General features: G+C 48.6%; 5 protein-coding genes and 1 long non-coding RNA gene across 17 annotated transcripts; 2 read left to right on the top strand and 4 right to left on the bottom strand.

The window, feature by feature from the left end:
- Nucleotides 1-17,110: 17,110 nt before the first annotated feature.
- SOAT2 (sterol O-acyltransferase 2) lies at nt 17,111-27,593 on the bottom strand. Of its 2 annotated transcripts, none has more exons than XM_006046613.4 (15): nt 27,254-27,593; nt 26,761-26,816; nt 25,833-25,969; nt 25,445-25,504; nt 24,990-25,097; nt 23,038-23,314; nt 22,549-22,618; nt 21,880-21,964; nt 21,326-21,371; nt 20,986-21,115; nt 20,274-20,371; nt 19,083-19,181; nt 18,431-18,566; nt 17,779-17,924; nt 17,111-17,562 (listed from the first exon to the last, which is right to left on the bottom strand). In XM_006046613.4, the coding sequence occupies exons 1-15, from the start codon at nt 27,360-27,362 to the stop codon at nt 17,512-17,514; spliced, it is 1,608 nt and encodes a 535-aa protein (XP_006046675.2). In that variant the 5' UTR covers nt 27,363-27,593; the 3' UTR covers nt 17,111-17,511. The 2 variants fall into 2 exon arrangements, with proteins under 2 accessions (XP_006046675.2, XP_006046674.2); XM_006046612.4 differs by having other exon boundaries at nt 27,242-27,591.
- On the top strand, nt 23,146-23,585 carry LOC112584608. Its single transcript, XR_003108914.2, has 2 exons — nt 23,146-23,287; nt 23,380-23,585. It is a non-coding gene; the product is annotated as an uncharacterized LOC112584608 (long non-coding RNA).
- A 1,039-nt stretch (nt 27,594-28,632) lies between the features above and the next one.
- On the bottom strand, nt 28,633-32,641 carry IGFBP6 (insulin like growth factor binding protein 6). Its single transcript, XM_006046610.3, has 4 exons — nt 32,103-32,641; nt 29,987-30,126; nt 29,709-29,828; nt 28,633-28,941 (listed from the first exon to the last, which is right to left on the bottom strand). Exons 1-4 carry the CDS (start codon nt 32,428-32,430, stop codon nt 28,816-28,818), a joined length of 714 nt encoding a protein of 237 aa, XP_006046672.1. The 5' UTR covers nt 32,431-32,641; the 3' UTR covers nt 28,633-28,815.
- A 6,135-nt stretch (nt 32,642-38,776) lies between these two features.
- Nucleotides 38,777-52,533, top strand: SPRYD3 (SPRY domain containing 3). The gene is made up of 11 exons (XM_025284244.3): nt 38,777-38,911; nt 40,333-40,479; nt 41,455-41,530; nt 41,982-42,106; nt 42,410-42,545; nt 43,414-43,599; nt 49,343-49,492; nt 49,934-49,991; nt 50,574-50,693; nt 50,788-50,960; nt 51,229-52,533. Exons 1-11 carry the CDS (start codon nt 38,889-38,891, stop codon nt 51,361-51,363), a joined length of 1,329 nt encoding a protein of 442 aa, XP_025140029.1. The 5' UTR covers nt 38,777-38,888; the 3' UTR covers nt 51,364-52,533.
- Nucleotides 52,534-52,769: 236 nt separating this feature from the next.
- On the bottom strand, nt 52,770-68,880 carry TNS2 (tensin 2). Of its 10 annotated transcripts, none has more exons than XM_025284238.3 (29): nt 68,730-68,880; nt 64,342-64,450; nt 63,781-63,818; nt 62,876-62,914; nt 62,527-62,565; nt 62,315-62,364; nt 61,906-62,077; nt 61,553-61,603; nt 61,139-61,261; nt 60,992-61,056; nt 59,878-59,961; nt 59,391-59,503; nt 59,238-59,298; nt 58,900-58,975; nt 58,516-58,645; nt 58,345-58,410; nt 58,153-58,266; nt 56,713-57,924; nt 56,432-56,597; nt 55,724-56,313; nt 55,519-55,608; nt 55,101-55,226; nt 54,840-54,932; nt 54,648-54,725; nt 54,409-54,486; nt 53,826-53,994; nt 53,664-53,732; nt 53,530-53,559; nt 52,770-53,322 (listed from the first exon to the last, which is right to left on the bottom strand). In XM_025284238.3, the coding sequence occupies exons 1-29, from the start codon at nt 68,802-68,804 to the stop codon at nt 53,316-53,318; spliced, it is 4,113 nt and encodes a 1,370-aa protein (XP_025140023.3). In that variant the 5' UTR covers nt 68,805-68,880; the 3' UTR covers nt 52,770-53,315. The 10 variants fall into 10 exon arrangements, with proteins under 10 accessions (XP_025140023.3, XP_025140020.3, XP_025140021.3 ...); XM_025284235.3 differs by having other exon boundaries at nt 52,770-53,387; nt 68,730-68,879; XM_025284236.3 differs by having other exon boundaries at nt 52,770-53,387; nt 56,432-56,582; nt 68,730-68,878.
- A 4,405-nt stretch (nt 68,881-73,285) lies between these two features.
- On the bottom strand, nt 73,286-99,174 carry EIF4B (eukaryotic translation initiation factor 4B). Of its 2 annotated transcripts, none has more exons than XM_006046607.4 (15): nt 99,019-99,174; nt 91,649-91,786; nt 90,458-90,666; nt 88,948-89,064; nt 87,648-87,702; nt 86,880-87,014; nt 84,206-84,343; nt 83,952-84,125; nt 79,382-79,610; nt 78,266-78,378; nt 77,309-77,522; nt 76,740-76,795; nt 76,064-76,169; nt 75,750-75,822; nt 73,286-75,379 (listed from the first exon to the last, which is right to left on the bottom strand). In XM_006046607.4, the coding sequence occupies exons 1-15, from the start codon at nt 99,029-99,031 to the stop codon at nt 75,302-75,304; spliced, it is 1,848 nt and encodes a 615-aa protein (XP_006046669.1). In that variant the 5' UTR covers nt 99,032-99,174; the 3' UTR covers nt 73,286-75,301. The 2 variants fall into 2 exon arrangements, with proteins under 2 accessions (XP_006046669.1, XP_006046670.1); XM_006046608.4 differs by having other exon boundaries at nt 78,281-78,378.
- Nucleotides 99,175-130,404: the final 31,230 nt, after the last annotated feature.

Raw genomic sequence — 130,404 nt, 5'->3', positions numbered from 1 at the left:
TACCTGAAGGTATAATTTTCACAAATTTTCTTTATCACTGTATATGTACTATAACCTATTTTTTTCAGAACCATTGGAGAGTCATAGACAATACAACTCTTTATCTCTTAATATTATAGTGTATATTTCCCAAGAACATTGTTTTAAGCATGATATAATGATCAAATTCAGGAAATTTAACATGACCCTATACTTTCGTCTGAAGTCTATATTCTGAAGTTGTGGATTGTCCCAACAATGCATTTTTTCCCCTTCCAGTATGAGAGTCTAGTCCAAGATCATGTATTACATTTTGTTGTCATGTCTTTTTGTCTCCTTTGTTCTAAGATAACTCCAAGACTTCCCTGCTGGTCCAGTAGTTAAGACTCTGAGCTTCTAACGCAGAAGTTTGATTCCTGGCTGGAGAACTAAGATCCCACATGCCGTGTGGCATGGCCAAAGACTAAATTAATTAATTAATTAAAATAGTTCCTCAGCCTTTCTTTGTCATTAGCTTTGACATTAAAAAAAAGTACAGGCCAGTTGTATTATAGAACGTTCATCAGCTTGTTTTTTCCTGCTGCTTCCTCAGCTGGATTCAGGTTATGCATTCTAAGCTGTAATATGATTTGCCATGTGTGTCCTTTCAGAGAAGCACATCCCAAGTCTATAATGTCCATCTGCTCCTTCCTGGTGATGTAACTTTCATCAAGGTCAAAAGTGGTCAAGGTGGTATCTGGTTTCTCCATGGCATAGTTACAATTATTCCCTTTGCATCTAATAATCTGAGGAGACATTCTGAGATTTTGCAAATATCCTGTTCCTCTTCATATTTTCCCCACCTAGACTTAGCATCCTCTCATATATCTTGCCAAGCCACCTTTTAGTATAATGGTTGCCAAATGGTAGTTTTGTAACTCCAACACTCCCTCCACTTTTACAGTTTGGGATTTGTATGGGACTATAACGAAGAGCCCTCCCTTCTCCTTACTCATTTAGTCGTCTATATTTTTTCAACATGGACCCTTGTTTTATTCAGTAATTTCTAATCCATTTATATCTTTACTTATTTTTTAATGCTCAAATTGTCCCAGTTTGACCACAGAGAGCTCCTTTTATCTGGCTCCCATGTCCTTTGCTGCTACTGCTGCTGCTAAGTCGCTTCAGTCGTGTCCGACTCTGTGCAACCCCATAGGCGGCAGCTCACCAGGCTCCCCCGTCCCTGGGATTCTCCAGGCAAGAACACTGGAGTGGGTTGCCATTTCCTTCTCCAATGCATGCACACATGCTCACTCGCTTCAGTCGTGTCCAACTCTATACTACCCTATGGACTGCAACTCACCAGGCTCCTCCGTCCATGGGATTTTCCAGGCAAGAGTACTGGAGTGGGGTGCCATTGCCTTCTCCGCCCATGTCCTTTAGACATGTCTTAAAACAAAAACACACAGCTTTTGTTTCTGGCACAGCAAAAACCTTGTCCCTTCTCTGCCCAGTCTTGCAATCTGCAAGGAGCCCTGATTCCTTTTAGTGAAGAGCGGCATTTAGAAACTACAACCTAGGCACAGGTGTGTTCATTGACACTGGATGTATTCATGTACTCTTAAAATGTATACTAACATCCTTGGGAGCTCCTAACCCATCTTAACCGTGCTGAGGGAAACAAAGGACCAGAGCTTTAAAGGGGGAAATGATGTACCCCTGGGAGCTGGCACGGGAATAGCAGATAGAATGGACTGATAACCGAGGATGGTAGTGGGGGAGGTGGTACAGAGTTGGGGTGCTTAGTTTATTCATCTCTTTTTTTCTTTTTGCATTTTTAAAAATACATTTATCTATTTATTTGGCTACACCAGGTCTTATTTGCAGCATTCAGGATCTTTAGTTGTGGCATATGGGATCTAGTTCCCCAACCAAGGATTGAACCTAGGCCCCCTGCATTGGGAGCATGGCGTCTTAGCCACCAGACCACCAGGGAAGACCCTTGCATTTTTTAAATCTTTAAAAACATTTTTCAAAAATTAGAGTATAATTGCTTTACAATGTTGTGTTAGTTTTGCTGTACAACAATGTGAATCAGCTATATGTATACATACATCCCCTCTCTCTTGAGCCTCCCTCCCATTCCCCGCATCTCACCATGATTCATCTCTTTTTTTAGAGAGGTTTTTTTTTTTTTTTTTTTAATGTTAAGTGAAGAACCTTGCCGATTGGGTTTTGTATAAAGTGGCATTTCTCTTACAGACCCTGGTTTAGCATTAGCATTCCAAGTGTCATATAATTTTCCATCTTAGAGTTGAGAGGCCAGCACAGGAACTTGTCTGGTACAACTTCGGTCTGTAGGTAGATTTTTAAAACCTTTATTTTACAAATAAGGCAGCTGTGGCTGGGCAAAGTTCAGATTCTTAACAAGGTCATGAAAGTGTCTCTTAAGCAGAGGATGTATTTAGTTCTAAAGAGGAATATAATTTGTTTGTATAAGCCACCATCTCTTTAATTTTATCCCCCCAATGCAATAGTTCTGTGATTTCTTTTCTACACTGGATACTCTTTTAGTTCTTGAGATCCAGTTTCCGCCTGTTAGAAAAATCTGGTAGTCTGATGGCCTAGTTTTGAAAATTTCCTGAAGTTCATTTTTAGCAAGTTCTCTGGTGCCAACATAATGAGCTTGCACATTTCCTTAGTTTGTAGCATGTTATTTTTAGCTCCTTCTTATTACCACATACATTTTAGAGTCGGCTCAGAGGTTTAAGTGTTTTACTGTCAACTGGAGGTGTGTGGTGCTGCTCCCTTCTGCTACATACTGTCACACATTAGTGCTGAGACAGGGCCATGTCCTGAACGGAACTTCAATTACAATGGAAGCTTTGATTACTACAAAGCTCCAGTAATCAAGACAGGTCGGGCTACAGGATAGACATGCAGGTCAAAGGAATAGACTGAGACTCTAGAAATAAACCCTCACATTTGCACTTAATTGATTTTCAACAACAATGCCTAGACAATTCATTAGGGGAAAGAATAGTCTTTTTCAATAAATGATGCTGGGACAACTGGATATCCACGTGCAGAGTTTAATCCCTTTGTCACATTATACACAAAAGTTAACTCAGATCATAGAACTAAATGTAAGAGCTGTGCTGTGCTTAGTTGTGTTTGACTTTTTGTGACCCCATAGACTGTAGCCCGCCAGGCTCCTCTGTCCCTGGGGATTCTCCAGGCAAGAATACTGGAGCCATGCCCTCCTCCAGGAGATCTTTCCAGTCCTGGGATCGAACCCACGTCTCCCACATTGCAGGCGGATTCTTTTACTGTCTGAGCCACCACAGAAGCCAAAGAATACTGGAGTGGGTAGCCTATCCCTTCTCTGGGGGATCTTCCCCACCTAGAAATCAAACCGAGATTTCCTGCATTTAGGGCAGATTCTTTACCACCTGAGCTACGAAATGTAAGAGCTAAAACTATGAAACTCTGGGAAGAAAATAGAGGAGTAAATCTTTGTGAGCTTGGGGTAGGAAAAGACTTCTTACGTATGACACCAAAGCACAAGCAACCAAAGAAAAAATAGATAATTTTTCTTTTTCTTAGCAAAATTTAAAAATTTTGTACTTCAGCGTTTGTGCATCAAGGAGGTGAAAAGACAGCCTAAAGAATGGAAGAAGACATTTGCAGTCATATATCTGAGAGGGACTTATGTCTAGAGTAGACGAAAAAATCTTACAACTCAGTAATAAAAGACAAATAACTCACTTTAAAAATGGGCAAGAATTGGGACTTCCCTAGTGGTCCAGTGGCTGAGACTTTGTGTTCCCAATGCAAAGAGCCTGGGTTAGATCCCTGGTCAGGGAACTAGATCCCACATGCTGCAACTGAAGATCCTGCATGCCACAACCAAGACTGAAGATTCTGCTTGCTGCACCTAAGACATGGTGCAGCCAAAAAAAAAAGGGTGGGGGGGGGATCTGAACAGACATTTCTCCAAAGAAGATACATAAATGGCTAATAAGCTCATGACGAAACACTCAACATCATCAGTTATTAGGGAGCAAGATAACACTTCATAGCCAGTAAGACGGCTGTAATTAAAAAGAGAAATAGCAAGTGTTGGTGAGGATGTGGAGAAATTGGAGCCTCCTACACTTCTGGTGGGATTATAACCTGGTGCAGCCACTTTAGAAAACAACTGCCCAGAAAGGGAATGGGTACAAGATTTTTTGAGACAGTGATGAAAATGTACTAAAATGAATGAATTCTGGTGATGGTGCACAAATCTGTGAATGTACTAAAATTATTAATTTTTACCCTTTTAAAGTAGATAAACTAAATGGTATGTGAATTATATTTGAATAAAGCTGATGAAAAACTCATCTACACATATCCTTCTCTCTAAATCAGGGGCAAGGCAAAGATGTCCACATTCACTCATTCTATTTAAAGTTGTGCTAGAGGTTCTACCCAGGCAATTAGGTGAGAAAAATAGAGGACATAGCAATTGGAAAGGAAAAAGAAAAATTGTCTTTATTTTCAGGTGATAGAATCATCTATGTAGAACATTCTGATGAAGCTGCAAAATGCTACTATTAGCAGACCTAGTTTAGCAAGATTACAAGGCACAAGATACAAAATTCAGAAATTAATTTTCTATATACTAGCAACAGACTATTGGAAGTTGAAATGAAAAGACTATCATTTAGAATATCACCAAAAATGAAATACTTAGGGACAACTCTGACAAAAGATGTGGAAATTCTGTACACCGAAAACTAGAAACATTGCTAAGAGAAATGAAGCAAGATTAAATGGAGAGGCATACCATGTTTATGGATTGAAAGACAGTATTGCTGAGGTATCAGTTCTCCTCAAACTGATCTAGGAAGTCAGTGTAATCTCAATCAAAATCCTAGCATAATTTTTGTAGAAATTAACAGTTGATTCAAAAATTCATGTGGAGGGACTTGCCTGGTGGCCCAGTGGTTAAGAATCTGCCTGCCAATGCAGAGGACATGGGTTTGATCCAGGAAGATCCCACATGCTTCGGAGCAGCTAAGCCTGTGCACCGCAACTAGTGAGCCCACGCGCTGCACCTACTGAAGCCTGCATGCCTAGAGCTTGTGTTCTGCAACAAGAGGAGTCGCTGCAACTAGAGAGTAACCCCTGCTGGCTGCAAGTAGAGAAAGCCAGAAAGACGGTATGGTATTAGCATAATAATAGATCGATGGGACACAAACCAGAGTCCAGAAATAGACCCATACATATAGGATAAGTTGGTTTTTGACAAAGTTACAAAGGCAATACAGTGGAGAAATTAGTCTTCTTCAACAAATGGAACAACTGGCTATTTATATACAAAGTTAAGTTAAATATCTCCTGCTCTTAATATGTGAGAAAATCTCATGTACTGATGGTGAACATGTAAATGACTCCAAGTCTAGCTATCCTGGAGAACTTCTGGCTGGTCTTAGTAAATTTAGTAAAATTAAATATGTCTTAAGAACCAGTTCCTAGGAAATCCGAAAGAGAACCCCAGTCTCCTCAGGCCCATACTAAATATCACTGCAGGGACTTCCCTGGTGGTCCAGTGGTTGACTTTGCCTTCCACTGCAAGGGTTGTAGGTTTGATCCCTGCTCGGGGAGCTAAGATCCCATGTGCCTTGCATCTGGAAAACCAAATCATAGAGCAGAAGCAATATTGTAACAAATTTAATAAAGACTTTAAAATGGTCCACATTCCAAAATAAATGTCCACTACTAAGTGTCCAAGGAGGGCTTCCCTGATGGCTCAGACGCTAAAGCATCTGTCTGCAGTGCGGGAGACCCGGTTTCGATCCCTGGATTGGGAAGATCCCCTGGAGAAGGAAATGGCAGCCCACTCCAGTACTCTTGCCTGGAAAATCCTATGGATGGAGGAGCCTGGTAGGCTACAGTCCATGGGGTCGCAAAGAGTAGGACACGACTGAGCGACTTCACTTCATTTCACTTCAAATGTCCAAGAGACATAAAATACGGTGCATAAGTATGATGGAAGGAACTGTTAGCAGAAATTAACTAAATGTACTTGTAACCTTGGTGGAGGAGGTGGCCTGGATAGAGCCCAGCTGTGTACAAGTGTCAGTATTAAGAACAAATGGGAGAACCCAACGTAAGATGAGGCGATGATACTTCCCTGGAACTGGATTACTTTCCGTGCCCCCCAAAACAGTATCATCTTGAAGAAGATGAAGGAGGAGGACTTGGATTGGTATATTCTAACACAGTGCTTGTCACATTGTGGTTCCTGGATCAGCAGCAATAGCGTTCTCTGGGAACCGGTTAGTAATGCAAATTCTTAAGCACCACCCCAGACCACATGAATCAGAAATTCCTGGGATAAGATTCAACCATCCATATTTACAAGCCCTGGAGATGATTCTAATGCATGCTCGAAATTGAGAACCACCGTTCTAAGGGAATTTTTTACTCCCATCTCTGAACACTTTTCTCTCTTTAGCCAAATTGCTGCTGGGGCCAGTGGGCAGAGTATGCAAATGTAGGCTTGGACTTGGCATTAGTCTGGGGAAGGCCTGGTGTGGAGACAGGTGAGGAGTTTCCTCATTTTCACCACGCAGGAGCCTGGAGAGCAGCTCTGGAGAGCCCTGGGGCAGAGGTCAGGACAGTGGGCGTATTGTAAGAGCATGACTCAGAAGGCCTTGGCCCTACAGGAATGAGATCATTACAGCCGGTCTTGCCCACCAGACAGCACAGGAACCACTGAAGAGGTATGTGACAACTCAAGGAAACTTTAGGAGCAGCTAAAAAGATTCAAGGAGTGTACTAAAAATTTACTTTCTGAAACTAAAACTATTATTTTCAACAACAAGAATCAGCATATTTATTGAAAGAAAGAAGTCTGTTCACTGCCGGGACTCCGATTAGTGGCTTGGCAGAACAAGTGGAAAAATATTTCAAAGCACAGAGCAATAATACAAAGAAATGGAAATAATGAGGAAAATATGAGACTTGGAGAATAGACTCAGTAATCCTAACATTCAAATATATTAGTTCCAAAAAAAAAAAAGGCATAAAAGAAGGAGAGGCAATAATTTAAAAATAGGATATTTTGCTGACCCGAAGAAAGTTCTGCCTTGCGACTGAAAGGGCACACAGGAAGATACAAAAAGAGAAGGGAGACATCTATGCTTGGAACTCCTGAATTCCAAGATTAAAGAAAGACATTTTCAAGTATCTAGACAGAAAGAACAAGTTATCTACAAAGCAAAAAGAATCAGATTGACACAGAACTCTTCATCTGCAGCGCTGAAATCTAACAGTGCGCATATACTGAGAGAAAAGGATGGCTACCCCGGAATCTCATACCCAGCTGAGGAAGCGTTCAGCTGTTAGTGCAAAAGAAAGATACATGAAGATATAAAGGATTCAGAGGGTATATCAATTCCATTTCTCACCTGAGGAAAATACTCAAGAAAATTTTGGTTAGAGAACAGAGAAGTAAAGACAGGGGAAGATGAAAAGGAGAAAGAACAAATCTGGTAAAATATTATACTGTTAAATGTTTATAGAGATTGATAGGCATCTAATTATATCTAGAACCATAAATATACTATTTCAGCAAAACCTAGGAATCAGAAGCAGAGTGAAAGAGGTAAGTAAAAGAATTCTAAAAGTCTCTTTTATTGAGGTGAAAGTGACAGGAAATAAAACACATTAATGAAAGAAATAATTGGTATATTTTCAAATAATGGTAAAGAAATACATATTTGATTATCAGTGCTGGAAAGGAAGATTACTATCAAAGGAATGGAGAAGTATAGTATTAATAGAACTTTCACAATAGCAAGGAAGGAGGGGAAATGGAATGAAGATTTGCTCAAAAGCGCAAAAACATAGAAAGATTGAAGAACAATAAAATAGAATAAAATCTGGGACTTCCCTGGTGGTCCGGTGGCCAGAACTTCACGCTTGCACTGCAGGGGGCGCAGGTTCGATTACTGGTAGGAGAATGAAGACCCTGAATGAGGCCAGGTGTAGCCAAAAAAAGAAAAAAGAGATGAAATCAAATGTGCCATTCATTCCACTTGTGGAATCATATTTAATTCAGAAGAACACAGAGAAGAGGCAAAAGGGAACAAAGAACAGATGGGACAGATAGAAAACAATAGAAAGATGGTAGATTTAAACCACATCAATAATCATATTAAGTGTAAATTGTTTAAGGACTTCCCTGAGGGTAGAGTAGGTAGGAATTAGCCTGCCAGTACAGGGACCATAGGTTCAGTGCCTGGTCTGGGAAGATCCCACACACTATGAAGCAAGTAAAGCCTGTATGCCACGACGCCTAAGCTCATGCTCACCAGAGCCTGTGCTCTGCAGCAAGAGAAACCACGGCAGTGAGAGGCCTGTGCGCCGCAACCGCAGAAAGCCCACAGGCAGCAGCAAAGACCCAGTGCAACCATAAATAAGCAGATAATAATAAAATGAGTGTAAATGGTTTAAGCATTGCAATTTAAAGGCAAATATTATTACATGTGATTAAAAAAGCAAGCCCAACTATATTCTACTTATAAGAAACCTGTTTTAAAGAAACAAATACATTAAATAGAATGATGAAAAAAATAGAATGATGGAAGAAGATATAGCATGCTAACACTAATTGGAAGAAAGGCAATGTGATTATAATATTAGATGAGATAGATTTCAAACCAAGTATTTTACAAGGGATAAAAACGGCTGTTTTATAATGATAAAGAGGTCAGTTTATTAAAAGGGCATAACCTAATGTTTATGCACTTTCAAAAAGAGCTCCTCAGACTCACAGATACAACAGTTGATAGCAGTTACCAGTGAAGGTGGAAGGTCAGGCTAGGGGTGGGGGAGCGGGAGGCACAGACTCTCGGGTGTAAGGTATGCTCGAGGATGGATTGTACAGCCAATGTTTTGTAATAACTGTAAATGGAAACTAACCTTTAAAAATTGTGTAACAATTTAAAAATTACTTTTAAAAGAGCTTCAAAAATATGTGAAACTAAAACCAAATATAAAAATCCACAATTATTATATCATCTCTCTTTCAGTAGTTGATAGAATATTTGAAAAGTTAGTAAGGACATAGAAAATTGAACCATACCAATAAATAATTTGATCTAATTGATATTTATAGATACTCCACCCAACAACATATTGTTTCCAAGTGCCCACTAGACATTTACAAGATAGACCACATTCTGGACAGTAAAACAAGTCTCAGTTCAGTTCAGTTCAGTCGCTCAGTCGTGTCCGACTCTTTGCGACCCCATGAATTGCAGCACGCCAGGCCTCCCTGTCCATCACCAACTCCCGGAGTTCACTCAGACTCACGTCTATCAAGTCAGTGATGCCATCCAGCCATCTCATCCTCTGTCGTCCCCTTCTCCTCCTGCCCCCAATCCCTGCCAGCATCAGAGTCTTTTCCAATGAGTCAACTCTTCGCAGGAGGTGGCCAAAGTACTGGAGTTTCAGCTTCAGCATCATTCCTTCCAAAGAAATCCCAGGGCTGATCTCCTTCAGAATGGACTGGTTGGATCTCCTTGCAGTCCAAGGGACTCTCAAGAATCTTCTCCAACACTACAGTTCAAAAGCATCAATTTTTTGGCGCTCAGCCTTCTTCACAGTCCAACTCTCACATCCATACATGACCACAGGAAAAACCATAGCCTTGACTAGATGGAACTTTGTTGGCAAAGTAATGTCTCTGCTTTTCAATATGCTATCTAGGTCGGTCATAACTTTCCTTCCAAGGAGTAAGCGTCTTTTAATTTCATGGCTGCAGTCACCATCTGCAGTGATTTTGGAGCCCAGAAAAATAAAGTCTGACACTGTTTCCACTGTTTCCCCATCTATTTCCCATGAAGTGATGGGACTGGATGCCATGATCTTCGTTTTCTGAATGTTGAGCTTTAAGCCAACTTTTTCACTCTCCACTTTCACTTTCATCAAGAGGCTTTTTAGTTCCTCTTCACTTTCTGCCATAAGGGTGGTATCATCTGCATATCTGAGGTTATTGACATTTCTCCCGGCAATCTTGATTCCAGCTTGTGTTTCTTCCAGTCCAGCGTTTCTCATGATGTACTCTGCATACAAGCAGAGTGACAATATACACCCTTGACGAACTCCTTTTCCTATTTGGAACCAGTCTGTTGTTCCATGTCCAGTTCTAACTGTTGCTTCCTGACCTGCATACAGATTTCTCAAGAGGCAGGTCAGGTGGTCTGGTATTCCCATCTCTTTCAGAATTTTCCACAGTTTATTGTGATCCACACAGTCAAAGGCTTTGGCATAGTCAATAAAGCAGAAATAGATGTTTTTCTGGAACTCTCTTGCTTTTTCCATGATCCAGTGGATGTTGGCAATTTGATCTCTGGTTCCTCTGCCTTTTCTAAAACCAGCTTGAACATCTGGAAGTTCACAGTTTATGTATTGCTGAAGCCTGGCTTGGAGAATTTTGAGCATTAGTTTACTAGCATCAGTAAGTTTAAAACAATGCCGATCAAACAAAGCATGTTCTCTGATCAAAATGATTTAAATTAGAAATATAAAACAGAGGGACTCCCCTGGTGGTACAGTGGTTAAGAATCTGCCTTGCAATGTGGGGGAAATGGGTTTGATCCCTGGTCCGGGAAGATCCCACATGCCACAGAATGACTAAGCCCGTACACCAGAGCTACTGAGCCCATGTGGCACGACTACTGAAGCCTGCACACCCTAGAGCCTGTGCCCCGCAACAAGAGAAGCCAGTGCAAAGAGAAGCCCTTGCGCCACAGCTAGACAGCCTGCATGCAGCAACAAAGACCAGCACAGCCAAAATAAATAAACATTAAGATATATTTTTAAAAAATAAAACAGATATCTGGAAAGTCCCCTAAATATTAGGAAATGAAGGCACATACTTCAAAACCACCCACAGACCAAAGATGAAAAGTGAAAATATGAAGTACTAATATTTTGAACTGAATGAAACATATCCAGATTTTTGGGAGGCACTTAAAGCACTGCTTGGAGAGAAATTTACACACCAAACACCTATATTATAAAGAAAAAAAGATTTCGAAGACCTCAGCTTTTGCCTTAAGATATTGGAAAGGGGAGAAAATTAAACCCAAAGTAAGAAACAAAGGAGTTAAAAAGATCATAGCAGAAATCAGTGAAGTTGGAAACAGAAAAACAATAGAGAAACTCAATGCACCCAAAAAGTGTTTTTTTTGTGTGAAGATGAATAAAATTGATAAACTGAAGTCATGCATTATCAAGGAAAAAAAAAAGAGAGAACACCCCATTACCAATATCAGAAATGAAAGAACTTCCCTGGTGGTCCAGTGGTTAAGGCTCCACACTCCCAATGCAGGGGGCATGGGTTGGATCCCTGGTGAAGAGATCCCGCATGCCTGCATGCCCCTTGGCATGGCCAAAAAAAAAAAAGACAATAAATGCGAGAATGGAGGTAACCACAAATGTTACAGACATGGAAAAGGATGAAGGAATATTATGAATAAAATTTTGCTCATAAATTAAAAAAAGATTCTTATGTATTTGGCTGCGTCAGGTCTTGGCTGCAGCACTGGGGGCCTCCCTTGTGGCCCATGGGCTCTCTAGCTGTGGCGTGCAGGCTTGCAGCACCCAGGCCCAGTAGTTTCTGCATACTGGCTTAGTTGCCCTGCAGCACCTGGGATCCTTGTTTCCTGACCGAGGATCGAACCGGTGTCCTCTAAATTGCATGGCAGATTCTTAACCACTGGACCACCAGGAAAGTCCTGAATCTTGCCCATAAATTTGACAATACAGATGAAATGGACAATTTCCTTGGAAGTCACAAACTTCTAGAGCTCAGGTAAGAGGAAATGGGTAGCCTGAAAAACCCTAAGTATATTTAAGAACTTAAATTTTGAAAACCTTTTTCCAAAGAAAACTCTGGTCTCAGGTGGCTTTACTGCTGAACTCTACCATACATTTAATTTTTTAAAATGTCACTTCTACACAAACTCAGAAAATCAATGAAGGCAGTATTTCCCAACTAATTCTGAGGCCAGAATTGCGCTCATAAAAATCCCATGGACGGCAGAGCCTGGTAGGCTGCAGTCCATGGGGTCGCTAAGAGTCAGACACGACTGAGCGACTTCACCTTCACGTTTCACTTTCATGCTTTGGAGAAGGAAATGGCAACCCACTCCAGTGTTCTTGCCTGGAGAATCCCAGGGACGGGGGAGCCTGGTGGGCTGCCGTCTATGGGGTCGCACAGAGTCGGACACGACTGAAGCGACTTAGCAGCAGCAGCAGCAGCAAAATGAAGGAGTTACAAGAAAATTACAAATCAATAGCTATGAAAAAAGCTAGTGGAAGGAGAAAAAAAAAAAAAAAAAAGCTAGTGGAGGTGATAGAATTACAGTTGAGCTATTTCAAATCCTGAAAGATGACGCTGTGAAAGTGCTGCACTCAATATGCCAGCAAATTTGGAAAACTCAGCAGTGGTCACAGGACTGGAAAAGGTCAGTTTTCATTCCAATCCCAAAGAAAGGCAATACCAAAGAATGCTCAAAATACCGCACAATTGCACTCATCTCACACGCTAGTAAAGTAATGCTCAAAATTCTCCAAGCCAGGCTTCAGCAATACATGAACCGTGAACTTCCAGATGTTCAAGCTGGTTTTAGAAAAGGCAGAGGAACCAGAGGTCAAATTGCCAACATCCACTGGATCATGGAAAAAGCAAGAGAATTCCAGAAAAACATCTATTTCTGCTTTATTGACTATGCCAAAACCTTTGACTGTGTGGATCACAATAAACTGTGGAAAATTCTGAAAGAGATGGGAATACCAGACCACCTGACCTGCCTCTTGAGAAACCTGTATGCAGGTCAGGAAGCAACAGTTGGAACTGGACATGGAACAACAGACTGGTTCCAAATAGGAAAAGGAGTTCGTCAAGGCTGTATATTGTCACCCTGCTTATTTAACCTCTATGCAGAGTACATCATGAGAAACGCTGGCCTGGAGGAAGCTACAAGCTGGAATCAAGATTGCCGGGAGAAATGTCAATAACCTCAGATATGCAGATGACACCACCCTTATGGCAGAAAGTGAAGAAGAACTAAAGAGCCACTTGTTGAAGGTGAAAGTGGAGAGTGAAAAAGTTGGCTTAAAGCTCAACATTCTGAAAACAAAGATCTTGGCATCTGGTCCCATCACTTCATGGCAAATAGATGGGGAAACAGTGGAAACAGTGTCAGACTTTATTTTTTTGGGCTCCAAAATCACTGCAGATGGCGATTCAGTTCAGTTCAGTTCAGTTGCTCAGTTGCGTCTGACTCTTTGAGACCCCATGAATCACAGCATGCCAGGCCTCCCTGTCCATCACCAACTCCCGGAGTTCACTCAAAATCATGTCCATCGAGTCGGTGATGCCATCCAGCCATCTCATCCTCTGTCTTTCCCTTCTCCTCTTGCCCCCAATCCCTCCCAGCATCAGGGTCATTTCCAATGAGTCAGCTGTTCCCATGAGTATTGGAGTATTGGCCAAAGTATTGGAGTTTCAGCTTTAGCATCAGTCCTTCCAATGAACACCCAGGACTGATCTCCTTTAGGACGGACTGGTTGTATCTCCTTGCAGTCCAAGGGACTCTTAAGAGTCTTCTCCAACACTACAGTTGAAAAGCATCAATTCTTGCAGCCATGAAGTTAAAAGACACTTGATCCTTGGAAGGAAAGTTATGACCAACCTAGACAGCATATTAAAAAGCAGAGACATTACTTTGCCAACATAGGTTCATCTAGTCAAGGCTATGGTTTTTTCAGTGGTCATATATGGATATGAAAGTTGGACTATAAAGAAAACTGAGCGCTGAAGAATTGATGCTTTTGGACTGTGGTGTTGGAGAAGACTCTTGAGAGTCCCTTGGACTGCAAGGAGATCCAACCAGTCCATCCTAAAGGAGATTAGTCCTGGGTGTTCATTGGAAGGACTGATATTGAAGCTGAAACTCCAATACTTTGGCCACCTAATGCGAAGAGCTGACTCATTGGAAAAGAGCCTGATGAGGGCAGGTGGAGAAGGGGATGACAGAGGATGAGATGGTTGGATGGCATCACCACCTACTCGATGGACATGGGTTTGGGTGGACCCCAGGAGTTGGTGATGGACAGGGAGGCCTGGTGTGCTGCAGTTTATGGGGTCGCAAAGAGTCGGACACAACTGAGCAACTGAACTGAACTGAGTCCCTGAGAACAGAGATGCAAAATTATTTTTAAAAATTTAGTAAATAGAAACAAATGACACAGTTAAAAATGTAACATCACTAAGTAGGATTTATTCCAGAATGTTAACTCAATGTAATTTACATACTGAAAGTTTAAAAAAAGAAAAAATATATAATCATCTCAGTAGATGCAGAAAAAAGCATTTGACAAAATTAAACATCCATTTATTTTTATTTTATATTTTGGCCATGACACATGGCTTGCAGAATCCTGGTTCCCTGACCAGGAGGGATTGAACCCGAGGCCACAGCAGTGAAAGCACTGAGTCCTGACTACTGGACTGCCAGGGAATTTCCTAAACATCATTTCTGGTAAGAAAAAAAAAGAAAAATTCTTAGCAAACTAGAAACAGAAAGAAACTTTCTAAACTTCATAAAGGGCATCCATGAAAAACCTACAGCTAACATTAATGTGAGAGTCTGAATGCTTCTCCCTGAGATCAAGGCAAAGATATCTACTATCACTACTTCTTTCCAACACTGGAGGGTCCAGGTAGTGCAGTAAGGCAAGAAAAAGAAATAACATTGGAAAGGAAGGAATAAAATTATCTTTATTTGCTGATGACATGACCATCTCTGTAGAAAATCCTTTGGAGTCTTCAAAAGTAAGCAACTCCTAAAAATAATTAGTACATTTAACAAGGTTTAAAGATACAAGGATAATACACAAAAATCAGTTGATTGGGACTTCCCTGGTGGTCCACCGGTTAAGAATCCACCTGCCAAGGCAGGGGACACAGATTTGATCTCTAGTCAGGGAGTTTAGATTCCCACAGCTGGGTGGGGGGCAACTAAGGCCCTGTGCCATGACTACTGAGCCTGCGTGCCCCAGAGCCTGTGCTCCACAGCAAGGGAAGCCCGTGCACCACGAGAGAGCACCCCTGCTCACTGCAGCTAGAGAAAGCCCATGCTCGGCAATGAAGACCCAGGGCAGCCAAAAAAAGAGCTGACTTCACTGTACTAGCAATTAACAATCAGAAATTGTAATTAAAAATATCATTAAAACATATGAAATACTTAGGGGAGATTCTTACAAAATGTGCAAATCCTGTGCACTATAAACTACAAAATGTTATTGCCATAAACTAGAGAAGACCTCAATAAATGGAGAGATATAGTATATCAATGGATGGGAAAACTTAATTTTGTTAAGATGTCAATTTTATCCAAATTGGTCTACAGCTATAATGTGTAATTCTAATCAAAATCCCAGCAGACTTTTCTTTCTTTTTTTAAAAGAAACTTACAAGCCGATTCTAAAGTTTATAATGAAAATTCAAAGGACTTCAAATAGGCAAAATGACTGAAAAAGAAGAAGGTTGAATGACTTACACCACCTGTTTTCAAGACATTATAAAGCTACAGTAATCATGAAAGTGTGGTGCTGGTGTAAAGAAAGACCAAATAAATAAATGGAACACAACAGAAAGTTCAGAAATTGAACTACAATTGCAAAGTCAAATGCAATGAAAATCACAGCAGTGAAAGCATCAAACCCTAACCATTAGACTACCAAGGAACTCCCTAAATGTCCATTTTATAGTTGTGGAAGCTGAAGCTCGTTAAGTTAAAAGATTTGGCTAAGGTCTGTATAGGAGGTTCTTCTCCTGGGTCCTCTGAAGGAAAGGAGGCCAGCTATGTGCTCTCTGAAAACGTGCTGGAGGTTGCCAGGATTAGAAGGATTAAAGGGTTGTGGAAATGTGATCTGAAGGAGTAGAGGTAGAAGAAGGAGTGACTTGAGTTTGGGGCGGATTGGGGTGGCAGAGAAAAGATAAGGGAGGATGTCACTCAGCCCCTCAGCCCCTCCCATCACAAAGTCCTGCCTTGCAGGCACACTCTTTAATCATGCCTGTCGAAAGTGGGTCGTCCACATGTTGCTCAGTTGCTAAGTCATGTGTGACTCTCTGACCCCACGGACTGCAGCGCTCCAGGCTTCCCTGTCCTTCATTATCTCCTGGAGTTTGCTCAAACTCATGTCCATTGAGTTGGTGATGCCATCCAACCATCTCATCCTCTGTTACCTCCGTCTTCTGCCCTCAATCTTTCCCAGCATCAGGGTCTTTTCCAGTGAGTTGACTCTTCACATCAGGTGACCAAAGTATTGGAGCTTCAGCTTTAGCATCAGTCCATCCAATGAATATTCAGGGTCGATTTCCTTTAGAACTGACTGGTTTGGGCACCATGTACACAATGCTATATTTAAGATGGATAATCAACAAGGACCTATTACAGAGAACTCTGCTCAATGCTATACAGCAACCTTAGATGGGAGGGAAGTTGGAGACATGTACATGTATAGCTGAGCTGCTTTGTTGTCCACCTGAAACTATCACAATAGGCTATACTCCAGTATAAAATAAAAGTTTTTTTAAAAATGGGTCTTCACATAGAGAACAGACTTGTGATTGCCCAGAAGGTGGATGGGTTGGGGAGGGATGGACTGGGAGTTGGAGATATGAACTATTATATATAGAATGATTAAACAACAGGTACTGCTATATTATATATAGAATGAATAAACAACAGGGAACTATACTCAATGTCCTGGGATAAACCCCAATGGAAAAGAATATAATTTGAGTTTTGGGCATACACACACACACATACACAGACACACACACACACATATAAGAAGAAATCACTTTGTTGTACAGCAAAAATTAACCTTGTAAATCAACTTATACTTCAATTGTAAAAAGTTTTTAAAAGTGGATCTTCAAGGGACTTCCTCGGTGGTCCAGTGGTTAAGACTCTGTGCTTCCAATGCAAGGAGTGTGGGTTGGATCCCTGGTCGGGGAACTAAGAACCCACATGCTGTGTGGCATGGCCAAAAAAATGGGTCTTCAACAAATGAATGAATGAATAAAAAGTGATACATACAGTTTATTATTGTATTGGAAAGAGTACAAAGAAACAAATCCTTCTCAGACCTTGATACCTCAGCTTGCTTTAAGTCAAGCCACATTCACCAAATCTGTAAGATCCTTCATGTCTCTGCCAGTCTGAACAGCCATGGAGTGAGAGGGGGCCCTCTGCCCAGTCCACAGGGATGGGGGCTCAAGAGTCATCACCATTCTGAGTCTATGCTCACAGGTCCACAGATCTCAGTCCCTGGAGTTCCCTGGTGGGGTCAGGCATGGCAGGCCCCCTTGACTCAGAGCTCGGTCTGAGAATGCAGAGAGGAGCCCTGGTCTCAGACTTTGCAGGCAGAGAAGAACTTGGTGGTGTCATCTGCGCAGTGACAGTACCCTGGCATTTAGGTATGGCAGGACCAAGATCGAGGTGTCACCAGCCCCCAGAAGGTTGTCTGTGCCAGAGAAAAGTGAGTTCTGAATAAGATCCCTCCCAGGGATTACCCTATGCATCTAAGACATGGGAACCCATCGTCCCCAAACCGGGCCCTGGCCCCTGACCATGGCTGTTGAATGGGGCAGCAATAGGGGGCTGGCTGTTGGGGAGAGGAGGCGTGTCCTCCTGGGTGAGGAGCTGAGCGGGCAGGGTGGGGGTGGTCATGGCCGCTTACCTGGGGCAGGGGGCAGTGGCGTCGTGCATACCACTCCTGGCAGTACAGGCTGACTTGGATGCCCTGGCCCAGGAAGAGCAAGGTCCACATGAGCACGTTCCACGCTGGGCCCGTGCGCCGGTCGTGCATTGTGAAGTTCAGTGGCCCTGATGCAGGAGGAAGGGTGGTCAGCTCAGCTCCAGACACCTGTAATTTATCTTCCTGGCTGCCTTCTTATCTCAGGGCACAGGGAAGAGTTGGAACAGAAAGACTGAGGAAGATCTTGAGCCCAACTCCAGGCACCCACGGAGGCCTCAGGATTCCTCAGTTACACGTCACTCTCCTGGCTCCCTTACTGAACCTCCCAGCCCACACCAGTTTTCTCCCCTTTGTCTCCCTCTATGTGTGCCCTGCGCAGATGCTCCTCTCCAGCCAGAAGTGTTTTCCCACTGTACCCTCCTCCAGGATACCCCTGTGCTGCCTCTGCATGCTACCTCCTTCCCAGCTTCCAAGTCCCCTGCCCCGCCACCTCTCACAGACAGCACTATGCCTTCCCCCAAGAGGCATGCACACCACCTTCTGTCTTGGGTACATGGCCTCTCCCATCAGTCTGGAATCTCCAAGACTCTTCCCTCGGGATGTCTCTACAAGGGCATACAGAGGCCAAGCTCACCTCCAAAGACAAGGAAGAGCAACAGCATGACGGGGTAGAAGAATCCCAGGACGAAGCAGAAGATATACTCGTGGACCACTGCTGAGACCAGAAACACGCCCAGCATGGCCGCGCCTCGGGCCCGGCCACCAAGGAGCTGGCAGGGGTCGGGGGAGGAGGGTAGAGTGAGTCTCCCTAAGCCCCCTCTGCAAAGAACCCCTCCTTAAGGAAGCCAGAGGGTATGTAGTATGGTGGAAAGAATATGGGCTTTGGGATCAGAAAGGCTGACATATCTTTCTTAAAAGCATTATATTTAGTCTATTGGGCCTTAGAGGCCACTTTCAAAAGGGGGATATAATAATACTTACTTCTCAGGCTTACAGTTCAGATTATACAGTATGGGAAAATTCTTAGTAACTGAAAATTGCTATATGCATGTTCCTTAGAAGGCTAACGAGGGGAGACATGCCCTGTGGAGGAGGTGTAGTTGAGGACAAGGAAGGAAGGAAGTCAGATTATAAGAAGGACTTTCTTTCTGCCCACTGGGTTGGGTAGAATGAGGGAGGTGAAAGTCAAAGGGGCCCTTAGGTCTAGAAAAAATGGAATGTGCAGAGAAAGGGAAAGAGCGGCTGTCCCAGAGAGGTTCTGTTAACTGTGGGAGCTGAGCCCGTACCCAAAGCCCATCTTGATACACGTAGCTGTACAGCCAGTCATGGACCACCACGTTCCATGTGCGGTAGTAGTTGGAGAAGGATGTTGAGTTCCACCAGTCCTGGGGGTGGGGTGGGATGGGGTCAGGGCGGGGGAGGAGGTGATCATCAGGGCCCCGTCTCTGCCCAGCTCCCAGCTGCCCCTCCCTGCTTCCCATTCCCTGGCTGTGTTCTCTGCAAGGGCTGGCTCCCGGCAGGAGAGAGACAGCAAGCATCCGCCTAACTCCTTCCTCAGGCCCTGGGGCCCTTGCCCTCCCTGTCTACTCTCAGGAGAAGAAGATTCCAAAGTACCATCCCCACAAAAGCTGTGAGCCCTGGCTGATCAGGAGGTGGACGGGTGACATTATAAGCATACCCAGAGGAGCACATTTCTCACTGTGGGAGACAGACAGCACAGCTGAGGTTGAAATCGTGCCCCTTGGGGTTAACAGAAACTGGTGACTAACAGAAATTCTTGAGCTTGTCTTACAGAATAGCAGGTAAGGGAACAGTTTGTTAAAAATTCTTCTGCTGTAACCTGCCTTCACTGATAAAGCCTTATTTTTTTCTTTTTTTTGACTCCTTACCCATCCCCATACAGAGAACACCTCTGATGCATGGGTCACTATAGCAAACAGGCGCATACATTTTCCAGGAACTTGAAGTTGGCTCCTGTCTAGTTCAAGTGGGCTAAGACTGGCTAGGACCACTGACCCTAAAACTGGGCCTGTAAAGCTGTTGGATGAATGACCTTTTGACATCAGAGAGCCAAAAACTCCACCCTCAGATCATGCCAAGTGCCTCCATTCTTAACATGCATCCCATGAAGAAGCATGTAACTCAGATACGCCTGTGCAGAACACTGATTACCTCACCCTTTCTCTACCTCCAATCACTTTTCCAAAGCCTAAGGTCTCCTTGCTTCTTTATCCTATAAATATCTCAAGCCCTTGGCCTTTGGGGAAGCAAATCTGAGATTGTTCTCACTTCTCCTTACTTGTTGAAGAAACCGTTTCTCTGCTGTAAATCTCGGTGTCTCAGTGTTTGACTTAGAATTGGGCCAGTGCACCTGGTTTGGTATCAAGGTGAGAACCAACATAGCCACCATCCTCCCCTACGTCCTTCCCTAGCTCTCCCTGCATCCAGCTCCCAGGTGGCCCAGGTCCAGGCCCCACCCGATAGAACATTCTGTCTCCAAATCGTAGCATCTCCGCGAAGGCGTTGAGCCAACAGTGAAGGAAGGCAAAGAAGATGAGCAGCAGCATAAAAATGCCTGGGGAGTGAAGACAAGGGGCTGCACGTCAGACTGGTCTCCCTGGTCCCCCATGAACCTCCCGGGTCCTCCCAGGAAGCCCTCACCCAGCAACCTACCAATCACTTATTAATCATTCACTAATTTATGCATTCATTCATTCAGTCCATTTGCTTATGAAGCCCATGCCTGATGTTGGAACATAGAGATGAATGTTAAAACCTCTGCCTGTTGGGAGAGGCTGGGGAGAGGACGGCAATCTGAAGTGCTGCCGCTGTTTAGTCGCTAAGTTGTGTTCAACTCTTTGCGACCACATGGACTGTAGCCCGCCAGGCTCCTCTATCCATGGAATTCTCCAGGCAAGAATACCGGAGTAGGTTGCTATGTCCTTCTCCAGGGGATCTTTTCGACCCAGGGATCGAACCTGTGTCTGCTGCACTGGCAGGCAGATTCTTTACCGCTGAGCCACCAGGGAAGCCCCAGTCTGAAGTGAGACTCTGACAATGAGCACCCATAGGAGCGGGCAGATGTCAGAGGGAGAAGGTGTTGAAACTAAGAGTGAGAGGAGAGGGGAGCCCCCTGCTAAGCCTTCTCCAGGGTGCAGCTTTCTGCAGCTCTGCCTCCAGTGGGGATACCTGGCAAGGTGGCATGCATGATGGAGAGCACCAGGGCACGGGTGCTGAAGGGCTCCTGGCTCATGTTGGCAAAGACAGGAACACAGAGGCGGCCCAGGATGAAACAGGCGTAGAGCACGCAGCCTAGGGCCTGGAGAGGGGTGGAGGACACATAACTTTGAGAGGAGTCACTGGCAACTGCCCCCTTCCTCTGGAACTGGACTCTGGCCCAGCGTCTGCCTTCCCTTCTCTTTGCACAACCCTTTGACCTCTTTCCGGGCCTCCCCTACTTTGCTCCCAAAAATGCCCCCTCAGCCACCATGAGTCACAGGTACTCCACGCTTCGACTCTGTCTGCTGACCTGGGCAAAGTTCTTGGCCACATAATTCCACCTGACGTTGGGTGTCCTGTTGCAGCAATGGAATGGAGACAGTATGTTTCTCATCATTTTGTCTTGTTCCTGCCCTGCAGGCATAGCGTCCAGGGCCCTCTATCCACAGCTCTCTCAATTGCTGAGGCCTGCGAGGATTACCTGGGGAGGTGGGGATCTAGAACACTTTGGATCTTCCTTAACAAAGATGACAAGTGGAATTTTAGCTTAAGTGTCCCCTAAGTTTGCTCCAGACTGAGGGGTTTCCCAGGACATAGGAATTTCAGTGCTAAAACTGGAGCAATCCTGGGCAAACTGGGGCAGTCCTGGGCAAACCAGGACAGTCAGTCACCCTTGCACCACCATGGGCTGGGGCAAGAAGAAGGGGTAACGTATCTGTCCCTTATTCCCATCTTTACTGTGAGGTGCTTCCTGAGAAAGTGGCCAGTGTCTGGGTTGAGACTAAACACCTCAGGGAGAGGAGAGTAGAAGGCCTGGGTCCCTGGTGGGCCTGGGCATGTGGGGAAGGGGGTGCAGACTCTTACCTGGGGTAAGTTTCCCTATAGATGAGTGTGGGGCAGAAGAGGAAATAGAGGTAGCTGGAGAAACTGGGGCCCCGGATCCCCTCACCTGAGGAGGAGTAAGAGGGGGCTGTCAGTGAAGAGGGAAGGGAGAGAGGACACAGGTGGGCGGGGTGCCAGGGAAGGGCAGTGCGACTGGTGAATAGAGCTGGAGAGGATAGAGGTGTAGGGTGGGTCAGCACCTGGATAGGGGATGTGAAGGTCGGGGGAGGAGGTGAAGCTGGGCAGGAGTTGAACCTGCCTTTCAACAGCCTCCTTTTGCTTCCATTCCAGGTATCCTCCCCCCTTTTCTGGCACAAGACCTACTGTGGCCAGAGCTTCATCTGGCACCCACAAGTCCCACCACCCGATTCTTTCTCCTTCTGGTTTGACTTTCTCATATAAGGCTCTCATACCCTGGGTCTAAATAAGGATGAGCCAGAAGTCCTGGGCAGTAGAGCAGCCTCTCAGAAGTGGGACCTAATAGAACGCCGATTGACTAAGGCCCAGAGAGCCCAGTTGGCGGCTGGAGGTGTGCCCTGTGGGCAAGATGGGCTTAGAAAGTTGGAGCTTTTATGAGGCTCTTGCACCTGCTGGCTTCATTCAACCAACCAAGAGGACTGAATTCACAGCAGCGCCCGCTGAAGGCCTCACCTCCTCTGGCCCAAAGTGTCCCAGGTACTGTCTCTCTCAGGAAGGAGTAGCTTTTCATCAGGAGCCTGACCTGAGGTGGAATAGAAAAGAGGTTAAGGTGCTGTGGGACTTTGCACAAATCACTTAACCTCTCTGTGTTCACGTTTACACAGGGAGAGGGGCAGACTGTAAACTTGGTATGGTGAAAGCCCATACTTTTATCTTTTTGTTGGACAGTCTTATAGCCTAACACAGACGGCTGCTGGGATGAATCTAGGGTAAAGGAGTACCAGAAAGGGCAGAGCCTCTAGCCGGCCAACTCCCTTCGATTATATGATTATATTTGCATAGCAGTGTCCATTTGTTTACATTTGTTTGGAGACTGCTGGTTGGCTCAAATCTCTCCAAAGGACTCTGCCCCTGATAATTAGCTCCGCCCCCACCAATACAGTATCCACTGCCCTCTCTCCCAGGGGCCCCACCCCACCATTGGTCCTGCCCACCACCTACCTGCTCAAAGACTAGGACACAGCGGGAGGCTGGCGGGAGCTGATACTCCACTGCCACGTGGACTGGGAGGATGCCAAGCACCACGGTGTGGGCAGCCAGCAGCAAGCAGCCCAGGCCCACCCGCAGGGTCCAGGCCCCTCCAGACTGGGGCCTCTCCCACAGCCGCAGGGTCTGGTAGGGCACCAGCAGAGTGGACAGGAACATGGGGACCCACGTCACCAGAGCCAAGGGCAGCTGTCCGAAGCTGAAGGTCAGTAGATCGAACTCCATCATCAGCCTGGGAGTGGGGGAGGCGACAAAGTAGACAAGCGTGAGGCCCATCCTTGTCCCCTTCCTCTGCAGCCAGAGCTCTTGGAAGACAAACTACTGAGCCCACCTGCTGCAAGTACTGACGCTCTCGGGCCTTGAGCCCCTGCTCTGCAGCGGGAGAAGCCGCCGCAATGAGAAGCCCTTGCAGCACAGCTAGAGTGGCCCCTGCTCCCCGCAACTGGATGCTGCGAAGAAGACCCAGCACGGCCACAAACCAATAAATAAAATCATCAACATTATGTATCGGTGTAAAATTATATATATATATATATAATATATATATCGTATATAGTTCGGGAAATCCCTGGAGATCCAGTGGTTAGAACTCCGCGCTTTCACTGCGGTGGCTCAGCTTCAATCCCTGGTTGGGGAACTAAGATCCAGTAAGCCACACAGCGTGGCCGAAAAGGGGTGCATGGCTTGTAATGGTAAATTAGAAGCGATTTATAAATCCATTAGTAAAGAACTAAATGATCAAAAGCTGGCACTTTCAGACTTTGCAGCCATTAAAATCAATGGAGCAACATGGAAAGATCTCTAAGGTGGGTCTTTAGGGAGTGAAAAGGAAGCAAAAGGTACAGTAAGTATCTTAGTAATGTAAGCCCCTCCCCTCCCCCCTCCAATACATCCCCTTGGTTCTTACATCTGGAAGTGGAGGCATGGAAAATGCCCTGGACGGGAACTCTTAACAACTGTTAAATATGTTACCTCTGGGGAGTGATCTGGGATAGAGGGGATGGTGGAGCAGTCACTCTGCATATATTTGAAAATTTACTGAGAGTTGATCCTTAATTATAAGGATTGACAACAATTTTATCAAAAGGAAGTGCTGTTGCTGAACCTGCAAATCTTTGGTCCTTTTCCTTTTACTGCTTCCTAAGCTATCTAGCGAAGAGTCGGACACGACTGAGCGACTTCACTTTCACTTTTCACTTTCATGCATTGGAGAAGGAAATGGTAACCCACTCCAGTGTTCTTGCCTGGAGAATCCCAGGGACGGGGGAGCCTGGTGGGCTGCCGTCTATGGGGTTGCACAGAGTTGGACACGACTGAAGCGACTTAGCAGCAGCAAGTTATCTGGAGAGTGAGGCGGGATCATGCAAATCCAAACCCCCAAGGGTCCGCAGTCCCCTAAGGCTCATCCCAGAGAGGGAAGGGGTTTTGTAGGGAAACCTGGGCTCTTGTGTGCATACATCCGTCTTCCCCACAAGACTGGGAATGCCTCACAGACAGAGGCATGGCCCATCCTCTGGCCCCCAGGGCTGGTACTTCGTGGACTCACTGAAGGTTGCTTGAACTGAAAGCACTGTCTTGGAACAGAGTGCGTGAGAGCAGTGAGGTGGGAACCACACTCACGAGTGCATGTACACGCATGTCTGCCTCAGGACAAGGGTTCCAGAGGACGTGAGTGGGGGCCTAGTGTCCCCAGGGGACTGATCCTGGGTAAACAGACCAAAGGCCATCCAAGGCTGTGCAGGGAAATCTAAGAGGGCTTTGGGGGTAGGAAGGTGGTTGGAAGCAATGTTGATGTGTGTCTAATAATCAAATGGATCTGCTCTATGGGGCCCCAGTGGCAGGTGGAGTTCTAGGAACCCGGGTGCTCTGATCTGGTCTGCGGGCCTATGAGAGGGAGGGGTGCCTACCTGCCCTCATCAATGAGGTCGATGGCCAGGGTGCTGATGATGAAGACACACAGGCCGGCGACAAACATATGGTAGATGGTGCGGAAGTGCGGCACCTCCATCAGCTCGCTGGAAGGACAGGGCCCTGAATGTCAGTGGGAGAGTCCTTGAGGTGGTGCAGACCTGCGCAGGCACTGCACACAGTGGGGATGGGGCCTAGCGACTGGGAACTTGAAGTGACAGGCTGTGGTACGGCTGGGACTTCTGTCCAAAGCCCTTTCCAGCCCAGACAACTCATCCTGGTGGCCTTTCTTCCACGATTATGCCCAGGGCAAAAGGAGAAACAGAACCTTAGAAACCATCTCCACATCCTCTCCCAAACCACCTAGAGCCTGAGGATGACAAATGAGGTGTCCAGGATCCCCAGACAAAGCTCTTTGTTTTTTCCCCATCCCCTGTCCTCACCCCTGACTTACTCAAGCAGGGACTTGCGGATGATGAAAACTTTTCGTTTCCCCAGGGACGGCTCCTGGGTCCTGAATTGAGACAGTTGTTCTGGGTTAGGAACCAAAGGCAGAAGGCTATAAGCAGAGCGTAGGGCTTTGCAGGAGGTCACTACTTGGGAGCCAAGGGCAGTAGTAGGGGAAGATCAGGGTTAGGGCCAGCAAGCAGGACGAGGTGAAAAGCTCATGGCCAATGGAGAGCAAAGCCCAGTACTAGTCAATGTCAGGAAGACAGAGGCGATAAGGGAAGACTGAAGTCAAAGTTACATCCATGCTGGAAAAGGGCACAGGAGATACCATCTGTGGCTTATGAAGGAGGCTACACAGCCGCTCCCCAGCCCCCGGCTCCTGAGACTCTTACTTGCGCAAGGAGTCTGAAGGGACGGAGGGTACTGGTCTGTCTTGCAGTGGGTAAGCTTGAACGGCCTCCCACATGGCCTGATCCAGCAGCTCCATCAGCTGGCCCTGCGCTTGCTCCAGCAACTGTGTCTTTACAGCCTGCAGGACAAAGCAGGGCAGGGTGCACAGTCCCTTCATCCAGTCAGCCTTCCTCCCATTCATGGGAGGAAGCTCCCTCCATGCCAGGCACACTGCTAAGGGCCCAAGATGGACAGAAAACAAGCATGGCTCCTGCCCAGAGGTCCCCCTTTCCCGCAATTTAACTCCCTCTGGTTTCCCAGGGCAGCTGTGAGGATGCAGGAAAGAGGATTTCAGTCTCTGGATCTGACCCGCAACCGCCTCGTCATCTCTGCTCCTACTCTTTCCTCCCTGACCCCAGCCTTTCCTCTCCTGACCTCCAGTCCTGCTAACAGAAGACTGTTTACCGGCAGACTTTGTGCTCCTCCCCTGAGGACCTGTGTTTCAAACTCCTCCGTCTTAACTCTTAGCTCTACCCTGATCTCGGAGAAGGCAATGGCACCCCACTCCAGTACTCTTGCTTGGAAAATCTCATGGGCGGAGGAGCCTGTTAGGCTGCAATCCATGGGGTCGCCAAGAGTCGGACACGACTGAGCGACTTCACTTTCACTTTTCACTTTCATGCATTGGAGAAGGAAATGGCAACCCACTCCAGTGTTCTTGCCTGGAGAATCCCAGGGACGGGGGAGCCTGGTGGGCTGCCGTCTATGGGGTCGCCAGAGTCGGACATGACTGAAGTGACTTAACATAGCATAGCTACCCTGATCTGAGAGGTTTGAACCCAAGAACAAATTGTCTTTATCACCAAACCAGTCCTCACCGCTTCCTCCTTCTACTCCCGGACCATCCGTTTGACCTCTGACATCCCTCACCTGCATATGCTGGGTCCATTGCACCAAATCTGGGCCTCTGTGCACCTCCGCGTTTCCTAGGAAAAGGAGTTAGGGTTTTGCTGTCTAGTGCAGACCCAGAGGCTTTCTCTGTCCAGCAAGTTTGCTTTCTGTGTGCTCAGCAGCCTCCCCTCCCCACAACCAGTCAACATCTAGTATCATGGCTGGGGTAGGGAGGGTGAGAGGGGTGGGGGTAATCAGAAGGAGGGTATTTTTGCAGGGGCTGAGCAGGCCATTGGCAACCGGGGAGCCTGAGGACATTACTGGAAACAGGGTACCCAGGGAACAAGAAGCTACTTTAATCACCGACTGGGGTGAAAAAGAGTCAGAAAGACAAGGGAAGGCACTGAATAGCCTGTTTCTCCTTATTTCCCCAGCTGGGGAGTTAGGAGGCAGAGGCCGGGGTCTGCAGGAAGGATAGAAGGTAGATAGCAGGAGCACCCTCTCGCCAGCGCATCCCCACCTCCAACGCCACCTGGGCGTTCTGCACCCCCAGAGCGGGGTTCCCCTTCTCTGGAGGGCCGGTCCTCCTGCTGTCTTCCTAGCCTTTCTCTTCTCCGCACTTGGGCCGCCCTTGGCTCCATGATGTGAGTCTTGCCCGGGCAGTGGCAGCTGATCAGTGTTTTCTCCCTTCCTGCAAGCTTGCCTGGCTGAGCGCTTATCTCGGTACCTCTGACAGCACCAAAGACTAAAGTCCTTTCAGGAGGAGGGGTTATAGGTTATTTGATCCCCTGTCCCCATCCAGAAGGCAGAACCATCTCAGCTGTATGCTCTGCTTTGTTGGCTGTCACGAGATTCCCCTGCCCCACCCCACCCCACCAACAAACACCCCCAGCCACCATCCACATGCCCAGCTCTCTCCCACAAAAATGGGGGTTCTGCACCCATACACGTCATGGGGAGGGGGACTTTGCTCCTCTGAGGCTTATCACCTGGTATGGCTGCTTCACCTGCTCAGTAGGCTGAAGGTTGGGGAGGAGTCAGCAACATCTTCAGGTATCAGGGCACTCAGCTCCCTGAGACCATAAGGTGTGTGAGAGAACCTTGTCAACACAGCTTTGTGTGCACGTGATGACTATTCTGTGAGGTGGGCACCGGTGACAACTGCGGGGCTGTGGCCCCTCAGGGGAGCTGGGGGCTGGGGCTCTGGACACCAGCTCTTCCTACACCTGCTTGGGTTAGCAGGTAAGCAGACAGGAGACAAAACAAAGACTTATTCAGCACCTGGGGATGCCCAGCACTATCACGTATGGAAGAACCAGATTTCAATCCTTCCGCGATCATTTGCTGACTGTGGAATTTCAGGCAAAGGACCCAAATAGTTTAAGCTGAAGTTTCCTCCTCTGAAAAACAGGTTCAAAAGTCCCTATCTCACAAGGTGAGCACAAAATGAAGTAGTCCAGGTAAAAGCACATGGTCCAGGGCATGGCCCATGGCAAGAACACAATAAATACTAATTCCCTTCCCTTTTTAATATGAAGTAACAGAAGGGTAAGTGCCTCGAGTTTTTCTTTGTTGAGCTCCTGGTGGGGATTAACTATTAACGCTTCCTCTCCTTTTATGTCCAAAGATCAATGGTAGAAACAAGGTCAAAACTTCAGACCAAGGCCTGCCAAGGCCTCAACGTCTCCCCAGCCCCATCTTCTGCTTCCCACTCCCTGGTGGGCAGTTGGGTGAGGCTTGAGGCTGTGAAACCTCTACCAGTGGCTGTCTCTGTCATTCCGCGTGTGGCAGGAAGGACTGAGGGCAGTCCACAAGAGAAGAGAGCTTCTATGTGGGGGCTGGACGGAGGTAGAAAGAAGGGCCAGTGACTCCATAAATGTGAGAGGTGAACAGAGAGACATAAACCAGAGATCCCCCCAACACAGCTTTATTAACACCCCAAGCCGACACCAACAATCTTTCCACATGTGAGGTCCCAGGGGTGAGGGCGACAGTGGGGCAGGGCCTGAACATGTAGTTACCCATCACTCAACAAATAACCCAAGAGGACGGCCCCATGCTCCTGCCAGTGGCCCTGCAGCCCCCAGCCCAGGCTTAGCCGCTGCTGCCGGTGGGGCAGAGGGAGCTTCCATCGCCACCTTCTGAAGACCCAGGCAGGGGCTGGCCCATGCGATCCACACACCAGCAGGGACCTCGGCGCTGCCCCTGGGAGGAGCGGCACTGGGGAGAGAGGCACACAGATCAGAGGTGCCTCGAGGCTCCAGCGGGAGAGATGGGAGGGGCCCCGGGGTGGGGAACGGGCTGTGGACTCTTGAGTCTGAGTCTGTGGAAACATCTGAGTGTTCTCAGGACAGTGAGCCCCACTGGCTTCCCTTCCGTGGCTTCTCTTCTCCACCCACCAGAGCGTGCCTGTTCTTCTAGGCTAGAGCCATGGTTCTCAAAGTGTGGTTTCTGAACCAACAGAATCACTAGGGGCCACGTTAGAATGCAAATTCTCAGGCTCTGTGGGTGGGGCTCTGCCACTGATGTTCATGGCAGGGTGATTTTGATGCTTATGTGAACCTCTCTCAGAGTTAGATGTTCCTTAGATAATCTAAGAGCTTCCCTGGTGGCTCAGATGGTAAAGAATCCGCCTGCAGCGCAGAAGACCTGGGTTCGATCCCTGGGTTGGGAAGATCCCTAGGAGAAGGGAACGGCTACCCACTCCAGTATTCTGGCATGGAGAATCCCATGGACAGAGGAGCCTGGCAGGCTATACAGTCCATGGGGGTCACAAAGGGTCAGACAGGACTGAGCGACTTTCAGTTTCACTTAGATAATCTAACCCCTCCCACAGCTGCAGTCGGCTATTCTCTATGTGTGGCCCTAAAGCTGGGAGAGCCCTAAAGGAAGGGCAGCGTCTCATTTATACAACTCTGTAAATCCCCAACTCTGTAAAACCCAATCATCTTGTACTATGGGCCAAGGGAGGGGAGGAATGGCCTCACCTGCCGCTTCCGGTAGAAGCCCCTATGGTCACAATTAGGCACGTAGAGGGTGTGAGGCCCGCGGAAAACCTCGGTCTGGAGTTGCTGCAGCACGGAGTCCAGATGTTTGCGGCAGGGACCCTTGGGGGGAGGGACAGCTCCGCTGCAGAGCCTGCTGGGCCCACCAGCCAGGCTCCCAGGACTGGGATGGGAGACTTTGGCAAGCCCAAGGGAGTGGTCTCAGAGGAGAATCTCCAGGGCTCCCCACCCCTTCTGCATCCTGCCAGCCCCAAACTCACCATCTCAGTGTCTTGTACGCCCCCAGAACTGGACCGGGAAGGAGTGGTAGAGGTCCCCGAGTTCCTCTGTTGGTCTCTGCGGTTCACGTCCTGCGAGCGAGCGGTCCCTGCTTGAGGCTTACTCTCCTTGGGATTCTCTCCTACAGCCGCAAGAGGAATGGTGGAAGAAGAGCCCGGTAATCAACCAAATGTCAAACAGAGTCAAGTGGAAAGGAGCGGGGTTTTCAGAGCAGTGATGGGGCTTAGAGTCTGGCTCCACTGTTACCTTCTCAAGGCCTAGGTTTCCTTCTCTGAACAATGGTGATATTACCTTTCATGATAATATCCCCAGGCTAGTTTTAAGGCTTATAAAAGACAAGTACTTTGGAAAGCGAAAATCAATACCGTACATGCATTGATAGAGAGCCTTGGGACTTCGGGTAAAAAGGCCTGGTTGTTCCACAGGAGGCCAGCAGGGGGCGCACCAAACCAGGGAGATGGGGCCGAAGAGAAACGGCGATGCGAGGGGGTCAGCAGGGACCCAAGTGGAATGTGTGTCCTCCCTGTGACCCTAATGTGACTCAGCCTAGCCCTCCCAGGCCGGAGACACAGTTAATTTAGGGGCACTGCAATGGGGGCCTTTTGGTCCCCTGAGGCTCTGCCAAGCTCAACTCCCGCGGTCCCAGGAACCTGTGCGATTCAGCCCTTAACCAGGAGGTGGAAGGAGGGCAGGCTGTAAAGGTGCAGAAATGAAAGGTTCCAACCTGCGGGCTGCTCCCTTCTCTGAAAAAAGTTTCACGCACGGTACTGGGGGGGCTTGGGGAGAGCTCAGGATGAGAAGGGAAAGTCAGAGTGTCGGGGTGAAAAAAAGACACGGAGGAGAGTTGGCGCTGCTTGGAATTTGCCCCAGCTAGAAATGAAATATTATGAGCCCTGAAGTGTGATGTCTCTCCCTCTCCACGCACAAAGACAAGCTCTGCTCAGCCCCAGACCTCAAGCCTAGACAGTTGCTCCCATCTAAAAACCCAAGAACCATTTCTTCTGCAATCCCAAGTCTGATCCTTCTTCCTTCACACTTCTCAGATCTTGCCTCTCATTCTCTCTATTCAGTATCCTACCATGACCATGCTCCCAGCTGCCTCCTCTGACCCACCCAGACCACCACTTTCCAGGAGAACCCCAAGCAGCTTGGACCCAGGCATTTGGGACTGAAAGAAACTGAAAGTTGATTTCCCATCCCTTCCCATGGAAGTGCTCAGATGCCCTTGGGGTGGGAACCGTTTACATTTCCTGCTCTCCGCATCTCCCTGCTGCCCCCCATCTTTCAGGTTCTGACTCACTTCTGTCCCACCCACTCAATGACTCAGCCTTCTATTCTCCTCTCTGGCTTAGGGTGCGGTGAGGTGGGTGGAGGGTTCTGAAAAGCTTTAAATCATAACCCTGATTTGGCAGATTCCTTCTTTTCCCACCTCTAACCCTCCCCCTGGGGGCGGGGGAGAGGGCCAGCGCCAACCCCCTGACCCTAGTCTAGTCTAAAACAGCTCTGGATTTGAGCCATCTTCTATTTTTCACTCTACGTTCAGGTGCTTTGGTCACCCTGATATTAAAAGGAGATATTTCTCAGTGTGTTCAGGGTTTGGGAGTCTGGAGTTCTCTTCCCTCTTTTTCTAAGTGGGAGCTGGGAACAATGTCTGGGTGCTTTCTCCAGCTTGGGCGTCTAGGGCTGAAGGAGCTGGGCTTTTGTGGCATACAGCAACTCCCTAAACCCTTCCAACCCTCCCTTTCCCCTCAAGAGAAAATAGGCTGAGGGGGCAAAAAAGGTTGCCGGGTCAGACATCTCCCTGCTTCACCCCTAGGGCCGGCAGCCTCACTCCAGCCTTGTAGGAGCTCCCCGCACTTGCTCTTTCACCCCCCAACATATACCTCCCTCCCACCCCCCTCCCGGAGCTCAGGATGGGAAGGGAAAGTCAGGGTGTCAGGGCGAAGAAAAGACAAGGAGCGGAGCAGGCACTGCTTGGAATCTGCCAGAGATAGGGAGAAGGAAGCGTCCATCTGCCCGAGCTCATCCCTCGGGACCCAGTCTGCAGAATTGCGGGGCTCCCGTGGGCGGGGCAGGGGCGGGGCGCGGCGGACTCACCCGAGGGCGTGCGCGCCCGGCCGCAGCGGCCCCGGCCCTGCAGCAGCGCCCGCAAAGGCAAATCCTCTTTCTCCGGCGGCTGGCACTGCAGTCCTGGGGCGCAGTTGGGAGTGTAGACCCCGCACTGCTGCCCCTCCCTCCTGAGACAGCCCCCAGCTTCCGCACAGCCTTCTGCCGCCGGCCCCCCATCCTCCTCCTCCGCGCAGCCCCCTGGACAACCCGCCGACACCCCCTGCCCGCAGCCTGGGCACCTTGCCAAGGCGCCTCCTGGGCGGGCAGCGAGCAGCAAAGTTAGCAGCAGTGGCGGCAGCAGCCTGTGGGGGGTCATGGTCAGGATTTTCGCCCCGTCCACTCCTCCCAGAGCAGTCGTAGCGAAGCTGCTGCCCGCCGCCGCCCCTCTGCCTTAAGTAGCCGCCGGCAGGGGCCGGGCCCTTTAAGAGCCAGGTGAAGGGGGGGCGTGTGGAGAAGGCAGGGGCATTCCCTAAACTGGGTGGGACTGGAGAGGCCCCCCCTCCACCTGGGTCCTCCCCACTCTTCTCTACCTCCTCCCTTCCCAGTTTCTGTTTTCTTCCCAAATTACTCTGATTTTTCTTGCTTTGTTCCCGGGAATCTCGCCCGGAATTTGGGAGCTGGACAGCTGGCTGGAGGCCCTGGAGGGTGGGAAGTGGTGGAAGCTGGAGAGGACCGGAGTTGGGATGAGGGGGAAACCTGAAAGCCAGTTCGGGGGTGTGTGTGGCGGGTGAAGGAGACCCAGGGATTCCGGTGGGGAGGGAGAAGATGGCGGACTTAAGTGGACGGAGAAGGGGTGGTGTGGGGGTCGGGAGGGGGATGCGGGCGAAGAAAAGAGAGAAAAGGCGGAGACGACGGAGAAGTCGGGTCTTGGGAGAACCGACTGCTGATGGGGGAGAGTAAACCGAGGGCGAGGAGAGGAAGAGCAAAGCTGAGGGAGAAGCAAGAGAAAGTTTCCCTGAAACGCGACTGAGGGGAAGGCAGGTGATGGGGCCAGACTTGGGTAGGATGTTGGAATGCTGGAAAAGCGGGGGAGCACGCCTTGAATGAACTGTCAGAAATCCTAGGACTATATTGGGGCCATAAGAGCCTGGAAGGATTGTGGGGCGTGGTGGGGGAGGCAGCGAGGCGGCTGTGTGGCAATAGGAGAGCTGGCTGAACACCTGGGAGGTAGGGATGGGTGACTGACCAGCTGAAATTATGGGGGGTTGGGGTGGGGAGGTAGAGGAACTCACACTCTGGCTGCTCTAAGGGACGGTGGCCAAAGAGCAGACCTCAACCAACCTCTGTCCTTCATCCAAGTCAGCCCACCCCTCCATTCCTCTCCTTTCCCAGAATCTGGCCCCCACTCCATCCCCACCCAGTATCATCCACTGGGTTTTCTGGATTATTCAAGCTGTTCTATGCCAAGGAGGGTTGGACAGTGATGGGGCTGAGTGTTTCGGGTCAGCCTGCTCTCTGGGGCTTTCACTCCATTGGTCTGTCCACTCCACCTCCCCCACCCGTGGCCTCCCTTCCCCAGGCAGTGCCCTGCCCATCCCCAGAACTCCTAGCTGAGCCTTCCTTCCTAGAGGGAGGAAGAAGGACCGTTTCCTTCTGCAACCCCCACCCACACAGCTCTGGGTTATGCAACACTGGCCATCTCATTCTTTCCTAAAACAAGGGCTCTGGGCAGTGACTAAGTTTAAATTCTGGGCCCCCAAGCAAGAATGTCAGCAAGAGCTTCCTGAACTTTTCGGTAAAAGGGAAAAAAAAAAAAGTTACTCCCAGCCCCCTCCCCGCAGGGCTACCCCAGGACCCTAGGACATTTAGGAAGCAGTGTCTTCCAGTAGCCCAGAGACAGTGACGCAGATTGGGCAGGCAGGGAGGAGGGTGCTGGGGCAGTGGGGAGGGGCAGCTCTCCTCTACTCTAGGAGGCTCTGGGGCCTCCTGCTTCCAGCTCTGACCCCGGGGTAGTGTGCTCCATCCTGTCCCTCTGTCCTTATCACTATTTATTTTGCCCAGCACACGTCTCTGGCTAGGGCTTTTCTCCTGACTCCACTTGTTGTTCTTGAATAAGACGGAAAGTTCTATGGAAAGTTGGGATGGGAAAGAGATGGCCGCGCTCCCTGCAGGATCTCAGTGTGGCTTTTAAATAAAGTTTGGGTAAAGTGATTTTGCAGGTTATATTGCACAGAAGCCCAATACTCTGCTAGCCTCTCACATCCACTGCTCCCTTCCCAAATTCCCCCATGCACCCTCCTACATCACTTCTACAGATTTCCCCTGGTTATACTCCACTGCCAGCTTGGTGCTGCCACGTAGTCTCAGCACAGCCCTGAACAGCCCAGTCCCACCTGCCTCCCCAGCACTGCTCTTCCCTCTTCCCCATACCTTCAGCCTAGGTGTGCAGAGCTGTGTGATTCCAGGGCTGAGATCTAACTAGGCTCTTTCTTGCAGACTGAGACTCTCAAACTCCGCTTTCCTCCCTTTGGGATGCCTTTCACCTCAGCACCCAGAGCAGAGGTCTGAAGGTCACAGTAAGTGCTCAGGATGGAGCGTGGGTCAAAACAGACCCCTGGGACCCTGTCTGGCCTCTGTGGAGAGAAAGCTTTGGTTGGGGCTGTGAAAAGGCTAGACAGCTTGGGCTGTTACTTAGGCTTTTTATAAATAAACCTTGACAGGACGTCCTCCTCTTGCAGGTTACACTCTGTCCTTTTACTCCTCTCACCCAAATCGGTCCCTCCAAACCCACAGCACCATCGGGTGCTGACTTCCTTTTGAGAACCAGAGGTAAAGGAGGGGGCCTGCCTGGATCCTTTTGAGCGTTGAGTCTGCAGAAAGACAAGTGGTAGCACAGTCTACAGATGGAAAGCCCCAAAGAGATGGCTGAATGATCACATCATGACGTTGCCTGAGTCTGGTATGGGTCTGATGGGAACTGTTGTGGTAACCTCAGCTGGTCTCCAGCTCTGATTTCTGCCATCTGTCCCACATGCAGCCTCCCAGTTGGTCTTGTTCCTGTGGCTCTCTCCTCCTCAAGCGTCTTTGGTGGTACTCTGTGCCCCTCTTCCCTGCCCAAGGACCTGTGCTCCCATATGGCAGTCATGGCCTGGTGGACAGTTGGCTCTGGAAGCACACTCTGGTTCAACCAGTTGGTGGGATCACCCTCCCCAGACCCCCTTGGCAGTTTCTCATCTCTGAGTCTGAACTGAGATTAGGGGAAGTGAAGGTGTGATGCTCAGAGGTAATCTGGGCTACAAATCTTCAGCTCATAAGGATGAAACTCCCCCCTGCCATCCCTCTTACCACAGACCAGATTCTGCCACCTCTTCCCCACCTGCTTGGCCAGCGGTCTGCCTTTCTCTGAATTCATCCATATTATTGTGTTGCTGTCTTAAATGTCTGCTTATCTTTTCTCGTGTCTTATTTTTCCAATTAGATTATGAGTGTTTTGAGAACAAGAGCCCCATACCTTCTTCATCTCTGGACCCCCAGCTCCTAGCTCATGTTTGGAACTGATACAAGTAAAGGTTGTTGTTTTGGGTGTGAACAAAGGCAGTCCTGGGGGAGGGCTTCTCAAGGCCCTCTCAAGGTGAGGGGGGTACACTGTAACTCCCTGGAGGCTCCACTGGTGCCTCTATACTTCTGAGCTAGCCCAGGCCACCCAGGGCAGCTCTTGGCTTTCTCAGTCCTCCAGTCCCCCTTCTCACTTTCCCTGTCCCTCCTGTTGTTCTCAGAGTAAAGGCCAAAGAGACTGAGAAGCCCAGTGTGGTCAGGGTTAAATAAGAGAGGGAAACCTGGCCCCAGGATAAATCAAAGAGGGTTTCCTGGAGAATAGGCCTTTAAAATAGAATTTAGGAGAAAAGATAGGTTAAGATAGGTTGAAGAGAGGGAAGGGTGGAGGCCGTCTCAGAAAAGCACATCTTTGTGTAAGAGGTATGAGAGTATAGGGTCATGTAGCGGGTGTGTGCATGACTTGTTCTGCCTAGATTCCCAGTGTCCCAGTTATGCCAGAGAGAGGTAAACCAGAAAGGGAGCAGAGAAGTTTCTAGACGGGGCTGGAGTTAGCCAGATGGTTGGGAACTGGGAATCATTACTGAAGAAGGAATAATAACTGCAGATCTGAAGTTTGCTCTTTTTGATAATTACATGAATAAAAATCAACAGATTGATAGAGCATTTATTTATGTGGATGTAACTGTATGACATGGACATACTTAAGGAGGAACTGTATTCACAGGGAGCTTAGAATTAATATCTGTCCATCCAACACATGCTTAACACCTAAAAAAATCAAACAGGCTGGTCGGGTATTCCAGGATAGGATGCAGACTGTAACAGGTAAATCTAACTATATTAGACATGTATGACATAAGGTGACACACTAAGCTGGTGAGGGGAAAAAAGGTGCTGCCTAAGTAACTTTGGGAAACAGTGTTTTGACTGGAAACTGTAAGGCTAATGATAAACGGAATGGCATGCTCTATACGCTACATAAAAACTGTACTCTAGTTGATACATTTGTTTCTCATGGGTTTATGGATTAAAAATTTTGAAACTGCTTAATGTACACTGGGGTTCAGCAAATAAGTAATGGATATTGGATTTCTCTTTGTCTGAGAGAGAAGTTACAGAGAAGTAGGGAGGAAGGCTAAAATGAGCTCTGTGGTACTGGATTAGAGTGGAAGACATCAGTACAATCCTCGTGGATTGGACTCCATATTGTTAAAATGTCAGTTCTCCCCAAATTGATCAATAGATTCAGTGTAATGCCAATTAAATTCCCAGAGTGCTTTTTTGGTAGAAATTGGCAAGGACTTGGAGTAACTCAAACCAACTTTTAAAAAGAACAAAATTGAAAGACTTATCCTACCTGATTTCAAGACTTATTATAAAATTATAATAATCAAAACATAAATCAGATCAGTGGAACAGAGAGTCTAGAAATAGACCCACAAGAATATGGCTAATTGATTTCTTTTTTTAAAACACTTTAAAATTTTTATTTATTTTTGGCCACACCCTGTAGCATATAGGATCTTAATTCCCCAACCAGGGATTGAGTCCACACCCCCTGCATTGGAAGCATGGAGTCCCAAACACTAGACCACCAAGAAAGTCCCCTAAAGACTTTTTAATAACAGTTGTTCAGTACATGTTTTACAAAGGTGCAAAGGAATTCATAGAGAAAGGACAATATTTCCAACAAATTCTGCTGGAACAATTGGATCTCCATGTGTAAAAAAAGAAAAAAAGAACTTTCATCTATACCTCGTAACATATACAAAAATTACTCATAGATCTGAACACAGTTGTTAACATATAACCTCAATCTAATAATGAGTAAAATGATAGTCGGATAAATGAAACAGAGGGACATTATACAAAATCATTGGCATCTACTTTTCAGGAAAGACTGAATAACTGTCCCAGATTAAGGAGCCTAAGGAAACATGACAAGTAAAGGTTAGTCAGAGATCTGGGGTTCTAATTCAGATTTCCTAATTTCCAGTCTACATCTATTTCTGACACCTATTTCCATTATGCCAACTGGCCACTGTTTATGTTATAAGAGAGCATGGCTTCCATTTCATTCAACATCTGTAGAGCACCTCTTTATGATAAGAATTGGATGGCTCCCACGGGTCAGAAGGACCTCACACCAGCAGAGAGAGATCTACACACAGAGATCACTTTAATAGTAAAAGTAAGACTGTAATAAAGTGCTCTAAATGAGGTGCAAAGAAAATGGTATAAGAATACAGAAGAGGGGGGATGTCCCCTGGTGGTCCAGTAGTCAAGACCACATCCAGTGCAGAACCTGTGGGTTCATCCGGGGAAGAGGAGCTAAGATCCCACATGCCTCATGGCCAAAACACTGAAACATAGAAGCCATATTGTAACAGATTCAATAAAGACTTAAAAAAAAAGAAGAAGAAATACAGAGGAGGGGAGAAAACCTTCCTACCCGGAGAAGAGAAATTTGGTAATGGATGAAATGGGGAACGTCCTCCCCAGAAGGGCAATAATCACCCTCCAGTAGGTGTGCGATAAAGGTCAGTACCAGATCCATCTTCCCTCCTCATTATGGCCCCAGCGTAACTTTCCTTAAGTCACACCAATCCCTCTGCTTTTTACATTCGAAGTTTCCTCCTGGTAGGAATGCCTTGCCCAGAAAGAAGGCAAGGTGACATGAAATGGAGCTCGGGGGAATATAAAGCACACGGTAATGGTATAACTCTGGAGAATACAAAACATATGGTAACAGGTACACGCGTTATGGAGACCAGTCTCAGGCTCTGCACACGCAAACAGGATTTAATAATAAGACTCATTTCATAAGGTTGTTGAGTGGATTAAAAGGACATTCCTACAGAGCTCTTAGCATCACGTCTGACACGGAACTGGCGCTGAGGGAATAGTCACAGTATTTGTGGATACGCAGCGACCTTACCCGCCTGCCCCACACGGGGCGGGAGCCGCCCCTTGACCGGCCACTCAGCGCCCGGGGCGCCCAGTGCGGCGTCTGGGCCGCCACGTCGCCGCCTACCACCCTCTCGACACCCGGGTTTACCAGCCCCTACCCGGCGTTAGGTACCCGGTTCACCGGGCCGCGCCCGGTCCGGCCTGCGTCCTTCGATTGGCTCCTGAAGGTGCCTGTCGTCCTCGGCCGCTGCAGATTGGCCAGAGTGGGCCCAAAGGGGCGGGTCTCGGGGAGCGTAGGAAGGGCGGGGACCCGGATGTGTGTGGTGGCGGCGGCCGAAGAGCTAGTGTGCGGAGCTGAGAGGCCTATGGATGAGGAGGACGCGGCGGCCCCGGTAGGCGGGGATCGGGGGCGGGGTCCCGGAGGCCTCGGGTCGGTCTCCACCGAGCCTGAGGCGGGAGGCGGGAGGCGGGGGTCCTGGGCGGAGGCTTCGGATTCAGGGGCGGAGCCTTGCGCTCTGGTCGCTGGGCTTCCTCTCTGGGGACCCTTCTCGGCCCAGAGCAGGGCCTGGGGAGTCTGGGCGTAGTCACACTGACGGGCCAGTGCTCCTTTTCCCCGGGTCTCCTCTGAGTGATCCGGGTGGAGGCGGGGCCCGGTGCGGCCTCCTCTCGCTGGTGCCAAGGCTATGGGATTCTAGGCAAGCAGATGCCCCTAGGTCTGCGGCTCCAGCATCAACCTGGGGTCGAGCCCTGGCCGAGTGCCGAGGAGGCCAGTCCTAGGAGGCCAGTCCTAGGGCTACCCCGCAGGTGCCTACCCTCCTGAGCCACGCAGTGGCTTGTAGCTACTGGAGAAGCTTGTAATATGCGCATGGGGAGTGAATTTAGCCTAGCCAGCTTCCTAAGCCCCTACTGTGTGCAGGACACTGTCAGGCCTTGATGGAACCTTTGTCCCAGGGTTTGGGATATGGGAAGAGAAAGTAACCCCTCTTTTTGTCACTTTGGGGAAAATTCATTCATTTATGCGTTAGCACTGTTGGTGGTTTAAATACCTGGGTCATCCTACTCTCCATCTTCACTACTACCATCTTTCTGGATGCCGTCTCTCATTAGAACAGCAGCTGCAGCCTCTTGATTGATTGTTTGCCACTCTGTTTTGCTCATCTTGTGATGAGTTTAGTCTCCAGCCAACCGCCTGAATGATCTTTACAATCAGATAAGTCTTAGAAACATATCATTTCCGAGCTTAAAACCCTCCAGAGCTTTCCCATCATACTTGGAATAAAATTCAAACTCCTTAACATGGTCTGTAGAGCATTGATCTGGCCCCTACCTTCTTTCCATCCTTTTCTGGTACATTTTTTCTGCCTCACATTCCCTGCACACCAGCCACCTGACCTTTCTATTTTCCTATCATGCCAGCTGCCTTGCACCTCAGGACCTGTGTTCTGGCTGTCCCCTCTGCCTGGGATGCTCTTTCTTGGGATTGTCACATGCCAATCACCTTTTCATCTCGTAGAGTTCAACTTGTTATTCATCATTTCACTCTGCTTATTCCTGTGCTGTCTAGGTAGAATGGAAGCGCTCTGAGAATAGGCAGCGCATCCTTGTTCACAGCTGTATCCATAGCACCTTGGACAGCAGGAGCACGTATAGGGAGCTCAGTAAATGTTTGAATAAAAGGATGAGGGTCGGGATTGTTTAGGTCAATCTAGGCAACTGGCTTCAAGTCTAGAGTCTTTTCCTCATTCTCGGTATAACTGGCCAAGGTGCTCAGGCCCCTGCTTCCTCTTCCTCAAGTCCCTTCTCCCCTTGGCAGGTTTGTTCTCATGAACAAGATGGATGACCTCAACCTGCACTACCGGTTTCTGAATTGGCGCCGGCGGATCCGGGAGATTCGAGAGGTCCGGGCTTTCCGATATCAGGAGAGGTTCAAGCATATTCTTGTAGATGGAGACACTTTGAGGTGAGTTTCAGGGAGGGCTTTCACATTTTCCTTTCTATGTCAGGTCTCAGAGATGAAAAGGGGCTTTTGCAGAAGCAGAGACCTGTCTATACTGCATGGGGATGCAGTGGACTCTGGATGCCTTTCTGATGGAGCAGTGTGCTTCTTCACCTTGCACCCCTCTGGGCCTGTGTCTCTGGGTCCCTCTGTCCTGGTCTGCATCGGAAGTAGTCATGTCAGAGATGGAGGCTGCTGGGGTCTCAGGAGTTGCCCAACTGTCTTGTCGAGAGGACTCCAGTGAGTCTGTGCGATGCCTGGGTCTCCTGCCTGCATCTCTTGAGTTGGGTTTGGTGAAAGAATGACCATTTCAAAGGCAGTGGACTTCCTGTTTTGGGAAGAATGGCCCGGTAGTGCATCCTGCTCACTGCCTTCCAACCCTTTGGTTTGTGTGTTTGTTTTCTGTTTCTGGCTTGAAACTCTCCCTTGACTCTGTTGGAACTGAATTCTCTCACAGAGTTGTCACTGGAAGAGGGACAGAAGTAGTGCTATCTAGCCTGGAAACAAGAAAGTTGAGGAGTGGGGAGTGAATAACTCTTTCAATCTATGAAAGGCTTTGGTCCAGAGGATAGAGACTAGCCATTCTCAAACTCCACTGAGGACAGAGCCAGAGGAAAAGGGCTGAAGCTGCAGCATGAAGGATTGAGGTTAGACAGGGTGTGAGACCACCTTATAGGCAACTCCGGGAGGCTCTCCTTCTCTTCCCCACTGGCAGTGCGTAAGCCAGGCGTGCAGTGGGCTGGTATAGGTTGACCCTTGCTGGAGGCAGCAGGTGACCTCAAGTATCTTGTTATGGTATTTGTGCAGATGACCCCAGTGTGACCAGATGGATTCTCCTCTCTGCTGGCCCTCACAGGGTGGGGGTTGGGGACACTAAGGCACTCCCCCAAACTCCTGGGCTAGGGTGCTAATGGACCTCCCTCTTCATTTCTCCTTCAGTTACCATGGAAACTCTGGTGAAGTTGGCTGCTATGTGGCTTCTCGACCCCTGACAAAGGACAGCAATTATTTTGAGGTGATCCAGGCTATGGGTGGGCAGAGCAGGGGGTGAAATGGTTTAGCTCCAGGGAGCTCTTTTACTGGATTCTTGATCTAGTTCTTTAAACTTTCCATCAGGATTATCCTGTTGGCTGGGAAAAGGGCCCAGAATATCACGATGCCTAATCTGAGAGGCACCGTAGAGTCCTGTCACCCCGTCCCTTTGGCTCTCCTGCCCTTCACCTAGGTAGAATTTGACCCATGTCTTTTCTCACACCCTAACCCAAGTCCGGCATTTACTCCATCTCCTATCTTTTCCCATAGCTTGGAAATTATTTTGTAAGTAATTGTGGTAAAGTGGGCCCTCACTTTCCCCCGTTCTTCCTCTGGCTTTCTCTTTGATCCCCTGTCTCCTGGCTCTTTGGGCCTCAGCCCCTTTGATGTTTGCTCCCCTCTGTGCTAACTGTGCCCTGCTCTCCTCCCTCCAGGTGTCGATTGTGGACAGTGGGGTCAGGGGCACCATTGCTGTGGGACTGGTCCCTCAGTACTATAGCTTGGATCACCAGCCTGGCTGGTTGCCTGACTCTGTGGCCTACCATGCTGATGATGGCAAGTGAGTTGCCTCTTGTGGCACCCAACCCCTTTTCTGCAGATTTGGGAATCTTAGATACAAGGGACTACCTCAGGGTGGCTTTGGCCATTCCTTCACTGGTCTTAGGGTATTTTCCTAGATTTTTCTGATCAGGTCAGGAAGGTGGCCTGTTGACTCTCCTTGGAGGCTTGCAGACTTAAAGGGGAGGGTGGAGCTCATACGAGGACGCAGGTAGATGGCGTTGCAGAGTGATGGCGAGCAGGAGTACTGGGGAGAAGTTGGGAGGCCAGGCTCAGATAGTGTGTCTTTCCGCCCTCTCTACAGGCTTTACAATGGCCGAGCCAAGGGCCGGCAGTTTGGGTCAAAGTGCAACTCTGGGGACCGGATTGGTTGTGGCATTGAGCCAGTGTCCTTTGATGTGCAGACTGCCCAGATCTTCTTCACTAAAAATGGGAAGCGGGTAAGTGGGACATCCTGAGTGGGATTTAAATGCTTGAAGCTGTCCAGGGACTTGTGTGAGTGCTATGAAAGAGTCTGCTGGCTGGGACCGGCCCAGGGCCCCCTGTGCTCATTTCCCATCTTCTTCAGTTCAGTCTTAAATTCTCCTGGGCTCTCCTGCATGTAGAAGACCCTCCCCTCGCCCAGGGGAAGCTGGGACTGTCCCCAGGTGATAGACACAGAGGGGCAAGTTTATGCAGTGGAGGAGGGGCAGAGTTTGAGGGGGTACAGAATGGGGTGATGTGGAGGAAGGTTTTGAGCAGGAAAAAAGAGGGAGAGTTTATGACCTGGCTCTGTAAGCTGGAGGTCGTCTTGGGACGTTTGACTTGAATGCTTTTGAGGATATGTCTTTTCTGTGTTTTGTGTTCCTTGTTTCACTTCTCCTTTCCTTCCCTCTTCAAAGGCGAGTGATGGTGGAGGGCTGGGATAAGAACACATAGGAGAGACCCAGGCTGTCTTCCTTCTCCTCCCCAGCCGCACCTCCTGCCCAGGGAAATCGCTTTCTCAGTTCTCCGCTGAGGGGTTTTCCTCCCTTAGCATGTATCCTGAGCTCTCTTCCTGCTGCAGTCCACACTCAACATGTATCAAAAGTATTTGGCATGTTGAGAGACTTGGCGTTTGCCTTCCAGCTCTGTGGATTGCTTGCTCAGCCAGGAGTGCTCAGCAGCTTTTTTTCAAACTTCTCTGTACCTCTGTTTTGCTCTCCTGTCAGCGTGTGTGGTGATGACTGGTTGCATCATTCTCAAAAGTCCCCTTGTGAGAATTAGATGAGCCGTGGGGAAAGTGAGCCAGGCGGCAGCTCCCTCCTTCCTTCTGTCCCTACATCTCAGGTGGGCTCCACCATCATGCCCATGTCCCCGGACGGGCTGTTTCCGGCAGTGGGCATGCACTCGCTGGGGGAGGAGGTACGGCTGCACCTCAACGCTGAGCTGGGCCGCGAGGATGACAGCGTCATGATGGTGGACAGTTACGAGGATGAGTGGGGCCGGCTGCACGACGTCCGAGTCTGTGGAACTGTAAGTAAGGGGCAGTGGGTGGAGGGCGCCGGGCGGAACTCCTGGGGCCCCAGCGGCTCTTAGGATTGCTTGGAATAGGCAGTGAAGACAGTGTCTTCTGTAGGGTTTTGGAAAGTGAGAGTTTGAGCAGCAGTGCCTGGCACCATGACACGGTCCTTGCGTCCAGGTCTGTGTTCCCTTAGCCTTGGTCCTCCTCTCCCACCTTCCCTTTTGTTTGAGAGCTCAGGCTCATCGCTCAACCTTGGGGAAAGCAGTAGCTCTCCTTTGCCTCTTTGGTTCCTTCAGTCCCCAGGGTGGCGCACACTGCTGCCCTGAACGTCTGTCTGCCTTTGAGAGGCGGGGCTGATTTTGGAGAGGCTGGATGCCTGGACCTCCCTTTTGGCTTGAACCCAGCCCAGCTGGCCCAGCTTTTCATTTGCTGCGATGTGGGGTAGGTGTCATCATAAATCCTACTCATGTTGGGAGAGGTTCTTCGAGATGCTTTTTTGAGTAAGCATCCATGTCAGTCTCTTTGGCCTTCCTACATTTTATAGGATGAGAATAGAGGCGGATGATGATTCAGTGAGAGTCCTTGACCCTCCAAAGCTGGCCTTTTCATACATCTCATCATACCTGCGTTAGTCCCCTGTCTAGATTTTAAACTTGGTTGGGAAGTGTATAGACCTCAAGGGAGGGAAATTCTTCATACTTGCCCTCTGTGCCTCATGCTAGCTTGAAGTGGATGGCTGCTGAGTCAGGGGTCTGGCCCTGACCTCTAGTGGGCTGCTCAGGCCTCCCACGTGGAATTGTCCCTCTGCTGCCCTCCCGCTCCCGGCTCAACCTTTTCCTCCACCCTCTGGCCTTCTCACCCCAAGCCAGGCTGTTTTTAACTCAGCCTTTGATAGCAAAACAGAAGCAGTGGGGGGTGGGAGTGGGTTATGAGCAAGGCTCTCCACTTCTGGAGTGCAAGGTGCGTCCAACCCAGGGAAAATGGTAGGAAGTGTGCATTCCTGCAGCTTCTCACACTCTGCACCCCCTTCTGGCACTGGGGTCCAGGGACTGCAATGGCCACCAGCCCGGAGACCTCAGATGCCCACTCCCTGATCTTCATCTCTCCTTTCTTTCCCCCTTCCACCATCATTCTGACAACATCTACAGAGTTGAAGTTGGGGCTGAGCCAGGGCGATGTTCCAGCTCTCATCCTTGACCTCTCCTCAAGAGTTCCTGGCACCCTTTCTCTGCCTGGACCTGTCCCCACTCTGCTCCTTGCTCCTCCCAGGCAGTCTTTTCTAATTGATGCGGAATCCTGTAGGTGTTTATAAATAGCCTTCCTTCCTCTCTGCCCTTCCCCCAGTGCCCTCAGGCCACACATTTAAGAATTTTCTTTCTTTCTTAGATGTAAGCTATTGAGTTTAACTCTTCTCCTAAGCCCCAGCCCCAGCTGGGGACAGCTGGCAGGGTAGGCATGCCATTCCCTGCGTACTTGGTCCTCTGGGGCTGCCTTGGACATGAGCCTCTTGAGGCACGCCTCTTTTCTAGTCTTGCCAACCACCCCATCTTTCAAGTGAGGGTAACTTACCCAGTTTCTTCCGGCCCTTTGACCCGCCATCTCCACTGTTGCCTCCTGGCCTCCTCCTTCGTGTCCCTTCTGACCATCCACTGTATTTCCAATCTGGTGATCTGAGTGGTGTCAGCCTGCAAGAGCCTGGGAGAGGTCACTGAGCTGCGCCTGTGCCTCCTGTTTCTAAAGATGTCTAGTGCAGCTGCTTCTCCCCTCTGCCCTTCCTGTTTTTACGTCCCCCTCTGTACGGAGCCCTTCCCAGGGACCTCGACCTCTGCTGTGGTTGCAGCCTATTTCTCCTGCCCTGATGATGTTCCCAGGAGAGCACCCTGTGGAACCGTAAAAGTCTGGGGCAATCTGGGGCAGGCTTTGATGCCATCCCGCCCAGGTTTCTCAGTGTGGAGACTGTGGGCATCTTAAGTGGGACAGTTTCTTAATGGGCAGGACATTTAGCATCCCTGGCTCCAAGACCCAAGATGCTGGTAGCTCCTCAAACCATGCCCCCTGCCCCAGCTGTGTGACTGCCCACACATTCCCACATATCCTCTTGTAACTGCTGAGAAAACAGCCCCAGAGAAAATAAAGAGACTTGATCAAATGTCACAGAGAATTAGTAGCAGAACTAAGCCTAGATACTCCTTGTGCCCCCTCCCCCCACCTTTCCCACTGTCTGATACATGCTGCCTTCTACCCAGGCCCACTCTACTGCAGCCAGTCTCTCCTGCCCCGTCTCACAGGATGAGTCCAGAGTTCCTGGGCTTAAGCCCACTTTCCCAGAGATTTTCTTGTCTAGTGTCATTAGCCAGGTGAGTCTTCTTGGCCACCTTGGAAGTCTTTTACTCCTGTTTCTTTCAGTTTTGTAGTGTCAGTTATCCTCTCTTCTCCTTTCTCACTGGTTCTCCCCAGACAGAAGAGAGACTTAAACCCCAGACTTTTTTTTTTAACCCTAACAATTCATTCTGAGAAGTTTCCAACATACAGAAAAGCTGAAAAAGTAGCATAGTAAATGCCCCCTGGGTCTCCACTGCCTAGATAAACAATTGTTAATATTTAGTTGTGTTTGTTTGATCTGAGGATCTATATATGGACAGACCTGGCTCTTTCCAGAGGGCAGTCTTTCCCTGCTTCCTGCTGCCTTACTTTCCCCTCCTGGAGAGCGCCCCCTTTGCAGAGCTCTGGGATGCTGAAGAGTTGCTGTTGCCGTGTTCACTCTGAGGTGGGGAAGGCTGACCCTCATCCCCATCCCCAGGCCTTGCGCAGTGTGCTTATGTGACATGCTGAGGGCGAGGGGCAGTAGGTAGGGCTGGGGGGTTAGACTCATTCTTTGTTCCTCATTTCCGTTCATAGCTCCTCTGACAATTCCTTAGTGACAGGGCAACAGCTATCGTATACAAAGTGGGGTGAATGAGGCCCCACCCTCTCAGGGGTCCTCCCCAGACCCAACCCAGGAGGAGACCTTGTTGGGGCCTGAGCTGGCCGGTGGGAAGCATGTTCCTGGTTCGTGTTTCAGCTGCCTCTAGGCCCTCGGGGCACTGAGCCCTCCCTTGCTCCTGTCAAGAGGGATTAGGGTCTCTGCTGGCAAGACAAGGGCGGGTCGCAGCAGGAGAGGAGGCAAAGAGTAGGTGCTGCCGGTATGAGGGAGGGGTGGGGTGCAGGAGGCTCTCTGCACTCTGGTCTGCAGCCTCTGCTCTGTGGGGGTGAACTGTTTGGCCTCTCGAGGCTTCTGTTGTGTGTAGAGGGAGGTGTAGGGGGTCTTGAGAGCCTTAAGGAAAGAGTTCCCCTACCCCCACCAAAGATGTTGATAGAGGCATTGTTTGAGGAAAAAGCCTTGGGAGGGAGGCAGTTGGTCATCTGGGTGGAGTCTTCTGGGGAGTATCCTAGGGAAATGGTGATGATCAGCGGCCATTCCGATGTGGGGGAGGGGGGTAAGGGCTGAGATGAAAGATCCTTTCCTTCTTTGTGATTGGCAATTCCAGTCTGTTGTAGCTTTGGGGCGATTGTTAATGTTTAGGGAGCACTGGAACACTGGGGTATTCTTGTATAACCCCCATTTCCTGAGTTCAGGAAAGGCCGACGTGTGCATTTATCACCTGCTGGGGGTCAGACTAGGCCCTTGGCACTCACTTCACTTTGTCACCGTTTTTGGAGATGCAGGTGGTGGTTCCTCTCCTGACTGTGCAAGGAACCTAGGCTCCTGGGTGGTGAGCCGCTGTGCCTTCTGAGCTGCTCTGCAGGGTGGGGAGTAGGTTTTAGAGCCCGAATTAGTGTGTTGCGTTAGTGTTTTATCCTCCTGGCCTTGTAGCTTAAGGAAGCCTCCCTACCCTATCCATAGACAAAAAGGCAGCCTGCCCTCCTCAGGGCCGAGGCAGGGGGAATGGTTGGGCGGGATTTTCCCAAGGATCAGGATCTGGATCCGCTGTCTTTTGGCTCTGAGAATGGAGAACACTGTGTTTCCTACACTGAGGCCAGTTGGATGCCGTGGGTCAAGGGCAGCTGTGGGATCCCCCACCCAGTTCGGCAATGCAGAGGAGAGGGTGGGCTGGGGGCTGCTCAGACTGGGTGGAGTCCATGCTAGTTAATGTGCATCAGACCCATAACCCCGCAAGCCCACCCCCAGCCTTGTGGGGAGAGAGACAGTGGAGGAATTCAGGCCGAGCCAAGCCCACCCAGAGGACCAGAAGTAGAATTTAGACAGGGTGGGCCTTCACAATACCCGGTAAATCAGAAGACCACCTTCAGGGGGCCTCTTTCTGATGGAAGAATGCAGTGTGAGACAATGGAGACTTGGCCTAGGAGTGTGACATCACGGAGCCAGGGTGCCCTGAAGTGTGTACAGTCCTGGCTGGAGGAAGGAGGGGAGAAAGATCCAGTGATCTGCCATAAACCTCCAGCTTTTCTCCTGGTGCCCCCGACCCCCGCCTGCCTGCGGTTCTCTGGGGCGGAGGGGAGGATGGACTTGCTGTGCCAGGGTTTCGGGGCTCCAGGGTGAGGGTGGGCCAGTGCCTCCCTGAAGGGGTGGTGAGGATGTGGCCTCTCCCTCTGCTGAAGACACACGGAGGCTTGGGTGCTGGTGCTGGCGAGCGTGATGCCTTTCCTGTTCAGGCAGGAGTTCTTTGCGGGGTGAGAGGCCAGTGTCCCACCCAAGGTTTGCCAGGGAGAAGTGGAGGAGGTCCCCAGGGAGTGAGCTTTCTTCAGGGCCAGAGGGTGGGAGGGTAGAAGAAAGTCTTGAGGGGCAGTTTGGCTAATTAAAAAGGGATTAAGGAATCCCAGGTGATGCTGAGGGTGGGGGACAGACGGGACAGGGTTGAGTCACGGCGCCACTATTACCATGACAACTGATAAATAAATCCTCCCAGATTGGGGGTTGCCGCCCCGTCTTGCCCAGGCAGGATCACTGGGGCTGAGGAGCCCCAGGAGCCCATCAGTCAGCTCCCCTCCACACCCCTGCTCCAGCTTAAAAGAGCCGCGAGGGGCTGGGAGCAGGAATGCCTGCCTTTCTAGCCCTGCTCTGCCTGGCCCCCTCCCTCACACTGAATGCAGGAGCAGAGCTGGTCTGTCCCTGGCTCCCCGGCACCTCCCCGACAAGGCTACAAACAGCTCTTTTCAGAGCCAAGTACAACAAAGACCTTGAGAAACTGTATCAGTCCCATCCCAGGCAGAACTGGCTTCTGAGCTGTCTCCCCTCCCCCAGATGTCTGGACTTGGCCCCTAACCTCTGCATTCTCCTCGGCCTCCCGAGGTACCCTGAGAAAGCCGTTAGGCTTCCTCTTAGCCTAGCCTTCGCTTCTCCTCTTCTTTGTGTTCAGGGCCCCTGGGTGGCCCTTTCTAGGCAGGCACGGTGACCGAGGGAAGTGATGGCCGAGAGAGCCCTGTGTGGTCCTGGCACCCAGCCACTGGGATCTTGGGGCTGCTCTCCTGTCTCCCCACAGCAAGGAGAGAGTCCTTGTCTCAGTAGGCAGGTGGGTGCAGTCTTCAGTAGGGGGCTCAGCCTGCATGCTCCTGTTGCCGCCTCCACTCCCCCGCCCCATCCCTGTTCTCCCCTGCCTGCTGGGAGCACCGAGTCCCTCCTTCTGCCTCCAGCACCACTTCCCTTTCAGCTGGGCTTTCTTTGAGAGACCAGGAAACTGGTCCCCAGACAGCCCTGGAACCAGGTTTCCAGGGTGGGTGTCAGCCTGGTCCCCACCCCTGGTTCTCTCCCCACAGCTGCTGGAGTACTTGGGCAAGGGCAAGAGCATCGTGGACGTGGGGCTGGCCCAGGCCCGGCGCCCACTCAGCACCCGTAGCCACTACTTTGAGGTGGAGATCGTGGACCCTGGAGAGAAATGCTACATCGCCTTGGGGCTGGCCCGGAAGGTGGGCACTAATGCTGGCTTTCTGCCCGGGTGATGCTCGGCTCTGGGGCTTCTGGTCTAGAGCTGGGAGCTCCTAGGGAGGTGAAGGGGCCCGGCTGCAGAGAGGCATCTTAACCTGAGACAGAAAGGTCATGTGTGTCTGCTATGTAAGGGTACAGACCCCTAGTCACCTCAGGGCTGACAGAGGGTTGTGAGCCTACCACACACACACACACCAGGGCCTCGATGGGGGGTGAGGGCACCCCACAACTCTGGCACCCCAGCACCTTCTCACTCTGCCCCCACACCCCCCGCAACCTCCAGTGCCTGAAGGTGTGAGCCTGCCGAGGTGGGAGCAGCCATCTGGGTTGTAGCTTGTTCCAAAAGGTGAGGGTTCAGATGCCACTCTCCCATCTTCTTTTCTGCGTGGTATCACAGCTTTCCTTTTTTCACATTGGCATAGGATTATCCCAAGAACAGGCACCCTGGCTGGAGCAGAGGGTCTGTGGCTTATCATGCAGGTGCGTGAGGGGCTGCCCTGGGGGAGCAGGGGCTGTGGGGGTGGGGGGTGCAGGGACACCCATCTTCCTGACCCCGCACCAGGGGCCTCTCCTCCAGCGTCTGACCTGAGAGACTCTCCCCTGCTGCCCCCTGCTGTCCCCTTCCCAAGCTGCTAGCTTTCTCCTGTTTTCCCTCCCAGCCCGACAAGCCAGGGGAGCAGAACAGGGGCGGGGAAGTTGGGCCCAAACTGGACATTCCAGGCCTCTGAGTTGGCTCCCTCTGCTCCCTTCCTGCAGATTCTGCATTTTCTTCCTTTGACTGGTTCGATTTCCTTGCGGGCTTTCTTTAGAAAGGACAAGCCTTGAGTTCCTGGTCCCACCTCTCCCTCCCCCCAGTCCCCTCTCCGCTCTCTGAGGGAGCTCCCCCCTCAGCCCTTTGAGGGGACAGACGTGTCTCTCTTCTGGTGCCCTCATTTTCTCTCCTCCCTTCCTTGGGGCCAGAGAGGGAAGGAGGGGCACTTGGGCTTCTGGCAGGGCGGGCTCTGGGGGTGTAGGGTATCAGCCCCTCCTGCAGGTGCGTGTAGTCTCCCCTCCTCCCAACAGACGACGGGAAGATCTTTCATGGCAGCGGCGTGGGGGACCCTTTCGGGCCACGCTGTTACAAAGGGGACATAATGGGCTGTGGAATCATGTTCCCCCGGGACTACATTCTGGACAGTGAGGGTGAGTGGGGGTGTCCGTGGCCAACCTGGCTGGCCGGGCAGAGGGTGGGTTCTGCGGGCAGAACCGCAGGAGCTCAGGGTTCCTGGCCTCTTAGGTGACAGCGACGACAGCTGTGACACGGTGACCCTGTCCCCGACTGCCCGAGCTGTGCCGAATGTCCGGAACGTCCTATATCTGCACCAGGAAGGGGAGGAAGGGGAGGAAGAGGAGGAAGAGGAAGACGACGGGGAGGAGATAGAGCAAGAGCACGAGGGCAAGAAGGTGGTGGTGAGCGCGGGGGTCCGGGGCTGGGCCGGGCTGGCGCCCCTGCTGAGGAGAGGGCGGAGCCTGGGGAGGGGCGCGGGCTTGCCGAGCAGGGAGACTGGTTGAGAGGCTGGTTTCCGGCCTCTGGACGCCCTCTCGTGGTCACCTCCTGCATCGCCGTCCATCTCTCTCCTGCGGTGGCGGGAGTTGGGAAGGATGGGGTTCAGGCCTGTTGTAGCCCCAGCATCAGGCAGAGCCTGCTGCCCATCCCACTTTCCTCCTCCACCCCTAGGTTTTCTTCACTCGGAATGGCAAGATCATTGGCAAGAAGGATGCTGTTGTACCTTCTGGGGGCTTCTTCCCCACCATTGGGATGCTGAGCTGTGGGGAAAAAGTCAAAGTGGATCTGCACCCCCTGAGTGGCTAGGCCTTCTCCCCGGACCTGCCCCTCCCCTTTGTCCCCTCCCTTTGCAGAACCAGGTACCGAGTTCCTGACTCCTTGAGGATCTGCCTACCCAGCAGGCCCCAGGGGGCGTGTTGGCACTCTGCCCCTACCAGATCAGGCCCCTGCCAAGCTCCTCCATGCCCACGTTTGTGCCCCAGGGCTGCCCCAGTCATCAGTCCCTGGGCAGGAGACCCTGGTTGGACAGGAACAGGCCCGAAGGGTGGTGCTCTATGGCCAGGTCCCCTTGGTTTGGGGCGTGGGCGTGCCCCCTTCTGCACTGGCCCGTGTGAGGGGAGAGGAGTGAGTGCTTCTGTCTCAGCTGCTGCTGGGCCTGAGGCTTGAGAGAGTGGAGCGGGACAGCCCTCCCTGGTGACCGGTGTTCCGGGGCAGCTGTCTTCTGTTCCCTGTCCTCGTCATTGTGTGAACCAGTTGCTGCTGTCACCCCCCTGGCTGGGCTGGGGGGCTCTCTAGGGCCCTCGCTCTCCTTCACTGAATGCTGTCCCTAGAAAACTACTCGAGGGCCTCTCTTCTCTCCCCCCCGAGCCAGCTTCCTCCCTCACGACCTGCTGGGGCACCACGGTCCCCCGAGAACCCCCGTCTGGCTCCCCCAGCTGTACACACGTAGATGGTGCCCGTGGCATGTAGAGAGAGAGGGGCTGTCAGGCCTGGGAATGGAGCCTTTGCTGCTCTCTCCCTCTGGGCCTCCTCAGCTCACCTGTGGCACCTTTGTCTCTAGTTCCTGAGGATGCAGGTTGAGACCCCAGAGCCTCTCTCTCCCACATGGTGAGGGCAGGGCCCCAGAGCCCAGTGAGAGCCTGTGCTCCACTGCCCCACCCACACCCTGCTTGTTGCCTGTTGCCTGTTTTGCTTCAGTGTTTGATCTAGCACTTACACGTGTCCTCCCCCACCAAGCCCTCCTGTCTCCTAGCCTCTTGACCCCGACCCCTCCCCACACAGTAGCTTCCGGGAGGGAGAAGGAGCAGGAGTCTGGGGAGAGTGGGCAGGGCTTTAGGGGAAGCAGTGAGCTGTTGTGCTGCGGGGGCCTCCACTTTGGCCCTCCCTTCAGGCCCTGCACTATGATGTATGAAATGTATGTACAGACCAGAGATGTTTATACAGCCAATAAAGATGGAGTTTCCATATTTATCAGTACAGCCGGGACAGGGGAATCCTTTCCAGTACACGGGGCCGGGGACAGGGCTGGAGGAGGGAGCGGCAAAGGACAGTTGCTCAGGAGGCACGTGTGGACTGCTCTGGGGCCAGGGAGAGGGATTGTGTGTGTCCCACAGACATGGCTTGGGCCTGGGATGCCCCAAGAAACACAGGTGTGGTCCTCGGAGACCCGAGGCTTTGACCTTCCTGGAAACAGGCATGAGTCCAACTCTGACTAAACATTATAGAAACTCTTTATTATTAGACAAAAATAGACTCTTTTTTTTTTTTTCCTTTCCCCCCCTTTTCATGTGATCCTACTCTGATCTCTCTGCTCAGAGGGGAGGCAGAGGAGGGAGTGCCTTGCTCCCCACACCTCTCCCCTCTCCCTGCCGTGCCTGTCTCCCCCACCAGCGCGGATGCTCTCCTGCAGGTGGGGCTGTCTGATCACCCCTTCCAGGCTCCACCGCCTCACCCTCACACACCCGTCTCTGCCGTCTGCTCACATGCAAGGTCATCTCATGGGCCCATCCGCTTCGCTTAGCAGGCTGGGGGCGGGGGAGGAGAGCAGTGTCCCAGGCCGGTGTGTCCGCTCCCCACTCCTAGGGGAGAGGCCGGCTCCTGGGTCTCCTGGGTCCAGGCCAGGGGGAGTGAGGGCTGTGTGGTGCTGAGAGGGGCACAGTGTCGACGTGGGCTTGGAGCTTGTGGCCGTCCTTCACTTCCTCTGGCCCAGTAAAACTTTGGTGATGAAGGTGACAATGGCGCCTGCGGGCTGATCTGGGTCAAGCTCTGCAAAGAGGTGACACACGTTCTCCCAAGGGCTTCCCGGCTTCTTGGCCACAAAACCAAAGATCCTGGGGGCACAAAGGCAGGGTGGGGAAGGCTGAGCATCCCTTCCTCAGGGACCGCCATGCCAGGGATGGGGAGCAAGCAGGCGCCTGGACACCACGCTGATGCCATGCTGGGAGGGGAGACGGCACTCTGGGGGAGGCTTACTTGGAGGTGGTCCCGTCGGAGTTGGTCCATCTGTGGAAGGAGAAGAACCGTGAAGGGATGCACCCAGGGAAGAGCTACCAATGGAGAAGCTGGGCTGGGGACTGTGGGATGAAAGGGCTGGGAGGGAGGGTCACCTCCGGTCCTGAGGGTCAGTGCTGGAAAAGGTGATGCTGTTGACTGGATAATGGCGGCGAAAGAAGAGCCTGTAAGGACGAGGGTGGGGAAGGTCAGCCAGAAATTGGGGCCCCCGGGGTCTGTGCCTGGGGTCCCCCAGGGGCTTAATCTGGCACACATACTTCCTTTGGTTGTCTGTGAGTGTGATGCCCTGGGCTGAGACCTTGAAGTGGACAACGGCTGGCGTGGGGCGGGGGCTGCAGCTCAGAGCTGCGGAGCTGGCCCGTGCCACTGCTTGGGGGCCTGTCAGCGACTCCGTCTCCACTGAGGTCAGGTAGAGCACGCTGCAGGCTGCAGGGTGAGGAGTGGGGTTGAAGGGAGCAGGGAGCGGTGGCTCTGCCAACCCCCAGCTCTATCTCCCATCCGTGTTCCTCCCACCCGCCCAGCTCTCGCACTTTCCCCAGCTAGTGCTGCTCAAAATGCATCCATCACACAGGTAACCTGTTAAAAAGGCAGGTGACTGCGCGAGATCTATAGTCAGAGATGCTGGAAAGAGGCCGGAGAATCTGCATTCTAGCAAGACCCCACCCCTGCAGCCTAGACAGGACTCCCCATCCCATCGTGCCTATGGGTACAGGCCTCCCCTGACTTCCTGGGTGAGGTGCATCTGCCAGGGCTGGCCCACACACAAGGCCTTTCTGTTCCCCATGTGTCAGGGGTGTCCCGTTTGGTGCCTGCGGGAGGGAAGGAGGGAGAGGCCCGTACCGGCGCCTTGACGCAGGAGGTCTGCCGCTGTACTCATGTTGCTGGGCACTGGGGCCTCTGGGACCTCCTCCAGAGGATCTGAGGGAAATGGGGGTCAGCAGGGAGTGGCAGGCCCAGGAGCTGAGGGCGCCCTCTGCCGTCCCAAGGGAAGGCAGGCAGGCAGGGAGCCAGGACCGGAGACTGTGCCTTTGGCCGCAGTGGGAGGGGAGAAGGGGGAGGACAGATGCCCAGACACCCACCTTTGCTGGGAATGCGCAGGCAGCAGGGCAGGGACAGTGGGGAGATGGAGTGCTGGGAGACCAGGGCTGACAGGCTGCCTGCAGGGGAGAGGCGAGCGGGCTCCCAAGGTGCCCAAGTCCTCCACCTCCCTCCTGACACCTCTTGGCCTCCCCGGAATGCCAAGTGCAGCCTTCCCCAACCCTGCTTCTCACCAAAGTAGGGCTCGCTGGGACAGCCCTTGATCTTCACCCCTTTCGGCCCAGTCTCAATGAGAAAATGACGGACCAGCTGTTCTGAGGGGTCCCCTGACAGGAGTGGGGAAGAGGGGAGAAGATTCCAGGTTCCGCTTCTCTCTGCTGGAATTCTCTACCAAGCAGGAGAGCTCATCTCCTCCTCCTCCACCCTGCCTAGTCTATGTCTCCGTGCCTCCCCTCACCCCACCCCCCTCCCCCTCAGGCTGGGCCGCTCTGTACCTTTCCAGGACTGGGCGCTGGGAGGGGGCGTGGCCACCTTGAGAGCCAGCCCATAGGCTCCTTGGAATGAATGACTGTCCCTGATCAGGAAGGCCCCAGGGTCTTTGTCCTTCAGCAGGGTGATGGCTGGGGGAGGCAGGAGAAGTTTTCACAGCGGCCGACCAAGCCCCAGGTAGCACTTCCGCTCTGCTGCCTGAGCCCCCCAGACCTCTGGCCCTGACAGCTGTGGTGTCAGCACCCAGGATGCCACTGGGGAGTACGTACACTGGGCACTGACCTTGTGAGACCTCCTCAGGCCTAAAACCCAGAATCACCTGCTAGAAAGAGGCTTGGCCCAGAGGAGGCCCGCTGACTAAGTGGCACAAACCAGAAGCTGAGCCAAAGGCCCGGAGCGGGTGGGGGCAGGCTGGCTTCTCACCTTGGTCACGGGACAGGTGTGGCTTGTACCAGAACTTGGATGTGTCCTGGACAAACTTGACATTGCTCTGGCTCTCTTGCATCGGGGGCTCTAGAACAGGGAGGGACTAAGCTTGACCCCAGGGCTCCCCAGTCCCCATGCCATGCCCCTCCCTGGAAACCAGGGTTCTCCCCAGGTGGCCTCAGCCTCCTGAAGGCCTTTATACCTGGGGGTTGGGGGGCATTATCCGGGAGCAGAGGTGCAAAAGTGACATGGTGACTAGTGCCTCTGGCTGGTGGTGATGCCTGCTCTGGGCCCCAGGGTCCCGGCTGCTGTCCAGGCCCCAGCAGGTGGCGTTTCTCAGGAAGAGGGGGCTGGGGGGGGCCGTTGATGTCGTAAGATGCAGCCAGAGGAAAGGCAGGTGTGGGCGAGCTCTGAGGGGGTTCTGGGCTGGCCACAAGCCAGGGCATCTGAGTAGGCACAGGGGTGAGGGGGGACCCGTCTGGGCTGTCCGGGGGGTCTCGCAGGCCCTGCCAGGGGGCATGACGGAGGCCGGGCAGGGTGTTGGGTACAGGCCCCCTTGGACTGGCGCTGTCCGAGCGGCCCCCCGGGCTCCTCTCCTGAGGCCAGTCGTTGGGAGAGCTGGGTGGGGAGGCTGGGGAGAAGGCGCCAGGGGCTGGAGGCTCAGGCCCACTTCTCGCAGGCAGCTCTGGAGCCTTATCAGCGCCTCCCTGGGAAACAGGTGGCAAGGCCTCCGCAGGACTCAGTCTCTGAGTGGGCGCCAAGGTGGGGGAACGGGTGTCCTGCCGTCGGGCGCTGCAGGGAGGGAAGGCGGGTGGGAGTTTAGTTGGGTTGCAGAGCCCTGCGTGAGCTGCCTCCCAACCCAAGCTACCCAGATAAGGAGGCCCCTGAGCTGCCCAGCCCCATGAAGCACCTCTCCTTGCCCTGGACGGGGCTGCTGGTGTGCAGCGGCGTGGAAGGACCAGACAGCTCGGAAGCAGCGCTGCACTGGGCATCTCGTGGGGACCGGGGCAGGGTGCTGTGCCCACTGGGACCCTCCCTCCAGGACACAGGCTCCGGCGACTCTGCGGGGAGAGGAGCTGTGGGCCAGGAAGAGCCCCTTTTGCCTGGCTTAGCTCTTCCTCAGTCTGTGCTTTCCCCACCATTCCCCAGAACTCTCTTCTGCCCTGGGCATCCCCCTTCCCAGGGCCTCACCTGCAGATGCCAAGGGTCCTGCTGGGGCCAGGTGCCCAGGCAGCGGATACCGGTCCCCTCCCTCCTCTGCAGGGATCTCGTAGCTCAGCTTCCTGGACTGGGGGTAGGGCGGGCTGCCCGGGGAAATGGAGCCAGCCCGGGGGGAGTGGGCACGAGGGCTGGGATACCCTCTGCCCTCACCTGGAGACCCACAGCTGTGCGGCACTCGGCCATATGCTGGGCAGTAACTGGGAACTGCTCCTCCATAGCCGTAGGTCACCAAGGCAGGGTACCCTGGGTGCCCATACCTGCCCTCAGGGCACAAGGCGTAGGAGCAGCCCTCATGCCCTTCCTCGCCTGCCTTGGGTGGCTTCAAGCAGCTGTAGTCAGGCAGCGGGGTGTGGTGGTGCCCACAGGCAGGCACCAGCAGGGGCAGCGGGTGCCCGGGTCGCACTGGGTGCAGGAGGGGCTTGCCAGCCTCACTTGCCCACCCCTCTCCAGCCTCCCTCTCCAGCCGCAGCCCATAGAGGGCTGCCGTGGGCAGTGCTAGCTTCTCCTCACAGGCGGGGCACGAGCACAGCGCAGGCAGCCCAGGGTCTTCCAGGATCACCACCTCCCGGTAGCCTGGGGGGCGGTAGCCAAAGTCTCCATTGGCGGGTTTCCCCAGCTCAGACGGGTAGGGGTACGGCCCCTCGGACAACGAGCGGCAGAGGCGCCTCTTCTCCACGGAGGGCTCAGCATAGCCCTGGGGGGGCCCCTCATAGGCTCCGAAAGCCAGCCGCCGCCTCTCCAGGGTCCCCTCTGGCCGGTAGTAGCCTCCATTGGGGACCCCGCAGGGTTCCCGGTAGCCCTGGCGGCAGGAGCAGTGGCGGCTGAGGCCAGGCCTGTGTCCCGAATATATTCCGAGGTGGGGGCCTCCGCCTGCAGCAGGCTGGTCTTCATCATCGAGGATGGCTGTCTCGCGCCCAGCTCCCCGGCCCCCACTGGCCACTCCACAGCCTCCCAGCAGGCGCTCGAGCTCCTGCCGCTCGGCAGCCGTCGGGGGTGGCCGGCCAGGGGACTCGGCAGCCGGCTCCGTGGTCAGTGTGGAGGAGTGGCCAGAGTCGCTGCTGACAGAAAGCAGCGGGGGTGGGGGTGGCTCCGGAGATGGGGCCGGCGGGGTCTGGCGGGGGGCTCGCTGCACCTGGGCATAAGGACTGCCATCCAGGGGCCCCCGGGTGTGGGTGACAGAGTCTGAGTGGGGAGAGGATCAGCGCAGGAGAGCAAGCAGGCAAAAGTGAGAGAGAGAGAGAGAGAGAGAGAGAGGGAGAGACAGATAAAGCACGTGTGTTAATAGGGGATGGTGCCGGAGACTCCAGCTCAGGGGGTGTCTCTTGGGAGGGTGTCTGTCTAGGGAGGGAAGCATGTACCCGCCCCCCCAGAAACTCCACCTCCCGCCACTTCTGGGGGCACCCCACACACCATCCGCACTGTCCTCATGGTGCAGGTTGAAGTTCTCGTAGGAGTCCCAGCGCACCGCGGGCTCTGCAGTGTTGTAGTCAACAGAGACGGAGGGCTCATTCCGCGGGGTGTTACCTATAGAGGGGCGCCCCGGGGGTGAGGAGCAGGGAGACAACCCCCTGACTCCTGCCCCCTCCCAGGCTTGGCTCTTACCTTTGATCTTCTCTGGGCTGGAGGAGAAGACGAACTCCACCGAGGCTTGGAAGGGGAACCTCTCATCTGTGGGGAGTGGACGGTGAGGAGCCAGGTGCCCCCCTCCCTGCCCTTACCCACCTGCCTGCCTCACCCGGGCTCCAGCCCCCAGGCCACTTGTCTCCAACTCACCGGTCCAGGCCTCATCCAACTGGTCCTTGGAGAAGGTGAGCCGTGGTCCATGGATGGTGCATGTGTGGAACTGGACTCGGAATACGAGGGTCCGGTCAGTCCCCCCGCTACCCTTGTGATAGCATGTTACCTGGGTGAGGGGAGGGAGACCAGCGTTCAGGCTCTGTGTCCACACACATCTCCTCTGTGCTTCCACCCTGGGGGCTATCTGGCTGCAGCTCTGCTCTGCCTCAACTCCAAGTTGACCTCCCCATCAGGAAGACAACCTCCTTGCCCTCCAGCCTGCCTTAAATCGATGGCTCTTCAGAGATGGTGCAGCTGGCAGCATTCACCACCACCCCGACCCCACCCCCAGGACTCTCCCTGTGGCTAAGGCCCCCTCACCATGACATCGCCTTTGAGGAGGAGGGCTGGCTCCAGGCTGATACAAAGCTGCTGGGGACCAGGGCCTGCAACGTGACTGGGGAAGAGAGAGGGCAGAGCTGAATCAGGGGCACTTGGGTGCACCGGTGGCTGTGAAGAGTCAGGAAGGAGTTGGGAGATCAGAGACTGAGCCCTCCCTGAGTGTGAGCCCTTTAAGCATCAGCTTCCCCATCTGTAAAATGGATTCTAGGATGCTATTAGTTTTGGGGTGCAGTGGCTAGAGCTGGAGGCCCAGCTGTCTGGGAAAGGCTGGAAAAACAGGGATTCAGGGAGAAGGGGTCTGGCAACAGAGCACTCACTAGATTCCTGATGTGTAGACAAGCTGCATGGACTGGTAGATCTTGAGGAAGGGCTGGAATCCTAGAGGAGCAAAAAAGAGAAGGTACATGAAGGGCGTTGAGTGGAAGGGTGGGGGACAGCCCCCCGACGGGGCACATTCCAGGCAGACTCACCTGCACCAGGTTCAAAGGCTGGCAGCACGGGCACCAGCACGTAGTGCAGGAATAGAGGGCTGCTGTTCATGCGGATGGACCCGGACAGCAGACCGCTGAAGTAGGTGATATACCTGGTGGCCGGATGTCAAGGGGGATGTAAGCCCCTTCCAGGTCTCGGTCTCACGTGATATAGCAGTGGGCCCTGACTATCCCGCGAGTCCCTCTTTATCGCAAGACTCAGCTTTATTTTCTGTATAGCTCTTGCTAACATCCCAAACGATCTTGTCTATTTATTCATAGGTTTATTGCCTTCTACCCACCAGCATGTCAATAAGCCCCATGAGAGCAGGGACCTTGGATTTGTTCTGCATTCTTAGCACCTGACACAAGCCCCTAGCACACAGGAGGTGCTCCAGGAAGGTGTGCTGCATGAATGAGATAAGCTTGGCCTTGGCAGCCTCGGAGGGACCTGCTCGCCTGGCCCATCCCCACCCAGGCTGCTCACCGGCGCTGGGAGGGCTGCAATTCTGCGGCAACCTTGTCTTCACAGAACTTCCGCATGGTAAGGGTCGCCAGCGCCTGGTCTGCCCTGGGGAGACAGGGGCCAGTGTGGGGGCTAAGGGGTGGTTACATCCTGGTCTCCCTTTCCTAAGCTCCAGGGGAGGGAAGAGAGGTGTGATTCCCCGCAAGTCTAGAGGAAGTTCAGAGTGGTGGTGAAGAGAACTAGAAACCCCACAAGCAGTCACTTTACTAGTTGGTGGACTGCAGGCACCTGTTCTCTGAGTTTTAGTTTCTTCCTCTGTGAAATGGGACAATAAGACCATGCTATGGGTTGAACTGGGGCTTCCCCCGTGGCTCAGTGGTAAAGAACCCACCTGCCAATGCAGGAGACATGGGTTTGATCCCTGGGTCGGGAAGATCCCCTGGAGAAGGAAATGGTCACCCACTCCAGTATTCTTGCCTGGGAAATCCCATGGCAGAGGAGCCTGGCGGGCTACAGTCCATGGGGTCGCAGAAGAGTTGGATATGACTTAGCGACTAAACAACAAAAACGGGTTGAATTGTGTCCCCCCAGAAGATATGTACCTCAGAATGTGACCTTATTTGGACATAGGGTCGTTGCAGATGTAATTAATTAAGATGTTATACTGGAGTAGGGTCAGCCCTTAATCCAATGTGATTGGTGGCCTTAGAAGAAAAGAAGAAGAGACACAGACACACAGGAAGAAGGCCATGTGACGATGAAGGCAGAGACTGGAGTGATACATCTGTAAGCCAAGGGACACCAAGGACTGCTGGCCACCACTGGCAGCTGGGAAGAGGCCACTCCAAGAGTCTCAGTGGGAGTGTGGCCCTGCTGACACCTTGATTTTAGACTTGGAGCTTCCAGAACTGAGACAACAAAGTTCTGTTGTCTTAAGCTACTTAGTCTGTGGCACTTTGTTATAGCAGCCCTAGGAAAGTGGTGAAGTACAAGTGAGAAAAAGGAGGTGGAAAGCTCAAGTTTATAGTAAATGGCTCTGAACCCTGAGGTGGGCTTTAGAGGAGTGGGGCTCATCAAGGGCCAGCTGGAGGGAGGGTCCCTGGGGAAGGGGGGACTTGGGGCTGGGGCACCTTACCCTGCAGAGATCTTGCTGTAGTGCATGTAGGCAGAGACGATGACCCCGAGCTTGCCCTTGCTCCCCTGAGGACAAAGAGGGATAGAGGGCTTGCTGGGGCCCTTTGCTGAGGGCCCCCAGTCCTGTGAACCTGAAGTTCCAGCTCACCTTGCAGTACAATACGACCACGTGCTGCGGGTCAGCACTGAGCCAGGTCTCCATGGCTTTGCAAATGGAGCACAGCTTGTCTAGGGGGGGTGCGTGCAGCTCAGGCCAGCCAAAGTCCTGGACCTGAGGGGTACAGGGGTGGAATTGGGGCTGGTGGCCACCAAAGAAGAGGTGGGTGGGGTGGAGGAGGGATAGGGTTTAGGTGCCTGGAGACAAGGTCAGGGGCCTGTTGCTTGTGTCGATGACAGCCGCAACTCTTTCCTCACCGAGATGATGGGTCAATACCTGCTGCACCATGCTTTGGGCTGTCCCAAGTGACAAGTCATATGGGCAAGTGTCTCAGAGTAAAGTAGATGCCAAGTGCTACTATTAACACTGAGAAGGCTAGGGGTGATGGTTTTAATTCCCTCCTACCTTCGGGTTTAGGCGGGTCAGGTCATGTCTTTTCTCTGAAAGGTTGAAGAGCTGCAAGTAAAGTGGGGGCGTTAGGCGAAGTGACCCCAGGCAGCGAGGCGTGGTGATTCTTGGAGGTGTCACCTGCTGTGACCCTTAGTAAGGGTCTTTCTCCAAAAGGAGGAAGTGACTAAGGCCCGGCCGAACTTTGACAGCCGCATCAGTTGCCTGCCTTCTAGGTCGGCTCCGAGGAGCGTCCGGGGCCCCGCCCACTCGGGGCCCCGCCTCCACAGGTTTGACGTCAGGGAGCTGCCGGGCCCTTCTGGCCCTCCCAGCCCTCTCATTGGCTGACTGCAGCAGGTCCCGCCTCTCACCAGGTACTTGTCACGGTGCTTGGATTGCAGCACGTGAGCCAGCTCGCGCAGGTGGCCCCGGTGTCGCTGCTCGTCGGGCCGCGCGGGGAAAGAGGCGGCCAGGATCCGCTCCGTCACGTAGGTGAGGTCCAAGTCCCAGCGGCGCTCCATTAGCGGGTCCAGGCTGAAGCTCCTGGGGAGGAGGGGGCGAAGCTGTGTTAGGAGCCGGGTGGGGAGAGGGTGTGGGGCGGGCACGGGGAGGCTGGTGTGATGGAAAGGTGTCTGGCCGACTACAGGTGAGGCCTCCTGGGTCCTGACCTTTTGGGGGTGGGGCTGTCCTAGAGAGCTTTGTTGGGGGGAACTGCCCTGGGCTGAGGTGTGGGGTATCAGGAAAGGGCTCATATGGGACCACACCCGGCACCCTACTTACCTGGGCAGAGTGCTGCGCTGCTTTGAGTGGTTCAGAGACTTGGTGGATCCCTGGTGGATGAGATGAGATTTTGTACACGTCTTTTGTGCCCCTCACTCTAGGCCTCCCCACTCCAGAGCTCCATGAATTTTGCTCCAGGAGAGACCTAGGTCCTTAGTCCCAGAGCTATCTGCTTCCTTCCCCCCCAACCCCCTGCTGCAGCATCACCTTACCAGGTGCTCTATGCGCCTCACAGGGGCGGTGTTTCTCCGCTAGAGGGAGAAGGGAGAGGAAACGGGAGTGGTTAGGGAAGGGGCAAGGACCAGTCTGGGCCTGGGGGCAGTGGGGAGGGGTTGTGTGTGTCCCTGTGAGGGTTGTATTAGGTGGGGCAGGGAGAGAGGGAGGAGTCCTAACCCTGAGCAGGCTCAAGACACAAGAGCAGAGGGCTCAAAAAGTTTTCCACTGTCTGAGGATGGCCACTAAGGACAGCAGTCCATTCAAGGTAACTTCTTGGGGCCCCGTCTGTGGCCACCAGACCTCTGGACTCTTTGGATCCCCCACCCCATCCCAGAGCACACTCACCAGCTCCACGGGAGGCAAAGCCTGACAGGACGAAGTCACCTGGAAGGAGACTGGAGTGAGGAGCTGAGCTGCTGGTGAAATGGGCTCTCCTGGGCTTAAGGATGGGGCCACCCCTCAGCTTCAGCAAGAAAGGGGAGGGGCTGTCAGCAGATGGGCACAGGCTGCAACTGAGGTTCCTCTATTTAAGGGAGCCTCCCCTCTGGCCTCTCGGCCTCCCACCCCTGGGCCCCCAACATGTTACTCTTGGCTCCCAGCCCCCTGCCCACACAGACCCCCATTCATCCAGCTGCAGGGTAGGAGTTATATATAGAGCCATACAGGCAGGCCACAGCCAGGGACAGACACTGGCCTCTTTCACTGGGAGACCCCGCCCCTGGGCACACAGCTCCCCAAAGCAAGCTCCAAGGCCCTAGGACCCCTCACACTACAGGAGGAGGACTAGGGCACCCCAGAGATGGGGCTGGCTCAGGTACCCAATGGATAGTGGGTGCTGCCTACATCTTGCATCTTCTGCCCAGCCTTTCCAGGACCCAGGACAAGACCCACTCAGGCATCCTGAGGACCCTTCCCCAGAGAGAAGGCACAGCCCATCCGGCCACCAGTCTCTGCTTTGACCCCCACCCACCCCACCCTTCCTCCTCCTCATTCTCCTCCTCTTCCCTACCCCCCGTCCTTGCGCCAGCTGCAGCCTGGGCACAGCACCAAGACAAACGTGCTGTCTTGCTGTCCACCCGCCTGGGCCAGTCCTCCAGGGGGTGGAGTAGGGTGGTTCTTAAAGGGCCCAGTACAGTACCCTCTGTTACCCAGCAGGGGTTCCCCAATGATGAGAGGGGTGGAGGGGAGGAGAAGCCCATTTCAGAGGAGGAAGGGACCCCAGGCCCTCCTCCCCACATCAGATTACCCACCTTTGCTTCACATTTTCTGTGTGTTGCCACCTTGCAGACTAGAGGGGATGGAGGGGAGGAGAGGTGTTAGCAGGGGCCTACTGGGGCAGTGGAAGGGGTGGCTCTCTTGTCTCCCCAGGTCCTGGAACTTTCCGGACTCCAGCAGTACTGAGCTGGCTGGAGTCCGGGAACAGGGGCAGAGTTCAAGGGAAGCACATGGCAATGGTGTGCTACTGCCCAGGCCAGGGAGTGGGGGACCCAGGGGCAATGATCTAGGGTGGGTGCGGGTGAGGAGGAAGGCACAGAGGGAAGCCTCCAGTTCCAGGTCAGGTGGAAGGGTAATTTAGAGTACTAGGCTTCCTGGGGTGCTGGGGGTGCAAGGGCTGTTTGGAAGGGAGGCAATTCCTCTTGGCCCCCACGTTGCCCAGCCTATACTCTGTTCTGGGGTCTGCCTGCTGGGGCTGTGCAGCCCAGCGGCGCTGGGTGATGCTCTCAGAGCCACAGCCTAGGGTGGGGCGCCTCACCTCTGCGTGAGATGCCCGTCCCATCGATGGCTGCCTTACACACGGCACAGCACCTCACCTCTGCATGAGACGCCCGTCCCATCGATGGCCGCCTTACACACGGCACACACCGGTGGTTTCTTCCGGAAGACCTTCTCTCGGAAGCTATGCGGCTCAACTTTCCTAGGCTGACGGGTGGAGGGACAGACAGACAGAGGTGTCAGTTCGCACGGGTCCATCTCCAGGATGGGGCCGGGCCTGAGTGCTGCACTTTTTCTGTTTTCCATCCTGATATAGCCCCCAAACTTGTCAAACGCAGTTGGCCACAGCTGTTTCCAAGCAGTTACAGTGCTTGTCCTCGACAGTGCATGGAACCTGGCCCCTTGCGTCACCCTAGCTGGGTCAGCTCCTCCCCAAGGGATCACTTAGGCCCCTCACGTGGCCCTGGTGTGTGATACCCTTGTGGTCACTGTTACCCAAACCCTAGAGCTTCCGTTCTGGTGGGGGGGGGTGGCGTTCCCCAACTCCTCTATGAAGGCAACCTGTTTCTCCTCCCATCTTGCCCTCCCTAGCAGTAGGCGCCTGTAGGAAGTAAGCAGGGAGGGGGTCAGACATGAATGTAGGGTGTCAGTCACGAGCACCCAGATGACCCAGCAGGAGAGTCCTCAGCCAGGCCTGCTTCCCTGGCTCCCACTGTCCCGTCCTCCCAGCAGCTGGCACGCCCTCCTCCCCGCACTGTCAGAACAACATGTTTACTCATTGCGCACCAAGCGGCAGGCAGCAGTTGTGTAAGGAGGGGGCGGTCATGCTGGAGGGAGAGGCAGATGGAGGCAGGACATGGAAATATTTAGCTGCCTTACTGCTCCAGGATGTAGGAAGCACCCAGTCACTTGAGAAGGTTCAAGAGGGATTCCAGCACTGAAGGGGGAGAGGGTGGGCCCGCTGCTCTCCGGGGCCTCTCCCCTCCCAGAGTGCAGTGAGCGAGGCGGCTGGGATATCCCCCGCGGCCCAGGACTACCGTTCCCATCCGTCCATCCTCTGGGGACCGTTTACCTCCTTGTCTCCTCTCCTATTTTCCTTTCCCTCTGGGATCCAAGTTCCTGCCTCCCTCCCCCATAGTACTGTCTCATGCTGCCCTGAGATGCCTTTTTGAGGGGTAAGGCTGAAAAAAATGTGGAGAAAGGCAGTGATGGGGCCTCTAGGCCCCCGAGCCTGGGGATGCAGGCAGCACCTCTGGTGTCTTGGCTGCCTGTGAAGCTGCTGGATTAAACCCAACTTGAACTCTTCTGGGCTGGACCAACTCTGCCAGACCCACTAGGAAACTTGGGTGCATTTTGGTATTAATGGGACAGGCAGATGATGTCATGGAAAGCAAGTCAAGCCCCCTTGTCTAAGGCACTTCTGAGACCTGGCCGCCTCCCTTCCTTCCTTTGCCACCCCTGCCCCATTTCCCCTAAAGTTCTTAGCTTAGGGAAGTCTTCTCCTGGGCTCCAAAATAGTACCTGGGAAAGTCCTACCATAATGTATACCTGCCCGTGCAGGGCTGGCCTGGGCTAGGGCAGGGAAGGTGACAGGGGAGCTGATGAGGATTTGCTATCACCCAGACTTCTGCTGCTCATGTCACAGCCCTGGCCGCTCCAAAGAGACAGAGTAACGAGGGGATACGGGACTAGGGAAGAAGGCTGAAACTGGCCCCCTCCCCCACTGCCCAATCCTCCACCCCCACCCCTCTGCCCAGTCAAGGGCACTCCTACCCTGCTGGTGGCCCGGCTGCTGTCCCTCCTCCCCAGGGCTCTCAGCAGCCTCTCCACCGGGCCGCTGGACTTCATCGTGTCTGGCTGCCTGGGGTGCTGGCCTTGGGGCCCGAACAATGCTGGGGCCTGGCCCGGGGCTTCCTGGAAGCGTCCTGGCGGAGGCAGCCGCTTCCCTTGGGTGGAGAGTAGGCTGTCTGGCTGGTGTGAGGAGAAGCCCAGCCCTGGAAGTGGAGGGGAGTGCAGGCGGGAAGGGGGCAGGTCGCTGCTCCAGGAAGTGTGTGGTGGGGGAGAGGATGTGGGGGAGGCCAGGAGATCAGATTCCCAGGATCTACCCTGCTGGGAGTGTCAGCCCAGGATCTTTTGCCCCCACCCCGATCCTGCTCGGGAGCTGCCCCCAGGCCTGGGATCTATCCTATCCAGGGATCTGTGGGATCCTGAGGTCCAGCCCCCAGTGGGGCGGGGCAGGGGCGGGGTGGGAATTTAGGTCTCAGGGCCCCGGACAAGGGCCAGAGGGGAACGCCGCGTCCCTGCCAGGCCAGCCTCCCCGCCTGAACTCTCAGGCTCTCTGGGGACCTTCTAGTGGGAGGGAGGGGGAGCTGGGAATCGCTGTCGCAGCTAGTTCAGGACCTGGACTGCATCCTGAGGGTCATCGTTCTGCCTCAGTTTCACTAGTTGTGAAGCAACAGGAAGAGGAAAACATGCACTGGCCCCTTGCCCCCACCATCTACACTGAAAGCCAAATTCCAGCTGAGACTGCTCTGCCCACAGGAGTCAGTTATTCTGCCCTAGCCCAAGGCATTTGAGGCCCTTCTCCTGAAAGCTCCCCAGCTGCCCTGCTCCGGACACAGTCCTTCACTCACCTACTCCCTGGGTCCCTAGCTCCTCTTTGGAGCCTTGCCACTTGAGCCCTCCTCCTCCCCGTCCAGCCCTCCCCCCACCCCAAGCATTAGTTCTACCTTCATGGCTCCCCCAGCTCTGCTCTCCTTCCTCAGCAGCTGTCCCGGGGCTGGAGGGCTGGACAGGAGGCCCCCCTCCCAACACATACTCCACCCCCCTCCGCGGGCCTCCTGCCTCCCTCCTGGGAACACAGCCAGCTTCCTGTCCCAGGAGTTAAGGGAAGGAGGTGGACTGGGGCATTGGAAAGGGGTGGGGGTAGTAATCTTCCAAAAAATGTTAGGGGTTAACAGCCTGGGGGTTCTCAGCCCCAAGTCTTGGATCACAGCCCCCTAGAGCAGTCCAGTGGAACAGTCCAGCTGCTTGAAAGAATGTGCAAATGTGTGTGTCCTGTCCCCCCCAACATTTGCACCGGTAGTTACTGAATGTCCCAGGGCTCTGGCAGCTCCCCCAGCTCTGGCTTCTCCCACCAGGCCCTCAGCCTCCCCTCTCCCTCCCCCGTGCCCATCAAGGTTGGTCTAACCCTGCCTCCTCTTCAGTGAGCCCACTCAGGACACTTCCTTGGGCTGGGCCTAGCCTGAGACTTCTCCCTTGAAGCTCTAATTCCCCTTCCAGGTCAGGAAGTCTGTCCCCAGGGTACCTTGGCCAGAGGGAGGCCTAACCAGTAACTGGAGAGGGGCAGTGGCTCTGCAACCCACTCCCACCTCCAGCCCTGGCTGGTTCCCAGGACATTCCCGGCCCCTGGCCAGTGTGGGCAATCGGGCCTGGGCTGGTCCAGTCCCCAGCTCTGCTGGGAGCAGGTGAGGTGTTGTGGTGGTGGTGCGGGTGTGGGTGGTCTTTCTCCCCTCCTACTGCAGTTACCCCGACCAGGACTCCTCCAGCAGGCTTGTCTCTACTTCTGCTGCCTCCACAGGGGCTGAAAAGTCCCCTAACTTGGCAACAGGTCCCCAAACCTCCTCGGAGCCTCGTTCTTGACCTCGTGGGTGGCTCACTAGCCCCTGTGTTGGGTGGCCAGGGAAGATTGGCTTTGAGTCCCTCCCCACCCCGTGCAGCGCCTCTCAAGTGAGATGGAAGTGGGAGAGCGCTGAGCTCGCTGCTAGTGCTGACAGGAAAAGCAGCTCCCTGGGGCAAGCTTGGGAAGGCCAGGCCAGAGCCCTGGGACCCTCACCCTCTTCCAGCCCGCAACCTTCCTGAGCCTGTCAGTCTCTCCCCAAGCCTGGCCCCTTCTCACTCCAAAGCCCTGGGTTTGTTTGGAGAAACCCTCCACCCGCACTCCCCCTTCCTGGAAATAGCTGTGGTTGGATGAGCGGCTGGGAGCCCAGCCGCGGAGGAGGGGTGAGGCCCAGGGAAGGAGACAGGGAGGGAAGGAGGGGTGCGCGAGAGTGCCCAGGGTGATCTAGAAAACTGACGATGGGGGCCGCATGTGCCTCGGTTTCCCCAGATGTGAGGTGGAAAAGGAAAACCCTGACACACACTCTCCCCGACCAATTCCCGCCCAAGTCCCGGGCCTGCGGTGGCGGTGCGCGTGCGTGGCGGGACTGAGCGGCGGCGAGTGCTGTCCCGACGCGCGAAGGGAAGACGGCCGGCCGGGGAGTGGCCGTGGGCTGGCCCCGCCCCCTGGTCACCTTTCCGGACTCTGTCGGCCGCGGCCCCCGGACCCCGGGCTCCCGACCCCCGATCTGGCGCGCCCGCTCCGCTCCCCACGCCCATTCGCTCCGCGCAGCGGCCCCGCGCCCCCTGGCGACCACCACCGGCACTGCCCGCCGCGCCGTGACGCACAGGCCGCCGCCCTCCCGTCCGGCGCCTCGCGGCCACTCACCTGCGGGGGGCGCCCGGCGGGGCGGGGGCGCGGCGGGGCGGGGCAGCAACAGGGGGAGCCCCCGGGCCAGCCCATCCCGCCCCGGGCCCGCGCCGAGCGGACGCTGAGGAGGCGGAGGAGGCGGGACGGGCGCGCCGCGCTCGCCCCCGCCGCTCCCCGCGCCGCCCTCTGCTCCCTCCCGCGCGCTCTCCTCCCTCCCTCTTTCCCTCCTTCCCGGGCTCCAATCCCCACGTGCCGCCCGCTCCCCGCCCCTCCTCCTCCGTCTCTCTCTTCTCCCCACCTTCTCCGGCGAGTCCACGCGCCCAGGAACTGGGAAGGAGGCATGAGGGGACTGGCAGAGACCCTCGGAGACAGAAATTCGGGGAGAGAGGTGGACACGGAGAACACAGGGACGGGAAACAGAGCCCCGCAGAGACTGATCCAGAGAGACAGGCAAAGAAACTCACGAGCCAGCAGAAGAAAAGGTGGACAGAAGGCACCAGAAGCAAGGGCGTAGAGGACTGCCTCAGCCTCTTTCAGTCTGGTCCCTTCTCAGGAGTGTATTTGAGAGTGGGCTTGACCACCCAAGGCAGTAGGGTCCACCCGCTGCCTGGCCTAGTGAAGCTAGCGCCACCTTCCCATCGGGGCTTCGGACGAAGGCACCGGGTGTCACTTGTCTCCCAAGTCGCTGGGCACACTTCCCTGGTCCTCTGCCCCACGGGAGACCTCTCTCGGATGCCACTTATGCTCCCCCAAAGGACTCAGAGCTGAGGACCTCCAGGTCAATTTCAACCCCCTATCCCTAACCTTAAGCTACTCCAGTGAGCCCAAACACTCCCCTGCTTTGAACCTGGCCTGTCCTGCTCCCTAGGAGAATTCTGTTTAAAAAGTCTTCACTTTTAACTCAAGTTCCCGGCTTCCCAGTGGACACGGAAATTCATTCTAATCTCATTCACTACTTTTACAGTGTCTGGATCTGGTACTAGATTGGCACTTCTTGGAACTGAGGCTCTGGGGTTGATTTGAGTCTTGCTGCCCTGGAGGGGAAGGTAGAGGGAAGGGATGTCTTTCTAGAAGCTCAATCTATTCCCATTCCCAGATTCCCCACTGTTCTTTAGCAGTGAGCGGTTCCTGAAAGTTTCTCCCTCTGTCCCCCTCCCCTTTGGATTTTCCATGATGAAAACTGGCAGGGGGGAGGCGGAAAGGGGGTCAGGTGGATTCTGAGGAGCCAGTGCCCCGGCCTCAATGCCCAGCGCCAAGCACTAAGGCCCTCTGTTCCTCACTGGCTCGTCTCTCATCTGGGTCTTTTCTCTGCTCATCTAGCCTTTGGCAAAGGCTGAGAAGTCTGGTTCTGATTACGAGAGAGTGGAGCACCTGATTCTAATCTGGCAGCAGGGAAGAGGTTGGGAAGTGGAGACAGTGCAGGGCCCCCAGAAACTGGCATTTGGGAGGGGTAGGTGTGGCTGGGACCCTTGAATTTACTGCTCTTGACTGAGTTGGTGTCCAATAGCCAGTCTCAGATTAGAGCAGCAGGAGTCACTGGGCTTTGGAGAAAGGGGTGGAGGATTGGAATGGAGCAGGGGAGGGAAGAGATCGGGAGGCACTAGGAGAAGGGGAGGGGCTGGAATTCGGAGAAGGACAAGAATCGGAACCTGCTGGGAGAGGGGGAGGGCTGAAGATCATTCAGTGTATTTTGGCCAGGTCTGATTATGTAATCGAGATACTGAGATACGAAAATTCACTCACTTCTTTCGTACCTAAGGCTAGCTCTTACAAAATCTTTCCTCTTCCAGAATTTGTTAGGGTCTTTGGCTGGGCCCTGGGATGCACACCAAAGGGGGTAGGTTCTGGAGGTACCAAAGGAGAGACTGGGACTCAGAGAAAACATCCTTGATTGGATCCCAGAACGGTGGGCAAGGCTAGAGCCTCACACTTATGCTGGTATTGCTGCCCCTAAGAGAAACTTTTTTGGCAGGTGTGTGTGTGGGGGGCATCCTGCCCCACTGCTGCTGCTGCTGCGTCGCTTCAGTCGTGTCCGACTCTGTGCGACCCCATAGACGGCAGCCCACCAGGCTCCCCCGTCCCTGGGATTCTCCAGGCAAGAACACTGGAGTGGGTTGCCATTTCCTTCTCCAATGCATGAAAGTGAAAAGTGAAAGTGAAGTCACTCAGTCGTGTCCGACTCTTAGCGACCCCATGGACTGCAGCCCACCAGGCTCCTCCGTCCATGGGATTTTCCAGGCAAGAGTACTGCCCTGCTAGCAGGATCTTAGTTTCCCAACCACAGATCAAACCTGGCCCCTGGCAGTGAAAATGCCAGGTCCTAACCACTGGACAACCAGCGAATTCCCAATAAAAGGAACTTTTGAGGTGCCAAAGAATTGGGGCAGGGTCATAAGATGGGTAGCTGAACTTACTGCTCAGGGGAAGGGGGCTGCAGGAGGGACACTGAGGAAGGTGGAGAGTGAAAAAATAAAGGTGGCAGCTTGGAGAGGGTGAAATTATAATGGGTGGCATGGGGGGCCAGCGAGGCATCCTGACTACCATACCAGCTGAGAGCAGAGGGAACTTTAGAAAGGAAGGGGAAAGGGAGGAAAAAACCAGGATGGTTTCAGTGAAAGTGAATCAAGTTGAAGAACACCTTCTGACCCTTCCTGCAGGTTTTCCTTACCTTAACTACGCAGAGGGCAACCCATCTTGGCACGGAAGGCTGAACCCCCTCTTCCGTGGTCTGGGGTGATCCCATGCTTGTGACCGAGTGTGCTCAGATCCTTGGGGTGGGGGATTACAGGAGGAGGGCATCGAAAGAGTAGGCTGTTCTGGCACAAAGAGGTCAGGGGGACTTGAGGGAAGGGTTTGGGCTCTGGGAACCAGGAAGGGCGGGGGAGGGGCAGAGCTATCTCCAGAGGCGGATCTCCTGGCTGAGGACAAGGGGGTATATTGTCCAACTGGGAGGTTGCTGCTGCTGGGCGGGGAGCAGTGCAGCTCGCCTCTTCCAAATTTTTCTTTTTGGTGAGACTAGGGGTGAGAGAAGGCAAAGTCTCTTGTCCACACTTGTGGCCCTGGGGGTTACGATGGTTGCTGAGAAACAAGGTTTTATTTGAGCAACAGCTTTCCAGAAGATGTGTAGGTCTCCCACTTCCTGAGAAACCAGATTCTGGGCACTCACTGGGACCCTGCCTTGGGATCCAGAGCCTAATGCTTTAATTCTGTTTAGGAGAAACTAGGCCACGTGGACTGGAATTCACGTGGGACCTGGCCAGACTCAAGTTGATGCCAAACCTGCAGCCTCCAGTTGCTCAAGACAACAGGAGGTTGACAGGGCTGACCCATCTTGAAACCCAGATCAGTGGTTGGGCTTCTCCGAGTCCATACATTCTGACTGAGGATGGTGGGCAGACCAGTGAACTTACCCTGTTGGGACACAGAACGGGCAGTTCACTCCTCCCTGCTTTTTCTGTGCACAACCAACGTGAACCTCTTTCCAGTCAGCCCTTTTCCCATCTTCATCCTTCTTTCCATCAGTTTATTCAGACCTCAGTATTACAGTGAAGAGGGTGGCTTGAAATGAATGCTTTGGAGGACATGACTGAGGCAGGCTATACAGGCAGCCTGGGCAGGAGCTTTTCCTCCCTGCCCACAGGGATCACAGCACAGCACACACCCCTTATCCCTCAACTTAGAAGTCAACGCAAGAGCCGTAAACTACAGGAGCTGTTGCTGCTGGAATTTGCCCAGGAAAGCCACCTGTTTAACTGTGCTCCCATCTCCTGCATCTCCCGCCCCACACTTCCTCTTGGCTCCAAGTCCCCAAAATTGTCCACTGTGGTTTTTGTGGCTTTTATGCTCCACCCCCTTGTGACCTTAAGGATTCTCTGCCACTGTTCTAACCTCTTTCCTGCCTTGAAACAATGAACAGTCTGTTCCTAGCTGTTTGGAAAATTCTCACCATTGGTGCTTTAAAAGGGGCCTCAGTTGTAACCTGGACCACCCTGTCAACTCCCCTCCGCCTGCACAGTGCAGCCAGGAGAGCAGACACGGAACCCGTCCAGACTGGAGTGCAGGTTTGCAGAGACAAAACCTCAAGGACCTGCAGATGTAGCCCTAGAGTTCCTGCTTCATCTTACGATTAAAATAAACAGTACAGGAAATGGGATGCAGATACTCTCAGGTATGGCTCAGAGGTTAAAGCATCTGCCTGCAGTGAGGGAGACCTGGGTTCGATCCCTGGGTCGGGAAGATCCCCTGGAGAAGGGAATGGCAACCCGCTCCAGTATTCTTGCTTGGAGAATCCCATGGATGGAGGAGCCTGGTAGGCTACAGTTCACGGGGCTGCAGAGTCAGACACGACTGAGCAACTTCATTAAAAAGTTAACACCAGGCAAAAATGATGGAGGGGGAGTTGATACTATCACTTCCAGTTCTGAGGCCTTAGTCAACAGATTCTACTTGTAGTCCCACACTTCAGCTGCATAAAGTGGTATCGAGTACTGAGAGAACTTCAGCAAGGTGTGTGTGAGAGCACACTGTCAGTGGACAGAATGTGGCATGCATATCAAGAAACTTAAGCATTAAAGTGAACTTTAAAGATCAGATTTATTTGGAGAAAACAAAAAAACCCCAAAACCCAAAGGATGGGATTTTACATCTCAAGACATCTCCCAGGTATTAAGTCTACAGATTACAAATCATTTTCATAGAAGATATTTTTGTACAAATTTTACATGTAATGAGGAGCGGGTCATAAATCCCTGTTTGTTCTAACAGGGTGGCAGAGTAGAGGAATGGGGGGAAAAAACCAGCTTTTTTGTATACATCTATTTGGAAGGAGTAGACATGAAGAGGGCAAACCCTACCTTTTCAACATCTATGGCAAATGGTTTAAAAAAATACCCTCTCAACCTTGGGTATCTCTAAAAGCCACTTCCTAGCTACTAGCCACTCCAAGCCAATTATTTCAAGTCACCTCACTTGGTATGTCCTTTATGTCCACCGGGTCAAGGATTCATCACGCTCACTGCTGCAGCACTCATGAGCCAGCACCCTGCAAGGCTGCACAGGGTCTAACCCAGGACTGACGGGAAACAAGTCTGCAAATAAGAGACCAGGGTGTCTTTTCTCTGTAGGTACCAATACTGCCCAGAAGGACACCATCTATTGAGCTGACAGTACCAAGGTGCATATAAAGCAGGCAAGTAAAGCTATTGTGTTGCAAGAGAAGCAAGAACCTTGTTAAATTGTTCTCCATTATCAGTCATTCTCGCAAGGAATGCTAAAAAAATAAAAAGAACCACCCCCCGCAACAATTGGTCTAGGCCACATTATAAACCCAAACATTTGTGTGGGATTTCAGTGCAGAAATGGAAACTTTTTGAAAAAGCACACCCCCCAACACCAATCAAGGTTGTAAGAAATGTTTCCAATTTGACCACACACACCACCTAAGACTGGTAATTCTAAAGTTTTCTGAGGTGCAAAAGGGGTCAAAGCAGGAGAAGCAGGAATGGCTGGAGGGAAGGAGTGAGACTCAATGAAGGAGCCAAGAACTGCTTAAGAAAAACAGCAGTGATTCCTCACTGGACAGCTCCCGCGGGGCTCTAGAGGATGCCTAGATCAAGAGTGTGACCGAAGTCCAAGTCGTCCCTGGGAAGGTAACAGGAAAGACTAGCATGAGGAACCAAAGATGATGACAAGAGTCTGAATTTTTAAAACTTCAAGATTTCAACAGAATGTGGATTTATCTGAACTTTCAGAAGGGACAGTGTTTAAGAAAGGGTGAAACCAGGACACATAAAAGATCTGGGAATTCCCACGAACCCTAAGTGCTTCCTGCTCCAGGAAGTAAACCATTCATGTGTTTACTGGAGGTCATATACCATTTTCTCTATTACTGGTGCAAAATAATTCACCAAACCCCAAAGCTTCTTTTCAAACCACGATTTCCCCATTTATTTTGGTCACCAAACAGTCCTATTCTTCAGTGGCCTGTAGACTCACTTCCACCTACCCCCCTGGGGGGTACAAATGAAGGAACTCCCCGTAGGCTGGCCCCAGTAACTCAGAACTAAATGAGAGGAGGGGCTGGCAGCCTCCTGGAGACTAAAACATCAGAGACTAAACCTACCTTGCCGAGGATGGAGAATTTATTCAGGTCATATTTGAGAATTCATGTATGCCACAACAGGATAATCGGAATTAAAGGTAGGAACCTCACTCTTCCTTATACCTGTCTACTGCCCAACTAGATTCCAGACACTGCATCACCGTCACTGCATTTTGCTAAATGGAGGCCCCTAGGCACTAATCACACAGGCAACTGCATGTGTCATAAAAACACACCACAGCTTTTCCATTAAAAGCTGTACGTCTCTTTTCTCTGGCTACACTGATGATTCTCCTGTTAGTTCAATACTTTAAAGGCTGCAGCAGCATGCAAAAGAATTTCATTTCATTTTGTGTTTTTTTAAAAAAAGGTTAAGAAAGGTCTCCAGGAGATGGTGAGTTTTATTTTGTCTTGTCTGGATAGAGGTTTGATTTGCTCTCGAATGTTCCAGGGTGGAGAGAGATTAGGAGAAAGCACAGAATGCAGAGGTCTATTCGGTGTAATCTCCCTCATTTTCATCTTCACCGTCAATGGCGAGAGCAGCATATTTGCTTGCAGAACTGAACTTCTGTAACAGACAAGACAGATAAGGTCTTGAATTCTCACAACAAAAACCAAGGTCCAGGATACTGTGGCGGACGGGAGGTGGATGTCCAGATCACACCCACTCGTTTGCTTATGGGGCTTCTCTGATGGAGCTGTAGCTGGGGAGAGTTGACTGGAGGCAGGTATATTTTTATGGAAGGCATACACTACCTTTTATCTTGAAGAGGGAATCAGAGTAGTAAAAGGCAGAATGAAGGAAAAGCTAGCCTAAGCTTCTTTCACTATTTCAAACAAGCAGCAATGCCCACTTTCAACCACTCCGTTTGCAGCATGTACAGAATTTCAGTGGTGAAAGTGGGCCACAGGAAGCTGAGGAACTCTTTGACACTCACCGAGGCTGGGTTTTCTTCAGCTTTCTTTGGCTCAGGTGCAGATCTGGAGTCGTGATCCTTTTTGCCATCTTTCCTGCAGAGGCAGAAATACCTTTAGGAGAGGACTCTTCCAACGCCAATAAGCAGTTTTCAGATACTGAATAGGCACATCCAGTCAACAATTTTGGCTATCTGGACCTTTTGTAATTTCTAGATTCTCAGAATTGTAACCAACTATATTGGCTGACTTTAACAGGTTCACAGTGGGAACCTAATTACAAAGTGGCAGCTGTCAAGCATCAGGGCAGAGACTAGAAATGAAAGGACATGCATACCTGTCTGCCTCCTTCCAGTGGTCTTTGTTCCCCCCATCTCCCGGACCACGGCTGGAGCTCCCACTTTGGCCTTTTGGGGCACTCACCCCATCTACTTTATTTTCATCTGTTTGAGGGACATAAAAATAAATGAAAGTCAAGTAAAATAAACACTCCCACTCTCTCAGGTTTCCCTTAAGCTGAAGAGAAGTGTGCCCAAAGGTAATGAGGGAAATGAAAACTACCCCCGATCCAGAATTCCTTCCTAGGCTCTTCTTCCACATCCTCTGTATCAGTCACACACCCTAAATAAGATCCACTAAAAAATTCTGCCTTGGGGTTAATGCTATCATGAAAAGCAAACTGGAAATAAGGACTATGACTCCGTGTTGTGACCTTGGCCTTGCAAATGGCAACATTTCTAATCTGGACCAAGCATGTCCGTTTCCTCCCCACCCCCTTTTCTTTCCCTTTTCAAAGAAACGTACTACCAGGAAAGGGCAGGGCTCAATGTTTTCTCCAAACAAGCCACTCCTGCCCTCTACTGGCAAGAAAAGGCAGACAATCAACTTTTAACAACAAAAAAGGTGCAAAATACAATGAAGTTCAGTCTTTTTCAATTCCTCTACAGAATCTTTTTTTTTTTTTAATTTAGGTCTCTATCTTGGCAAATGACCTACTTCCCTCTTGGCCTTACCTTTCCTTGCTGATCCTTCCTCAGATAGTTGAGCTGGAACTACTTTCCCTCCACCACTAGAAAGAAAACATACAATCACATTCATCAGCTTATCTTAGGAAAGGAACAGAAATGTCTATGTCAAGTGCAGTAAGTCTTACAGAAAACCAAAAACACATACTTAATGCTTTTAAACATTAAAATATGGGAAAAGACAACAATTAGAGCAATTATGTGAACTTGACCAAGTGTCACATCCTTAGAAATCATAGTCATGTTAAGTTAATCTTATCCCTCTATAAGACTAAGGGAAGTGATGTGACCCCCAAGGCCATACCGCCAAACTGTGGCCCTTGCAGGTTCTGATTTATAGTGTGTGCAGACTGAGTCACCAAAGTGATGTCAACCAGCTAGCAAAACTCCAGAAAACTGAACCACCGGCACACCACAGAATTTGCACTATGAAAGCCAAGATGGCAGAACTTATCAGATGCCATAAGGCCAGTACCCCAGAGGGCACCTTCCACCATTAGAAAACAGTGCTGAAGAGTCTATAGCCAACCAACTGCTATGTTTCCAAGCTGACTCACCTTGTAGGGGACTGCTGCTCTGTGTCTGAGCTCTGAGATCGAGCAGGAGGGTTAGAACTTCGCTTCACCCAAGCATTCTCCTTTGGTGGAGGGGCTGGCATTACCTTTAGAGGCTGTTCAGGTTTGGGAGGCTTAGAAGTTGGAGACTGACAGTCTTCCTCTTTATTGGGGGTTTCATTTTCTAGAGACTTCTCACTCTCTCTTCTTCGTGCATCTGTGAGGTCAAAATGGGAAGGTCAAAGCATCAGAAAAAAGGGCTTATTGATAACAACCTATTAGAACCTCAAGAGTGGAAAATGGTCCACATCCAAGTATACTGCTTTCCATCATTATTCTTAAATACAGAGCTGAATTTGGCTCCCAACAGATGTTCTCAGTGTTAAAACACTGGTACTTGATACACATGTAGAAACACTCGTAACAAAAAGTGATACAAGACTTTGGACCTCACTCGTAGTACACTGGATGAGAATGTCTGTTATTGCAGGGGACACGATTTGATTTCTGGTCTTGGAAGATTCCACATTCCATGGAGAAACTAAGCCTGTGCGCCACAACTATGGAGCCTGTGCGCCGCAACTACAGAAGCCCGTCGTCTAAAGCCTGGGCTCCACGACGACGAGAGCGTCCTAACTGGAGAGCAGCCCCCGCTCTCCACAACTAGAGAAAGCCCACCTGCCACAATGCAGACCCAGCCCAACGACAACAGCAAAGTGACACAAAAACCTAAGAGGAGGGGACAAACCCAAGAGCCAAGTATACTTTTCAGTGGGAGGTTATATTAAACTGATTAACTAAGTCTCTTCTGGTACCCATTACCCAGATTTTTTCAGAGCAAATATGAAAGTCAGACCAATCCATGATAACCCAAATAGAGAGTCCATAACTAAATTTCATATGCATAATTTGGCTATGGATACGTTAGGTTATGGAAAAGGGCAACAATGAGATACCCACCCTGGTCTGACTTACTTCTGCCAGATGTGGCTGAGGTCCCAGTCTGTGATGACTCACTTCCTGTCCTCGATCGTTCCCGTTCCTGAGTTTCTTCACTTCGCCAGCTTGGGTGTCTGTATAAAAGAGATTTAACAAAATACATCATGCCCAGCTCAGTAATGGCTACCTTGGACCCATGCTGACCCCTCAAGAACTATCACTTTTTAAGTTTTATCATGTTGGCTTTATCTGTGGGTGTATAAGCTGTCTCTCTTGCTCAAACCATTTGAAACTGGCAGACATTTAATACACTTGGGTTCTAAATATAAGTATCACTTGCTTCAAAGTTACCTTTATGCCGCTTTACTTTTACAAAAAGACCCATATATGCTGCTGCTACCGGAAAGAAATCCTAAGAGGACTCTGCTTTTAAAAAAAGATGAAAAGTGAAAACAGCGTTCAGTGTTGGTTTTGCAGCAAGCTTTTTATCTGTTAACAAAATGCGTCCTAAAATAATTGCTTCTTTGATTTATACCATTTTGGCTTATAAAAAGTTTTGTAGGAATGCTCTACTTTTGGACATCGGGGAAACCTGTACTTCACCAAGTGTTGGCTAGGGTTAAGAACATTCTCCTACAGAATCTGTAACTCTGTGCTCCATTATTGACAACACAATTCTGCCAATCAATCAAAAAACCAGGTCTAGTTTTATCAGATTATTATAACTGGAAAATAATTTACAGCCTATACTTAGTACTAGTGAAAACATTCTTTCTACTCCATCTCCAATAACTTGAAAAGAGGTAAATCCATTCACCTCACTTTGGTTGGATTTTACTCTATACACTAAGGCAGGGTTTGGCAAATTTTTTTCTTGAAGGTCAGCCAAAATTTGCAGACGCTTGTGAGGGCCCAGGAGGCCTTTTGAAAATCATGAGGGACAGGCTACAACTCTTCCCTGACTAAAGAAACTGTCTCACTCACTGCCACTTGGCAGCTTCAGCCCATGAGCACTAAACGCTAGTAAGTGACAACCAGTAACACTCACACAAATTTCCCGAGTCCTAGAGATACAATGCCCCCATTAAGAACCATGGGCTTCATGGACGCGAAATCCGTCACTGAAGATCATCTCACCTCTCCCGAGGCCGTCGTTCTAGTTTTGGCTCATCCAGCTGACGCTGAAGTTTCTCCTGTTCCTTCTGTAGCCGCTCTTCTACTTCTCGTTCTCTAGCAGCTGTGTCAACAGGCTTTGCCCCTCCAAAGATAGAGGCTGCACGACTGGACTGGGAGGTGCTAGCGGAGGAATCATCTTCCTTAGGAGTACTCCGAGGCTTTAGGTTCAGTTTGGGTCTTTGAGGGGGACCTAAATTAAAAAAAGAAAAAAAAAAAAGTAATAGTTTTTGGAAATCACCAAAAGCTGATGTTTAAAAGTCAGATTGCCAGACTTATCTCTTATGAAATGCTATTTAGTATTCAGATTAAAGAGTGGCCTAGCCAGTCCAACAAAGGTAAGGAGGCAGATCATTAAACTGATCATCTACCATGGTTACTATTATCTGGGGGGATTTTTAACTATGATAAGATATTGGATCAAAGTATCTTGTTAAAATATGTGGTCTGGAAGATGAATCATTATAGTAGGTTAAGAAGAACTTGTAACACTATGCTGGGGAAGACTCCAGCAGTGTTTATCCTAAACATTTCAAACAGACAAAAGATATAGAAAATATAAAGAAAGCTTGTGTACATCAACCACCCGACATAAAACATTGCAAAAATTTCCAAAGCTTTCCCTGATAACATGCTTAGCTGTGTTGTCTTCTCCTAACTACTATGCTCAATTTGCTATTTATCCTTCTTATGCATGTCTTTATTATTTTAGTTCATATTTATGTATCTGCAAACAAAGAGGATATTGTTTAGCAAATTATAAATTTTCTATAAAGGTTTTACATTAGTAGTTTACATAACTTTTAAGGTAACATTTTTCATCTGTGTAACTCTGTCAAGGGGCCATAACCAATGTGAATAGGATACAACTGGGGTCAGAAACAAGAACTCACTGAAGTCACACACCTAATATAGGGTAGACCAAAAAATGAAACCCACATTATTGATAATTTCTTTTACCTACTCAACAAATAATCTCAACACTTATATTTCTGATACCATATCAATGCCAGGAATATGAATAGGCAGAGCAGTGAAGGCCCTTGTCTATGTCAGAGGTACAGAGGGTTATGTTTCAGGCCACAAAGAGACAAAAAAAGGGTTTTAGAAGAAGAATAACCACCTAATTAGGTGTTGTTCCAGAAAGACAACCCAAGCCAACGTGAAAATAGAGGGAAATGTAAGTAACATGGGCACAGCAACGATGTCTGAACAGTGACAGTGACCCTGGAGGAAAGGGGGCAGATCTTAGGAGTTGGGGGTGATGGGGGTGGAAATCAACTATTGGGGGAGAAAATGGCATGAAAGGCAAAGGTCAGTAGCCAACGATTGCATCTGAGCCGCTACTTTTCAAAGTGGAGACAATACTTGTACCTCTACCACACTGAATACTTACTAATCATTAACTCTAGGTGTGCTCTCTAAATAGAATTACAGAGAAGAATTCTGGACCAGATACCTTACTTAAATTTTAATTTTGGCTGTGCCACATTCGGAATCTCAGGGCCCCAACCAGGGACTGAACCCAAGCCAAGACAATGAAAGCCCAGAATCCTAACCACCAGGCCACTAGGAAGCTCCCAGATATATTATTTTTAAAATGACATCGCTGAAGTCAGAACAATAAATGCTGGCCATTTACAATACTTTTTGAGAGGTCGAGTTGTAACACAACACATGTTTTATATAAGTGATCCTAACATTAGGGGCATTAATTTTACAATAGGTACACTGACATCAAACCATTAATGAATGAATAGCAACCATTTGGTATAATAGCATTGAAATAAGCAACACTTGGTTTTTAACCCATTCAGTTCAGTTCAGTTCAGTCACTCAGTCGTGTCCGACTCTTTGTGACCCCATGAATCGCTGCATGCCAGGCCTCCCTGTCCATCACCTCACCAACTCCCAGAGTTTACTCAAACTCATGTCCATCGAGTTGGTGATGCCATCCAGCCATCTCATCCTCTGGCGTCCCCTTCTCCTCCTGCCCCCAATCCCTCCCAGCATCAGTCTTTTCCAATGAGTCAACTCTTTGCATGAGGTGGCCAAAGTATTGGAGTTTCAGCTTTAGCATCAGTCCTTCCAAAGAAATCCCAGGACTGATCTCCTTCAGAATGGACTGGTTGGATCTCCTTGCAGTCCAAGGCACTCTCAAAAGTCTTCTCCAACACCACAGTTCAAAAGCATCAATTCGTCGGCACTCAGCTTTCTTCACAGTCCAACTCTCACATCCATACATGACCACTGGAAAAACCATAGCCTTGACTAGATAGACCTTTGTTGGCAAAGAAATGTCTCTGCTTTTCAATATGTTATCTAGGTTGGTCATAACTTTCCTTCCACGGAGTAAGCGTCTTTTAATTTCATGGCTGCAATCACCATCTGCAGTGATTTTGGAGCCCCCAAAAATAAAGTGTGACACTGTTTCCCCATCTAGTTCCCATGAAGTGATGGGACCACATGCCATGATCTTTGTTTTTGAATGTTGAGCTTTAAGCCAACTTTTTCACTCTCCTCTTTCACTTTCATCAAGAGGCTTTAAATGGCAACCCACTCCAGTACTCGTGCCTAGAAAATCCCATGGACGGAGGAGCCTGGTGCAGGCTACTGCCCATGGGGTCGCAAAGAGTTGGACACAACTGAGCCACTTCACTTCACTTTCTGCCATAAGGGTGGTGTCATCTGCATATCTGAGGTTATTGATATTTCTCCCCGCAATCTTGATTCCAGTTTGTGCTTCTTCCAGCCCAGCGTTTCTCATGATGTACTCTGCATATATGTTAAATAAGCAGGGTATGTTAAATAAGCAGGGTTGACAGTATACAGCCTTGACGTACTCCTTTTCCTATTTGGAACAAGTCTGTTGTTCCATGTCCAATTCTAACTGTTGCTTCCTGACCTGCATATAGGTTTCTCAAGAGGCAGGTCAGGTGGTCTGGTATTCCCATCGCAGAATTTTCCACAGTTTATTGTGATCCACATGGTCAATGGCTTTGGTATAGTCAATAAAGCAGAAATAGATGTTTTTCTGGAACTCTCTTGCTTTTTTCCATGATCCAGCAGATGTTGGCAATCTGATCTCTGGTTCCTCTGCCTTTTCTAAAACCAGCTTGAACATCTGGAAGTTCATGGTTCATGTATTTTTTTTTTAGAAAGAGATCAGTGTTTAATCATACATGGTTCATGTATTGCTAAAGCCTGGCTTGGAGAATTTTGAGCATTACTTTACTAGCGTGTGAGATGAGTGCAATTGTGTGGTAGTTTGAGCATTCTTTGGCATTGCCTTTCTTTGGGATTGGAATGAAAACTGACCTTTTCCAGTCCTGTGGCTACTGCTGAGTTTTCCAAAGTTGCTGGCATATTGAGTGTAGCACTTTCACAGCATCGTCTTTCAGGATTTGAAATAGCTCAGCTGGAATTCCATCACCTCCACTAGCTTTGTTCGTAGTGATGCTTCCTAAGGCCCACTTGACTTCACATTCCAGCATGTCTGGCTCTAGGTCAGTGATCACACCATCGTGATTATCTTGGTCATGAAGATCTTTTTGTACAGTTCTTTTGTGTGTTCTTGCCACCTCTTCTTAATATCTTCTGCTTCTGTTAGGTCCATGCCATTTCTGTCCTTTATAGAGCCTGTCTTTGCATGAAATGTTCCCCTGGTATCTCTAATTTTCTTGAAGAGATCTCTAGTCTTTCCCATTCTGTTGTTTCCCTCTATTTCTTTGCATTGATCACTGAGGAAGGCTTTCTTATCTCTTCTTGCTATTCTTTGGAACTCTGCATTCAGATGCTTGTATCTTTCTTTTTCACTTCTCTTCTTTTCACAGCTATTTGTAAGGCAGACAGCCATTTTGCTTTTTTGCATTTCTTTTCCATGGGGATGGTCTTGATCCCTGTCTCCTGTACAATGTCACGAACCTCCGTCCATAGTTCATCAGGCGCTCTATCATATCTAGTCCCTTAAATCTATTTCTCACTTCCACTGTATAATCATAAGGGATTTGATTTAGGTCATACCTGAATGGTCTAGTGGTTTTCCTTACTTTCTTCAATTTAAGTCTGAATTTTGCAATAAGGAGTTCATGATCTGAGCCACAGTCAGCTCCCGGTTTGTTTTTCTGACTGTATAGAGCTTCTCCTTTGGCTGCAAAGAATATAATCAATCTGATTTTGGTGTTGACCCATACCGCCTACCAATTACTGGCTATGAGACCGTGACTGAGTTTCATTTCTTCACTTGAAAAGTTGGGCTAAAACAGAGTATTTTAAGTGAGACCTTACTGTAAGAGTCTGGCAAATGGTTTTTTCCTTTTTTGTCTATTCAATTAAATTTTAATCTATATCCTAAGACAGGTTAGAACTAGGCTTTATGTTCATCATGTTCATTTTAATCTAATGCTCTATCCTGTTCTGATGCATTTTTCTCTTTAACTATGCGCAGATTCTATTTGTGCCCATAACTGGAAAATTTCAACCAGTTACTACTCTAGTTATAACGCTCCATCAAGCAAGCAGACAAGATGTTTACCTCTATCATCCCGCCTGTAATCATCCCGAGAGTAATCATCTCTGGAACTCCAGGACCGGTCATCTCGTCTGTCGTATCTGTCTTCATAGCGGTCCCCGCCTCCTCTGTAGTCGTCATCCCTCCGGTACCCGCTACCGAATGCTCTTCTGCCACTGCCTATTCTGGAATCATAGCCTGTAAACAGATCCCAAATTATAATCATCACACTGGAGGGAAGAAGGAAGCTCGTAAAAGAATTTGTGTTTTATAATGACCTCTGTCATAGTCTCTGCCACCTCGGTCATCATAGCGATCTCGGCCCCCGTATCGATCCATGTCCCGGCGTGGGCCATCACGGTAACTGTCCCGATACCCATCACGATATCTGTCTGAATCGTAACGATCTCGATACTCTAGAGAAGAAGACAGACAGGTAACGTCATTCCTTTTTCTTTGATGCTACTAATAAAAAGAAACATGACAGCCCAATAGGTCAGTTTGGTTTCGAGCTCATATTCACTGAGGTGTCTGTTTTTATGAACAACAAAAATATTATATCCAAGGCAGAATAATTTGTATTGAATTAAGTTTTCTCAGTAGTTATTTTTAAAAAGTTATCTACTGATTCAATAAATGTTCCTGGGGTAACAATTTAGGAGGAAGTTAGGGGAGAGATAAATATACAGTCTGTGGTTTAGCTTTTTGAAGTTTCAGTTACCTGTGGTCAACTACAGCCAAAAATTTTTAATGGAAAATTCCAGAAATACACGATTCTTAAGTTTTAAAACGTAACAACAATGTGTGCTGTTCTGAATAGCATGGATGAAATCTTATGCTCTCTCCCTCCAACCTGTCCAGGATACAAATCATCCCTTTTGTCCAGCATACCCACACAGTATAGAACAGTAAGATATACTTTGAGAGAGACAACACATTCATGTAACTTTTATTACAGTATACTGTTATAATTGTTCTATTTTATTATTAATCATTATTGTGAATCTCTAGTATACTTAATTTATAAATTAAACTTCATTATAGCTATGTACGTATAGGAACAACACAGTGTAACACACAGGATTCGGTAATATCCAAGGTTTCAGGTATCCATGTGGGGGTGGTGGTGTCTTGAAATGTATCCCCACAGATATGGCGGGGCGCAGGAGACATGGACTGCTATATATTCCATAATAAACTTCCAGGATTAATGATATAAATATTAAATAATATAAGCACAAAACACCAGAAGAAAATATAGCTGGAATCTTTCACAGTTGATATCAAAGACTACTTAAAAGTTTAGCATGGAGGGAACTCCCAGGTGGTCCAGTGGTTAGGACTCCAAGCTTTCATAGCAAGAGGCATGGGTTCGATCCCTGGTTAGGGAAAAAACATGCCGAAAGCCATGTGGTGTGGTGGTGGGGAAAACAAAAATTTGGCATGGAAAAATAATTACATATACCGCAAATCAAAATGAGAAAAATATATGCAATATATGACAACTGGTTAATTAAAACACCTCAATGTCTCAATATGAACCAATTAATTAAAAAATGAAATAGCCAACTTAAAAGATGTTTTGAGTTTACATGAGTAGGTCAAAGAAAGATATTATTTTTGTGACAGCTTCATTTTAAACAATGGTTTCATTTTGCAAAGGTCATCATTTTATCTACATGAACAGTCATCCACAGGTAGTTTAGATTTTATAAATGAAGGGGCTTCCCTGGAGGTCCAGTGGCTAAGACTGTGCTTCCAACGCAGGGGGGCACATGTTCAATCCCTGGATGGGGAACTAAGATCCCACATACCTCGTGGCATGGGCAAAATACAAAAACAAACAAACTTTATAAATTATAAACTTGCACTAAGAGAGCAGGGATCCACAGTGAAGAAAAGCAGCACCGAGTTATGTTATTATAAGATAGCATATTCTGGAAATATACAAAACGTTTAGCATAATGCTTTCCCCACTCCCAAGGTGTCTTTTGTGGGCTACTGGCTTGGGACGGGGTCTCTCCCTTTGCGGCACAGTGCGGGACCTGCCTCTACCATGCTGGCAGGGCTAACTTTGGGGCCCTGGCCTAGTCTTTGTTATTATCCATCCTGCTTGCTCTAAATTTAATATCTGAGGTGAGAAAATTGTCATGTTCCTGGGACCCCTTGGGGTGACTGCTTTTCAAGAGCCATTTCTCCTTGTTAATAATAAAACCTCTTGCATAGATACTGAAGTAAAAGTACCTGAGTAGTTCTCCCAAGGCTTGTTGAGTCATAAAGACTTGATCTAAAAATCAGATACAAACGTGACTTCGTTCTTCTACATCTTAACTATATCAAGGAGGACGCTCTTAAAATAGGAATGTATCTCTGCTGCCTCAATTATATTTGGCACAGGGTTCACTAGTGTTTCACAAAAATCAAAATGTTTGTGGATTTAAGTTGCTCTTTCCATTTTTTAACTTGATACTGCTCTAAAATTCCTCCAAATTTTTGCTTTTTTTGCTCACCATAACAGGTTTTGGAAATTTCCTGGCGGTCTAGTGGTGAGGACTCAGCACTTTCACTGCCAAGACCCTGGGTTCAATTCCTAGTCAAGAGGATTAGGATCCCATAAGCCATGAAGCTTGGCCACACCAAACAGGTTTTGAATTTTATCCCTGTCATCACATGTATGTTATGCTATCAAGTATTCCATTATATCAACAAACCACTACTTAGTCATCTCTAAATTACACATTGTATTTGCATACTATTCCTCTCCCCTGTTAAAATAATGTCCAGACAGCAATATTTTATGTTTTGTTCACTGCTATATCCTGAGCTCACAAAAGTACCAAGTGTATGGGTAGACATTTAGGATTATTTGAAGGTAATGAATTTTCTGTTACTGTCTAATTACAAAACACGCCCAGAACACACAAGAAACTAACCGGATGAAAATGAACTTACTGTCTCCAAAGCTATCATCACCCCTTCTCGGCGGGTAGTCATCAAAGCTGTCTGCAGCAGGACGGGCCCTCCAGTCCGTATCTGTTTTGTCAGAATCACGATTTCTATCTCGGCCAAAAGAACGATCATCCCTGTCTACAGATATATCAAATAAAAAACCACAGGTTAGCTCACAAAAACTGTTGCCAAGTATTTCTCACCTGTGCAGACAACCCCTGCTGTCTCACACACGGTACCTGCTTACACCGCAGAGTTGGCATCAAGTCATCCCAGCCCTGTAAGTGCACTTTTCAGCTCAACCAAGTGACTCCCTTCCTCACATTTATTCCTTCTGGCTTAATGCTTACCTGTCTCATCTTCTGTATAGGCCAGGAACCTCTAAAATATACGTGAATCGGGCTCCTTTGGTGTCCAGAGTGCTAGGTATGTAATTTATCTAGTATATATTTAATGTTCATCTAAGGCAATCAGGGTTTCTCAGTATCAAGAATTGGGTTGGACGATTCTTTGTTGTGGGGGCCATCATACACACTATAGAACAGCCTCTGGATTCTTTTAGATGGCAGCCCTCCCCACACTTGTGACAACCCAAATGTCTCCCAATACTGACAAATGTTCCCTATGAAGCAAAACCACCCTTAGCCAACAATTACTGATTGAGATTAAGGTAGGTCTCCACTAAAAACTTCTGGGGAAGGGCACCTCTGGTTTGTCATCCTAGGACCAGATGAAACAGAACACTCGAACACATTCAGTCAGCTTTCTCACCTTTATCCTGTGCTTGATCAGCAACGTCCACTCGAATTCTCCTGTTACCTAGAGACTGAGAGCATAGGACCATATTAACCAACCTTTTGCCCCATTATGCACAAATCCCATGAGTGACCTTGAACGTCTGGGCATAGCAGAAGCACTGGGGGAAGGAAGATAAAGGAAAAACACTGTAATCTAGCCAACACTACAATCTGTTGGCTAAAGAATCCTCTATAAAGACTTGAATATAAAATAACCTTGTAGAATTAACATTTAAGTTGGGCTTAAATAAATGTCAGTTCAATTATCTTACTATTTTTATAAAGTCAAATCTCACAGAATAGATTTAACTTTTTAACTATCACAGGCAATTTATTAAGTGTAATCCTTTTACATTATAGGCAATTCAGCAAACTTCAGACAATAACAGTTGTATGGTATCCTTTTCTTATCCAGAATGAGAAGTTAAAAATTAGTAATGCTAATGAAACCTAAAAGTGACATGAAAAGAAAAACTTCCAACTTTTGTTTTTCATATATTAATATTTAACTAAATACACAAATTTTATTCCTATTTGACATTTGCTTCAGATTATCATGCTGGTACTCAAGCCTGAGACAGGAAAAATATTTTAGGAGGAGTTGCCTTCAATCATGTCCAATGTCAGATCTGGACCACAGAGTTATGCCACTGGAAACTGCCTTCTCATCAATGAGAGGCTGCTGGAATTTAAATAAGGGCCTCTTTTTCCCTTTTCAGATATAATCAGTTTGATTTCTAAAGTCACTAGAGGTAAAAAAGCAGCTCCTGGATTAGAAACTTTTTATCACTAATATGCAACTAACTGTTTTAATATTCCTGCTTGGGCAAGCCTAACAATCCATACATGGCCTTAAATAACTGATCACAATTAGATTTAATCTCCACTCCCCTTCATGTATTAATAGCTGCATTTTCTCTCCCTACTGAACCTCTGGTGTGTCTAGACAGGAGAACATCTACAGGCAATAGTAAAAATGCAGGGCTGATGTTTACTGTTATTCCTAGGAGCAAGTATTATTGATACAAATGACATTTTAGAAATGTTTCTGAGCCCTCTTAAAATTATTACTAGGCCCTGCTGAACTTGCTGAAAGGAAGTGTGACTTGCTAGATATTGAAAGTTAACTGGAATACTGATAAATAATCCAGGCTTTTCTTTGTAGATATTGTGGGAATCTTTGAAATAGCTACAGACCCAGACTAAGAAATAATCAGTTTGATAAACATAAGAGTTGTTAGCTCCCAGCCCTCAACCCCACCCTTTTTATTTACCTCTTCGTTGAGGCTCAAGGCACTGAGCAAGGAATCCAGGTCCTCAAACTCAGCATAACCAAAACCTTTTAACCTCTCAGGATTGCTGGGTTCACGCGGTAAACGCACCGCACTGATCTAAAGAGAAATAAGAAATAGTTCCCAAATTCAATGTTCTTGTTCACTTGCCTTCTTTTCTGACACTGTGTATGCAATGGATTTATCTAAAGAATACACAAGAACCTAGATGTCTCCAGGAGGAAAACTGGTACAGAAGGATACACAGAGACTTCATTATATACCTTGTTAAAATCTTTACAACTTGAACAGTATGAATTTAGCCTTTAAAAACCTTGGACAAGTTCAGTGTATTCCTTGCAACCCTGACTTCTGCCTCATTTTGTATTTCTATTTTTTAGTTGTTTTTCAATTAAGAGGAATTGCCTATTCCACAATTAATTGATTTTCAATTTTTCTCTCTCAGAAATTAGACTCAGTTTTTGCCAAAAGGTTTTCTGGGCAGTATATTTTATGACAAGCTGACTTATCTGAGAAACATTATTTAGTGTTTTCACATATTTATAGCTTGGCTGAATCAAACACTGGATTGTAAACTCTGACCATCCTTACCCTCTGCCAAATGATAAAGCACTGAATCATACTTCTAACTACTTTCTTGTCACCTTTTGTGTCTGTTTTCTAACCCCTATTATTTACTTCTTCACTTCTCTAACATTGTGCATATATTCAAGTTATCTTTTGCATCAATGATTTGATACTTTATTCTGGCCTTCTGAGATAGGATTTTGTTAGTTGCTATTTTAACTCCACTCATGAGTAGAGCAGGAAAAGGAATTAAAAAAAAAAGGGAATAAAGATGTCCTCTCATTGGCTAAGACTCTGGAGAAAAACCCAATAGAATTGGAAATTATTACTCCTTCTTCCATTTTTGAAATCTTAAGTATTTTTTCATCAAAGTTTGGAAAAAGGACTTCTAAGCACCTCATACTTTGTCCTTCTGGAAACTTTCAGATTAGTGTTTTCAAACATCTTGCCTTAAACTTTTTAAGCAAGCTTGTGAATTCCATTATACACAAACAGATTCTGTTAACATAAACTACATATCTGCTCAGTTAAATGTATTCATATAAAATATTAAAATGTAGTTTTTAAATGTAGTTTTGTTATAAGCCTGAATGTCATTAACAGAATAGATGAGTTCAGAGAAACTTTCTTTCCACTTTTCAATATTCAACTGGGTATGTCACCTTTAAATTTCTTAATGAGAATGGTATATGTTCTTGACAGATTCTCCCTGTATTAATAAGGTATTAAATCTGTTGATAAAGACTGTCCGACTGCTGTTGGATGAGAACATTCTCAGCCAGAGGGCCTAAATGCCACTTAATTATATAATTTTCTTTTCTAAGTCTATATATAACCTCAGAACTTTTCTCAACACAGGAATTCAAGAGACAGTCACTATGCTACCCTCCCTATGTAGTTAATTACCTAAATCCTTTACACTTACATTTAATCCTCTAAAGAATTCCTTAATGGAGTCTTCTGTCACATCATAGGGCAGGTTCCCTAGAAAAGCAGTGTAGGGTGGAGATTTGGGAAGACGGCTCCGGTCGATATTGGGTTCCCGAGCAGCCCGTGGAGCAGTGGGCAGGATGGAACGGTCAATTGGAGGTGCCCGATACACATCATCATCATTACTATGCCAAGTGGTTGAAACTAGGGTAGGAAAGTAGACATTAAACAATTGAAGAAACTTCCCTCAGTACCACTGTAGAATAAGAGGACCTACACCAAGTGCCAAGTGATAAGTCATTTTATTCCACCTTACCTTTGTAGTAATCTTGTGTTTGTTCCCCATTTTACAGAAAAGGAAACTAAGATTTTGGGAAGGTTTTGTAACTTGCCTACCAAGGTCACACAGATGGTAGCCCAGCAGGATGGTAATCCTAGTGGAGCTAGGAGATACTGTCCCTACGGTACTGCCCATGAGTTTGTACTTCAGGTATCAACACTTATAGAAGGTACGATCTAGATGAAATTTCTTAATACAAAAATAGGTCACAAAAGAAAAAGTATTTTTCAGTTTGCAATGAAGGTTTTAGAAAAAAATGATGGGTGATCAGATGTGTCAGGCCCAATGACATTATAGCTCCTGCCTGTTGCCAGCTGTTCTGCGAAGGCACGGAACTTCTTCAAATATTTTCCCACCATAATTACTATTCCCATTCCTTTCCCTCAGACCATTTTTGTTTACCCAGGAACACCTTCATACTAATAGCTTCTTACTAATGCCTTCATACTAATAGCTCCTAGAACAAATTATTCCCTGTTAAGTATAAACAGCTTATAGATTATATTGCCATCTTACTTTATGAGGACATCACAGAATTTTAGACCTAAAATGAAATCATCTAGTCCTTACTTTCCAAATGAAAACAAGGCTTAAAAGGACAGTACCCTGACAAAACTCTATTACTGTAATAGCCAGAATTGGCACTAAGCCCTCTCGAACCACCACTTTAGTCCCTATTTCAAACTCACAGCCTTAACCTATTTTGTTATGTACAAATACATAAACCTAAGATTTCAGGTTCTACAAAATTAGTAAGCTTCTTTCAAACTGCAAGTGTGAAGCATTATTATGGGATAGATTTTGTCCAGAAACTCCAGGCATGATGGAAAACAGAAGGAAACGCACCATCCCCTTCCAGATCGTCTGTTTCATCAGCCCAGCTGACTGGTTTGGGGACATAGGTGCTGCCTCCACCAGTCCCTCCATCCTCAGCCAGAAAGTCTGTTAGGGAGATAGTCTTCCCCTTCTTATTCTTCTTTTTCGCTGTTTCAAAAAGACAAGAGAAAGATTACTCATCAATACTTGGGTCTTTACAGAATTGTACACAGCACTATTGTTAAATGCACTTATAAGAAAGCAACAAAAAAGTCCCATCAAAGGTTTAGATTGTGGTACATTTATATGAAGAAGCCCATGCAGATATAAAGGAGAAAGCACAATGTATTGGGACAGAAAGCCCAATGAGAAGTGAAAAATAAAATGAGGTAGGGGCAAACTTTTATTTCCTACTACATTCTCTTGTGTATCATTTGAGATTTTTAATTTAACTATTTGTGTTTAAGAAAGGTTACTACATTCATTGCTCCCGGGACACAAAGAAACAAAACAAAATCCTTACTCTTAATATTCTGACACTCCTTCCCTACCTTAACACCACATATGAAAACGAGATATTATACTAAAGGAAAAACATAAGAAATCCCTGAGAACCAGCAATTTAAATGTTTTCCCTGGTTTGAAATCTTTAGGAATCCTGGCCATGACTCTTTAACTCTCCAGTCTTAGAACTTCTTCTGAGATGGCACCAATCAGCAGCTAATGCAGAAGAACTGAAAGGACTAACTGAAGTTCTAGAATTGGCCCTTCAGAGCAGCTGTGACGTGGTTAAGGGGGCAAAAAACCCCCAAAAACCATAACAAGCAGTTCTGTTGTAACAAAGATCAGTTTCATGCCTTTTATAATGATGAGTTCCTTCTCCATGTTCCAATTCTCAACAAACTTTCAATTTTCAATCCAAAATGATGAAGAGTCTGTAACTCGATGCACCATTTACTTAACTGAACGAAGGCTGTTCTCTCACCTGGTACTTACCTTTCCTTTAAAACACAATTTTCAGGAACTAAAGACCTGTTTGCTATGAATGTTATGAACCTTCTGCACACAAAATGAACCTCAAGAATTATGGTCTCAATGTGCAAAACAGACAAACTTGGCTACAATTATACAGGGAAAATATGGTCTTGAATGTGAAGTTTTCATGCTTCTCTCAAGTGACCTAATAGTAACCCTGTTCCAAAATTCATTTATGATCACCAGGTTACATTGTGGATCTATCCTATGCTTCAAAAGAAAGTAGCTATGCAAAGTTTGATAATACTGATACTGCTCCTAGCTCATATGCAAAGGCCTGGGGGAAATTTTAATTTGAATAAGACATAAAACATACCTTTTATGTAGAACTATCGATAATGTATAGGCTTATTTTAGTTGTTCAATTAAAAAATAAGTGGGACTAGTATGATGCTAGCTAGAGAGCTTTACCTTCATGGGGCTTCATGATCTGTCTGGTCATTGAGAAAATAAAAACAGAACTGGTGGTCAGCCCATACAATGAGGTAAAGCCCAGCACAAGAATAACAGTTTGATTGAGGTGTCGCTTTCCCCCTTGTTTTACATACAAATCTAATGACAAAACAGCACAAGCTGGAAAACCAATCTGCTCTTTGTTTGATTTTGGTGTAAATCAACTTCCTAAATCAGGTTTTCTCAGTTTTTACCTCTTGACAAACTAATCTCACATTCTCCTTTAACGTCATTTGAAATTTCAAAATAGTGTGTCCAAAAAAGAAAATTAAAACACTGTTTTAGAATGTCTTTTCAAACGATACATATCCCTTTCCCCTTGGATTCTGTGACTGGCCCCTCCAAAAACTTCTGGCTGAGAAATCACTGTTGGGTGATGGATAGCCTTCATATACAAACAAACTAACACTCTTCCTCAAGACCTCCAACTTCTTTAAATCTAGCAGCAGCACGGACTCAATCATAATATAAGCAGAAGATTTAACAGAACAAGCCTTTAAAAAAGTAAAATTAACAAACCTAAATGCTTTCTCCACTCTGTTTTATTCTAATAATTGAGAAACAATGTTATCTAAATCCTTCATGCACCTTTTGCTCCAGCAATATCTATATCCATTCCATGTTTAGGACTTCAATGATGTTTTCTTTACTAAGTTAAGCATCCTTTAATGCTCCAGCAGTATCAAACCCTTGACACAATGAGCTGATCCAACTCTTAAATGTCTTTAAGTTTTCCGTGAATTGGTGAAAGTTCAACCACGTAATAAAACACATCCCAATTACTTAAGACCAAATCCACTTGGACAAGAAGAAATTTTATTAAACCTTCTAACTGCCTGCTTGCCTCATTACAATTGTAATTTACTGACTAAATACTAGGTACTTGTGAAGCTCTTTATATACTCATCTAGTTAAGCTTTGTTATGATGGGTATAAAAATAAATACTACAACTGATCAGCTTAACTCTTTCTCAATTTCTGCACTGCTGGCTGACATTTTAGGTTGGGTAATCCTTTGGGGGGGAGGGCAGGGAGACACTGTACCGTGTATTGTACGCTGTTGCTGCTAAGTCGCTTCAGTCGTGTCCGACTCTGTGCGACCCCATAGACAGCAGCCCACCAGGCTCCCCCATCCCTGGGATTCTCCAGACAAGAACACTGGAGTGGGTTGCCATTGCCTTCTCCAATGCATGAAAGTGAAAAGTGAAAGTGAAGTCGTTCAGTCGTGTCCAACTCTTAGCGACCCCATGGACTGCAGCCTACCAGGCTCCTTCATCCATGGGATTTTCCAGGCAAGAGTACTGGAGTGGGGTGCCATTGCCTTCTCCACCACGTACTGTATACTTAACAGCAATCTCCAAGCCTGGACTTAGTGTTCTGGGTGGGTGAGACAAAACTGCCCATGGTTGAGAACCAGCGTTCTAAGTGGTATTTTCATATCAATAAATAAGTAGACAAACAAAAGGAAATGTTAGCCCTACACAAAGCACATTAGCAGAAAAGTGACTACAATAAAACAAATCCTCAGGATTATCAGGCTAATCAAAAGTACAAATGCTTCCTTTAGTTTTCTTGGAATGTTTTCCTGTTCTAACTCCACTGTATTAGTAATAAAAGCTCCAACTGACATATACTGGAGTGATAAAATCTATGGACAAGCTGTTAGTTCTTTAAATAAAACAGTAGACACCTTTAAGTACTTTAAGCAATAAAAGCTTATTTGTTGTACAATGTAGCCCTACTTCTCCCTCTTTCTCAAACTAGTATCTCTTATTCAGGAAGGAGAATTCACATAGTTCTTAATAATTAAATGAGGCATTGTTAAAAAAATTAAGTTTCTTGGACTTCCTTGGTGGTACACTGGATAAGAATCTGCCTGCCAATGCAGGGGACATGGGTTCAATCCCTGCTTCAGGAAGATCCCACACTGCCACTGAGCCTGCGCTCTATAGAGCCAGTAAGCTGCAAATACTCAAGCCCACACACCTAGAGCCTGTGCTCTGCAACAAGAGAGACCTGTAAACAGCAACTAGAGAAAGCCCTCTCAGAGCAATGAAGACCCAATGCAGCCAATAACAATAACAAAAAAAAAAGCAATCTGCCCAAACACCAGACTGCCTCGGAGAAGGCAATGGCACCCCACTCCAGTACTCCTGCCTGGAAAATCCCATGGATGGAGGAGCCTGGTAGGCTGGAGTCCATGGGGTGGCTAAGAGTCAGACACGACTGAGCGATTTCACTTTCACTTTCATCCATTGGAGAAGGAAATGGCAACCCACTCCAGTGTTCTTGCCTGGAGAATCCCAGGGACGGCAGAGCCTGGTGGGCTGCCGTCTATGGGGTCACACAGTCGGACACGACTGAAGTGACTTGGCAGCAGAGCAGAACTAGACTTATTTACTGCTGTTCAGACCACAGCATGAAAAGACGTTTCATATAGTGTGGCACAGTATCATAACATTAAGAGTCCCTGACCTTTACTGTGTTACTGTTTAGCAGACCAGAGAATAAAGACCGAGTCAGGATCAACAAGCTTCACCATCTTGCTCGTGCTAAGTCATGTCCATCTCTTTGCGACCTCATGGGCTGTAGCCTGCCAGGCTCCTCTGTCCATGGGATTTCACAGGCAAGAATACTAGAGTGGCATTACTAGGGTTGTCATTTCCCTCTCCAGGGGATCTTCCCCAACCAGGGATTGAACCTGCATTTCCAGCATTGGCAGGTTGATGTTTTTTTTTTTTAACCACTGAGCCACCTGGGAACCATTTTGACCCCTATGTTTAATTGTTATGGGATCTCTTTGTCCAACTTCATCCTGACACAATCTGAGGAAAATGCCACAATGCTTTTTTCTTACCTCTCCACACATACTCAATTTTGATCACATATGGACCACAGCAATATCTGATACAAATCTAAGAAACTGACTTTGGTTGAGTGCACTTATAAATGTACATACATATATTTAACTACAAACAACCAGTTAAAACAAGAACACCCAAAACTCCAAAGTTAATCCCTTTCCCCATGATCAGGAAAACAAATTCTAGGACGTTTTGGGAAACAAGCAGTTAAAACAAAAAACCCCCAAAACTCTAAAGTTAATTCCTTCCCCCATGATCAGGAAAACAAATTCTAGGATGTTCTGCAACGAATACAATGTAGTAGGTTATTCTTATCTCAAGTGATACATACATGGCATGTGACTTATACATTCTTTAAAAGTGACATTACTTAGAAATACAATGTTTTACCTTGATACTTCTCTTTGTATTTGTACTTGAATTTTCATACGACATTTTAACTTTGACCTTCTGAATCTGGGTATCTTACTCCCAGAATAACAAACACATGGTACAGGAAGGGATATGAAGATAGGTAATACACAAACTGCATACAACAGCAACCAGCGAAACCATTTTTAACTATAGGAGTCAGCACTGTATGAAAGCCACCACTGGACACTATCTTACCATAAAAAATAATCAAACAAGATGCCACATATAATGGCATTCTGAAGTTATACAAATGAAAGGCAGGTACACTGTTAACAATCCCAAAGCAGTCTAGTCTCACAAACTGTTAACCTTTGTCAAATACATTTGATCCCCTATAGGTAAGGACACAGATGCAATAGTTAGCTTTGGGACACCTCCAGTTCTTGAAGGTCAATAATTAGTCACAATGGATACGCATTATTGCAAAGAATTTTTTGGTTTCATTTAAAAGTAAAAGGGAGGAGATATATGTACAGTTATAGCTGTTTCACCTGTGTACAGCAGAAACCAACACAACATTGTAAAGCAAATTTCCTCTAATTAAAAAAAAAAAGTAAGAGGCCTGTTAAGTTTTATCATGTATTTTCACAAAGAAAATATAAGATGTTTTTTCAGGATTCATCAAGAAGTATACTGAAAATACATTAATTTTATAGACCCATTAATACAGTGGGTCTGTATTAATACAATGGGTGTATACCCATTATACACCAAATCAATACGATGGGAAAAGATCCATAGTGGGGAAAGAAATTTGATGATTTCTCAAGGGCTGACTGTCAGATGTACCACTGTACCCGGATACCAGCATAAGTGTCCCTTACATGTATTACACAAGCTAAGATTCATGTAACTGAACTAAAGGAGATGAGGGCTTCCAATCGGGTAGAGTGGAAGAAGAGATTTCACTAAGCACATCTGTTTTACTAGTCTGGACTTTATTTACGCAATGCTATCGGTGTCTTCCACCTCTAAAAAAATTCCACACAAGTTATACAGAAAGGGAAAACAGGCTTTTCACTAATCATGACACTAAGACATCAAGACGGCAAATTCAGGCCAAAGTACTTCAGATGAAGCTCCTGGGCAACATCCCAAACTTACGATGACACAGAAACCAACCTTGTTAGTCCCAAGTCGATAATGGAGAAGAATGAGAAGTTTTAAAGACTTCGACCTTACTCTGCCATCTGCAGACAGTGACCTTGAACGAGTAATTTTCATCTTCCTCAGACAGGAGATAACCAACATCTGCGTTATCTCACAGAACATCAAATTAGACAACACACAGAAAAGTGCCAGGTCAATTTTCAAGTGCTACACTAGTAAAAGATATTACGCTCAACTGCACCTCAATTCCCTCAACATTTTCCAAAGACATACATCTCTACGTAATAGAGAAGCGAAATTCTTGGTGAGAAATCAGTGTTCAGAGATAAGATGTTCAATAAATGCTTTGTACAATGTAGGCTCATGCCAGGGAAAAGAGATCATATCCCCTATTCTAAAATCACTGTTAACAAAATGTTGGCACAACTCTCTACTTAAGTCCATCAGAAGTGCAAGCAGACTTACATGAAAGGGATATTTCCTCTCAAATTCTAAACAAGAAGTCAACTCCAGCCACTGGTATTCTAAAAGTAACTCCTAGCAGTTGTGCAGTTACCCTAAAAAAAAAAAAAAGCCCTACCCTACTACTGGGGCTATCAAAACTCAACCAAAACGGAAGCTGTCAAGGGCTCTGATCTTGGTCACCACTGGATCTCCAATATCCAGAAGCATGCCTGACAAATACACATTCACAAGTAAAACTGTGTTGACTGAGTAAGAAAAGGTCCAGACGAAATCTAGGTCTCCACCCTGCTTCCTCTCCTCCAACACGTGGGCGCACCACACCGGATTCCCTACCCCCGTCTTAACTCTAGTAGCGCCAACCTCCAAACCTAATACATTTACCCTTGGAAGAACATAGGGGCCGGATCACACTCTAGAAGGGGAAGAGCAAAAAGTGGAGGGACCTAAAGAGAAAGCAACACAGGCGCGTAAAACCTTCCCATCTGGGCTCTCGCGCGTGCTTTTCAGGCGCGCCAGTCTCCAGTACCCTAGGCTCTCCGACCGCGCACGCGCACCGCCACCTTCCTCCGCCCCTCCAGCGACTCGCGCTCGGGTTCTAACTGCCCCCCCTTTATTCCCTGCCCCCACTCCCGTCCGCAACGGCCTCGCGCCTTGGAGACCTAGTTCAGAGTGCACCCGTCCGCGCGCCAACCGCCTCCTTCCTTCCTCCACGCTTTCACGCGGGCACAGTGCTTCATGTCTATGAGAAGGCCTACTTCTCCCGCTGATCTTTCTGCGCCTCCTCCTCACTCCAACTCAAGCCAGAATCTACCATTACGCGCAGTCCAACCTCGCGCAGATGGGGTGAAAAGGGTGTGAGGGGGGAGGGGAAGGACACCTTCCCCTCCCCCCAAACATCCCGAGGCAATAACCTATAATGGCCCAGCCGCCAGCCTGCCGCAGCCCCAAAATCCGAAGGGAAGAGGTGCCGCCCACCCCCCGACTCCGAAGAATCAGTGGATCAGGCTCGGAGAGTCGCTTCGGAGCCTGGTCCTTGGCCGCGCTCGGCCGCTCACTCACCTGAGGCCGCCATGTTGGGAGAGGGAGAGAGAACGCAAAGGACCCGGATGAGGCAGTCACGTGATTATAGCGAGCGCGTCGGGCTAGAAGACGCGAAACTGGGAGGGGGCGGGGAATTGAGGAGGGACACAGGAGGCGGGGCGGCGCTCCTCTAGGTTCGTAAAGCAGCGCGAGGAGGTGACGCGGCATCCGACGGGAAGACCGGCGCGACATGTGGCCAAAGGGGTGGGGCCTGCGCTGTCGTGAAACCCCTCACGCTTTACGTAGGGCGACGTGCGGACGAGGGGCAGGTCTGAGCCTGGGGCGGGGTCTCCTGATCCGCAGACTTCCTGCCTGTGCGGTAAACGGAAGGGGTGGCGCGGCGCTGTCAAGTTCCACCTCTCTGGCACCGATTGGAGGCGGGCTGGAATCCAGAATGGGCGTGCCACAATTGGTTTCCTGGGAAGATTCTGAGTTTCTTTGTAAATCGCTTTTTGTTAAAGCAAAAAAACCCCCCACCATTCTGCTTAAGGATGGTTTTAATTGGGGATGTTTAGAAGGAAAAGAAAGTAACATTCATCACTTACTTGCCACGATCTTTTCCTAAAAGCCTTTTAATCCTTCGTTTTGCAAACTAAATTCAGTCAAACTCAGGCCCTTAGGATTTCACAGTCTGATGCTATCTGCGCTTCCTCTTGTTGCCAGGTCTTGTCAGACTCCTTGGGACCCGGTGGACTGTAGCCCGCCAGTCTCCTCTGTCTATGGAATTTCCCAGGCAAGAATATTGGAGTAGGTTGACATTTCCTTCTCCAAGGGATCTTCCCCATCCAGGGATGGAATCCACGTCTCCTGCGTGGGAAGAATGATCTTTTACCAATAAGCCACCAGGGAGACCCCATGGGTAGTAGTTCATTCAATGAAAATTTGCTTTGTGCTCCTACCATGTGTCAGGCGCTTTTATTGGCATTTTGGGTACAACTGGAGAACAAAACTGCTCCAAAGCATGTTGTATAGTTCAGTGAGGGAAAGACAGACAATAAGCAATAATTAAATGAAAGATTAGAAATGTTAAACACTCTACAGGTAATTAAGGTAATTTGATAAAACTAATTTTGTGCAACTTAAATTGCATGGTCAGGGAAGGCCTCTGAGGAAGTGACATGTAAACTGAGATCTCAGTTGGAGAAGGCAATGGCAACCCACTCCAGTACTCTTGCCTGGAAAATCCCATGGATGGAGGAGCCTGTTAGGCTGCAGTCCACGGGGTCGCTAAGAGTCGGACACGACTGAGCGACTTCACTTTGACTTTTCACTTTCATGCATTGGAGATCAGATCAGATCAGATCAGATTAGTCGCTCAGTCGTGTCTGACTCTTTGTTACCCCATGAATCGCAGCACGCCAGGCCTCCCTGTCCATCACCAACTCCCGGAGTTCACTCAGACTCACATCCATCGAGTCGGTGATGCCATCCAGCCATCTCATCCTCTGTCTTCCCCTTCTCCTCCTGCCCCCAATCCCTCCCAGCATCAGAGTCTTTTCCAATGAGTCAGCTCTTCGCATGAGGTGGCCAAAGTACTGGAGTTTCAGCTTTAGCATCATTCCTTCCAAAGAAATCCCAGGGCTGATCTCCTTCAGAATGGACTGGTTGGATCTCCTTGCAGTCCAAGGGACTCTCGAGAGTCTTCTCCAACACCACAGTTCAAAAGCATCAATTCTTCGGCGCTCAGCCTTCTTCACAGTCCAACTCTCACATCCATACTTGACCACAGGAAAAACCATAGCCTTGACTAGACGAACCTTTGTTGGCAAAGTAATGTCTCTGCTTTTGAATATGCTATCTAGGTTGGTCATAACTTTCCTTCCAAGGAGTAAGCGTCTTTTAATTGGAGAAGGCAATGGCAACCCACTCCAGTGTTCTTGCCTGGAGAATCCCAAGGATGGCGGAGCCTGGAGGGCTGCTGTCTATGGGGTCTCACAGAGTCAGACACGACTGAAGTGACTTAGCAGCAGCAGTTACAGAGAGCCAGCCCCCTGAAGAACTAGATCAAATGCTCCAGGACAGGAACATGTTGGCAAGTTTGAGTCTGAGTTTGGTGAGTGAGGGGGGAAAAGTGGTAAAAGATGAGGTTTGAGAAATATGTTGGGGTTGGATCATGTGAGGTTTAGGTGTTTGTGTAGGTCTGTGAATCAGGTTTAGGAGTTTGGATTTTATTCCAAATGGATTGGGAAAGCGTGGAAAGATTTTATGCAGGGGAGTGTGAGGACTTGAAATAGTTTTGTAAAGGGTTACTTAGTATCTTGATGAGGGTGATGGTTACATAAGTGTATATTTATATACATCAGATTGTATACTCAAGAATTGTGCACTTAGTGTATAGACGTCATACTTTAAACAACAGTGATGGCAACAACAGGATTACTCAGTTTACTGAATGGAGAGTGGGTTATACACCTGCTCTAATGGAAGAGAAAGGTCAGTTAAAAGGTTCTTGGTGCCAGGACCTCATAATGTCTTCATGGGCCCTAGGCACTTTTGCCTTCATAGGCCCTTTTCTCCTTTAAAACAGTGTTAAAATTATTTGCTGCACTGGGTCTTCCTTGTGGCATGTAGGCTTTCTCTAGTTGCAGCACATGGGCTGAATTGCCCCATGGCATGTGGGATTTTAGTTCCCCAACCAGGGATTGAACCTGTGCCCCCTACATTGGAAGGAGGATTCTTAGCCACCGGACTACCAGGGAAGTACTAATATTAAAATTTGTATTTTATGATTGTCCTGGTATAAAAACCAACATATTGATAAAATATATTTTCTTTGACCTAAATGTTTATTTTTTTCTAATGATTTAAAAATAAGCTAAAATGTTTTTGTGGGGCCCTTAAAGTATGGTGGTATCCAGGCACTGTGTCTGCTATGCCTGCTGAATAAGCAACCCTGGCTGCTGTCATCCTGGTGAGAGAAGCTGGTGCTTTAGACGTGAGTGTAGAGATGGAAAGAGATGGATGCAGGTCTTGGAAGTGGACTAGATGTAAAAGGGCACAGGAGAAGGAACTCTCCCAAGTTTTTGGCATAAACACTTAGGTGATGCCATGCATTTATAGTCTCTTTTCTCAGAAAGTTGTTAGAGAATCCTGTAAAGAAGAGAGCCTGAATTCTGCTGTTGACTTTACTCAAACCGCTGACTTGTCACTGAAGCATGAATGCATGAACAGTTCAGCTGAGGAAAGCAAAAAAAGAATTGAACTGAGATCTGAGTTGATATCTCCCTCATGTGAGAAAGAGAGTTGGTAGTTTGGGTCCAACCAGTTTAATCGCTTGCTAAAATGAAAACATAAACATTTTTGGAGGATACGTTTGTTCCCTGTTCCTCCTGTAGAAAATTTCCACAAATTTAGTGGCTTAAAAAACAAATTTATTCTTTTATGACTCTGGGTCAGAAGCCTGAAATAGGTTTCACTGAGCCTGAAATAGGTTTCATTGCCAACAATGAAAGTGTTGGCAAGACTGCATTCCTTCTGGAGGTTCTATGGGAGATTCTGTTTCCTTGCCTTTTCCACCTTCTGTATAACTGGCCATGTTCCTTGGCTCATGGTCCGCTTCCTCTGTTTTCAAAGCCAGAAATGTTGGGTTGAGTCCTTCTTGTATTGATCAGTTTGATTCTGACTTTTCTTTCTGCCACCCTCTTTTCCTTTTAAGGACCGCTGTGATACAATTGGGCCCACCTGGACAATCCAGTATAGTCTTCTTATTTTAAGGTCTTCCAGTATGCCACCATAGTTCCATCTGCAGCCATAATTCCCTTTTGCTAGATAATACAACATATTCACAGGTTCCAGAGGTTTGGATGTGGACATCTATTTGTTTGACTGCACTGGGTTTTAGTTGCAGCTGGAGGAATCTTTGAGTTTTGGGAACTCTTAGCTGTGGCATGCCTCAGAAGGATATAACAGAATCTAGAGTCTTCAAAACATAATATACCTGATGTACGTGAATCAGAGTTGTTCAACATGTGAGGAAAATGGAAAATGTGACAAGACAACAGAGACCAACCCTGAGATGAGCCAGATGTTGAAATGATCAGACAAGGACTTTAATGCAGCTATGATAACAGTGCTCAATGAGTTAAAGTAAAATATCCTTGTAATGAATGAATAGGTAGGAAATTTCAGCAGAGGCATAGAAAATATGAAAAGAACCAAGAGGACATTTTAGAATAAAAAATACAATGTCTGAAATAAATTTCATGGATGACATTACAAGCAGAATTGAGATAATAGGAAAGAGTCTCTATACTTGAAGGTAGATCAATAGAAATGATCAAATCTGAAGAGAGGGAAAAAAGATTGGAGAAAAAAAGTAAATAGACTGTCTGGGACCTGTGGAGAATATTAAAAAATAGAGCATGTTATTGAAGTCTCAAAAGGAGAGGAGAGAGTTGGGGTAGAAAATATTTGAAGAAATAGTACCCCTAAACTTTCCACACTTGGTTAAGATTCAGTAAGCTTAAGAAAACCGCATTGGCGTATCATAGTCGAAATGCTGAACACACACCAGTGATAACAGAAAAATCCTGAAAGCATTCAGGAAAAAAGTGACATTTGTACAGGGGATTTGAATGGCCATGGGCTTTCCATGAACTATAAAGGTCTAAAGATAGAGAAACAAGATTCCTAGCATGCCAGAAGAATAAAGCTGAGAAGAAATGACACCAGAGGAAGTTCAGATCTTCAGGAAAGAATGGAGAGTTTCAGAAATAGTAAACTGATGCATAAAGAAGACTTTTTTCCCTTTTAATGTCTTTGAAATTCATCTGATTGTTAAAAGCAAAAGCAAATTTTAGAATGTTGTCTTGTGGGATTTGTAATGTATTTAGGTGTAATGTGTATATTATTTACAACTATAGTGTAAAGGATGATGGTTCTTCTGTCTGAAGAAATACGGTATTAACTTTAAGTAGGCTATGAAAGGTTAAGGATAGTATTCTAAGCCTTAGAACAGGAACTTTAACAATAATTCAAAGAAATATAGTTAAAATTAATTAATATGGGATTTAAAGACATTTAATCAAAAAGAAGGCAAAAAAAGGAATAGATGATAATAATTTTAAAAACTAGCTGGGGGAAAAATAAGATATGTAAAGCAAGCACTTTAAAGGGATGGCACATGAATTGTCTTCCTGAATAACAGTTTTTGTACTTTCTAGAGCCTAGGAGCGCAAATTCTTGTTGCAACTCTGTTGCTACTCATCTGTGCAGAACAAAGGTAAACAAAAATACACAATGCAAGGGGGAGTCAAATGGATAGAATATAGTAGAGTATTCTTGACTATGAGGAATTTGAAATATGCAATGGCTCAGGCACATTTTCAGTCATCTCTGGAGAAGAATCAGGCGTCCCTCAGTGGTGTACCCAGAAGAGTGGGAAAGAGATGGCTAAGTGTGGGTGTGGGTTCTCTTGGCAGCCAGCTACCTTGGGGAGGAAAAGAGGAAAAGCTGGAAGACACCTGCCATTCTGTTGTGAGCTAGCATTTGAGGAGGCTGTCTCCCAGTCCTCCTTTCTTTTTTTGCCCAAAGTCTAAGGATGCAGATGCCTCCAGGAGCTAGGCAGCTAATGGGAATGATTTAAGCAGCCTTGTAGGCACTGTGGCAAACTTCATGCAGAGCACTGCTCCATGTGGCAGAGAGGTTTGCTGCTCACCCCAGTCCATAAACTCCCCATTTCTCAGCTCCCTGCTGAGGGGTGGGGAGGGAGACAGACTGGCAGTGGAGGAGCTGTGTCCCATCAAGTAGGAAGCATGTTAAAAGCTATGGAGCAGCTTGATCTGAACAGCCGCTGCTCCTTGCTGATCATGGAGAATATAAGTTGAAGTGGAGAAGGAAATGGCAACCCACTCCAGTGTTCTTGCCTGGAGAATCCTAGGCACGGGGCAGCCTGGGGGGCTGCCGTCTATGGGGTCACACAGAGTCGGACACGACTGAGGTGACTTAGCAGCAGCAGCAGAGCAAAGAAAAGGTGTAAGCAACCTGGATTCCTGCGATATTGCCAGGAGGAGAGCTGCTCCAGAGAGTTGACCCTGGACTTGGAGTGAACAAGAAACAAATTTTCATTCTAAGCCCCTTCCTCTATTTTGTAGCCTAGCCTACCCCCACACACTTTCTTTAAAGGCAGCAGTCACAGCTTAGTTCAGCCTCTTACTATCAAGCCTAGGATCTCCAGATCTTCCAGTTTCTGCAAGATAAACCAGAAGTATGAGTTTTTTTTTGTGAAAATGTCAACATTTGAAAATAGATGTTAATTAGAAAAGTAAAACCTTGTATACCCCAAATAAGACTTTCCTGGGAGTCAGCTTAACCCCGGGGCTGCTCAGTTGCAACTTGAGCTCTGCATTTGGTGACTCATCAGTTCTCATCAGTGACTCAAAGCTTCTGTTGTCGCTCCTGTTCAAATGGGGGCAGAGATCAGTTCTTTGATTCACAGCACCTGATGAGCTCAATGATGCCTCCAACTCTGGGTTTCTCGCCCTGGTCTAAACTGTGGGGGCAGCTACTGATTGCTAAGTCACGAGTCTGACCTGGCTCCCTATAGCCAGCACCGATAAACGCAGCCTGTAAGAGTCCTAAATGGTTCTCTCTCGTGGCCCTGACCTCGGTCACCTTTGCCTGACATATTTCATGCTCAACCTGAATGTTTCCGTATGCTTTCTGACCTAGTGATTTACTTTCCCATATATGGCCTTGCCGGTTATGGTTGTGCCCTTTGTACCTAATTCAGTCCAACTCCTCCTTTCAACCTTTTTCCTCTCAGTTTTTTTTTTTTTTTTTTTAACTGTTTAGAGATTTGGATTCTGCCTTCTAGTTCCCTGTGGGTTTGCTCTGGAATAGTCCTGGATTTTTAATTATTTTATATGTGCATGCCTGCTAAGTCACTTCAGTTGTGTCTGACTCTTTGCGACCCTATGAACTGTTTAGCCCGCCAGGCTCTTCTGTCCATGGAATTCTCCAGGCAAGAATACTGTAGTGAGTTGCCATGCCCTCCTCCAGGGGATCTTCCCAACCCAGGGATCGAGTCCACATCTCCTGTGGCTCCTGCATTGCAGGCGGATTCTTTACCGCTGAACCGCCATGGAAGCCCAGTTAATCTCATAGGTAGCTCATGTTGAATGAACATTTTTCTATCCCAACTCTCCTAGCTCCATTAAAGGTACTGCTGTCTTCCATGTCACAATCTCAGACTGTTGGTGTCAAGTTAACCTCCCCATCTAAAACCAACCCAGGTGTTAAATATTCATACAGTGTGTCCTGATTTAGGCACTGAGGCTATGATGGTGAACTAAAACAGTCCATGTCCTCATGGAGCTTGCATCCATTTGGAAGTAGGCAGAAAATAAATATATATTAGGTCAGAGAGTGATAAGTGCCTTGGAGAAAATTGAAGAAAGTAAGAGATAGGAGGGCCATGATGGGGGAAGGGGGTCAAGGGGACTTGAGTAGAAGTCAAGAAAAGAGGGAATGAGACTTAACATACTTCAGGGCAAGAGTGTTGCAAAGGCAGAGACCCTGGGTGGAGGCATGCATGGCATGTTTTGAGGTCCATGGAGGGAGTCGCCCAACAGGGAGACTGTTGTGGCTGGAACTTGGTGGGCAGGGGAGAGGGTGATAGGGGTGATTACCCACCTCTCTCATTTTTGCCTTCTGCTCCATTCCCACCACCTCTGTTCCAGCTGTGACTATCCTTTCCCCTCTGGACTGGTTCAGGAATTGTCCCAGTTTGCCCAGTCTACCCAGTACAGGCTGCCCTGATGAATCTTCTTAAACCTGGGTATCTATGATGGTTGATTTTTTTTTCTTAAATTTTTGGCTGTGGTGGGTCTTTGTTGCTGCTTGGTCTTTTTTCAAATTTTCTCTAGCTGTGGAGAGCAGAGGCTACTCTCTAGTTGCAGTGCAAGGGCTTTATATAGCTGTGGCTTCTCCTGTTGTGGGGCGCAGGCTCTTCTAGAGCACGCGGGCTTCAGTAGTTACAGCACATGGGCTCAGTAGTTGTGGCTCCTGGGCTCTGGAGCACAGGCTCGATAATTGTGGCACATGGGCTTAGTTGCTCCAAGACGTGTGGGATTTTCTTGAACCAAGGATCGAACCTATGTCTCCTGCATTGGCAAGTGGACGCCTTAACACTGAGCCACCAGGGAAGCCTCTGTGATGACTAATTTCATATGTCAACATGATTGAACTAAGGGATGCCCAGATAGCTGGTAAAACATCATTTCTTGGTATTTCTGTGAGGGTATCTCTGGAAGACATGAGAGTTTGCATTGCTAAACTGAGTAGCGATAACCTCCACCAGTGATTCTGGTGGGTATCATTCAATCCACTGAGGGCCTGAGTGGAACAAAAAGGCAGAGGAAGGACAAGTTTGCTCTCTCTGCTTGTGCTGAGACATCCATCTTCTGCCTACCTCAGACATCTGTGCTTCTGGTACTCAGGCTTTTGGACTGAGTGAATGACACCACCAGCTTCTGGCTCTCCAGCTTGCACAGAGCAAATCATGGGACTTCTCAACCTCCATAATAATGTGAGCCAATTCCTATAATAAGCCTTCTCTTATATTTGCCTCTGTGTGTGCTGTTGTTTCCATTTTCTCTGGAGAACTCTAACTAACACACAGTCCATTTCTTTCCAAGGCACTCCTCCCTAACACTGAAAGCACGTAATCTGTCTTCAACTGGTTTCTCCAACGTTATCTTGCCCCCAGCTTCTGTCTTGCTCAGAGCAGATGTTGGGCTTTCCTGCTGTTGCTCACAATTCTCTTCACCTAGAATAGCCTGTACCTTCTCAGTCTCGCAGGAGAAGCCCCACCCACTCCAAGACATTGTCCCAAGACTTCTTGGCCTGGGTCCTATTTAGTTGTGTACTTGTTTGATTTTGTACTTCCTGGTGGCTCAGATGGTAAAAAATCTGCCTGCAATACAGAAGACCTGGGTTCAATCCCTGGGTTGGGAAGATCCCCTGGAGAAGAGGATGGCAACCCACTCCAGTATTCTTGCTGGAGAATTCCAGGGACAGAGGAGCCTGGCATGCTGTAGTCCATGGAGTTGCAAAGCATCAGACATGACTGAATTACTAACACTTGGTTGATTTTATCCTCCTCATTAGATGATAAACTCCAGGAGCTATTTTGCAGTCTCTTTTTCTTCTCCTCCAAGGCCTTGTTTTGTTTTGTTTTTTTTTAAATGAGAATTTCTGCTTGATGAGCGTGGGTGGGCATTTTCTTGCCCAAATCCAACCTCTGACACCAAGGATGCCCTAGTTTCACTTCCTGGGTTAGAAGTTGTTAGTCAGCGGTGGAGCAGGTGAGGGCTTTGGCTAGAGATTTCCCATGTAGTGTTTCAAACCTGAAACTCACTGCGGACTTTGGCAAGAAAGCAGTCAGTTTGCTCGTTAGGACAGGCTTGTTTGACAGCAGCAGGCTCAAATTCCCCTTCCTTTCCTTCTCACTTATCAGTTCAAGCTTTTTAATGCTGAAGAATGTTTGAGAAACAGCTAAAGGCCCAACCCTTGCTCCTGAGGAGTTTACAAAGCTATAGTTAATTGTGTGCTCTTGACAGGTATTGGTAAGAATATAATGCAGCTGATTAATGTTTTTATTGTATTTCTGTGGAGAAATGAATAGTGAAATGTTCTCTACTAGACAAATCAAAGGTAAACACAACAGAATAAGGAGCTGAGGATGAACTTGTCACAGATCCTGGCCATATTATACTTTTTCCCACCTTGACCTTGCCTGGCCCGGGACCATTTCCTCCACCTCTCTTTCCTCCTCTAAATCTTGCCCATCCTTCAGGAAGCCTCCTGGATGACTCCAGAATTCATTAAGCTGTTTTGAATACCAGGGTTAATAACCTTTGCCACAGAAGTTTAGAGCTTGAAGATATCCTTAAACGCTTTGCTGCTGTTTTGTGTGAGTTCCCAACTAAATGATCACTCCTTTGAATAATAGTAAGAATAACAACAATAAAGCAGTTAGTATTTATTAAGCATTTATTATGAGCTTGGTACTTTGCTAATATATCTACGTATTTAAGGTAATTTCATCTGCCCGACAACCCTATGAGGAAATTCTATTATTATTGCCATTTTACAATTGAGGAAACTGTGTTAGAGTATAAATTTTCAAAAAGGTAACATAATGACTCTCACACAAACATGAAGTGAATATACATCAAAGATATTATTTAACTCCCCTAATTAAGGAGACATCCGCTGGTTTAACAAAAAAGAGAGTTCCAGAAAAACATCTATTTGTGCTTTATTGACTATGCCAAAGCCTTTGACTGTGTGGATCACAAGAAACTGGAAAATTCTGAAAGAGATGGGAATACCAGACCTCCTGACCTGCCTCTTGAGAAACCTATATGCAGGTCAGGAAGCAACACTTAGAACTGGACATGGAACAACAGACTGGTTCCAAATAGGAAAAGGAGTATGTCAAGGCTGTATATTGTCACCCCGCTTATTTAACTTCTATGCAGAGTACATCATGAGAAACGCTGGGCTGGAAGAAGCGCAAGCTGGAATCAAGATTGCTGGGAGAAATATCAATCACCTCAGATATGCAGATGACACCACCCTTATGGCAGAAAGTGAGGAGGAACTAAAAAGCCTCTTGATGAAAGCGAAAGAGGAGAGTGAAAAAGTTGGCTTAAAGCTCAACATTCAGAAAACGAAGATCATGGCATCTAGTCCCATCACTTCATGGGAAATAGATGAGGAAACAGTGGAAACAGTGTCAGACTTTATTTTTTGGGGCTCCAAAATCACTGCAGATGGTGATTGCAGTCACGAAATTAAAAGACACTTACTCCTTGGAAGGAAAGTTATGACCAACCTAGATAACATATTCAAAAGCAGAGACATTACTTTGCCAACAAAGGCCCGTCTAGTCAAGGCTATGGTTTTTCCAGTAGTCATGTATTGATGTGAAAGTTGGACTGTGAAGAATGATGCTTTTGAACTGTGGTGTTGGAGAAGACTCTTGAGAGTGCCTTGGACTGCAAGGAGATCCAACCAGTCCATTCTAAAGGAGATCAGTCCTGGGTGTTCTTTGGAAGGAATGATGCTGAAGCTGAAACTCCAGTACGTTGGCCACCTCCTGTGAAGAGTTGACTCATTGGAAAAGACTCTGATGCTGGGAGGGATTGGAGGCAGGAGGAAAAGGGGACGACAGAGGATGAGATGGCTGGATGGCATCACCGACTCGATGGACATGAGTCTGAGTGAACTCCGGGAGTTGGTGACGGACAGGGAGGCCTGGCGTGCTGCAGTTCATGGGGTTGCAAAGAGTCAGACACAACTGAGCGACTGAACTGAACTGAACTGAATTAAGGAGAAAACCTGCAATTTGTTAAAAACCAACTGAAAGGAGACTCAAGAGCAGACAAATTTATGGGCAATCAAGAATACTGAAATGACGTTGCTGTGTCCTATTTATACTAAAATTTGAAATTATCTTTTCTGCTGGACAGAAACCAATTTTATTATTTTTTTAATTTAAAAAAGTTTTGCTGCTGTGCTGGGTCTTTGTTGATGTGAGAACTTGTCTCTAGTTGAGGCGAGCGGGGGCTAATCTATAGTTGTGGTGGGGTCTTCTCATTGTGGTGGCTTCTTTTGTGGAGCATGGGCTCTAGAACACAGGCTCAGTAGTTGTGGTACATGGGCTTAGTTGCTCTGCATCACGTGGGATCTTTACCATTGAGCCACCAGGAAAGCCCAGAAACCAATTTTATTTTAAAATATATTTTATGATTATTATTTTTTAATGGATAGTCTATTTATTTAGCAGAGGGAGGAGATGGCGACACTGGGAAGAACCGGTCTTCTGGAATGCAAGGCAGTAGCAGAGTCTGGCTATTAAAGGACTTGAGAAGCAAAACTGCCGTCATTCAGCCTGGAGCTCCATTGATGCTGAATAGAAGCAGCGGTGGTGTTTTCTCTACAGCTGCCCCAGCCGGGACCAGGTAGCACAGTGGTAAAGAATCCGCCTGCCAGTGCAGGAGACATCGGAGACCCAAGTTTGATCCTGGGTTGGAAAGATCCCCAGGCTTCCCTTGTGGCTCAGCTGGTAAAGAATCTGCCTGCAATGCAGGAGACCTGGGTTCAATCCCTGGGTTGGGAAGATGCCCTGGAGAAGGGAAAGGCTACCCACTCCAGTATTCTGGCCTGGAGAATTCCATGGACTGTGTAGATCATGGGGTTGCAAAGAGTCGGACACGGCTGAGTGGCTTGAGCTGCACTGCACTGGAAAGATCTCCAGGAGGAGGAAACCCACTCCAGTGTTCTTGCCTGGAAAAGTCCATGGACAGAGGAGCCTAGCAGGCTCCAGCCCATGGGGTGGCAAAGAGTCGGGTATAGCTGAGCAAGCACAACAGCAGCATGTTGTGTGCATGGGTGTGTGCTAACTCGCTTCAGTTGTGTCGGACTCTTTGCGACCTTATGGACTATAGCCCACCAGGCTTCTCTGTCCATGGGATTCTCCAGGCAAGAATACTGGAGTGGGTTGCTATTTCCTATTCCAGGAGAGCAGCGTGTTACCAATCAGCAAATAAGCTAAGAAATGTATGACACTGGTGACCTTACCCCTGGATAGTTAGCCATAGAGTCTATCTCACTGTCCTTAGAAATCTGTGAGCTACTTAAAAGCCTTTAGCAAATGTGTCTTCTTTAATTCAGAAAGCAATTTTATCTCACTGTTTATCTCAATGTTCATTTGCATTTCTATGGCCCCACATTATCTGCTTTACTGTCAGTTTTTCCAACTTGCAGAGCTATAAATGAATTTAATAAAAATAATCAAAAGAACTTCCCTGGTGGCACAGTGGATGGGAAGCTGCTTGCCAATGCAGCAGACACGGGTTCAATTCCTGGTCTGGGAAGATTCCACACGCCTCGGAACAGCTAAGCCTGAGAGCTGCAACTACTGAAATCTGCAGCCCCTACAGCCTGTGCTCTGCAATGAGAGAGTCCATCCAGAAGCCCGTGCACCGCAGCGGAGAGCAGCCCCTACTCGCCACGTCTAGAGAAAGCCCGAGCCCAGCAATGGAGACTTAGTACAGACAAAAATACAATAAATTAAAAAAATTATAAACCAAAAGCAATCAAAGATTGTACTGAACACAGTATCTTCTTGGCATATCTGAAAATAAGATATGAAGTCCTATTGACAGTCTTTAAAATAGTTTTACAAACTTAAAAAATCAAAGGCGTAGACATGAACAGAATCAAGTAACGCTGGAAGGTCCCTAGACAAAGCCCAGCAGTCCTCTGAAAGGCACCCAGTAATCTCTTGCTCATTTTGGTCTACGATTTTTCCTGCGTTGACTGGGTCTTAGAGTTCTTTCATACTTAGGTATTGAGCACAATACCTAGTGCATGGTAGATTTTCCACGAGTGCAGATCAGTTGATCGATGAGAATTACTTTTTAAATTATTTATTTATTATTTTTGGTTGGGTTGGGTCTTTGTGGCTGCATGTGGCTTGCTCTAGTTATGGAGAGCAGGGGCTGCTCCTCGTTGCAATGCACGGGCTTCTCATTGCAGTGGCTACTTTTGTTGCAGAGCACAGGCTCTAGGTGTGTGGGCTTCAGTAGTTGTGGCAAATAGGCTTAGTTGCTCCATGGCATGTGGGATCTTCCTGGACCAGGAATGGAACTTGTGTCCCCTGCATTGGCAGGTGGATTCTTATCCACCGTGCCACCAGGGAAGTCCTGATGAGAATTATTAAATGATTATAAAGCTTGTAGTAGATTGAACTCCATGAGCAAAATATTTTGCATCTCTTTCATCAAGATGTAGAGTCTAATGTCCTGCTCCTTGAATCTGGAATTGTCTCGTGACTTGCTTTGGCCAGCAAAAAGTTAGAAGTGACAATGAGTGACTTCTGGAGCCTAAACTTCCAGAGAGCCCACGGCTTCCACTCTCAGTGTCTTGGGACCTGCTGTTACCCAGTAAGAAACCCAGGCTCTTCTGGAGAGCCACATGGAGGAGAACCAAGGAGCCTTGACTGAGAGTCCCAGCCAACCCTCGTGCATGTGAGTGAGGCCAACTTGGACCATCCTGGTCCTGGTGACTGTAGCCACTGGAGCAACTTCAGGTGAGGCCAGCAGAACTGCCAAGCTGAACCCAGCTAAAATTGTGACCTAATAAATGATTGCTGTTTTAAGCCTCTAGTCTTGGCTGTTTTGTTTTGGTTGTTCAGTCACTCAGTCACGTCCGACTCCCTGCGACCCCATGGACTGCAGCACACGAGGCTTCCCTGTCCTTCACCATCTTTTGCTGTGTAGGGATGGCTACACTGATGGAGAGGTGTCTCTGCAGTCATGGAATGTCAGCAGGGGACAGGGCAAGTAGCAGATATAAGCTACTCCCCGTGCTCAAGTTTTCCTGGCTCAACTATCTTGCGTCCCAGCTGACTGGCACCCCTGTGCTGCTCCTTGACAGAAATATCGCTTCCTGAGTATGCTGTTTGGCCCCAAACCTTCTAGGTGTGCACAGGGCTGTTTGACAGGAGCCTTGTCTGCACTGGGGGGCTGGTGACGCATTAGAGCAGCAGGAGTCCACCCTCTTCAGCAAGCAACTTTCTTCTAGGAACTTCACATCTAACGAGGACACGTGTGTCCAAGTGAAGTGAAATCGCTCAGTCGTGTCCGATTCTTTGCGACCCCATGGACTGTAGCCTACCAGGCTCCTCTGTCCATGTGATTTTCCAGGCAATAGTACTGGAGTAGATTGCCATTTCCTTCTCCAGGTATAAAGTTAAACCTGTGGTCAATATCGGCCTCCTCCCTTCCTCAAATGTGTCATGTGACACTTTTGCTTTCCAAACATCTTTCTACTTAGCATGTTTCAGTCGCAGCGTAGCCCAGTGCGTGAGAACAGGTGAGGAAATCCAGAGAAACCTCCACAGCAGCTTAATTGCGGACCAGATCGCAGGCCTCCGGCTGCAGTGTGCACTGACCCAGAGCTGGAGACTACCGAGAGCCAGTTCCCTGGGCAGCCCTGTCTCTCTGATGGCCCTCAGTCCAGGCTGTACGTCCAGGACATGCGTGTGAACTCCGGAGATGATGTCGGTGGCAGTACGGTGTCCCGGAAGAACTCTATTCCTTTCTACTAGCCTCTTTAGCTATGTGATCTCAGGCAGTCACTCAACCATGCTCAGTCTCAGTTTCCTTACTTGTAAAATGAGATTTAAATTATACTATAAAATTACAGAAACTTATAAAACCTGTAAACAGTGGTTATATCTGGAATAATGTAAGAGGCTGGGCGTCTGGGATAGGATGAAGACTTACTTTTTTTTGCTGTTTTATTCTCTGGTTTGTTTTATCTTATTTTTAAAATGTATTTATTTATTTTTTGGCTGTGTCTTGTGGCATGCAGGATCTTAATTCTCTGACCAGGGATCGAATCTGTGCTCCCTACAGTGGAAACTTGGAGTCTTAACCATTGGACTGTCAGGGAAGCTGCTTTATTTTTCAGATTCCACATATAAGTGGTGGCTCAGACAGTAAAGAATCTGACTGTAATGCAGGAGACTGGGGTTTGATCCCTGGGTTGAGAAGATCCCCCAGGGGAAGGGAATAGTTACCCACTCCAGTATTCTTGTCTGGAGAATTCCACAGACAGAGGAGCCTGGTGGGCTATATAGTCCATGGGGTTGCAAAGAGTCAGACACAACTGAGCAACTAACACACACGTACATAAATGGTAACATGCAGTATTTGTGCTTCTCTGTCTGACTTGTTTCACTTAGCATGCTGCTGCTGCTGCTGCTAAGTCACTTCAGTCGTGTCCGACTCTGTGCGACCCCATAGACGGCAGCCCACCAGGCCCCGCTGTCCCTGGGATTCTCCAGGCAAGAACACTGGAGTGGGTTGCCATTTCCTTCTCCAATGCATGAAACTGAAAAGTGAAAATCACTTAGCATAATGCCCTCCAAGTCCATCCATGTTGCAGCAAATGGCAACATTTCATTCCTTTTTATGACTGAGTAGTATTCTGTGTGTGTGTGTGTGTGTTTGTGTATGTGTGTGTGTGTGTGTATGCACACCACATCTTTTTTATCCATTTTTCTGTTTTATTTATTTATTTTTAGCCATACCACATGGCTTGTGGGATCTTAGTTCCCTGACCAGGGATGGAACCTGGGCCCTCGATAGTGAAGACACTGAGACCTAACCACTATCCGATCTTCTGTTGATGGACATCTTGGCTATTAACACTGCTATGAACACTGGGGTGCATGTATCTTTTGAATTAGCGTTTTTGTTTTCTTTGGATATATACCCAGGGGTGGAATTCCTGCATCATATATTAAGACATCCCTGGAGGAGGAAATGACAGCCCACTTTTTGATGGCAACCCCAGTATTCTTGACTGGAGAATCCCATGGACAGAGGAGCCTGGGAGGCTACAGTCCATAGGGTTGCAAAGAGTTAGACACGACTGAAGGGACTTAGCTTGTACCCATGTTAAGACATACTTTTCATTGTATATCTTTTTTACCATTCAAATTTGTCGTGATGATTGAGTTTATGTGAACTTGACTAGGCTAAGACATGCCTAGATTAGTAATAAAATTATTTCTGAGTGTGTCTGTGAGGGTATCTTTGGAAGGTATTAGTATTTGAATCAGTAGATTGAGTGAAGAGGATCCTCCTCACCAATTTGTGTGAGAATCATCCAGTTTGCTGAGGGCCTGAATAGAACAAAAAGGTGTAGGAAGGGTGAATTTGCTCTCTCTACTTGAGCTGAGACGTCCACCTTTCTGCCCTCAGACATTGATGCTTCAATGGATCCTTGCATCAGATCAGGACTGATGGGCCGCATCAGACCATTGGGCCCCAATTCTCAGGCCTTTGGACTCAGACTGAATAACACCACTGACTTTCCTGGGTCTCCAACTTGCAGGCAGTAGCCTGTGAGACTTCTTGGCCTCCATAACCATGTGAGCCAATTTCCATTATTCTTGTCTTGGGAATTCCCTGGTGGTCCAGTGGTTGAGACTCCATGCTTTCACTGTGTAGGGCCCAGGTTTAATCCCTGGTCAAGGAACTAAGATCCCACAGGCTGTGAGGAATGGCCAGATATAAATAAATAAATCTTGTCTTACATATCTCTCTATATTTCCTATTGGTTCTGTTTCTCTGGAGAACTCTGACTGATGCGGTAATTGAAGGGCAAATGGTATTAATTCAATAACAATACTAGTTAACCAAGAAATAATTATTAGCTCATAATAATTCTAATTAGCCAATAAATGTGCATGAGTGCTAAGTAACTTCAGTCATGTCCAGCTCTTTGCGACTCTATGGACTGTAGCCTGCCAGGCTCCTCTGTCTATGGGATTCTCCAGGCAAGAATACTAGAGTGGGTTGTCATGCCCTCCTCCAGGGGATCTTCCTGACCTGGGGATCGAATCCAAGTCCCTTATGTCTCCTGCATTGGCAGGCGGGCTCTTTACCACTAGAGCCACCTGGGAAGCCTCAGGCCAGTAAATAAATATATCTAAAAAATAAGAACACAACTGTGTCTTTCTCCAGTGGCATACTTGAACACTCCTTCTCTACAGGACAAAATTATTTTTAGAAAGAATCTTTTTTTCTTAATTCACTTTTTAGCTTCAGAACAATTAGAAATTTAAAAATATTATTTAAGGGATTTCCCTGGCAGTCTAGTGGTTAAGACTCATGCTTCCACTACAGGGGTCATGGGTTAGATCCTTGGTCGGGGAAGTAAGATCCCACAAGCCGTGAGGTACAGACAATTACATATATATATATATATATACACACACACATACACAAGATATTATTCAAATTCAGTATACCATTTTATGTATGAACTAAAGTTTACAACTTACCAAGCAAAATATTCTACCTTGCAGTTTGTAGTCATTATTTTTAATTTTAAACACAAATAAAATTTTGAAATGTCCACACAGAATGATGAATTGGAGTAAGCCAAAGGTTGTTTCTTAATAATCACTGCGTGTGGCCATTGTCTATTTCTCATCTACCGTCTAAATAAACCCAGAAGATGTATTATCACAAAGGCTGGCTGGGCAAGTTATTTCAATCGCTCAGTTGTGTCCGACTCTTTGCGACCCCATGCACTGCAGCACGCCAGGTTTCCCTGTCCATCACCAACTCCCCTAGCTTGCTCAAACTCATGTTCTTCGAGTCAGTGATGCCATCCAACCATCTCATCCTCTTCCCCTCCTGCCTTCAATCTTTCCCAGCATCAGGGTCTTTTCCAGTGAGTCAGTTCTTCACATCAGGTGGCCAAATTATTGGAGTTTCAGCTTCAGCATCAGTCCTTCCAATGAATATTCAGGACTGATCTCCTTTAGGATGGACTGGATGGATCTCCTTGCAGTCCAAGGGACTCTCAAGAGTCTTCTCCAACACCACAGTTCAAAAGCATCAGTTCTTTGGGGCTAAGCTTTCTTTATAGTCCAACTCTGACATCCATACATAACCACTGGAAAAACCATAGCCTTGACTAGATGGACCTTTGTTGGCAAAGTAATGTCTCTGCTTTTTAATATGCTGTCTAGGTTGGTCATAACTTTTCTTCCAAGGAGTAAGCGTCTTTTAATTTCATGGCTGCAATCACCATCTGCAGTGATTTTGGAGCCCCGCAAAAAAAGTCTCTCACTGTTTCCATTGTTTCCCCATCTACTTCCCATGAAACGATGGGACTGGATGCCATGATCTTCATTTATTGAATGTTGAGTTTAAGCCTATTTTTTCACTCTCCTCTTTCACGTTCATCAAGAGGCTCTTCGCCTTCTGCCATAAGTTTGGTGTCATTTGCGTAGTTGAGGTTATTGATATTTCTCCCAGCAATCTTGATTCCAGCTTGTGCTTCATCCAAAGGCTTGGAGAATTCTGAACTGTTGCAAACTTCTCTCAAAATGAACAGGGTATTCGCTGGGTAAAGAATATTATGTTTATTGATAGATAAGTAATGAAAGTGTTCATTTGAAGTTTACACATTTATTATCAAAACTCAACAGTCATCATGGCAATCATTTAGCACTTGGACCAACAAAAGATTTTCTTATGAAATATTTGATCATTGACCTTATTTTTAACTTTTTGGCCAGGTGGCACGACTTACAGATTCTTGTTAATAGTTCCCCGACCTGGGATGAAACTGGGGGCCCCTGGCAGTAAGGGCAAGGAGTCCTAACCATTGTACCACCTGGGAATTCCCTTACTGACCTTGTTTAGAATTGTCTACACATGAAAATAAGAAAAAACAGGCTTTTAGTCAGTTTTATTTTTTTTTTTTATTTCTCCACTGACAATGAGCCCCCTTGATGCCTAATTCAGGGTGGACGGTTCCCACAACTCTGCTGTCCTTACAAGGTCCTTGTTAAAGACCAAATGGGATAATATCCGCTTGGGTCTCAAATTCAACTGCTGCAGAGTTCAGAGAGGCACGTCTGTAAAGGGGTGTAAGTCACAGAGCGCTGTGCAGTCCGTGGAAGACCAGGAGGGCATGCCCTGACTAGAGGTGTTCACTATCAGTCTTCTTTCCTTCTTTCTTTTTTAAGTCGTGTCAATCTTGTGAGCTAGGCAGGAAGCACCTTTTAAAATTATTTATTTATTTATGTATTCTGGCTGTGCTGGGCCTTCGCTGCTGGGTGGGCTTTTCTCTGGTTGCGGTACTCAGGCTTCTCATTGCAGTGGCTTCTCTTGTGGTTCCTGGGCTCCAGAGCACAGGCTCAATAGTTGTAGTGAACAGATTTAGTTGCTCCCTGCGTATGTGGGATCCTCGCGGACTAGAGATGGAACCTGTGTCGCCTGCATTGGCAGGCAAATTCTTTACCCCTGGACCACCAGGGAAGCCCTCAGTTTCCCTTTCTGAGACAGGTCCATCTGTCCATGGGGTGGGTTGACAGCCTATGACACCCACAACTAATAAACAATTCAGACTTTGGTCTGGGCTGACTTCAAAGCTCTTTCCACTATACCATAGTGAAAATATCACCTTACTTTTAATTCATAGGCAGATACTGACTTATGTCCCAAGTCAGAAAAAAACAAGGGAGCCCTGGAGAAGCAGAGAGCTGAAGCAGGTGGGATTTAGATGAGAAGTGCCTACTGGCTCCTGTGAAGGAGAAGGAGAGAAGGGGATGGACCACTGGGGCTGCAAATGTGGCTCTGTATGAGGGGAAAAGGTGCAGTGTTGTTCTATCTGTGGGGTCCTCACAGTTGAACAGAGTAAGCAGCCCACCTATGGGAACATTTACAATGCAAAGTTATTTTTTAAATGATCAGAGAGATGTTTGTTGCAATTCAGTTTATTATGGCAAAAAACTAAAGTCAATGTAAATATCCCAAACTAGGGGAAGGGTTAAATAAATTGCTCTATATCCATTCAATGAGGGGATACTCTTCAATCCTCAAAAATATTATTAGAGGAAGAATGTTTGACAGGGAAAGAAATTTCCATTATATATGTGATACGTGAAGAGATTATAAAACAGTGGGTACAATCCAATCTCACTTTTGTGAAATTAAGACAAGTATGTAAAAGTCTCTCAGTTGTGTCTGACTTTTTGTGACCCAAAGACTGTATACAGAGTCCATGGAATTCTCCAGGCCAGAGTACTGGATTGGGTAGCCTTTCCCTTCTCCGGGGGATCTTCCCAACCCAGGGATTGAACCCAGGTCTCCCCCACTGCAGGTGGATTCTTTACCAGCTGAGCCACAAGGCTCAAGCCCTAATAGCCACAAGCCCTATAAAAGACCTTGAAAGCTATTCATCAAGGTATTAACAATAATTATCTCTAGGTGAAAGTATTCTGAAGGTTTAAAATTTTTCTTATTTCTACTCATCTGTGTTTTCTAATTTTCTACAGTGAACACATCTTACTTAGGTACAATAAGGGAAAAACCACATTTATTTTTTAAAGCATGGTGAGAGTCACTGGATAGGAATCAAAGATTGTGTTAATAGGTTAATGAAAGGGAAAGTGAAAGTCACTCAGTCGGGTCTGAGTCTTTGTTACCCCATGGACTTTAGCCCCCCACGTTCCTCTATCCATGGGAATTCTCCAGGCAGGAATACTGGAGTGGGTTGCCATTTCTTCCTCCAGGAGATCTTCCCAACCCAGGGATCGAACCCAGGTTTCCCTCCTTGCAGGCGAATTCTTTACTGTCTGAGCCACCAGGGAAGAAACTGAGCTAATCTGGAAGAGAACCCAGTAAAAGGCCAATGACTTTCCACCCAGGATGAAGGAGAGTGATAGGTGTTTGTGTGTGAGGAGGGGCCAAGATCGGGTGGGGAGGACATGGAGGGCAGGACCAGGAAAGCTGGGATAGCTTGGGTACAAAGAAACTGTCAGGGATTGGGCCTCTGCACCTGCCATGCATATTACCAGTCCCTTGACTGCTGGACCATGGTCTTTGCCTCTCTGTCCATACCTCCTGCAAGGTCCTGCAGGAATGAACTTCAAGCATAGATGAACTCTGGATGTGACTTTGTCCACTGAGGTCATTTGCATTCCAAGAGGCTGTGATTCTATGAACTCTGCCCAATGAGAGGCTGAAAAGAAATTGGAGATGAATTCAGTCGCTCAGTTGTGTCGGACTCTTTGTGACCCCATGGACTGCAGCACGTCTGGCTTCCCTGTCCTTCACTATCTCCTGGAATTTGCTCAAACTCATGTCCATTGAGTTGGTGATGCCATCCAAGCATCTCATTCCCTGTTGACCCCTTCTCCTCCTATGCTTGATCTTTCCCAGCATCAGGGTCTTTTCCAGTGAGTTGGCTCTTCACATCAGGTGGCCAAAGTATTGGAGCTTCAGTTTTAGCATCAGTCCTTCCAATGAATATTCAGGATTGATTTCCTTTAGGATTGACTGGTTTGATCTCCTTGCAGTCCAAGGGACTCTCAAGAGTCTTCTCCAGCACCGTAGTTTGAAAGCATCAATTCTTCACTGCTCAGCCTTCTTGGTAACCCACTCCAGTATTCTTGCCTGGAGAATCCCATGGACAGAGGAGCCCGGTGGGCTACCGTCCATAGGATTGCAAAGAGTTGGACACGACTGAAGCGACAGAGCATGCACGTGCAGCCTTCTTTATGGCCCAACTCTCAAATCCGTACATGACTACTGGAAAAGCCATAGCTTTGACTAGATGGACTTTGTTGACAAAGTGATGTCTCTGCTTTTTAACATGCTGTCTAGGTTTGTCATAGCTTTTCTTCCAAGGAGTAAGCGCCTTTTAATTTCTTTGAAATTAAAATTAAAAGAATGGGTGGAGCATCCGACTGTTAATAGCTTTGGCCAGATGGTGGTGCTATAAGGCCGAGAATCAGAGCACAGCGCAGTAGTCCCGGGTTAGGCTGGAACAGCCATCTGCTTCTGAAAAGCCACCAGGGGGCAGTCGAAGGTTAGGAGGATGCTGCTTCCCGAGGGCCTACTGGAGCCTCCAGTGTACAACACTATTCAATAAAACGGATCATTATAACAATGAAGTGCCAGGGACAAAACAGAATAATTCAAACAGGTGCAGATCTTGATGCTAAATGCTCAGAGGGAGCTCAGAGGACCTGTCCAGCCGCTGCCCTCAGCCCGCCCCTTCTCCCACACACACTCCTGGCTGTGAGCCTCCTCCTTCACCATGCCTCTTCCTTTCCCCTCTCTGTTCTTCCTCCCTACCCCACGTTCACTGAGCACCTTCTGGGCACCAGAGCACTTGACCAGAGCCCGGAGGGGAAGCCAGCGCCTGACAGATCCCTTGGGGATGAGGCATATGAGTCGCACGGGTGTGTGAAGTGTGACTGTCACGCTCTCAGGCCCTTGGGCTAGAAAAATGTGCCTGGTTAGAAGAACAGGGTGAAGCTCAGTGTCCCTGAAGGCTGGAGAAACCGTGTTAGTCGCTCAGTAGTGCCCAACTCTTTGCAATTCCATGGACTGCAGCCTGCCAGGCTCCTCTGTCCATGGGATTTTCCAGGCAAGGATACCGGAGTGGGTTATCATTTCCTTCTCCAGGGGATCTTACTGACCTAGGAATCAAACCCAGGTCTCCCGCATTGCAGGTGGATTCTTTACCATCTGAGCCACCAGGGAAGCCCCTGGAGAGACCATGTAGTTTGCACATTTCTGAGACTGCTGAAGGATTCCAGGTAGGTGAGAGACATGATGAGATTTATTTATTTTTCGTTTTTTTGGCTGCACAGAGCAGCATGTAGGATCTTAGTTCCCTGACCAGAGATAAAACCCTTGCCCTCTGCAGTGGAAGCTTGGAATCTTAACCACTGTACTGCTGGGGAAGTTCCATAAGATTTATTTTTAAAGAAGACAGTGCTGGCTGGCATGTCAAAGAAGACTAATGGGTCATAGTGGCTCCAAGAAGGCCTTTACTTAGGGAGACTGTGTAATACAGAGACAAGATGGCTGTAGCCTGGATACCAAGCGTAGAAGAAGAGAAGGGAATAGGTTTGGATTTATTTTGGAAGTAGACTTAGTAATTCATTAGGTGCAGAGGGATGGGGTAAGAGAGAAGAGGTCAAATATGATCCCCAGGTTTTGGGAGTGAGCAGCTGGATGTGTGTCACTTATTAAGCTGAGCAATAATTAACAAGGAGCTGGTGAGGATTTAAGATCATTAGTTCGGGTTTCGGTTTTGAACAGGTTAAATCCAAGGTGTCTAAGAGAAATTCAAAAGGAGGCATCAAGTAGAAAGTTCCATTGACTAGTCAGGAGCTCAGAAGGAAGATCTGGGTTGGACATCTAAGACTGGAAGCCTTTGGTCTATAGAGGATGGAGTTAAAGCCAAGGCAATGCGTGAGATTACTCAAGGGAATAATACACAGGAATAAATGCAGAGGCATATCAATGTATATAGAGCAGATTAAAGGCATAAACTGAGAAAAGAGGCTGAGGAGCTACATCTGGAGGAGAACCTGGAGTGAGGTTCAAGGAAACGAGGGAAAGACAGTGTTCTGAAAAGGAGAGTGTTTATATTCGGCAGCTGAAAGCTAAGAGGTCAAGGAATAGAAGGAGTGTCAAGCATCCACTGATTTTGACAATGTGGAATTTCTTGGAACCTTGACTGGTGCAGCCCTCATGGGAGCCCTGGGCAGCCTGGAGTGGGCTGAGGAATGGGCGGGGGCAAGGGAGGGGAGAGCCTGTGGAAAGGAGCAAAGAACTTGAAAAGGGAATGTTGGGACAGCGGTCCAGGGGGCCTGTCTTAAGATGGGCACCACCAGGACATGTTTGAGAGTGAGAAAGAAATCTGATGGAGGACGGAGAGGAAGGTCAGTTGATGCTGTTTAAGAAGGGATGGAGTCCAGATCTTGGCTCATGCTCTTCCCTAAACATGCAGTGCCCTATCTTACCACTGCCTTGCCATCTTGGATGGATCCTTCAAGGACCAGCTCAGATGTCAGTGCTTCTGGGACATCTGCAAGACAAAGTTTTGTCTCCATGCACTCATAGCATGTATATAGCTGGATTATAGCTTTTGTCATATATTATTGGAAACAGAGGCTGCCACAGAAGCGTGTGTGCCCCAGCGCTGTGTCTGGCACGTATATAACAGGCCTTAATAAATGACTTTGAATGGACAGCCAGATGGATGAATGGGTGGTGTCAACACCCTATACCACGGTGCTGAAGGAAGGGCGACGTGGGGGTTGGCACTGATTTTTTTTTTTTTTTTTTTTCCTGCAGGAGTGGAGTCCTGACAGTTCCCAGACCCCCTCATATTATCTCTCAAGGAGCTTAAAGGATCCACCCAATGTGGTTGAAGAAACAGAAATGCAGGCAATGCCCGGCTCCCACCAGTCTATCCACACAGCAAGCCTGGAGGTCAGAGGTGAGGGGGGCCAGACTGGGGCGGGGGTCGGGAGAGGTGCCTGAATTCCTTTCTCAGAGCACTTAGCGGGGATCCTCAGGTATTTTCTAATTAAGATGAGAAGCAGCAGCAAGGGCCCTCTGGAATGTAAACGTCAGATAAGATCAGTATCCCCTCCTCTCCAGGAAGCTCCCATTTTCTTTCTTCTAAGATGAATAACACATTCTTTCCCAGGAACTAGTTTCTGCCCCCTTTGGTCCCTGCAGTTTATCCTCTTTCCTGGGGAGAGTGAATCTTTGTTTCCCAAGTGCTTTCCTTGCCCCCAACTTCAGGCCTTGCCTCCAACTTTGGGTCTCTTTGCATCTCTATGGCTTCCTCGTCTTATGTGGGGCCTGTGCTTCTGAAGCTGGAGGGGAACATCTCACTTTCATCATCATATGAACATCTCCTGTGTTTGGCCTGGGGATTATTGACCCCTGCTATGGGCTTTTCTACCCTCTCTCTTCTTGGGGAGTAGAGCAGATGCCATCATAGAGCCAAAAAACATTCATTCAAAGAATCAATTCCAGCCAACATACAGGACCAGGCACCTCAAAAACTAAAAGAACAATCTCAATGAGAGGTCTTAATGAGAGGGCACCAGTTATCCGGTGCCAGAGCTGTGGGGAAGGCTTCAGGGAGGAGGTGTCCTTAGTGCTGAGCCTTGATGGATGTGTGGACCAGGAAAGAGAAGAGTAGCCGGGACAGAGAAGCGGCAGGAGGCAGCTAAGGAAGCATTGTGAGGGAGCAAAGAGTCTGAAGGAGGAGACAGGCGGGCTAAGTAGGGAGACAAACACAGGGTTGTAGGAGAGATGGAATGCAAGGATAAGGAGGTCGGATTGTATACTTTGAACAATGGGACGTCAAGGAAGGTATCTGTTAGGGGAGGGAGTGGTGATAGGGGACAGGTGTGGATTTACAGATAATTCTGGAAGTGAAGTGTAAACTATGTTCCAGAGTAGAGAGGTAAGGGTCCCATGCACTATTATCTCCCCCACTCCTCAGCCTCTGCCGTTGCTGTTGTCCCAGCAGGCCCGGGAGTGTTTGGAGTAAAGGTCCAGGAGGCGTGGAGCTGAGGAAGCCAGAAGAGACACGTGCCCCCATCTCTCAATCCAGGGATCCTCCAGACCTTGGGTCTACACTGTGCGAATGCTTCTGTCCATAGTGGAGCTTCCCTGCCTCCTGGGTGGCACAGGGCGGGGTGAATTATTCTGGACCAGAGGGCCTGGCACCTTACAGGGAAGGGTTTAGTTCCTTGGTACCACCTGACTTCTGCATAGCACACTCTGACCTCAGTCTGCTGGGAGGGAGGCGGGAAAAGCGGGATGGGGAATGGAGAAATAAAGGGCAGAAATTCAAGAGCAAGGTGGGATATGGTTTGGGGCTAGCTCACTGGGTTCAGGGGTACATCCCAGAGGCGCAGTCTAATCACAGAGGCTCCCCAGAATATCTCCTTTCTCTCTTGTGACCCCACACCCATGCCTTGTTGACTTCTGGGGGTCAACTGTCAGTGAAGAGAACTATTCACTGGAATGCAGATACTGGGCCTGGGAGGCCCTATCCCCGAGATGGGATGGAAACAGTGGTCTCTCCAGGGTTGTTCTTGTGGGGCCACTGGCTGGCCTCTTGGACCGCTGTCTCTCTGGGAATCTGGGCCTGGGCCGTTTGCAGCTGCTATCGTGCTGGGAGCCCAGACCCTTGAATTTTCATTCCTCCCTCTACTTGTCCCAGGGTGGCTCACTTGCCTTTTTTGGTGTCACGATCCCCTTCTCTGACTCCCTGCCCAGTGCCCAATCCCCAGGCTGCCTCACTCGGGTGAGAAGGAGGTGGACAGCCCTCATATAGGCCAGCACCTCACCTAGTCCCTCATGTGAGCAGAGATCTGCTCCCTGCGATACACATGCTTTGCTCCTCTGGGAGTTACAAGTGAAGTGAAAGTAGCTCAGTCATGTCCGACTCCTCTTTGCGAGGCCATGGGCTATACAGTCCATGGAATTCTCTAGGCCAGAATACTGCAGTGGATAGCCCTTCTCTTCTCCATGGGATCTTCCCAACCCAGGGATCGAACCCTGGCCTCCTGCATTGTGGGTGGATTCTTTACCAGCTGAGCCACAAGGGAAGACCATTCACAGGGAGTTACAAAGACCAGGTTTAATTTCTCTTCTCCTGAATGGCAGGCCCTCAGATCATAGAAAGCAGAAGGAAACTCAGAGGACACTACAGGCTAATCTACGTTTTGTCGGTGAGGAAAATGACCCAGAGGGGAAAGAGCCACATTAGAGTTGCCTGGTGAGTCAGCCTGGCCCAACCCACGCCTCCTGACACCGCCCAGGGCGCTTTTATTACCTCCCAAGCTTTCTTTTCTCCACGCCAAACTCTCCTTTCCCTGGGGATCTTACTTTGATCTTCACTTTTAATTGTGTGTGCACATCCTATCTCTCCTTGAGTTCACCCTGTAACTTACACATTGTCTTGGCCACAGGGGCCTTGCAGTACAGGGTGGTCCAGGAAGACTTCCCTGGGTGAAGGAACACTTCAAGTAGTCCTTACCCTCTGAGTTCCTTCAGTTTCAGTTCGTTTCGTCCCCACCCGGAGCTCCTCCGAGGTGGGTTCACTTAAACGATGAAGAAACCCAGGTGAGGAGATGAGGGTGTTGCTCAAGGTCGGACTGCTAGAGAGGGTGAGGCCACGGCTGCTGGGCAGCAGGTATGCCCCCGGGCCGCCTCGTAGTTGTTCAAGTATGAAAACACTACACTTGTGTCTCAGTTGGGAAATAGTCACCGCCTGAGAGGTCCCTGTCCCACCCACCCCCACCCCCCAACTCCCCACCCACCCCTGTCTTGTCTTCCTGGGGTCCCTGCCCATCATCAACTCTAAGGAATAGGTGTTCGGGCTTGGAATCTGTTCGCTCTAAATTTAAGCCTGGGCTGATGCGACAAGTCCACAACCGCTGAACCCAACCCTGAGGTCCAGATGACTTCTGGAATTCAGGATCTTTTAGATTTTAGAAAGGAAACGTAGTACATGTAATGTTTAAGGAAAATCGCAGGGGGGTTGAGATGGCCCCTGGAATCATGACATCACATACTTTACTATTTCAGCAGGGAGATGTAGGAACATTCCTCCCAGGTGAGATATATAAAACCTAGACACAGCCTCATGTCAGGGTTTCAGGTAAGTAAATTACAAAAAACTTCTAGGGACTTCCTGGCAGTTCAGTGGTTAAGACTTCACACTTCCGCTGCAGGGGGTGTGGGTTTGATCCCAGGTCAAGGAACTAAGATCCCACATGCCACGCAGCCAAGCAAAACAAAACAAAACTCTGGTCTTCAGAGTTTTCTGGAATTTGAAACTGTTGGTTAAGGGCTTGAACATTATGATACTGCCTTTTAAGGATGATTTTTCGTTACTTGGTGGGAGCTTGAACGAGCCAAAGAAGTTGCTAGGAAAGGCTAAGAAGAGGTGATAGAGGCCTGGGAGTGGGTGGCAAATGAGAGATAGCTCCAGGGGACCCCAGTAAGGCTTTGCTTCGCCCAGGGCTGTCACAGTCCAGCCACCCTTAGCCCTGCCAACGGAGGGATCTGAGAGCTCTGAGAAGCTGGGCCTGGTGCCAGGTAGGCTCAGGGAAGCACTAAGGTGGACAGCAGGCCTTTCAGACCCTGGCTGAGCAGAGCCATGTTCAGCAGGCAGGATGTCGCCTCCTTATTTAGGCCTGAGATTTTGAGGCAGCTGGGGGTCTGGCATCCTAGATAGCAGCTGCAGGGACAAGACCTTTTTGTCTGTGCTTTTGGCTCAGCTCAGCCCTAAGGTGTGCTCCTGTCAGTCTCAGATTATCTCCCTAGAGATGGACTGACTGCCTGACACCTGGCATTTGCCCACCCATGCTCTCTTGCCATCGCCATAGCCAAGAGCAGATGCAGGTTCTCTGGGAAGCTAGGAACAAGTGTTTATTGAATGCCTACTATGAGGACACCTTCCCTGATGGCTTAGATGTAAAGGATCTGCCTGCAGTGTGGGAGACCTGGGCTCGATCCCTGGAGTGGGGAGAATTCCATGGACAGAGGAGCCGGAGGACACTATGTGCTGGTGTTCCTGTCACTTTCATGGTTGACCTTGGGCACTGTGTTCTCATTATCCTCTCATCTGGATTGCACACTGCTCCCAGTGCACAAGCCCTGGCATCCCTCAGAGCCCACTTCTGCATGAATCACAATCACCATCTTTGCTCCCGATGCCGGTAGCGGTTACTGCCCTGCCATTCCTTGGCTTTGAATTCAGCTCATGACCTTTCTCATATCCTTGTCTCATACTTTGTTAACTGATTTTTTATTTGAGCACTCTGTTGTTTTGAATCAGTTAGGGCTAAGGTCTCCACCAGGAGTTCAGGCTATCTGAAAAATAGGAACCTGCCCTTCCTTTCTTGAACACGTGTGGAATGCAGGATCGACCCCAGGGGAGAACTGCCTTCAAAGGAGAGGTGGAAAATGGTGCCTGGGGCCAATAAACATTTGCACTGCGCATTCCTAAAAGACAGCAAGATTTAAAGTTTTAGCACGTCCCATTACAAAGGCTATTTACCTGACTGGGGGAGGCTGTATAGTTTCTGTACCTGGAAATTTAAAAAAATGATAACTATATTACATGAGCTTAGTATTCAACCCACATGCTTTAATATTCATTCGATAGCTTTTGTAATACACAGGATTTTCTTCTGGCTAGAATGGCTTAGGTTGGGGCCTGTTGGAAAGTCTGAGGTTTCCTAAAAGTGCGCGGCTGTGAAGTGGGACCACAGACTGAGGAAGTTTAACCATTCTCCCAATGGGTTCTATTTCTTTGTACAAAGAGGGTTTAGAGAGGGAGAAAGATGATTTTTTGGGTTTTTTGGGCCATGCCACAAGGCTCGTGGGGTCTTGGTTCCCTGACTAGGGATTCAATCCAGCCCTGGGCAGTGAGAGCAGAGTCTTAACCGCTGGACTGCCAAGAAATTCCCCAAAGATGACTGTGCTGCTGCTGCTGCTGAGTCGCTTCAGTCGCGTCCGACTCTGTGCGACCCCATAGACGGCAGCCCACCAGGCTCCCCCGTCCCGGGGATTCTCCAGGCAAGAACACTGGAGTGGGTTGCCATTTCCTTCTCCAATGCATGAAAGTGAAAAGGGAAAGGGAAGTCGCTCAGTCGTGTCCGACTCCTAGAGACCCCATGGACTGCAGCCCACCAGGCTCCTCCGTCCATGGGATTTTCCAGGCAAGACTACCGGAGTAAGGTGCCATTGCCTTCTCCAAAGATAACTTTGGACAACTTCAAAAATCTCCTTACTTGATCCCTGGGTCGGGAAGATCCCCTGGAGAAGGGAATGGCAACCCACTCCAGTATTCTTGCCTGGAGAATTCCATGGACAGAGGAGCCTGGTGGGCTACAGTCCATGGGGTCTCAAGAGTCGGAGATGACTGAGGGACTAACACTTTCACTCTCCTTATTAATCCTTCCCTTGAGTGTTTTGCTTATATTGTCCCATCTTGATAGGTTTTCACTCATTTATCTGTTCATTCATTCACTCATTCATTCAAGCACGAATGAGGGGGACTCTCCTGCTGATTCAGTGGCTAAGATTCTGAGCTCCCAGGGCAGGGAGCTGGGCCATCCCTGGTCTGGGAACTAGACCCCACATGTTGCAAATAAGACCCAGTGCAGTCAAATAAATTAATTAAAAAAAAACTAATGAGAGTTGAGCTTTAAGCCAACTTTTTCACTCTCCTCTTTCACTTTCATCAAGAGGCTTTTTAGTTCCTCTTCACTTTCTGCCATAAGAGTGGTGTCATCTGCATATTTGAGGTTATTGACATTTCTCCTGGCAATCTTGATTCCAGCTTGTGCTTCTTCCAGCCCAGCATTTCTCATGATGTACTCTGCATAGAAGTTAAATAAGCAGGGTGACAATATACAGCCTGGACATACTCCTTTACCTATTTGGAACCAGTCTATTGTTCCATGTCCAATTCTAACTGTTGCTTCCTGACCTGCATATAGGTTTCTCAGGAGCCAGGTCAGGTGGTCTGATATTCCCATCTCTTTCAGAATTTTCCAGTTTATTATGAGCCACACAGTCAAAAGCTTTGGCATAGTCAATAAAGCAGAAATAGATGTTTTTCTGGAACTCTCTTGCTTTTTCCATGATCCAGCAGATGTTGGCAATTTGATCTCTGGTTCCTCTGCCTTTTCTAAAACCAGCTTGAACATCTGGAAGTTCACAGTTCACGTACTGCTGAAGCCTGGCTTGGAGAATTTTGAGCATTACTTTACTAGCATGTGAGATGAGTGCAATTGTGCTGTAGTTTGAGCATTCTTTGGCATTGCCTTTCTTTGGGATTGGAATGAAAACTGACATTTTCCAGTCCTGTGGCCACTGCTGAGTTTCCAAATTTGCTGGCATATTGAGTGCCCCACTTTCATAGCATCATCTTTCAGGATTTGAAATAGCTCAGCTGGAATTCCATCACCTCCAC

This window comes from Bubalus bubalis, chromosome 4 (genome assembly GCF_019923935.1).
Source record: "Bubalus bubalis isolate 160015118507 breed Murrah chromosome 4, NDDB_SH_1, whole genome shotgun sequence".
Taxonomy (NCBI): domain Eukaryota; kingdom Metazoa; phylum Chordata; class Mammalia; order Artiodactyla; family Bovidae; genus Bubalus; species Bubalus bubalis.
This window is presented reverse-complemented; position numbering and strand designations above follow the sequence as displayed.

What these genes read in the sequence shown, in the direction of transcription:
- SPRYD3 (XM_025284244.3), top strand. Translation starts at nt 38,889, where the DNA reads ATGAGGAGGACGCGGCGGCCCCG. An exon ending in AGGAGGACGCGGCGGCCCCG is followed by an intron (nt 38,912 to 40,332) that starts GTAGGCGGGGAT and finishes TCCCCTTGGCAG; the next exon opens with GTTTGTTCTCATGAACAAGA. An exon ending in CCTTGGGGCTGGCCCGGAAG is followed by an intron (nt 49,493 to 49,933) that starts GTGGGCACTAAT and finishes ACATTGGCATAG; the next exon opens with GATTATCCCAAGAACAGGCA.
- IGFBP6 (XM_006046610.3), bottom strand. Translation starts at nt 32,430, where the DNA reads ATGACCCCCCACAGGCTGCTGCCGCCACTGCTGCTAACTTTGCTGCTC. An exon ending in GCGTACAAGACACTGAGATG is followed by an intron (nt 29,829 to 29,986) that starts GTGAGTTTGGGG and finishes CCTCCCCCCAAG; the next exon opens with GGTCCCTGCCGCAAACATCT. An exon ending in GCTTCTACCGGAAGCGGCAG is followed by an intron (nt 28,942 to 29,708) that starts GTGAGGCCATTC and finishes CTCTCTCCCCAG; the next exon opens with TGCCGCTCCTCCCAGGGGCA.
- TNS2 (XM_025284239.3), bottom strand. Translation starts at nt 64,549, where the DNA reads ATGGAAAACAGAAAAAGTGCAGCACTCAGGCCCGGCCCCATCCTGGAG. An exon ending in TTGCAGCCCTCCCAGCGCCG is followed by an intron (nt 59,504 to 59,877) that starts GTGAGCAGCCTG and finishes TCCGGCCACCAG; the next exon opens with GTATATCACCTACTTCAGCG. An exon ending in TCCCAGCGAGCCCTACTTTG is followed by an intron (nt 54,726 to 54,839) that starts GTGAGAAGCAGG and finishes TCTCCCCTGCAG; the next exon opens with GCAGCCTGTCAGCCCTGGTC.
- EIF4B (XM_006046607.4), bottom strand. An exon ending in GAACGACGGCCTCGGGAGAG is followed by an intron (nt 78,379 to 79,381) that starts GTGAGATGATCT and finishes TCTTTTATACAG; the next exon opens with ACACCCAAGCTGGCGAAGTG. An exon ending in CAGAAGTAAGTCAGACCAGG is followed by an intron (nt 77,523 to 78,265) that starts GTGGGTATCTCA and finishes TTGACCTCACAG; the next exon opens with ATGCACGAAGAAGAGAGAGT.
- SOAT2 (XM_006046612.4), bottom strand. Translation starts at nt 27,362, where the DNA reads ATGGAGCCAAGGGCGGCCCAAGTGCGGAGAAGAGAAAGGCTAGGAAGA. An exon ending in GTGTCCTAGTCTTTGAGCAG is followed by an intron (nt 22,619 to 23,037) that starts GTAGGTGGTGGG and finishes ATTCCACCTCAG; the next exon opens with GTCAGGCTCCTGATGAAAAG. An exon ending in GCTCTTCCTTGTCTTTGGAG is followed by an intron (nt 17,925 to 18,430) that starts GTGAGCTTGGCC and finishes CTCCTGCATCAG; the next exon opens with GGCCACTGAACTTCACAATG.